This window comes from Chiloscyllium plagiosum, unplaced genomic scaffold, assembly GCF_037043375.1.
Source record: "Chiloscyllium plagiosum isolate Xiang-an unplaced genomic scaffold, Cpla_swu_hap1 HiC_scaffold_34, whole genome shotgun sequence".
Classification (NCBI taxonomy): domain Eukaryota; kingdom Metazoa; phylum Chordata; class Chondrichthyes; order Orectolobiformes; family Hemiscylliidae; genus Chiloscyllium; species Chiloscyllium plagiosum.
Window position 1 is genome coordinate 17,733,211 of NW_028270172.1, and position 144,179 is coordinate 17,877,389.

The following is a 144,179-nucleotide window of genomic DNA, read 5'->3' on the forward strand; positions in this document are numbered from 1 at the left end:
ATGCTCCCTTGTTCTAGTTTCACCTACTGATGGAAACAACCTCCCTGCTTCTATCTTATCTATTCCCTTTCATAATCATATATGTTTCTATTACAATCTTCCCTCATTCTTCTAAATTCCAATGAGTATATTGCCAGTCTACTCAATCTCACCTCATAAGCCAACCCTCTCAATTCCGGTATCTACCTAGTGAACCTCCTCTGCACCTTCTCCAGAGCCAGTACATCCTTTCTCAAGTGAGGAGACCTAATCTGGACACAGTCCTCCAGGTGTGGTCTCACCATCACCCTATACAGCTGTAACATAACCTCTCCATTTTTACACTCTATCCCTCTAGCAATGAAGCAGAATAGTCCATTTACCTTCAAAATTACCTGCTGAACCTGCAGACCAACTTTTCATGATTCATGCACAAGGACACCCAGATTCCTCTGCATTTCAGCATGCTGCAATTTTTCACCATTCACATGATAGTCCATTTTGCAGTTATTCCTACCAAAATAGATGATCTCATATTTACCGACACTACTCCATCTGCCACACCCTCACCCTCTCACTTAACCTATCTATATCTCTCTGCAGATTTTCTGGGTTCTCTGCACACTTTGCTCTACCACTCATTTTAGTGTCACTTGTGAGCTTGGTCCCCAACTCTAAAACATCAATCAAATAGAAGCTTCCAATCCCATCCTACAGCCTGCCGCCATTCCCACTGGTTTGCTCTGACGATCCACTGTCAGGGTTGAATGTGCTTAGTGCTTTGCCCACTGCCCAGTAATCCCCAGCGAACCTTATACACCACTTGCAGCTGAAATTCCTTTTAAGGAATTAATTTCATTGAATTGGGCACTTGTTTCTATTCCTCCAACATAGCAACCAATTTTCTGTGAAACAAAATAAGTGGGTTTCGTGGTTGCAAAAAGCACAAGTGAATCCAAAGGTGCTACCAAAATAGAAAGGAGGAAATTTTAATTTGTACTTTTTTGAAGGTCTTCTGAAGAGAAGGCAATCCAAGGCTTATTTGGAGAGATTTTAGTGAGTGACGGAGAACCTATTTACTGGGCATGTTACAGATGAATCCGAGCTGAATATAATCAGAGTAAGGTTTGCAAATCTTTGTTCTTATTTTGTTTAGTATTATAGTTGTTTGTTGGCATGAATTAGATGGCAATTTGATTTTGTTTATTCCCATAGGTCACTGACCAGGACAGAGAGTTTATATTAGTTTTCTCAGCATGTGATGAGCTTTATTTTCAGGTTAGATCCAGGTTAGAAATAAAGACGAACTGGATTGTTGCAATCTCTAAAAGCGTTGGCTATATGTCACTATTATGGATGGAGGCAGAAGTGTTGATTATAGTGATCAGACTTGTGTTCCCAAATATTAAATATTTGATATTTAATTATTTAATATTTGTGTTCCCAAATATTTAAACAAAACATAGTTAAAATGCCATTTCCTGTTGCATATAAATTTACAGCAAGTGTTTTTGTATATCATTGGAATTAAATATTTGATATTTAATTATTTAATATTTGTGTTCCCAAATATTTAAACAAAACATAGTTAAAATGCCATTTCCTGTTGCATATAAATTTACAGCAAGTGTTTTGTATATCATTGGAATTGTGAGATTCTGTTGTTCAGGAGCATCTAATGAGCTTTTCGTCGCTGTTTCTTGTTGGTGACTGATCTTTCCAGGAGAAACATAATCCAATCTGATTGACTTGTCCTTTTCCACTGTGGCATAAAGCAGAAAATATTTCTCAATCAGGACAGTTTCAATCCTGTCCAGTAGGAATAACCCAGATGTGTGGGCAGTTAAAAATTGATATTCTTCCTATTTTTGGATGGCAGTTTCTTCAGCTGACTGTAGTCTACTTCACTGGGGGCCAAGTCCTTTTTCTGAACAAGGCCCGTATATTCCTTACTCTCTGCAGCATGTCTTGCATTCCCTGTAGGATCTGCAGGAAACGCATCACTTCTTCCCTCTTCGGAGAGCTGTTTTTGCAACTACCAACACCCCAAAGACATTTGATGCTACCCATGTGGAGGATGTGTTTGCAACAATGTTTGTTGGTAGCATTCGGCTCTATACATTTTAATTGCTGTGAGCTTTGTCGTTATTGCTATTTTATGAGTCAGCCTAAGGTGGTACCGATTTTTATTAAATTAGTTCATGCCATGTGGACATTTCTAGCGAGGCCAACATTTATTGCCTGTCCCTAATTGCCCTTAGTTGAGAAGATGGTGGTGAGCTGTCTTCTTGAACTGCTACAAGTGGCATGTATATACTCTCCAGTACCATTAGAAGAGAGTTCCAGCATTTTGATCCATAAGACCATGAGATATAGGAGGAGAAGTAGGCTATTCAGCCCATAGCGTCTGTTCTGCCATTTAATGAGATAATGGATGATTTAATAATCCTCAACTCCACTTTCCTACCTGTTCATTTAACCCTTGATTCCCTTAGTAATTTTAAATCTGACTATCTCAACTTTGACTATTGTTTGCAACTAGCTTCAAGAGCCTGTGGTGAAGACTTTATCAGATCCATTACACTCCGAGGGAAGAAATTCACCCTCATTCCTTTCTTAAATATCTGACACCTTATTCTGAGATTATGTCCTCTGGAACTAAGCTCCCTCACACGGGGAGACAACTTTTCTGCATCTACTCTTAAGATCTGAAGAATCTTGTATATCTCAATAAGATCACCTCTATATTCTAATGAATACAGACCCAATCTATTCTTTTTAAAAAAAATGTGGATATTGGAAATTAGTAACAAAAACAGAAATTGCTGGAAAAACTCAGCAGGTCCGGCAGTGCTTATGGATAGTTAACGTTTTGGGTCCAGTGACCCTTGTTCAGCAGGCAGGACAAGGTTGGTATATACACTAACGATGAGGTGGGAGGAAGGGGGAAAGAGTAAATGATAAGAGGAGATTGAGCCCAGAAAGAGAGAAAAACAGTTCAGCAACAGAGGAATCGTTGAAGATAAGTCTAGGAGAATGAATAGCTGCTAATAGTGACCATTAGAGGCTGACAATGGTTTGTTTACAAAACCTTCGCATGTATAGCAGCCTTTTCCAAGCTACAATCAGTTCTGAAGAAGGTTCACTGGACCTGATATGTTAATTCTGCCTTCTCTCCAAAGATGCTGCCAGACCTGCCAAGTTTTTCCAGGAATTCCTATTTTTGTTTCCAATCTAATGAATGTCTCCTCATAAGGCATTCCTAATAATAAGCCTGGTGAGTCTTCTCTGGACTGCTTCCAATTCCAATTTCTTTAGAAAAAGGGACCCAATCTGTTCATAGTATTCCAGTTGCAGTCTGACTAGTGGGTTGTGTAGGTTTAGCAAAATCTCCCGAATTTTATACTCCATTCTAGTAATGATGAGTGGTACATCTGGTTTCAATCTTTTTCTTATCTTTTGTCGGTGGAAGATGCAACTGAATAGCTTGCTGGGCCACTTTAGAATGCAGTTATGAGTCAACAATATTGCTGTGGATCTGAGTCACATGTAGGCCAGACTGGGTAAAGGCAGCAGATTTCCTTCTCCAATGTACATGAATGAGCTAGATGGATTATTTACAACAATTGGCCACCACTGGGTGAGCTTTGATTCAAAATTTGATTCAAATTCTGTTGTTGTATGATTAGAGCCTATGCTCCCTGATAATTCACCTGGACCTCTGGACCACAAGTACTGACATCACTACATTCAGCCATCGCGTGAATTCTGCAAGTCGAGACAGATTGTCAATCACTGTGGATCCAAAGTAACAGTGCTTCCAGCTGTGGTTTACCTAGTATAACAAGATATGGAGATGTAACACCCTGTACCATAACCATTGTTTTCTTCTTATTTAGGTAAGGTTAAGCCCAACATGTCTTCATGTGAATAGCCCAGGATATTTCACCATTGTAGGAACTACAGCCCAACCCAATCACATCTGTGTAAGTGCACATGCCCCATAACTCTCTCTTCTTCCTTTTCACTGCTTGGGATACGAAATGAAGCATTCCAGATGCTATCAAAGCTTAGCCTAAAGAGAGAGTAGCCTTGAACAAACATTGCTATTTGATCCGATACTTGATAAGGAAAATTATTTCTGTTGGAAGCAAGCAACTAGCTTTCTCTTCACAATAATTAACAACAAGTTACACGATTTAAGCCCTTTGGGCCAATTTACAATTTCTCATGTGGTCACATTTAGCTTGCTCCTAAAGAACTTCCTGTGAATCATTTCCTATTTATCTAATAAGATAATCAGTGAGTTAGTGTCAACTATGATTAAAGGTAAACTTGTACAACACGACTTCTCAGATAATCTAATTGATAAGTAAAAGTCATGCCCTTTGTAGCACCAAAACCTGTGGACTGGAATGTCATGAGTCCAAGTGCCTGTTCACTGCTGAGCAAATCTATCACAGTGATGCCACATTTGGAATGCCACATTTCACTTTGGTAAACCAAGCAAGTAACGGGGAGGAAACAGACTGTTGAAGCATGTTAACTTAAGCAGATGTGTTTGTGTTGAGATGTGAAATCTTGCATGGTTAAAAATACCAGGCTATTTGCATGCAGACATGTTCAACATTTCCCCTGATATAAGCATCAAGTAAACTATGACTACATGGTTACGGGCAAGGTGTTACAGTTTCAAATCAAGTCACACTTAACACCCAAGTAGAAGTGCTGAGCAAATTCTGTTCCCTTGGGTCCATGGTGACAGTCTGTTTCTTGATGCAGAACTCAATACACGCAGAGGAAATACAGTTACTGCATTTGATCCACATACAAAATAATACAGAGGAACCTTGATACCTTGATTATCCGAACAAGATGGGTGGGCACTATTTGGTTTGGATAATTGATTATTCAGTTAATTGGTTCAATGCCTCTCCTCTGGGGCTTGGAGTTTTCTGAAGTTTCCTTTTTCCTCGCTCTGCCTGATTTGCTCCCTCTCTCTGTCTCAGGGGTTGGTTCTGAACAGACACACATTTGTGCATCAGCCTCCCCAACCCACCCCCTCATCTGCCCACCCAACCCCATGCAACACTGCCCGCTGATAGCGACCCCACCTCTGTCTGACCCGGCCACCATGCCCACCCACCCACACCCCCGACAGCTCCCGTGAGACCCCGTCCACACACCCCCATCTCGGAGCAGCCAGACTGGACACCAACGGGGGGGGGGGGGGGGGATAAGTCTCAAAATAGTGCATACACACACACACACACCCACACCCTTTTACTGCAACCTTTTGACAGGTTCCACAGTTCCCCCATACAGGACAATGTTGGAGAAATTATCTGGGGAAGGGGGGGTTTAGGGTACATCCATACGTAGAACTCCACAGTAAACGTGTGGGTGGGGGGGGGGGGGGGGGGGGGGAGGTTTGAAAAGGGGGGGTGCAGGAGAGAGAGAGGGGGATGCGATCAGTCATTTGGAGACAGTGCCTGGGCTCCCATCGATGTCCAGGACTGTTCTCGGCAGCATTTCAGGAAGCCCAAGTTCACTTTTAATCAGTGTAAACAAAAGACGCGATCAGTATTGAAACATCTCTTGGATGTAATGTTTCTATTGGGACCTTGAGATCTTCTTCAGATAATCCAAAATTTGAATAATTGATATTCGGATAATCGAGGTTAAGTTGACTCTGAGGGCTAAGATGCTAGTTTATGATGCCTGTGTTCTCAGCACCTGGTTGTCTGGCTTACAACGATCAAGAAAGAAAACTTAACGACTTTCATTTTCACTGCTTATTGCACATTCTGGGAGTCTCAAAGCAGGTCAAAATCTCAATCTGACTGCCCTCTCAAAGGCCAAACTCACCATTATGTTAACATCCATCAAACAGAGGCAACGTGGCTTTGTCAATGAACGTGATTTAGCAATGAACATGTACCAAGAATTTTCTGTTTGGTGAAGGAACAAGACTCAAACACCAGTCTTACTACAAGGATACTTGCAAGTTTGACGTGAAGGCCTTAAACATTGATTTTCACATCTGGGTGACACTGAACAATGGCAGAAGAAAATGTCAGCATCTCTTGTGGACCAGCGCACATCACCATGACGTTCAGTGGCTACAGCGGATTGGCAACAAGCCTCAACACCCTAAACAACAACCCACAATACCTGATAATCACTTCATCAGCATGCTTGTGGCAATGCCTGCCTCTTACAGACTAGTCCTGAACTAGTCCTCACCCTTAATAACTTTTCCTTTAACTCCTCCCATTTCCTCCAAATACAGGGGGTGGCCATGGGCACTAGGATGGGCCCCAGCTACCCCAGCCTCTTTGTTGGCTATGTCGAATAGTCCCTCTTCAGTACCTACACAGGCACTGTGCCCCAACTCTTCTGTTGTTACATCAATGACTGCATCAGTGCAGCATCTTGCACCCAGGCTGAACTGGAGCAGTTCATCGACTTCTTCCACATCTTCCACCCCGCCCTCAAATTCACTTGGTTCATCTTGGACACCTCTCCCCACTTTCTTGAACTCTCCATTTCCATTTCTGGTGACAGTCTCCAGAGGAATGTTTACTACAAACTCACAGACTATCGCAACTACCTGGACCACTCCTCCTCCCACCCAGTATCTGGCAAGAACTCCATCCCATTCTCCCAATTCCTCCACCTCTGCCACATCTGCTGTGATGAGGAGATATTCCACTCCCAAGCATCCCAGAAGTCCACCTATTTTGAACAATGTGCTTTTCTCCCCTCTGTCATCCAGACAGCCCTCCACCGAACCTCCCCATTCCCCATTCCAATGTTCTAAACCCACACCCCCTTCAAATGCTATAAAGATGGGGTCCCCCTTGTCCTCACCGGTCTCCGCATCCAACAGATCATCCTTAAACACTTCCGCCAACTCCAACTAGACCCCACCATCAAGAACATCTTCCCCTCCCCACCCCTCTCTCCCTTCGGCAAGGACCATTCCATTCACCAATCCTTGGTTCGTGCCACTCTCCCCACCATCTCTCCTGAACCCCCAGGTACCTTCCCCTACAACTGGAAAAGATGCAAAACCTGTCAGCACACCACCCCCTTCACCTCCAACCAGGGCCCCAGACAGTCCTTCCAGGGGAGACAGAGGCTCACCTGCCTCTCTTCCAACCTAGTTTACTGTGACTGTTGCTCCCAATGCGGTTTTCTCTACATTGGGGAGACCAAATGTAAACTTAGGGAACAATTCACCGAGCATCACCGCTGGGCCCACAGAAGCCAACCTGACCTCCCAGTCACTGCCAATTTTAATTCCCCTTCCCACTCCCTTTCTGACATGATCATCCTTGGCGTCCTCCATTACCACAGTAAATCAAACTGCACATTAGAGGAACATCACCTCATCTTCTGCCTGGACAACCTACAGCCTGGAGGTCTCAACATTGAGTTCCCCAATTTCAAATAACCTCCCTTCCCATACCCTGACTCCCTTCCCTGGCCCTCCCCCTCCCTTCCATTCATCTCATCGACCCTTCCTTCTAGCTACCAACCGGATTCATTCCTCCCATCGACCAACCAGATCGTATCCTTTACCTGTCTCCACCTACCACCACCTCACCACCCTGCCTCCCCACCACTTTTTAACCCTCCCTCAGTCCTGAAGAAGGGTTACATCTGAAAGGTTCACTTCTCCATCTGCTCATGCTGCCTGGCTTGCTGTGTTCTTCCAGCCTCCTGCTTGACTACCTTGGTCTCTTCAAACAGCAACAAAAGTGCACCATGCAGAATTGTCCCAACGGAATCGATTCACTTGGAGAAAGTGAGGACTGCAGATACTGGAGATCAGAGTCAAAAAGTGTGGACTGGAAAAGCACAGCCAGTCAGGCAGCACCTGAGGAGCATGAGAGTCGACCTTTCAAGCATAAGGTCTTTATCAGGAATGTGGGGGTGGGTGGCAAGGGGCTGAGAGATAAATAGGAGGAGGGTGGGGCTGGCGGGAAGGTGGCTAGGAATGCGATAGGTAGATGAAGGTGGGGGGTGATGGTGATGGGTTGGAGTGGAGGGTGAAGCAGATAGGTGGGAAGGAAAATGGACAGGTAGGACAGCTCAAGCGGGCGGTGCCGAGTTGGAGGGTTGGATCTGGGATTAAGGTGGGGGGAGAGGAGAAGGGGAATCAATTTGCTGCCTGTCCATCTTCCACGAGAGAAAGACATCGTTAGACATGAAAAACGACCACTTGAGCAGGATTCCAATTGGCTGCTAGTGACCAGTCAATCAACCTCAGTGAAAGTTGAAGAAAGAAAGCCATGCATTTATACCACGTCACTCACAACTTTATAGCTAACAAAGAACATTAAGAGTGTAGTTGCCATTGCAATACAGGAAATGTAGCAACCAGTTTGTACTCAGCTAACTCCTACAAAGAGCGAAGTCATAGTGACGAGAAGCAAAAACAGAAGTTGCTGGCAAAGCTCAGTAGGTCTCGCAGCATCTGTGAAGAGAAATCAGAGTTAACGTTTTGGGTTGAGCCACCCTTCCTCAGGAGTGTTCTGATTTACAGCATCCGCAGTTCTTTCAGTTTTATTTTGATAATGAGCTGATTTTTGTTTGTGATGTTGATTGAGGGATAAATATCAGGCAGTATACCAGGGATAACTCTGTAGACATTTTAAAAAATGTGGTAGGGTAACTTTAACATCCACTTGAGAGAAAACAGCACTCCCTGAGTACAGCATTGCAGTCTTAGGAAATATGTTTGTGCTCAATGTCTTTGGTGGAGCCACAACTGTCTGACACAGACATAGAGTGTACTGCCAACTGACTCATAACCACTGCTTTCATAGGAATTGAACAAGCTACAGGAAACTAGGAAAGTACCATTTTTTGCTAAATTTATCATGACCAAGATCAATTAAGTGTGCCTTAATTTGTTCCACGACAGGTCATATTAAGATCAATCAGCAGCTTGCATTGACTTGCCAATTTTATTGTGGAAAAAATGTGGAATGAGTTTGATCATCCACTTATGGATCAAGGTTATTGCAACCATTAAAGCCTCATGCTTTCGCACTGATGTGCTGGGCACCCCATCATTGGAGTCAGGGATATTTGTGGAGCCTCCTCCTCCTCCAGGGAGTTGTTTAATTGTCCACCACCATTCATGACTGGTTGAGCTAGGATTGCATACCTTAGATCAAATCTGTTGGTTGAGGAATCTACCACTTGCAGCTTGGCTCTCAAATGCAGGGCGGCGCCTGTGTCTGCAGACATGTTTTCTGCGGGTTTTAATTACCTGCGGTTTACCGTGGCCGGGACATATTATAGGGAATCTTCTGGAACTAGGGGGCTGCCAGGAAGGTAAATTTCCCATTTAAATGAACGTGTTCACTCCTATCCACGGTTTCAGGCTTCCGTGGTAGGTTTAGGGCCATATCCCCTGTAGGTACTGGTCCGGGGTGGGGGTTGTGGGTGGGACTATTGTAGTCCTATTTTGTAGTGTCATCAGGTTGGCACCTCATTTTTAGGTCTGGGTGTTGCTGGTCTGGCATGCCCTCCTCCACTCTTCTTTGACCCAGAGTTGAGCCCCTGGCTTGGGGCGAATGGACGGGTCAGGGAGATGTCAAGCCATGAGGTTGTAATTTTTGTTGAAGTACAATCTTGCTGATGCTGATGGCCCAAAAGACCTCATGAATATCCCAAACTTGAGTTCTTAGAAGTGTTTGGAGTTTATCCCATTTATCATGGTGCTAACACCACACAACAGGGAAGGTGATGGCCTCATGGTATAATCACTAGACTGTGAGTCTGGAGAGCAGTTCATGTTCTCAGGAAATTCCACCATGGCAAATGGTGGAATTTGATTTCAGTAAAGAATGTGGAATTAAGAGTCTAATGATGACCAAGAAACAGTTGTCAATTGTCAGAAAAACCCATCTGGTTCACCAGTGTCCTTTACGGAAAGAAACCTGCCAATCTTGTTTAGTATGGCTTTCGTGTGACTCCAGACCCACAGCAATGTGGTTGACTCTTAACTGCTCCCTGGGCAATTAGGGATGGGTAATAAATTTGACATGGTCAATGATGCCTACATCCTATGAATGAATATAAGGTGAGGGTGGATTTTTGAACTTTCTGAAGGAGATGTTCCTAGCTCTTGACAAAACTTTCCCTCTTCTGCTGGTTTTGATTTTGGTGGTGAGAAATTTCATCCCTAATCAAGTCAACAGAGGAAAGGTTTGGGCCTGGTTTGGATAGTTCCCCAACATCATGTGCAGCTTCTTCTTAGTATGACCATAATTGTTTAATGCTCTTTGAAGCAATGAGCAGCCAAAGACCCAACATCCACAGTTTGACTTTATGCACACATTTAAATTCAAGAAACATGTGGCCACCAGTATTTGATTAACAACTGCTGCTGATGACAATGGGGGATGTGGGATTATTTTTCTCTTATTCATGCTCTGTAAACTTCCAAAATTAGGAAAAAATATGCTGAAGAAATACAGTCCTACAGCTCAAAAAAAAATATTCAGATTTTCACTAGATCTGTAGATAATGCTTCCTAATTACCATATTCCTTTTGATCAATGCAGATGACACCAAAATTGGAGGTGTAGTGGACAGCGAAGAGGGTTACCTCAGATTACAACAGGATCTGGACCAAATGGGCCAATGGGCTGACAAGTAGCAGATGGAGTTTAATTCAGATAAATGCGAGGTGCTGCATTTTGGGAAAGTAAATCTTAGCAGGACTTATACACTTAATGGTAAGGTCCTAGGGAGTGTTGCTGAACAAAGAGACCTTGGAATGCAGGTTCATAGATCCTTGAAAGTGGAGTCACAGGTAGATAGGATAGTGAAGAAAGTGTTTGGTATGCTTTCCTTTATTGGTCAGAGTATTGTGTACAGGAGTTGGGAGGTCATGTTGCAGCTGTACAGGACATTGGTTAGGCCACTGTTGGACTATTGCGTGCAATTCTGGTCTCCTTCCTATCAGAAAGATGTTGTGAAACCTGAAAGGGTTCAGAAAAAAATTACAAGGATGTTGCCAGGGTTGGAGGATCTGAGCTACAGGGAGAGGCTGAACAGGCTGAGGCTGTTTTCCCTGGAGCGTCGGAGGCTGAGGGTGACCTTATAGAGATTTACAAAATTATGAGGGGCATGGATAGGATAAATAGACAAAGTCTTTTCCCTGGATTGGGGGAATCCAGAACTAGAGGGCATAGGTTTAGGGTGAGAGGGGAAAGATATAAAAGAGACCTAAGAGGCAACGTTTTCACACAGAGGATGGTGCGTGTGTGGAATGGGCTGTCAGAGGATGTGGTGGAGGCTGGTACAATTGCAACAATTAAGAGGCATTTGGATGGGTATATGAATAGGAAGGGTTTGGAGGGATATGGGCTGGGTGCTGGCAGGTGGGACTAGATTGGGTTGTGATATCTGGTCGGCATGGACGGGTTGGACTGAAGGGTCTGTTTCCATGCTGTACATCTCTATGACCCTATGACATGGCTAACTAATATGTTTTATTTTTCCTTTTAGATATTTTCCATTTCCATCCGTCCAATTAAAAGGATTCAACTCTGCTTAGGTATGTAAATCATCATTTCAAAACCATATTTTGTGTTTTGTTGACTAGTTTAAATAACATTTAGCAAATATTCAATGTTTAAGTCATTGATACAGTTGGCTGGGGTTTTGTGGCTCAGTGGCAGCATCTCTACCTCTTAGCCAGAAAGTCCTAGTTCAAATGCCAACTGTCCCAGAGATGAGTGATAAGAAGTTGATTAAAAATGTGATACAGTTGGCCAGATTTTGGAGCAAAGGGGAACATTGGGGTCACATGACTCCACTCCTGGTGCAGAAAGGGGTTCCAGGCTCTGGGTGAGCTGTGGTCTTGCTCTCTTCGTTAGATCATTGAAACCTTTGCAGCAATGCATCTGGTGGAGGTTAAGTGAAAGGTGGCACTTTATACCACTCCATGTGGTTCCTGTTGTGCATTTCACTGGCTTTCTCCTGTAAATCCACTTGCTTCAGAGCACAGTGGCTCAGTGGTTAGCACTGCTGTCTCACAGTGCCAGAGACCCAGGTTCAATTCCAGTCTTGGACAACTGTCAATGTGGAGTTTGCACATTCTCCCTGTGTCTGCATGGGTTTCCTCTTGGTGCTCTGGTTTCCTCCCACAATCCAAAGATGTGCATGTTTAGGTGAGTTGGCTGTGCTAAATTTCCCATAATGTGTAGGTTAGGTGCATTAGTCATGGTACATATAGGATAATAAAGTAGGGGAGTGGGTTACTTTTCAGAAGGTCCGTGTGGACTTGTTGGGCCAAAGGGTCTGTATCCATACTATAGGGATTCTAATTTGACAGGTAATAGTGATGTGCTTCGTACTTAGATCTTTTCAGCAGTTGGGTCTGTTTGTGCTCTACATGCCATGTCGTGACTCAGTTACTTAACATTGTTCTGTTGAGAAGTGCGTTGAGGCAGCACAAAAACAAATTTGTTAAGGAGTTTGCTGCTTGACATGTTGTGAAACAGTGATGCTGAAATTATTGAGCTGGCCGACTAGCAAGCTGCTGTCACTTACAGGTGCATCTGGCACTGAAATTGTGCATCTGCTATTTAAATGTTGTGACCAAGAATGTTTTCCTCCTGATGCATTTTGGAGGTGTATCTCTGGGCTGATAGTTAATAAGCAAATGAGCCATGCCAGCAAAATCTGGATCATACAAAGGTAATTTGGACTGGTGACTGAAATCCTTTCCCAAAACCATTCCAATTCTCGTAAAATGTCCACAGAATATTCAGGACCGTGATAGGTTTGTTTGATTTTTTTAAATATTTAATTGATCACAGTGATTGGCTGGACCAATATAAATTACTCATCCCGACTGGTCTTGAGAAGGTGGTGGTGAGCTGCCTTCTTGAACAGCTGCAAGAGAAGGCTGAAGCATTCTCTGCAATCTTCTGAATGGATGATTCATCTCAGTCTCCTCAGTGGTCCCCGCCTTTACAGATCACAGTCTTCAGCCAATTCGATTCACTCCATGAGATACCAAGAAACAGCTTGAGACACTTGATACTGCAAAGGCTATAGGCCTTGACAATATTCTGCCGTTTGTACAGAAGACTTATGCTCCAGAACATGCGGGTCCCTTAGCCAAGTTTTTACAGTACTGGTTCTGACAATGGGAAAAATTGCCTAGATATGTCCTGTACATAAAAAGTAAGACAAATCGAACCCAGCCAACTACCACCACATTAGTCTACTCTGGATCATCAGTAAAATGATGGAAAGCGTCATCAACAGCGCTACCAAGCAGCACTGCTCAGCAATAACCTGCTCATTTACTCCCAGTTTGGGTTCCACCAGGGCTACTAAGCACTTGATCTCAGTACATAGATAAAAGAGCTGAATTCCAGAGGTATGGTGAGAATGACAGCCTTTGACATCAAGACTTCATACGACCAAGTTTGGCATTAAGAAGCCCAAGCAAAACTGGAATCAATGTGTTAGGGTCAAACTCTCTGCTGCTTGGAGTCATACCTGGCACATAGGAAGATGGTCATGGTTGTAGGAGGACAGTCATCTCAGCTCCAGTACATCTCTACAGGAGTTCCTTAGGTCAGTGTCCTCGGTCTAACCATTTTCAACTGCTTCATCAATGACCTTCCCTCCATCATAAGGTCAGAAGTGGGGATATTTGCCAATGATTGCACAATGTTCAGTAACATTCACAACTCCTCAGATACTGAGCCAGTCCATATTCAAGATCTGGACAATATCTAGGCTTGGGCTCAGAAGTGGCAAGTAACATTCATGCCACACAAATACCAGGCTATGACATCACCAATAAGAGACAATACAACCACTATCCCTTGACATTCAATAGCGTTGCCATCACTGAATCCCCAATATCAACATCCTGAGGGTTACCATTGACCAGAAACTCAATTGGATTCACCAAATAAGTACGGTGGCTATAAGAGCAGGTCAGAGGCTAGGTATACTGCAGTCAGTGACTCACATCCTGACTCCCCAAAGCCTGTCCATCATCAGCAAGGCACAAGTCAGGAGTGTGAGGGAATACTCACCACTTGCCTGGATAAGTGCAGCTCCAACAATATCCAAAAGGCTTGACACAATCCAGGGCAAAGCAGCCTGCTTGATTAGTACCACATCCACAAGCATCCCCTCCCTCCACTACCAATGCTCAGTAGCAGCAGTGTGTACTATCCACAAGATATACTGCAGAAATTTGCCACAGATCTTCAGACAGGACCTTCCAAACCCACAACCACTTCAATCTCAAAGGACAAGGACATGGGAACACCATCATCTTCAGGTTCCTCTCCAGGCCAGGCACTATCCTGACTTGGAAACATATCGCCGGACCTTCACTGTCGCTGAGTCCAAATCCTGGAATTTTATCCCTAAGGACATTGTGGGTAAACCCACAGCAGGTAGACTGCAGCAGCTCACTATCACCTTCTCAAGGGCAACTAGGGACGGACAATAAATGCTGGCCCAGCCAGCGGCACCCAGATCCCCCAAATAAATAAGAAAAAGTCTGTGTGGTCTCGGGATGGTCACAGTCCTGTTAAGGATGGAGTTTCAAGTGTTTTGACTTCATCACCATGAGGAAGAGTGATATAATTGTAAGTCAGTGTGACAAAACCAGAGCAACCCCACATACATGGGTAGAACATGCAAACTCCACATAGACAATCTCCTGAGGGTGAGGCAACAATGCTAACCACTGAGCCACCATGCTGCCCTGACAGTGGTGGCTAGGGTGTCAGTCAAACAGAGTGCTTTGTCCTGGATGGTGTTGAGTTTCTTGAGTGTTGTTGAAAATGCATGATACCAAACAAATGGACAGTATTCCATCACACACCTGACTTGTATCTTATAGCCAGTGGACAGCGTTGGATAAATAGGAGGTGAATAATTCACGATAGAATTCCTAGCCTCTGACCTGCTCCTGTAATCATTGTATTTATATGTATGGTCCAGTACTATTTCTGATAAATGATAACACTCAGAATGTTGAGTGTTGAAGATCAAATGATGATTATGCCTTGAATATCAAGCAAAAATGTTACATTCTCTATTTGTTGGAGATTGGTGTTACCTTGCACATACATAGTATGAATGTTACTTATTAGTCCAAGTTGTTCAGGTCTTGCTGCATTTGGACATGGACTGCTTCAGTACCTGAGAAATCATGAATGGTGCTGAACATTGTGCAACTACCTCGAGGAACCGCTGCAGAAATATCCTGGGATGGTACCACGATTACCCATGATAACTGTGGTTATGTTTTGGGGATGCAAGATACATATTGTTGTGCCCTCCTCCCTACTGTGTCCCCAGGACATTGATAGTGGGGCGCTTGACATCAAGATTGGTTTTATTCTGATTCTGGCTGAAACAGGTTTCATGAATTAGCACTGTCACCATTGATTGTAAGTCCTCAAATTGTTCACATTGTATTTGAAAGCCACAGTACACTGCAGACTGGATAGGCTCTTGTTTCAAACTGATACTATAAACCCACCATTGGTTCATAGATGCATAAAAATATGTATTATTACAAAATGAAAGTCCAAGAATACATCTGAGGATGGTATTAGTTATAAATCATGAATGATTTAACATCATTAGACATATTCCCTCACATTTTTGGTAGTTATTTCATTGAAGAGGTGTGGTTGTAATGTCAGTCAAATCCTCACTGGGATTCCAGTGTTTACTATAATAATCCACAGAGGGGACCATAACATGTGGAGCCAACTATTTTCTTTTCTTAAGGGTTAACATTGAGCCCTTCAGCCACTTCAAATTCAAGAAGTACGTCAGTCTGATGCAATTAGTTTTCGGCTCATTTCCTAGACAAAGTCAGGAGAGGAAGTGAGAATGTGAATGACAGCAAAATTGTAATGAGTCAAATTCAAATAACCTGCAGCTTTGGTTGCGGTGATGTTGGTCATCCATTACTGCAGCAGAGTAGGAAAGCCAACGGAGTGAAACTGGTGATAATCCAAAATGCTAGCTCCAAATTAGCAAAACTCAGAGCATGAAGTCACAAGTGTGCCATTTTCTGACAATGCCATCCCAGCAAGTCATGAGAACGTTAAAAGTGCGGTTGATTGGAGGCAAGGTGCAGTTGATACTGAAAATGGATAACCGTGGTGTGAAGCAAAAAGATAGTCTTGCCATTCGACACCATGGCCAAGCTCCAGCCATATTTGGCAGTATAGATGGCAGAGAATCATATCATACAGAGCTTGACCCGTTGGCTCATTGAGACATGATGGACTGTACTGGACTCCTCTGAAGAAAGCTCAAAACAATTACTGAGTTTTTCCAGAAACAGCTCCCAACATTTCTCAATGCATTTTACTGTACAAAATAGACCTGTACAAATTAGGAACAAATTAAGAAATAAAGACAATTCTGGGACTAGATTAGATTAGGATATCTGGCATAGATGAGTTGGACCGAAGGGTCTATTTCCATGCTGTACATCTCGATGACTCTATGACTCATATTTTTTTTGTCACTGTGTTTTCATCTGGCTTTTCTTTTGGCCAAAGCATGCGCTTCAAGGCAAATTGGGTTACATAGGGGCTCCTTTGGCTATCTCAAAGCTCTTTTGGGGGTTGAACTCCTTCGATTTGTTTTATTGCACAATAAGACTGTATATATTAAATTGTAGTCTGAAGTACTGAAGATGTCTAGACTGATCCACATCACCCTGGAGCAAATCATCATTGAAGACCCTTCCTGACCAGTCCTTCCCATTGCCCAGAAGCAACAAGCCCCCTGAACAGGGCAACTTGTCTCTATCCAGCAAGAATCTCACTTTCATGTCCGGAACTTTCTCAAAAGAAGCAATGAGGGATTTCCAACATCAAGATAAGACTTGTGAGATGGGTCATGCAATTCTGCTACACTTCTTGCCATAGCCAACATTGTTCAAGCCCCAATCAGATTTACCGCACTCAGCCCATCATTTTTGTACTGTTCAAAATACATTAATCTCATTTCCCAGCTCTCAACCGTATAGTCCTAAAGGCTTTGCAAACAAAAGTAAATACCTAAATAATGCTTAAGTGTTCCAAGAATTTCTGATTCACTCACTTTTTCAGGCAGTGAGTTCCAGACTCCCATCATCCTCTGAATGAGTTACTTTCTCCACAACTCAACTCCTAACCTTCTACCTTGTACCTTAAGTCTATGTTCCTTGTTTATTGATCCCTGTACTATTGGAAATATTTCCTCCTATCAAATCGATCTGTGCTTCTCTTAATCTTATATCCCTCCATCAGATCCCCTGTCAATCTTCACTACTCCAAGGAAAGCAACCCCAACCTATTTAAGCTTTCTTCATATCTCAGATCCTCCAGCTCAGGCAGCATTCTGGTAAATAGTGTCTGCAACCTCTCTAGTACAATCACATTCTTCACATAATATGGTGACCAGAACTGTACACAGTGCTCCAGTTATGGCCTACCCATGTTATCCCCTCCCAGCATATTGTCCCAACTCTTTTTTCAATGTCTTGGCTAATAAAGGCAAGTCTTCAATGTGTTGTCCAAACTACCTCAGCTACCTGCCCTGCTACCTTTAAGAATCTGCAAATATGCACACCAAGATCCCTCTGATCTTCATTACTTTCCAAGATCCTACCGTTCCGACCATTCATTGCTTTGTTAGACCTCCACATTACCTCATACTTTTCCAGGTTGAATTCCATTTAGCACATATCTTCCCCAGAACATTCTGTGAGTATCCTCCTGCAGTTTATGGCTATTCTCCTCACTACTTACCAACTGACTAATTTTTGGGTCACCAGTCAACTTCTGGAACATACCCCTTACATTGAAGTCCAAAGCATTAGTATACATCATAAACAGCATAGGGCCTTAGCATTGTGCACTGTGAAACCCCCCTGGAAATGGTTTCCAGTCACAGAAACATCTCTCCACCATCTAACTTCTGCTTCCTGCCTTTCAGCTAATTTTGGATCTAATGTGCCAATTTGCTTTTACATTTTACACGGACTTTTACACTTTTGACCTGTCTGTGATGTTATCTCATCAAAGACATCTTATCAAAAGCTTTGTTAAAGTCCATGTAGACTAGTCATAGAGTCATAGAGATGTACAGAACAGAAACAAACCCTTTGGTCCAACTTGTCCATGCTGACCAGATATCTCAACTCAATCTAGTCCCATTTGCCAGCACTTGGCCTATATCCCTCTAAATCCTTCCTAGTCATACACCCAACCCATCGAAATGTCTTTTAAATGTTGTAATTGTGTCAGCCACTACTACTTCCTCTGGCAGTTCATTCCATACACCCACCAGCCTCTGTGTGAAAAAGTTGCCCCTTGGGTCCTTTTTAAATCTTATTAAGAGTACTCAACAATGAGGAATTTTCTGTGTCATGGATGTAAAAAGGATTTTGACTTTTAGAGATAGCACAAGTGTGGGTGGGATGAGTGGCCTTTTTCTGCGCTGTACATCTCTATGCTTTTGTTCTATTTCTGTGCTGTCTCTTGGTAACAGCATCCAGAAACACATGAGATTGCACTCACACACCAATGACATGCAGCTCCCCCCTCATCACAATCTCCTTCATTCTCCTCCTCTGTCTCTCATCTGTCTTGCTGCTTTTCCAGTATCCAATATTCGCTGAGCAGGAAGTTCCTCCAATTAAATTTGGGAAGACTTAAACTGTGCTTCAGACTCATTTCCTGACTGTCAGTTCCATCAATTCCCCTGGTAACGGTACGAGGTTGAACCAGATCGCCATGATACTGAATTTTACTTTCCTCCATGTACCATCTATTTTTTATAGTGTGTTGCAATTTCACTTCAAAAATGCATCACTTCATAATTTTCTATATTAAATTCTTCTTTTTTATATGTCTGTCCATTTTGATCAGTCTCCCCAAGTCTAAAGTTTGCTATTACTTTCCTTACAACATTCCAAAACTTTGTGTCATCTGCAAATTTCAAAATGCTAAACACATACCCAATGTCAGGCCATCAATTTATATTATTCAGAGCAAAGGACCTAATTGCTCTGGGTTGTCACCATGCCTTGTGTTGTTTCTTTACTTCGAGAGAACCCTATTATAACTCTCTGGGTTACACCAAATTCTCTGGGCTTTGCTGTGTTAACCATACTGTCTACATATTCCTAAAATAAAGCAAAGCTCTCTCTCTCTCTCTATTATACTGTAAATACTTGACTTATTTTGGGATATTAATTACAGCTCTCCAGCACCATGGCTATGCTGAGTTACATGGGCTCTCAGGGATCTCCCATACTCTGTTCTGTTCCTTTACCTTTGCTGCTCAGCCTTGCTCTGTTTGAGTCAAATGACTATGATTCTGTCATTACTGTATCCATTTGTCATAATATACTACATCTCCCCCAAGGGTTTATCTCTGTTGCTTAAGTTTACAAAATTTCAACAATTTGTTTTAACAGTTTACATTATCACTATTACGTGATCCCTATTATATTATAATATTACCATTATTATATTATGCTATCAGCACATCCCCTCTTCTCATTATCTGAAATCTCATCTATCAAGATGATTTGGTGCTTACACTGCTCACCCTGACCTGGTTCAATTGACAGTTCCATTCCCAATATTGCTGCAATACTTGTGCAGTACTCAATGTAGTAGTGTCACCTCGGTCTCATGTCCTGAGGTAATCATATTCAATTGCTCTTCTTAGCTCAAGTAAGGTCAATGCCTTCCTCTTTCGCCTGAGTATTCCCTCAGGTGTACAAAAGCTCTGCCTTTCTGACAATTGTACCCTCTGACTGTCCAGACCTGCTTTCCAAGTCCACAGTGTCTATGGCTCACATATCAGTGTTAACCATTTCTGTTGCTTTGTTCTGTCAGGCTTTGACTGTCTCTTTGATCTTCTCATCATCCTAAGACATTCTATTTGTTCTAATATTGCATTTCAGTAAAGACATTTCTGATTTTATCCTTCCTTACACGATTAGTTCTGCAGGTGAGTATCCATGGTGTGAACCTGGATTTTAACTAAGATTAATTCCTAATCTATGTTCTTAGACATTTAGAACATTATGGTTTGAAACAATCTTTCTGCTTCTCCATTTGCCTCAGGATAAAGTAAAGAATGTGGCATTTATTTGATGTTCTATACCTGTCATGATCTCTTGAGTCACAATTTGTGGTCCATTGTCAAAAACCAGTTCCTCTGGGAAACCACACATTGCAAAGATTCTTTTCTGTTCTACAATCGTTGACTCTGCTGTAGATCTCCAAAGTCTTGATACTTCAAAACATCTGGAGTAGCAGCCCACCAGTACTAAATGTGTCTTCCCTTTAGAGTCAATTAGACTCTACTAAAGCCTATCTGTAAATGTTGAAGATATTAATGGCTTTGTGGCTACCTGACCATTGATCACACACATCCAAAAGACAATATAAAGTTCTCAATTCCTTAAATATGCTTGGCCTCCATATGGATTGTTGAGCAAGCCATATATTTATAATTGCACGTGTTTTCCATTAAGTTGCTTTAGAATTTCTCATTTAATGGATTCCAGTGTGATCAATCTGTGGGTGTATTCCAGTGGGTCATCTACAACAGTTAAACATTGCTTCTGTTTAGGATACTTCATCACAACATGATCCACCTGTGATCTGCTGTCTGTTCCAAACAAATTTAGAATTAGATTCCCTACAGTGTGGAAACAGGCGCTTCAGGCCAACAAGTCCACACTGACCCTCCAAAGAGCAACCCACCCAGACCCATTTCCCTCTGATTAATGCACCTAATACTTTGGGCAATTTAGCATGGCCAATTCACCTGACCTGCACATCTTTGGACTGTGGGAAGAAAACTACACAGACACGGGGAGAACTCCACATGGGCAGTCACCCAAGGCTAGAATCAAACCTGGCGCTGTGAGGCAGCAGTGCTAACCATTGAGCCACTGCGCCAATTTGTCTGATCTTTGTGCACTCCTCAATTGTTTTCTGGGCTGCGCAAATATCTCTTGGTGTCATCTCTGTAGCTGGTAACATACTGGTTATTGCAGTGCAAAATGACTCCACTAAGGCTTCAATCGTCCTTTTCAGCCTGATCCACAGTCTTCCTTGATAGTGTGTCAGCTGTAACCTGTGCCTTGCCTTTTTGCAATATTTGAGATAAATCTTATAGAAGATACAAGCATGTTGACTTAGCCTCCTTTTGCAGTATAGTATGGTGCTTTTGTTTGAGCTTCTCTAAGGCTGAGAACTTTGGGAATTCTTGTTAAAATTGTTACTAATTCCTTCTTGCGGTACTGTGTTTACTCGCAGTGGGTGACCTAACTGGATATTAATATTTTTGTTTAACAATGGCGTCTTCTGGTGCTTCAAGTCATGGTGCCCTCATGAATTCCTGCCCTTTATAGCTTATTTTAGACATTTTAGTTTGAACTCTAAGCTGAAGATGTGTTCCTCCTGAACCCTTTGTTGGATATTTGCTGGCTGCGTGTTCACTGTTTTTAACCACGGTTAAGTTGTCAACCAGTATTAAAATAGTTCCTTTCTATCTAGTTTAAATTCCACATTAAACCTTCTCACTTGGAAAATAAAGGTCTAAACTTTTAGATGTAACTCTTTAATTTCAGCTGAAAGCAATGGCCTGAATTATATTTCTGATCATTTCTAACCTCTTAGATTTTCTCTTAAAAATAAACACGTTGACCAGAATTTTTCTCTTGATGGGAATTCTTTGTTTCTGTTTTGAAACGGATCTACCAGATTGCAAGATTGCCCAATTGTTTTAAACTAGCTTATAGATTAGCAGGATACTGTGGGCACAGAATGTTAAAAGACAAGTTAAGAAGAGACTTCATTGGCATAGGTGCAAGAGATGAGACATCGTTTATTTTTCAGTGAAAAGAAGAACATATGTTCAAGGACCATTATGCAACTCAAACCCCAAGACTGGGATCCAGAAGTGCGCAATTCTCCAAAGCAGATTGGAAGATTTTATTGAATGAGAGGGCTACAGTCATAAATCAGTCATCACTTTTTAAGAACCAAAACAGGAGAAGAGTGGAGAACATCCTCATCGAACATATAAGGATATTGGAGGTGTGATTCAAGGAAATCACACACACACAACGAGTGGACTGTGGGAGGAACTAGATGCTCTTTTCGTGAATGTGTCATCCATTCCAACTCTGATGTTGCCTGTGATCTGTGAACCCGTCACTTCCAGAGCTCCCAACCTCTGCCTGGCTGTGACTCTTCAGTGGAGCTGCCATCCTGCTCAGTTACAACACTGAAATGACCTTTTTGAGTGCTACAGATTTTCTCACTATTTGTTTAAAGGCTTACGAACACTCACGGCAATTTGTTACTGCTTTACCTGCAAAGTCTCTGTCCCTTTGTCTAGCAATTGGAGTCTTTTTGTTTATTTCTCTTTCCTCAAGGACTTAGATCTGATGATTTTGAGAGCCTACTCACTGCTACAAGGTCTGAGATGTCAGCATGTCTTGTGCTGTGTTTTTAGTTACTGAAGAACTCTTGTAGTAACTACTCTGGTTTACCAAGTTCTCTGGGTATTGGGTGTCTATACTACACTGACCAGCCATTGCAAAAATGGTGCAAGCCCACTCTCTTTTCTTTGCACTGTAAAATCAATATTGATATTTGGATATTAAACACAGCTCCCTAGTACAGTTTCAACTGTAAACTATGTGGTTCTGTAAGTTCTTTCACCCTTGTTTCTGTCCCCTCATCTTGCTCTGATGGCAATCATCTGACTGTTGCTTTATCAGTAACTGTATTAGTGTATCCATTTGTTACAATAACACAGTAATACTGCCCCCTGGGGGACAGAAGTCTGAGCAGCATCAGTTCTCAACACCCTCTGCTTCAATTTTGTGTCCAGGCTCTCATTGTTCATTTTATCTCATGGCCTTCAATTTTGCTACATGGTTTTTAAAGTGACACTTTTTCAAATGCCTTTGTAAGCCCATATTCACACAAAAGCAAGCTTCATCCTTTCCATTAACCCTCTTTGCTTTTCAATCAAAGAGCTGAAACCAATTTAGTTAGACCCCATTTGCCTTTAATTATCATGTGTGTTGTTATCCACATGACAATGTAGTTTAGCTCAGACTGTGGTCCCTGGAAGATATGATGATAGGTTTAGGTGAAGGAGGTGGGAAGAAACAACAAAACAGCCAAGACTCAGATGTGACTGAATGATTTGCCTGAATGATAAGTTTCTGTGGACAAATACTATTGCACGATTCTTTTAACTAGTGCCTATTTCTGCCTGCGGCTTGATTGGGAGCAATCTTGTCTTCTGGTTCGGGAGCTTCTGCATTCAAGCCTGACTCCAGGATTTGAACATCAAAATCAAAGCTGACTCTCCAGTGCAGTAACAGGTGAACACTGCACTGTTGGAGGTGCAGTATTTCTGATGTGATGTTAGAGTCATAGAGACGTACAGATTGGAATATCTTGTCTTTTTACCCTATCCACGCCCTTCGTGATTTTATAAACTTCTATATGGTCACTCCTCAACCTCCATCACTCCAGAGAAGACAATCCCGAGCCTATTCAACCTCTTCCTGTAGCTCAAACCCTCCAACCCTGGCAGCATCCTTGTAAATCTTTTCTGAATCCTTTCAAGTTTCACAATACCCTTTCAATAGGAGGGAGACCGGAACTGCACACAATGTTCCAAAAGTGACCTAACCAATGTCCTGTACAGCTGCAACATGACCTCCCAACTCCTGTACTCAATGCACTGACCAATAAAGGAAAGCATACCAAACACCTCCTCACTATCTTCTCTACCTATGACTCCACTTTCAAGGAACTATGAACCTGCATTCCAAGCAGCACTTCCCAGGACCTTAACATTAAGTGTATAAGTTCTGTCGTGATTTGCCTTACCAAAATGCAGCACCTCCCATTTATCTAAATTAAACTCCATCTGCCACTCCTCGGCCCATTGGCCCATCTGACCCCGTTGTAATCTGAGGTAACCTACTTCGCTGCCTACTATGCCTCCAATTTTGGTGTAATCTGCAAACTTACTAACTAAACCTCCTATGTTCACATCCAAATCATTTATATAAATAACAAAAAGCAGTGGACCCACTGGTCACAGGCCTCCAGACTCGAAGGCAACCCTCCACCACCACCCTCTGTCTTCTAACTTCGAGCCAATTCTATATCGAAATGGCTAGGTCTCCCTGTATTCCATGCGATCTAATCTTGCTCACCAGACTATCCTGAGGAACCTTGTCAAATGCCTTACTGAAAGCTACATACATCACATCTACCACTCTGCTCTCATCAATCCTCTTCGTTACTTCTTCAAAAAACTCTATCAAGTTAATGATTTCCCATGCACAAATCCATGTTGATTATCCCTAATCAGTCCCTTTCCCACTCCCTTTCAGACATGATCATCCTTGGCCACCTCCATTGCTGCAGCAAACCACGATGCCTATTGGAGGAACAACACCTCACCTTCCGCCTGGGCAGCCTACAGCCCTGAGTTCTCCAATTTCAAATAACCTCCCTTCCCTTCCCCCGACTCCCTTCCCAGCCCCTCCTCCTCCCTTCCACTGCTCCCTGCCACCAACTGGATTCATTTCTCTCATTGACCAACAGGTCGTATCCTCTACCTGTCTTCACCACCCTGCCCTGCCACCCAGTTTATCAGCAGCTCTCCCCCCACCTACCCCCAGACCTGAAGAAGGGTTACACCTGAAACGTCAACATCTCCAACTCCTGATGCTGCCTGGCTTGTTGTGTTCTTCCAACCTCATGCCTGTCTATTTTGGATTCCAGCATCTGCAGTTTTTTTTTTGTATCTTACATGCGTTTGGAGTCAACTGCAGGCCAGAGCTGGTCACTATCACTCAGTGTAGTTTTCAATTGTAGATCAATGAACTTAATCCCAATTCAGCAGTTGCCACCAAGGGATTTGAACCCATGCTAAGTTGATAGAGTTGGTAATGGAATCACTGGTTTTCAAAAGTGAGGCAGCAGGAACAAAAAGGCAAGGTGTGATACCAAGTCTTCATAAATCATCAGTAGAATCCCTCACTTTCCCCTAAATCCATACCCACCCTCTCACTCTCTTCAACCCATCACATCCTCCCCGCAAAACATTTTTTCAGTTGCAAACTTTGTTTCTGCAGATAACAACATTAAAAATCTATGTGATGATGTGGTGTAGCTGTTTTGATGAACATGTGTGTTTCTGTATTGGCATACATGTGTGTTTTGAAATTGATGCACAAATATGTTTCCAGATTGGTGCACATGCGTGTTTCCAGATTGGTGCACATTGGTCTTTCTGGATTGATGAACAAGCGTGTTTCCAAATTGGTGCACATACGTGTTTCCTGGTTGGTACACATGAGTTTTTCGTGATTGGTGCACTAGTGTGTTTCCATATTGGTGCACATGCGTGCTTCCTGATTGGTGCACATGCGTGTTTCCTCATTGGTACACATTTGTGTTTCTGGATTGGTGCACATGTGTGTTTCCTGACTAGTGCACATGCATGCTTCCATATTAGTACACATGCATGTTTCCAGATTAGTGCACATGTGTGTTTCCAGATTGGTGCACATGAGTGTTTCCTGATTGGTGCACATGCGTGTTTCCTGATTGGTATACATGTGTGTTTCTGGATTGATGCACATGTGTGTTTCCTGACTAGTGCACATGCATGCTTCCATTTTAGTGCACATGTGTGTTTCCAGATTGGCGCACATGTGTGCTTCCTGATTGGTGCATGTCTGTGTTTCCATATTGGTACACATGAGTGTTTCCTGATTGGTGCACATGCATGTTTCCTGACTAGTGCACATGCATGCTTCCATATTAGTGCACATGTGTGTTTCCAGATTGGTGCATGGTTCCAGATTGGCGCACATGTGTGTGTTTCCAGATTGGTGCACATGCGTGCTTCCTGATTGGTGCACATGCGTGTTTCCTCATTGGTACACATTTGTGTTTCTGGATTGGTGCACATGTGTGTTTCCTGACTAGTGCACATGCATGCTTCCATATTAGTACACATGCATGTTTCCAGATTAGTGCACATGTGTGTTTCCAGATTGGTGCACATGAGTGTTTCCTGATTGGTGCACATGCGTGTTTCCTGATTGGTATACATGTGTGTTTCTGGATTGGTGCACATGCATGTCTCCAGATTGGTGCACATGCGTGTTTCTGGATTGATTCACATGCATGTTTCCAGACTGGTGCACAAGTGTGTTTCTATATTGCTGCATATGTGTGTTTCTTGTTTGGGGTACATGCCTGTTTCCTGACCAGATATCCCAACCCAATTACGTCTCTCTGACTCTATGGTACACATGGGTGTTTCTGGATTGGTGCACATGCGTGTTTCCTGACTGGTGCACATGCATGCCTCCATATTCGTGCACATGCATATTTCCAGATTGGTGCACATGCGTGTTTCCTGATTGGTACATGTGTGTGTTTCCAGATTGGTGCACATGCATGTTTCCAGATTGGTGCACATGTGTGTTTCCAGATTGGTGCATGCGTGTGTTTCCAGATTGGTTCATGTGTGTTTCCAGATTGGTGCACAAATTTGCTTCCATATTGCTGCACATGTGTGTTTCCTGATTGGTGTACATGCCAATTTCCTGACCAGATATCCCAACCCAATTACATCTCTATGACTCTATGGTTTCTGGATTGGTGCACATGCGTGTTTCCAGACTGGTGCACATGCATGCCTCCATATTCATGCACATGCATGTTTTCTGATTGGTGCATGTGTGTGTTTCCTGATTGGTGCACATGCATGTTTCCAGACTGGTGCACGTGTGTGTTTCCAGATTGGTGCATGTGTGTGTTTCCAGATTGGTTCATGTGTGTGTTCCAGATTGGTGCACAAGTTTGTTTCCATATTGCTGCTCATGCGTGTTTCCTGATTGGTGTACATGCCAATTTCCTGACCAGATATCCCAACCCAATTACATCTCTATGACTCTATGGTTTCCTGACTGGTGCACATGCATGCCTCCATATTCATGCACATGCATGTTTCCTGATTGGTGCATGTGTGTGTTTCCTGAATGGTGCACATGCATGTTTCCAGACTGGTGCACGTGTGTGTTTCCAGATTGGTGCATGTGTGTGTTTCCAGATTGGTCCACGTGTGTTTCTGGATTGGTACACAGGCGTGTTTCCAGATTTTTGCACATGCATGTTTCCATATTTGTGCATATGTGTGTTTCCTGATTGGTGCACATGTGTGTTTCCAGATTGCTTCACATGTGTGTTTCTGGATTGGTGCACATGCATGTTTCCAGATTGGTGAACATGTGTTTCTGGATGGGTGCAGATGCGTGTTTCCTGATTGGTGCACATGCATGTTTCTAGACTGGTGCACATTTGTGTTTCCGGATTGGTGCACATGTATGTTTCCAGTTTGGTGCGCATGTGTGTTTCCTGATCGGTGCACATACATGTTTTCTGATTGGTGCACATGCATGTTTCCTGATTGGTGCATGTGCATGTTTCCAGATTGGTGCACATTTGTGTTTCTGGATTGGTGCACAAGCGTGTTTCCTGATTGGTGCACATGTGTGTTTCCAGATTGTTGCATGTGGTTTTTCAGATTGGTACACATGTGTGTTTCCTGATTGGTGCATGTGTGTGTTTCCAGGTTGGTGCATGTGTGTGTTTCCTGATTGGTGCACATGCGTGTTTCCAGATTAGTGCACATGTATGTTTCCAGTTTGGTGCACGTGAGTGTTTCCAGATTGGTGCCCATGTGTGTTTCTATATTGGTGCACATGCGTATTTTCTGATTGGTGCACATCCATGATTCCAGATTTGTGCATATGTGTGTTTCCAGATTTTTGCACCTGCATGTTTCCATATTGGTGCATGTGCATGTTTCCTGATTGGTGCACATGCATGTTTCCAGATTGGTGCACACATGTGTGTTTCTGGATTGGTGCACACGTGTGTTTCTGGATTGGTGCACATGTGTGTTTCTGCATTGGTGTACATGTGTGTTTCCATATTGGTGCGCATGTGTGTTGCGAGATTGAGCACATGTGTAGATCGGGATTAGTGCACATTCATGTCTCCAGGTTGGTGCACATGTGTGTTTCTGGGTTGGTGCACATGCGCATGTTTCCAGATTGGTGCACATGTGTGTTTCCATATTGGTGCACATGTGTGTTTCCATATTGGTGCACGTGTGTGTTTCCAGATTGGTGCACGCATGTGTTTCTGGATTGGTGCACATTTGTGTTTCCGGATTGGTGCACATATGTGTTTCCAGATTGGTGCACTTATGTGTTTCTGGATTGGTGCACATGCATGTTTCTGGATTGGTGCACAAGCGTGTTTCCAGATTGGTGCACATGTGTGTTTCCAGATTGGTGCATGTGGTTTTCCAGATTGGTACACATGCATGTTTCCAGTTTGGTGCACACACGTGTTCCCGGATTGGTGCCCATGTGTGTTTCTATATTGGTGCACATGCGTGTTTTCTGATTGGTGCACATGCGTGATTCCAGATTTGTGCACATGTATGTTTCCAGTTTGGTGCATGTGTGTGTTTCCGGATTGGTGCATATGTGTGTTTCCAGATTGGTGCACATTTGTGTTTCTGGATTGGTGCACATGCATGTTTCCTGATTGGTGCACATGCGTGTTTCCTGACTGGTGCACATGTATGCCTCTATATTCGTGCACATTCATATTTCCAGATTGGTGCACATGTGTGTTTGCAGATTGTTGCATGTGTGTTTCCAGATTGGTACACATGTGTGTTTCCTGATTGGTGCACATTTGTGTGTTTCTGGATTGGTGCCCATGTGTGTTTCTATATTGGTGCACAAGCGTGTTTCCTGATTGGTGCACATGTGTGTTTCCAGATTGTTGCATGTGGTTTTCCAGATTGGTACACATGTGTGCTTCCTGATTGGTGCATGTGTGTGTTTCCAGGTTGGTGCATGTGTGTGTTTCCTGATCGGTACACATGTGTGTTTCCTGATTGGTGCACATGCGTGTTTCCAGATTGGTGCACATGTATGTTTCCAGTTTGGTGCACGTGCGTGTTTCCAGATTGGTGCACATGCGTATTTTCTGATTGGGGCACATCCATGATTCCAGATTTGTGCATATGTGTGTTTCCAGATTTTTGCACCTGCATGTTTCCATATTGGTGCATGTGCGTGTTTCCGGATTGGTGCACATGTGTGTTTCCAAATTGGTGCACATGTGTTTTTCCAGATTTTTGTACATGCATGTTTCCATGTTGGTGCACATGTATGTTTCTGGATTGGTGCACATGCATGTCTCCAGATTGGTGCACATGCATGTTTCCAGATTGGTGCACATGCCTGTTTCCAGATTGGTGCACATGAATGTTTCCAGATTGGTGCACATTTGTGTTTCTGGATTGGTACACATGCATGTTTCCAGATTGGTGCACATGCGTGTTTCTGGATTCATTCACATGCGTGTTTCCAGATTGGTGCACAAGTGTGTTTCTATATTGCTGCACATGTGTGTTTCCTGTTTGGGGTACATGCCTGTTTCCTGACCAGATATCCCAACCCAATTACGTCTCTCTGACTCTATGGTACACATGGGTGTTTCTGGATTGGTGCACATGCGTGTTTCCTGACTGGTGCACATGCATGCCTCCATATTCGTGGACATGCATATTTCCAGATTGGTGCACATGCGTGTTTCTTGATTGGTGCATGTGTGTGTTTCCAGATTGGTGCACATGCATGTTTCCAGATTTGTGCACATGTGTGTTTCCAGACTGGTGCATGCGTGTGTTTCCAGATTGGTTCATGTGTGTTTCCAGATTGGTGCACAAGTTTGTTTCCATATTGCTGCTCATGCGTGTTTCCTGACTGGTGTACATGCCAGTTTCCTGACCAGATATCCCAACCCAATTACATCTCTATGACTCTATGGTTTCTGGATTGATGCACATGCATGTTTGCTGACTGGTGCACATGCATGCCTCCATATTCATGCACATGCATGTTTCCAGACTGGTGCACGTGTGTGTGTTTCCAGATTGGTGCATGTGTGTGTTTCCAGATTGGACCACGTGTGTTTCTGGATTGGTACACAGGCGTGTTTCCAGATTTTTGCACATGCATGTTTCCATATTTGCGCATATGTGTGTTTCCTGATTGGTGCAGATGTGTGTTTCCAGATTGCTTCACATGTGTGTTTCTGGATTGGTGCACATGCATGTTTCCAGATTGGTGAACATGTGTTTCTGGATGGGTGCAGATGCGTGTTTCCTGATTGGTGCACATGCGTGTTTCCTGATTGGTGCACACGCATGTTTCTAGACTGGTGCACTTTTGTGTTTCCGGATTGGTGCACATGTATGTTTCCAGTTTGGTGCGCATGTGTGTTTCCAGATTGGTGCCCATGTGTGCTTCCTGATCGGTGCACATGCATGTTTTCTGATTGGTGCACATGCATGTTTCCTGATTGGTGCATGTGCATGTTTCCAGATTGGTGCACATTTGTGTTTCTGGATTGGTGCACAAGCGTGTTTCCTGATTGGTGCACATGTGTGTTTCCAGATTGTTGCATGTGGTTTTCCAGATTGGTACACATGTGTGTTTCCTGATTGGTGCATGTGTGTGTTTCCAGGTTGGTGCATGTGTGTGTTTCCTGATCGGTACACATGTGTGTTTCCTGATTGGTGCACATACGTGTTTCCAGATTGGTGCACATGTATGTTTCCAGATTGTTGCATGTGGTTTTCCAGATTGGTACACATGTGTGTTTCCTGATTGGTGCATGTGTGTGTTTCCAGGTTGGTGCATGTGTGTGTTTCCTGATCGGTACACATGTGTGTTTCCTGATTGGTGCACATGCGTGTTTCCAGATTGGTGCACATGTATGTTTCCAGTTTGGTGCACGTGCGTGTGTCCAGAATGGTGCCCATGTGTGTTTCTATATTGGTGCACATGCGTATTTTCTGATTGGTGCACATCCATGATTCCAGATTTGTGCATATGTGTGTTTCCAGATTTTTGCACCTGCATGTTTCCATATTGGTGCATGTGCGTGTTGCCTGATTGGTGCACATGCATGTTTCCAGATTGGTGCACACATGTGTGTTTCTGGATTGGTGCACACGTGTGTTTCTGGATTGGTGCACATGTGTGTTTCTGCATTGGTGTACATGTGTGTTTCTGGATTGGTGCACATTCATGTCTCCAGCTTGGTGCAAATGTATATTTCTGGGTTGGTGCCCATGTGTGTTTCCTGACTGGTGCACATGTGTGTTTCCATATTGGTGCGCATGTGTGTTGCCAGATTGGAGCACATGTGTAGATCGGGATTCGTGCACATGCATGTCTCCAGGTTGGTGCAGATGTGTGTTTCTGGGTTGGTGCACATGCGCGTGTTTCCTGACTGGTGCACATGTGTGTTTCCATATTGGTGCACATGTGTGTTTCCATATTGGTGCACGTGTGTGTTTCCAGATTGGTGCACATATGTGTTTCCAGATTGGTGCACATATGAGTTTCTGGATTGGTGCACATGCATGTTTCTGGATTGGTGCACAAGCGTGTTTCCAGATTGGTGCACATGTGTGTTTCCAGATTGGTGTATGTGGTTTTCCAGATTGGTACACATGCATGTTTCCAGTTTGGTGCACACACGTGTTTCCGGATTGGTGCCCATGTGTGTTTCTATATTGGTGCACATGCGTGTTTTCTGATTGATGCACATGCGTGATTCCAGATTTGTGCACATGTATGTTTCCAGTTTGGTGCATGTGCGTGTTTCTGGATTGGTGCACATGTGTGTTTCCAGATTGGTGCACATTTGTGTTTCCGGATTGGTGCACATGCATGTTTCCTGATTGGTGCACATGCGTGTTTCCTGACTGGTGCACATGTATGCCTCTATATTCGTGCACATTCATGTTTCCAGATTGGTGCACATGTGTGTTTCCAGATTGGTGCATGTGTGTGTTTCCAGATTGGTTCATGTGTGTTTCTGGATTGGGTCATGTGTGTTTTCAGATTGATGCACATGTGTGTTTCCAGATTGGTGCATGCGTTTGTTTCCAGATTGGTTCATGTGTGTTTCCAGATTGGTTCATGTGTGTTTCTGGATTGGTACACAAGCGTGTTTCCAGATTTTTGCACATGCATGTTTCCATATTTGTGCATATGTGTGTTTCCTGATTGGTGCATATGTGTGTTTCTGGATTGGTGCACCTGCGTGTTTCCAGATTGGTGCACATTTGTGTTTCTGGATTAGTGCACTACCGTGTTTCCTGATTGGTGCACATGCATGTTTCCAGATTGTTACACATGTATGTTTCCTGATTGGTGCACATTTGCGTGTTTCCGGATTGGTGCCCATGTGTGTTTCTATATTGGTGCACATGTGTGTTTCTGGATTGGTGCACATGCATGTTTCCAGATTGGTGCAAATGTGTTTCTGGATTGGTGCCCATGCGTGATTCCAGATTGGTGCACATGCATGTTTCCAGATTGGTGCATATGCTTGTTTCTGGATTGGTGCACAAGCGTGTTTCCTGATTGGTGCACATGCATGTTTCCAGATTGGTGCACATGTGTGTTTGCAGATTGTTGTTGCATGCGGGTTTCAAGATTGGTACACATGCACGTTTCCAGTTTGGTGCATGTGCATGTTTCCAGATTGGTGCACATTTGTGTTTCTGGATTGGTGCACAAGCATGTTTCTGTATTGGTGTACATGCATGTTTCCAGATTGGTGCATGTGCGTGTTTCCGGATTGGTGTTCATGTGTGTTTCTATATTGGGGCCCATGCGTGTTTTCTGATTGGCGCACATGCACATTTCCAGATTGGTGCACAAGTGTGTTTCCATATTGCGCACATGCATGTTTCCTGTTTGAGGTACATGCCTGTTTCCTGACCAGATATCCCAACCCAATTACAGCTCTGGCTCTATGGTATACAGGTTTGTTTCTGGATTGGTGCACATGCATTTTTCTTAACTGGTGCACATGCATGCCTCCATATTCGTGCACATTCATGTTTCCAGATTGTTGCACACGCGTGTTTCCTGATTGGTTCATGTGTGTGTTTCCAGATTGCTTCATGTGTGTTTCTGGATTGGTACACAAGTGAGTTTCCAGATTTCTGCACATGCATGTTTCCATATTTGTGCACATGTGTGTTTCCTGATTGGTGCACATGTGCGTTTCCGGATTGGTGCCCATGTGAGTTTCAGTACTGGTGTACGTGTGTGTTTTCTGATTGGTGCACATGCGTGATTCCAGATTTGTGTACATGTATGTTTCCAGTTGGGTGCATGTGCGTGTTTCCGGATTGGTGCCCATGTGTGTTTCCAGATTGGTGCACATGTGTGTTTCTGGATTAGTGCACATGCATGTTTCCAGTTTGGTGCACATGTGTTTCTGAATGGGTGCACATGCATGTTTCCAGATTGGTGCACATGTGTGTTTCCTGATTGGTGCACATGCGTGTTTCCAGATTGGTGCACATGCGTGTTTCCAGTTTGGTGCACATGCGTGTTTCCGGATTGGTGCTCATGTGTGTTTCTATATTGGTGCACATGCGTGTTTTCTGATTGGTGCACATGCATGTTTCCAGATTGGTGCACATGCGTGTTTCTGGATTGATTCACATGCGTGTTTCCAGATTGGTGCGCAAGTGTGTTTCCTGATTGATGTACATGCCTGTTTCCTGACCAGTATCCCAACCCAATTACATCTCTCTGACTCTATGGTACACATGTGTGTTTCTGGATTGGTGCACATACGTGTTTCCTGACTGGCGCACATGCATGCCTCCATATTCGTGCACATACATGTTTCCAGATTGGTGCACATGTGTGTTTCCTGATTGGTGCATGTGTGTGTTTCCAGATTAGTGCACATGCATGTTTCCAGATTGGTGCACGTGTGTGTTTCCAGATTGGTGCATGCGTGTGTTTACAGATTTTTGCACATGCATGTTTCCATATTTGTGCATATGTGTGTTTCCTGATTGGTGCATATGTGTGTTTCTGGATTGGGGTGTTTCCAGATTGGTGCACAAGTGTGTTTCCATATTGGTGCACATGTGTGTTTCCTGATTGGTGTACATGACAGTTTCCTGACCAGATATCCCAACCCAATTACATCTCTACGACTCTATGGTACACATGTGTGTTTCTGGATTAGTGCACATGTGTGCTTCCTGACTGGTGCACATGCATGCCTCCATATTCGTGCACATGCATGTTTCCAGATTGGTGCACACACGTGTTTCCTGATTGGTGCATGTGTGTTTCCAGATTGGTGCACATGTATGTTTCCAGATTGGTGCACGTGTGTGTTTCAAGATTGGTTCATGCGTGTGTTTCCAGATTGGTTCATGTGTGTTTCCAGATTGGTGCCCATGTGTGTTTCTGGATTGGTACACAAGCGTGTTTCCATATTTTTGCACCTGCATGTTTCCATATTGGTGCATGTGCGTGTTGCCTGATTGGTGCACATGCATGTTTCCAGATTGGTGCACACATGTGTGTTTCTGGATTGGTGCACACGTGTGTTTCTGGATTGGTGCACATGTGTGTTTCTGCATTGGTGTACATGTGTGTTTCTGGATTGGTGCACATTCATGTCTCCAGCTTGGTGCAAATGTATATTTCTGGGTTGGTGCCCATGTGTGTTTCCTGACTGGTGCACATGTGTGTTTCCATATTGGTGCGCATGTGTGTTGCCAGATTGGAGCACATGTGTAGATCGGGATTCGTGCACATGCATGTCTCCAGGTTGGTGCAGATGTGTGTTTCTGGGTTGGTGCACATGCGCGTGTTTCCTGACTGGTGCACATGTGTGTTTCCATATTGGTGCACATGTGTGTTTCCATATTGGTGCACGTGTGTGTTTCCAGATTGGTGCACATATGTGTTTCCAGATTGGTGCACATATGAGTTTCTGGATTGGTGCACATGCATGTTTCTGGATTGGTGCACAAGCGTGTTTCCAGATTGGTGCACATGTGTGTTTCCAGATTGGTGTATGTGGTTTTCCAGATTGGTACACATGCATGTTTCCAGTTTGGTGCACACACGTGTTTCCGGATTGGTGCCCATGTGTGTTTCTATATTGGTGCACATGCGTGTTTTCTGATTGATGCACATGCGTGATTCCAGATTTGTGCACATGTATGTTTCCAGTTTGGTGCATGTGCGTGTTTCTGGATTGGTGCACATGTGTGTTTCCAGATTGGTGCACATTTGTGTTTCCGGATTGGTGCACATGCATGTTTCCTGATTGGTGCACATGCGTGTTTCCTGACTGGTGCACATGTATGCCTCTATATTCGTGCACATTCATGTTTCCAGATTGGTGCACATGTGTGTTTCCAGATTGGTGCATGTGTGTGTTTCCAGATTGGTTCATGTGTGTTTCTGGATTGGGTCATGTGTGTTTTCAGATTGATGCACATGTGTGTTTCCAGATTGGTGCATGCGTTTGTTTCCAGATTGGTTCATGTGTGTTTCCAGATTGGTTCATGTGTGTTTCTGGATTGGTACACAAGCGTGTTTCCAGATTTTTGCACATGCATGTTTCCATATTTGTGCATATGTGTGTTTCCTGATTGGTGCATATGTGTGTTTCTGGATTGGTGCACCTGCGTGTTTCCAGATTGGTGCACATTTGTGTTTCTGGATTAGTGCACTACCGTGTTTCCTGATTGGTGCACATGCATGTTTCCAGATTGTTACACATGTATGTTTCCTGATTGGTGCACATTTGCGTGTTTCCGGATTGGTGCCCATGTGTGTTTCTATATTGGTGCACATGTGTGTTTCTGGATTGGTGCACATGCATGTTTCCAGATTGGTGCAAATGTGTTTCTGGATTGGTGCCCATGCGTGATTCCAGATTGGTGCACATGCATGTTTCCAGATTGGTGCATATGCTTGTTTCTGGATTGGTGCACAAGCGTGTTTCCTGATTGGTGCACATGCATGTTTCCAGATTGGTGCACATGTGTGTTTGCAGATTGTTGTTGCATGCGGGTTTCAAGATTGGTACACATGCACGTTTCCAGTTTGGTGCATGTGCATGTTTCCAGATTGGTGCACATTTGTGTTTCTGGATTGGTGCACAAGCATGTTTCTGTATTGGTGTACATGCATGTTTCCAGATTGGTGCATGTGCGTGTTTCCGGATTGGTGTTCATGTGTGTTTCTATATTGGGGCCCATGCGTGTTTTCTGATTGGCGCACATGCACATTTCCAGATTGGTGCACAAGTGTGTTTCCATATTGCGCACATGCATGTTTCCTGTTTGAGGTACATGCCTGTTTCCTGACCAGATATCCCAACCCAATTACAGCTCTGGCTCTATGGTATACAGGTTTGTTTCTGGATTGGTGCACATGCATTTTTCTTAACTGGTGCACATGCATGCCTCCATATTCGTGCACATTCATGTTTCCAGATTGTTGCACACGCGTGTTTCCTGATTGGTTCATGTGTGTGTTTCCAGATTGCTTCATGTGTGTTTCTGGATTGGTACACAAGTGAGTTTCCAGATTTCTGCACATGCATGTTTCCATATTTGTGCACATGTGTGTTTCCTGATTGGTGCACATGTGCGTTTCCGGATTGGTGCCCATGTGAGTTTCAGTACTGGTGTACGTGTGTGTTTTCTGATTGGTGCACATGCGTGATTCCAGATTTGTGTACATGTATGTTTCCAGTTGGGTGCATGTGCGTGTTTCCGGATTGGTGCCCATGTGTGTTTCCAGATTGGTGCACATGTGTGTTTCTGGATTAGTGCACATGCATGTTTCCAGTTTGGTGCACATGTGTTTCTGAATGGGTGCACATGCATGTTTCCAGATTGGTGCACATGTGTGTTTCCTGATTGGTGCACATGCGTGTTTCCAGATTGGTGCACATGCGTGTTTCCAGTTTGGTGCACATGCGTGTTTCCGGATTGGTGCTCATGTGTGTTTCTATATTGGTGCACATGCGTGTTTTCTGATTGGTGCACATGCATGTTTCCAGATTGGTGCACATGCGTGTTTCTGGATTGATTCACATGCGTGTTTCCAGATTGGTGCGCAAGTGTGTTTCCTGATTGATGTACATGCCTGTTTCCTGACCAGTATCCCAACCCAATTACATCTCTCTGACTCTATGGTACACATGTGTGTTTCTGGATTGGTGCACATACGTGTTTCCTGACTGGCGCACATGCATGCCTCCATATTCGTGCACATACATGTTTCCAGATTGGTGCACATGTGTGTTTCCTGATTGGTGCATGTGTGTGTTTCCAGATTAGTGCACATGCATGTTTCCAGATTGGTGCACGTGTGTGTTTCCAGATTGGTGCATGCGTGTGTTTACAGATTTTTGCACATGCATGTTTCCATATTTGTGCATATGTGTGTTTCCTGATTGGTGCATATGTGTGTTTCTGGATTGGGGTGTTTCCAGATTGGTGCACAAGTGTGTTTCCATATTGGTGCACATGTGTGTTTCCTGATTGGTGTACATGACAGTTTCCTGACCAGATATCCCAACCCAATTACATCTCTACGACTCTATGGTACACATGTGTGTTTCTGGATTAGTGCACATGTGTGCTTCCTGACTGGTGCACATGCATGCCTCCATATTCGTGCACATGCATGTTTCCAGATTGGTGCACACACGTGTTTCCTGATTGGTGCATGTGTGTTTCCAGATTGGTGCACATGTATGTTTCCAGATTGGTGCACGTGTGTGTTTCAAGATTGGTTCATGCGTGTGTTTCCAGATTGGTTCATGTGTGTTTCCAGATTGGTGCCCATGTGTGTTTCTGGATTGGTACACAAGCGTGTTTCCATATTTTTGCACATGCATGTTTCCATATTTGTGCATATGTGTGTTTCCTGATTGGTGCTTATGTGTGTTTCTGGATTGGTGCACATGCGTGTTTCCAGATTGGCGCACATTTGTGTTTCTATATTGGTGCACATGCGTGTTTCCAGTTTGGTGCACATGCGTGTTTCCGGATTGGTGCTCATGTGTGTTTCTATGTTGGTGCACATGCGTGTTTTTTGATTGGTGCACATGCATGTTTCCAGATTGGAGCACATGCGTGTTTCTGGATTGATTCACATGCGTGTTTCCAGATTGGTGCGCAAGTGTGTTTCCTGTTTGGTGTACATGCCTGTTTCCTGACCAGATATCCCAACCCAATTACATCTCTCTGACTCTATGGTACACATGTGTGTTTCCTGACTGGCGCACATGCATGCCTCCATATTCGTGCACATACATGTTTCCAGATTGGTGCACACGTGTGTTTCCTGATTGGTGCATGTGTGTGTTTCCAGATTTTTGCACATGCATGTTTCCATATTTGTGCATATGTGTGTTTCCTGATTGGTGCATATGTGAGTTTCTGGATTGGTGTGTTTCCAGATTGGTGCACAAGTGTGTTTCCATATTGCTGCACATGTGTGCTTTCTGATTGGTGTACATGCATGATTCCAGATTTGTGCACTTGTGTGTTTCCAGATTTTTGCACCTAAATGTTTCCATGTTGGTGCACATGTGTGTTTCCTGATTGGTGTACATGCCAGTTTCCTGACCAGATATCCCAACCCAATTACATCTCTATGACTCTATGGTACACATGTGTGTTTCTGGATTAGTGCACATGTGTGTTTCCTGACTGGTGCACATGCATGCCTCCATATTCGTGCACATGCATGTTTCCAGATTGGTGCACACACGTGTTTCCTGATTGGTGCATGTGTGTTTCCAGATTGGTGCACATGTATGTTTCCAGATTGGTGCACTTGTGTGTTTCCAGATTGGTTCATGCGTATGTTTCCAGATTGGTTCATGTGTGTTTCCAGATTGGTGCCCATGTGTGTTTCTGGATTGGTACACAAGCGTGTTTCCAGATTTTTGCACATGCATGTTTTCATATTTGTGCATATATGTGTTTCCTGATTGGTGCATGTGTGTGTTTCCAGATTGGTGCACATGCGTGTTACAAGATTGGTGCACATTTGTGTTTCTGGATTGGTGCACAACTATGTTTCCTGATTGGTGCAGATGCGTGTTTCCTGATTGGTGCACATGCATGTTTCCAGATTGGTGCACATGTGTGTTTCCAGATTGGTGCGTGTGGGTTTCCAGATTGGTGCACATGTGTGTGTTTCCAGTTTGGTGCACGTGTGTGTTTCTATATTGGTGTTCATGCGTGTTTTCTGATTGGTGCACATGCGTGATTCCAGATTTGTGCACATTTATGTTTCCAGTTTGGAGCACGTGCGTGTTTCCGGATTGGTGCCCATGTGTGTTTCTATATTGCTGCACATTTGTGTTTCTGGATTGGTGCACATGCATGTTTCCAGATTGGTGCACATTTGTGTTTCTGGATTGGTGCACAAGTGTGTTTCCTGATTGGTGCACATGCATGTTTCCAGATTGGTGTACATGTGTGTTTCCAGGTGTTGCATTTGGATTTCCACATTGGTACACATGTGTGTTTCCTGATTGGTGCACATTTGTGTGTTTCCAGGTTGGTGCACATGTGTGTTTTCTGATTGGTGCCCATGTGTGTTTCTATATTGGTGCACATGCGTGTTTTCTGATTGGTACACATGCGTGATTCCAGATTTGTGCACTTGTGTGTTTCCAGATTTTTGCACCTGAATGTTTCCATATTGGTGCACGTGCGTGTTGCCTGATTGGTGCACATGCATGTTTCCAGATTGGTGCATGTGCGTGTTTCCGGATTGGTGCCCATGTGTGTTTCTGTATTGGTGCACATGCATGTTTCCTGATTGTTGCATGTGGGTTTCCAGATTGGTACAAATATGTGTTTCGTGATTGGTGCATGTGTGTGTTTCCAGGTTGGTGGATGTGTGTGTTTCCTGATTGGTGTACATGTGTGTTTCCTGATTGGTGTACATGCGTGTTTCCAGATTGGTGCACATGTAAGTTTCCAGTTTGGTGCACGTGCGTGTTTCCGGATTGATGCCCATGTGTGTTTCTATATTGGTGCACATGCATGTTTCCTGATTGTTGCATGTGGGTTTCCAGATTGGTGCACACAAGTGTGTTTCCATATTGATTCACATGCGCGTTTCCTGATTGGTGTACCTGCCTGTTTCCTGACCAGATATCCCAACCCAATTACATCTCTCTGACTCTATGGTACACATGTGTGTTTCTGGATTGGTGTACATGTGTGTTTCCTGACTGGTGCACATGCATGCCTCCCTATTTGTGCACATGCATGTTTCCAGATTGGTTCATGCGTGTTTCCTGATTGGTGCATGTGTGTGTTTCCAGATTGGTTCATGTGTGTTTCTGGATTGGTACACAAGCGTGTTTCCAGATTTTTCCACACGCATGTTTCCATATTTGTGCATATGTGTTTCCCGATTGGTGCATATGTGTGTTTCTGGATTGGTGCACCTGTGTGTTTCCAGATTGGTGCACATGTATTTCTGGATGGGTGCACATGTGTGTTTCCTAATTGGTGCACATGCATGTTTCCAGATTGCTGCGCATTTGTGTTTCTGGATTGGTGCACAAGCGTGTTTCCTGATTGGTACACATGTGGGTTTCCAGATTGGTACACATGCATGTTTCCAGTTTGGTGCACGTGCGTGTTTCCGGATTGGTGCCCATGTGTGTTTCTATATTGGTGCACGTGCGTGTTTTCTGATTGGTGCACATGCGTGATTCCAGGTTTGTGCACATGCATGTTTCCAGTTTGGTGCATGTGCGTGTTTCCGGATTGGTGCCCATGTGTGTTTCCAGATTGGTGCACATGAATGTTTCCAGATTGGTGCACATGTGTTTCTGGATGGGTGCACATGCGTGTTTCCTGATTGGTGCACATGCGTGTTTCCGGTTTGGTGCCCATGTGTGTTTCCAGATTGGTGCACATGAATGTTTCCAGATTGGTGCACATTTGTTTCTGGATTGGTGCACAAGCGTGTTTCCTGATTGGTGCACATGCATGTTTCCAGATTGGTGTACATGTGTGTTTCCTGATTGGTGCATGTGGGTTTCCAGATTGGTGCACATGCATGTTTCCAGATTGGTGCACATGTGTGTTTCCTGATTGGTGCATGTGGGTTTCCAGTTTGGTGCATGTGCGTGTTTCCGGATTGGTGCCCATGTGTGTTTCCAGATTGGTGCACATGAATGTTTCCAGATTGGTGCACATGTGTTTCTGGATTGGTGCACAAGCGTGTTTCCTGATTGGTGCACATGCATGTTTCCAGATTGGTGCACATGTGTGTTTCCTGATTGGTGCATGTGGGTTTCCAGATTGGTGCACATGCGTGTTTCCGGTTTGGTGCGCATGCGTGTTTCCCGATTGGTGCCCATGTGTGTTTCTATATTGGTGCACATGCGAGTTTTCTGATTGGTGCACATGCATGTTTCCAGATTGGTGCACATGTGTGTTTCTGGATTGATTCACATGCGTGTTTCCAGATTGGTGCACAAGTGTGTTTCCAGATTGGTGCACATGTGTGTTTCCTGATTGGTGTACATGCCTATTTCCTGACCAGATATCCCAACCCAATTACATCTCTACGACTCTATGGTACACATGTGAGTTTCTGGATTGGTGCACATGCGTGTTTCCTGACTGGAGCACATGCCTGCCTCCATATTCGTGCACATACATGTTTCCAGATTGGTGCACATGCGTGTTTCCTAATTGGTGCATGTGTGTGTTTCCAGATTGGTGCACATGCATGTTTCCAGATTCGTGCACGTGTGTGTTTCCAGATTGGTGCACATTTGTGTTTCTGGACTGGTGCACAAGTGTGTTTCCTGATTGGTGCACATGCATGTTTCCAGATTGGTTCATGTGTGTTTCCAGATTGGTGCCCATGTGTGTTTCTGGATTGGTACACAAGCGTGTTTCCAGATTTTTGCACATGCATGTTTCCATATTTGTGCATATGTGTGTTTCCTGATTGGTGCATATGTGAGTTTCTGGATTGGTGCACATGCGTGTTTCCTGATTGGTGCACATTTCTGTTTCTGGATTGGTGCACAACTGTGTTTCCTGATTGGTGCACATGCGTGTTTCCTGATTGGTGCACAAGCGAGTTTGCTGATTGGTGCACATGCATGTTTCCAGATTGGTGCACATGCATGTTTCCAGATTGGTGCGTGTGGGTTTCCAGATTGGTGCACATGCATGTTTCCAGTTTGGTGCACGTGCGCATTTCCGGATTGGTGCCCATGTGTGTTTCTATATTGGTGTTCATGCGTGTTTTCTGATTGGTGCACATGCGTGATTCCAGATTTGTGCACATTTAGGTTTCCAGTTTGGAGCCCGTGCGTGTTTCTGGATTGGTGCACATGCATGTTTCCACATTGGTGCACATTTGTGTTTCTGGATTGGTGCACAAGTGTGTTTCCTGATTGGTGCACATGCATGTTTCCAGATTTGTGCACACGTGTGTTTCCAGATTGTTGCATTTGGATTTCCATATTGGTACACATGTGTGTTTCCTGATTGGTGCACATTTGTGTGTTTCCAGGTTGGTGCATGTGTGTGTTTTCTGATTGGTGCCCATGTGTGTTTCTATATTGGTGCACATGCGTGTTTTCTGATTAGTGCACATGCGTGATTCCAGATTTGTGCACTTGTGTGTTTCCAGATTTTTGCACCTGAATGTTTCCATATTGGTGCACATGTATGTTTCCAGATTGGTGCATGTGCGTGTTTCCGGATTGGTGCCCATGTGTGTTTCTATATTGGTGCACATGCATGTTTCCTGTTTGGTGCACGTGCATGTTTCCAAATTGGTGGACAGTTGTGTTTCCAGTTTGGTGCACAAGCGTGTTTCCAGATTGGTGCATGTGGGTTTCCAGAATGGTACACATATGTTTTTCCTGATTGGTGCATGTGTGTGTTTCCAGGTTGGTGGATGTGTGTGTTTCCTGATTGGTACACATGTGTGTTTCCTGATTGGTGTACATGCGTGTTTCCAGATTGGTGCACATGTAGGTTTCCAGTGTGGTGCACGTGCGGGTTTCCGGATTGATGCCCATATGTGTTTCTATATTGGTGCACATGCATGTTTTCTGATTGGTGCACAGGCATGTTTCCAGATTGGTGCACAAGTGTGTTTCCATATTGCTGCACAGGCGCGTTTCCTGATTGGTGTACATGCCTGTTTCCTGACCAGATATCCCAACCCAATTACATCTCTCTGACTCTATGGTACACATGTGTGTTTCTGGATTGGTGCACATGTGTGTTTCCTGACTGGTGCACATGCATGCCTCCATATTTGTGCACATGCATGTTTCCAGATTGGTGCACATGCGTGTTTCCTGATTGGTGCATGTGTGTGTTTCCAGATTGGTTCATGTGTGTTTCTGGATTGGTACACAAGCGTGTTTCCAGATTTTTGCACATGCATGTTTCCATATTTGTGCATATGTGTTTTCTGATTGGTGCATATGTGTGTTTCTGGATTGGTGCACCTGCGTGTTTCCAGATTGGTGCACATTTGTGTTTCTGGATTGGTGCACAACTATGTTTCCTGATTGGTGCAGATGCGTGTTTCCTGATTGGTGCACAAGCGTGTTTGCTGATTGGTGCACATGCATGTTTCCAGATTGGTGCGTGTGGGTTTCCAGATTGGTCCACATGCATGTTTCCAGTTTGGTGCACGTGCGCATTTCCGGATTGGTGCCCATGTGTGTTTCTATATTGGTGTTCATGCGTGTTTTCTGATTGGTGCACATGCGTGATTCCAGATTTGTGCACATTTATGTTTCCAGTTTGGAGCCCGTGCGTGTTTCTGGATTGGTGCCCATGTGTGTTTCTATATTGCCGCACTTTTGTGTTTCTGGATTGGTGCACATGCATGTTTCCAGATTGGTGCACATTTGTGTTTCTGGATTGGTGCACAAGTGTGTTTCCTGATTGGTGCACATGCATGTTTCCAGATTTGTGCACATGTGTGTTTCCAGATTGTTGCATTTGGATTTCCATATTGGTACACATGTGTGTTTCCTGATTGGTGCACATTTGTGTGTTTCCAGGTTGGTGCATGTGTGTGTTTTCTGATTGGTGCCCATGTGTGTTTCTATATTGGTGCACATGCGTGTTTTCTGATTAGTGCACATGCGTGATTCCAGATTTGTGCACTTGTGTGTTTCCAGATTTTTGCACCTGAATGTTTCCATATTGGTGCACGTGCATGTTGCCTGATTGGTGCACATGTATGTTTCCAGATTGGTGCATGTGCGTGTTTCTGGATTGGTGCCCATGTGTGTTTCTATATTGGTGCACATGCATGTTTCCTGTTTGGTGCACGTGCATGTTTCCAAATTGGTGGACAGTTGTGTTTCCAGTTTGGTGCACAAGCGTGTTTCCAGATTGGTGCATGTGGGTTTCCAGATTGGTACACATATGTGTTTCCTGATTGGTGCATGTGTGTGTTTCCAGGTTGGTGGAAGTGTGTGTTTACTGATTGGTACACATGTAAGTTTCCAGTTTGGTGCACGTGCGGGTTTCCGGATTGATGCCCATGTGTGTTTCTATATTGGTGCACAGGCATGTTTCCAGATTGGTGCACAAGTGTGTTTCCATATTGCTGCACAGGCGCGTTTCCTGATTGGTGTACATGCCTGTTTCCTGACCAGATATCCCAACCCAATTACATCTCTCTGACTCTATGGTACACATGTGTGTTTCTGGATTGGTGCACATGTGTGTTTCCTGACTGGTGCACATGCATGCCTCCATATTTGTGCACATGCATGTTTCCAGATTGGTGCACATGCGCGTTTCCTGATTGGTGCATGTGTGTGTTTCTGGATTGGTGCACCTGTGTGTTTCCAGATTGGTGCACATTTGTTTCTGGATGGGTGCACATGTGTGTTTCCTGATTGGTGCACATGCATGTTTCCAGATTGCTGCACATTTGTGTTTCTGGATTGGTGCACATGTGTGTTTCCTGATTGGTGCATGTGGGTTTCCAGATTGGTGCACATGCGTGTTTCCAGATTTGTGCACATGCGTGTTTCTGGATTGGTGCCCATGTGTGTTTCTATATTGGTGCACGTGCGTGTTTTCTGTTTGGTGCACATGCGTGATTCCAGGTTTGTGCACATGCATGTTTCCAGTTTGGTGCATGTGCGTGTTTCCGGATTGGTGCCCATGTGTGTTTCCAGATTGGTGCCCATGTGTGTTTCTGGATTGGTGCACATGAATGTTTCCAGATTGGTGCACATGTGTTTCTGGATGGGTGCACATGCGTGTTTCCTGATTGGTGCACATCTGTGTTTTTGGATTGGTGCACAAATGTGTTTCTGGATTGGTGCACAAGCATGTTTCCAGATTGGTACACATATGTGTTTCCTGATTGGTGCATGTGTGCGTTTCCAGGTTGGTGGATGTGTGTGTTTCCTGATTGGTGCACATGCGTGTTTCCAGATTGGTGCACATGTATGTTTCCAGTTTGGTGCACGTGCGTGTTTCCGGATTGGTGCCCATGTGTGTTTCTATATTGGTGCACATGCATGTTTTCTGATTGCACATGCATGTTTCTAGACTGGTGCACATGCGTTTTTCTGGCTTGATTCACATGCGTGTTTCCAGATTGGTGCACATTTGTGTTTCTGGATTAGTGCACAAGCGTGTTTCCAGATTGGTGCACATGCATGTTTCCAGATTGGTGCAGATGTGTGTTTCCAGATTGTTGCTTGTGGGTTTCCTGATTGGTACACATGTGTGTTTCTTGATTGGTGCACACGCGTGTTTCCAGATTGGTGCACATGTATGTTTCCAGTTTGGTGCACATGCATGCTTCCGGATTGGTGCCCATTTGTGTTTCCTGATCGGTGCACATACGTGTTTTCTGATTGGTGCACATGCATGTTTCCTGATTGGTGCATGTGCATGTTTCCAGATTGGTGCACATTTGTGTTTCTGGATTGGTGCACAAGCGTGTTTCCTGATTGGTGCACATGTGTGTTTCCAGATTGTTGCATGTGGTTTTCCAGATTGGTACACATGTGTGTTTCCTGATTGGTGCACATGCGTGTTTCCAGTTTGGTGCACGTGCATGTTTCCAGATTGGTGCACATTTGTGTTTCCAGATTGTTGCATTTGGATTTCCATATTGGTACACATGTGTGTTTCCTGATTGGTGCACATTTGTGTGTTTCCAGGTTGGTGCATGTGTGTGTTTTCTGATTGGTGCCCATGTGTGTTTCTATATTGGTGCACATGCGTGTTTTCTGATTAGTGCACATGCGTGATTCCAGATTTGTGCACTTGTGTGTTTCCAGATTTTTGCACCTGAATGTTTCCATATTGGTGCACATGTATGTTTCCAGATTGGTGCATGTGCGTGTTTCCGGATTGGTGCCCATGTGTGTTTCTATATTGGTGCACATGCATGTTTTCTGATTGGTGCACAGGCATGTTTCCAGATTGGTGCACAAGTGTGTTTCCAAATTGCTGCACAGGCGCGTTTCCTGATTGGTGTACATGCCTGTTTCCTGACCAGATATCCCAACCCAATTACATCTCTCTGACTCTATGGTACACATGTGTGTTTCTGGATTGGTGCACATGTGTGTTTCCTGACTGGTGCACATGCATGCCTCCCTATTTGTGCACATGCATGTTTCCAGATTGGTGCACATGCGTGTTTCCTGATTGGTGCATGTGTGTGTTTCCAGATTGGTTCATGTGTGTTTCTGGATTGGTACACAAGCGTGTTTCCAGATTTTTGCACATGCATGTTTCCATATTTGTGCATATGTGTTTTCTGATTGGTGCATGTTTCCAAATTGGTGGACAGTTGTGTTTCCAGTTTGGTGCACAAGCGTGTTTCCAGATTGGTGCATGTGGGTTTCCAGAATGGTACACATATGTTTTTCCTGATTGGTGCATATGTGTGTTTCTGGATTGGTGCACCTGCGTGTTTCCAGATTGGTGCACATTTGTGTTTCTGGATTGGTGCACAACTATGTTTCCTGATTGGTGCAGATGCGTGTTTCCTGATTGGTGCACATGCATGTTTCCAGATTGGTGCACATGTGTGTTTCCAGATTGGTGCGTGTGGGTTTCCAGTGTGGTGCACATGTGTGTGTTTCCAGTTTGGTGCACGTGTGTGTTTCTATATTGGTGTTCATGCGTGTTTTCTGATTGGTGCACATGCGTGAGTCCAGATTTGTGCACATTTATGTTTCCAGTTTGGAGCACGTGCGTGTTTCCGGATTGGTGCCCATGTGTGTTTCTATATTGCTGCACATTTGTGTTTCTGGATTGGTGCACATGCATGTTTCCAGATTGGTGCACATTTGTGTTTCTGGACTGGTGCACAAGTGTGTTTCCTGATTGGTGCACATGCATGTTTCCAGATTGGTGTACATGTGTGTTTCCAGGTGTTGCATTTGGATTTCCACATTGGTACACATGTGTGTTTCCTGATTGGTACACATGTGTGTTTCCAGGTAGGTGCACGTGTGTGTTTTCTGATTGGTGCCCATGTGTGTTTCTATATTGGTGCACATGCGTGTTTTCTGATTGGTACACATGCGTGATTCCAGATTTGTGCACTTGTGTGTTTCCAGATTTTTGCACCTGAATGTTTCCATATTGGTGCACGTGCGTGTTGCCTGATTGGTGCGCATGCATGTTTCCAGATTGGTGCATGTGCGTGTTTCCGGATTGGTGCCCATGTGTGTTTCTATATTGGTGCACATGCATGTTTCCTGATTGTTGCATGTGGGTTTCCAGATTGGTACAAATATGTGTTTCGTGATTGGTGCATGTGTGTGTTTCCAGGTTGGTGGATGTGTGTGTTTCCTGATTGGTGTACATGTGTGTTTCCTGATTGGTGTACATGCGTGTTTCCAGATTGGTGCACATGTAAGTTTCCAGTTTGGTGCACGTGCGTGTTTCCGGATTGATGCCCATGTGTGTTTCTATATTGGTGCACATGCATGTTTCCTGATTGTTGCATGTGGGTTTCCAGATTGGTACAAATATGTTTCCTGATTGGTGCATGTGTGTGTTTCCAGGTTGGTGGATGTGTGTGTTTCCTGATTGGTGTACATGTGTGTTTCCTCATTGGTGCACATGCCTGTTTCCAGATTGGTGGATGTGTGTGTTTCCTGATTGGTACACATGTGTGTTTCCTGATTGGTGTACATGTGTGTTTCCAGATTGGTGCACATGTAAGTTTCCAGTTTGGTGCACGTGCGTGTTTCCAGATTGATGCCCATGTATGTTTCTATATTGGTGCACATGCATGTTTTCTGATTGGTGCACATGCATGTTTCCTGACCAGATATCCCAACCCAATTACATCTCTCTGACTCTATGGTACACATGTGTGTTTCTGGATTGGTGCACATGTGTGTTTCCTGACTGGTGCACATGCATGCCTCCCTATTTGTGCACATGCATGTTTCCAGATTGGTTCATGCGTGTTTCCTGATTGGTGCATGTGTGTGTTTCCAGATTGGTTCATGTGTGTTTCTGGATTGGTACACAAGCGTGTTTCCAGATTTTTCCACACGCATGTTTCCATATTTGTGCATATGTGTTTCCTGATTGGTGCATATGTGTGTTTCTGGATTGGTGCACCTGTGTGTTTCCAGATTGGTGCACATGTATTTCTGGATTGGTGCACAAGTGTGTTTCCTGATTGGTGCACATGCATGTTTCCAGATTTGTGCACATGTGTGTTTCCAGATTGTTGCATTTGGATTTCCATATTGGTACACATGTGTGTTTCCTGATTGGTGCACATTTGTGTGTTTCCAGGTTGGTGCATGTGTGTGTTTTCTGATTGGTGCCCATGTGTGTTTCTATATTGGTGCACATGCGTGTTTTCTGATTAGTGCAAATGCGTGATTCCAGATTGGTGCACATGTGTGTTTCCAGATTGTTGCATTTGGATTTCCATATTGGTACACATCTGTGTTTCCTAATTAGTGCACATTTGTGTTTCTGGATTGGTGCACAACTGTGTTTCCTGATTGGTGCACATGCGTGTTTCCTGATTGGTGCACAAGCGTGTTTGCTGATTGGTGCACATGCATGTTTCCAGATTGGTGCACATGTGTGTTTCCAGATTGGTGCATGTGGGTTTCCAGATTGGTGCACATGCATGTTTCCAGTTTGGTGCACGTGCGCATTTCCGGATTGGTGCCCATGTGTGTTTCTATATTGGTGTTCATGCGTGTTTTCTGATTGGTGCACCTGCGTGATTCCAGATTTGTGCACATTTATGTTTCCAGATTGTTGCATGTGGGTTTCCAGAATGGTACACATATGTTTTTCCTGATTGGTGCATGTGTGTGTTTCCAGGTTGGTGGATGTGTGTGTTTCCTGATTGGTACACATGTGTGTTTCCTGATTGGTGTACATGCGTGTTTCCAGATTGGTGCACATGTAGGTTTCCAGTGTGGTGCACGTGCGGGTTTCCGGATTGATGCCCATATGTGTTTCTATATTGGTGCACATGCATGTTTTCTGATTGGTGCACAGGCATGTTTCCAGATTGGTGCACAAGTGTGTTTCCATATTGCTGCACAGGCGCGTTTCCTGATTGGTGTACATGCCTGTTTCCTGACCAGATATCCCAACCCAATTACATCTCTCTGACTCTATGGTACACATGTGTGTTTCTGGATTGGTGCACATGTGTGTTTCCTGACTGGTGCACATGCATGCCTCCATATTTGTGCACATGCATGTTTCCAGATTGGTGCACATGCGTGTTTCCTGATTGGTGCATGTGTGTGTTTCCAGATTGGTTCATGTGTGTTTCTGGATTGGTACACAAGCGTGTTTCCAGATTTTTGCACATGCATGTTTCCATATTTGTGCATATGTGTTTTCTGATTGGTGCATATGTGTGTTTCTGGATTGGTGCACCTGCGTGTTTCCAGATTGGTGCACATTTGTGTTTCTGGATTGGTGCACAACTATGTTTCCTGATTGGTGCAGATGCGTGTTTCCTGATTGGTGCACAAGCGTGTTTGCTGATTGGTGCACATGCATGTTTCCAGATTGGTGCGTGTGGGTTTCCAGATTGGTGCACATGCATGTTTCCAGTTTGGTGCACGTGCGCATTTCCGGATTGGTGCCCATGTGTGTTTCTATATTGGTGTTCATGCGTGTTTTCTGATTGGTGCACATGCGTGATTCCAGATTTGTGCACATTTATGTTTCCAGTTTGGAGCCCGTGCGTGTTTCTGGATTGGTGCCCATGTGTGTTTCTATATTGCCGCACTTTTGTGTTTCTGGATTGGTGCACATGCATGTTTCCAGATTGCCGCACATTTGTGTTTCTGGATTGGTGCACATGCATGTTTCCAGATTGGTGCACATTTGTGTTTCTGGATTGGTGCACAAGTGTGTTTCCTGATTGGTGCACATGCATGTTTCCAGATTTGTGCACATGTGTGTTTCCAGATTGTTGCATTTGGATTTCCATATTGGTACACATGTGTGTTTCCTGATTGGTGCACATTTGTGTGTTTCCAGGTTGGTGCATGTGTGTGTTTTCTGATTGGTGCCCATGTGTGTTTCTATATTGGTGCACATGCGTGTTTTCTGATTAGTGCACATGCGTGATTCCAGATTTGTGCACTTGTGTGTTTCCAGATTTTTGCACCTGAATGTTTCCATATTGGTGCACGTGCATGTTGCCTGATTGGTGCACATGTATGTTTCCAGATTGGTGCATGTGCGTGTTTCTGGATTGGTGCCCATGTGTGTTTCTATATTGGTGCACATGCATGTTTCCTGTTTGGTGCACGTGCATGTTTCCAAATTGGTGGACAGTTGTGTTTCCAGTTTGGTGCACAAGCGTGTTTCCAGATTGGTGCATGTGGGTTTCCAGATTGGTACACATATGTGTTTCCTGATTGGTGCATGTGTGTGTTTCCAGGTTGGTGGAAGTGTGTGTTTACTGATTGGTACACATGTGTGTTTCCAGATTGGTGCACATGTAAGTTTCCAGTTTGGTGCACGTGCGGGTTTCCGGATTGATGCCCATGTGTGTTTCTATATTGGTGCACAGGCATGTTTCCAGATTGGTGCACAAGTGTGTTTCCATATTGCTGCACAGGCGCGTTTCCTGATTGGTGTACATGACTGTTTCCTGACCAGATATCCCAACCCAATTACATCTCTCTGACTCTATGGTACACATGTGTGTTTCTGGATTGGTGCACATGTGTGTTTCCTGACTGGTGCACATGCATGCCTCCATATTTGTGCACATGCATGTTTCCAGATTGGTGCACATGCGCGTTTCCTGATTGGTGCATGTGTGTGTTTCTGGATTGGTGCACCTGTGTGTTTCCAGATTGGTGCACATTTGTGTTTCTGGATGGGTGCACATGTGTGTTTCCTGATTGGTGCACATGCATGTTTCCAGATTGCTGCACATTTGTGTTTCTGGATTGGTGCACATGTGTGTTTCCTGATTGGTGCATGTGGGTTTCCAGATTGGTGCACATGCGTGTTTCCAGATTTGTGCACATGCGTGTTTCTGGATTGGTGCCCATGTGTGTTTCTATATTGGTGCACGTGCGTGTTTTCTGTTTGGTGCACATGCGTGATTCCAGGTTTGTGCACATGCATGTTTCCAGTTTGGTGCATGTGCGTGTTTCCGGATTGGTGCCCATGTGTGTTTCCAGATTGGTGCCCATGTGTGTTTCTGGATTGGTGCACATGAATGTTTCCAGATTGGTGCACATGTGTTTCTGGATGGGTGCACATGCGTGTTTCCTGATTGGTGCACATCTGTGTTTTTGGATTGGTGCACAAATGTGTTTCTGGATTGGTGCACAAGCATGTTTCCAGATTGGTACACATATGTGTTTCCTGATTGGTGCATGTGTGCGTTTCCAGGTTGGTGGATGTGTGTGTTTCCTGATTGGTGCACATGCGTGTTTCCAGATTGGTGCACATGTATGTTTCCAGTTTGGTGCACGTGCGTGTTTCCGGATTGGTGCCCATATGTGTTTCTATATTGGTGCATATGCATGTTTTCTGATTGCACATGCATGTTTCTAGACTGGTGCACATGCGTTTTTCTGGCTTGATTCACATGCGTGTTTCCAGATTGGTGCACATTTGTGTTTCTGGATTAGTGCACAAGCGTGTTTCCAGATTGGTGCACATGCATGTTTCCAGATTGGTGCAGATGTGTGTTTCCAGATTGTTGCTTGTGGGTTTCCTGATTGGTACACATGTGTGTTTCTTGATTGGTGCACATGCGTGTTTCCAGATTGGTGCACATGTATGTTTCCAGTTTGGTGCACATGCATGCTTCCGGATTGGTGCCCATTTGTGTTTCCTGATCGGTGCACATACGTGTTTTCTGATTGGTGCACATGCATGTTTCCTGATTGGTGCATGTGCATGTTTCCAGATTGGTGCACATTTGTGTTTCTGGATTGGTGCACAAGCGTGTTTCCTGATTGGTGCACATGTGTGTTTCCAGATTGTTGCATGTGGTTTTCCAGATTGGTACACATGTGTGTTTCCTGATTGGTGCACATGCGTGTTTCCAGTTTGGTGCACGTGCGTGTTTCCAGATTGGTGCACATTTGTGTTTCCAGATTGTTGCATTTGGATTTCCATATTGGTACACATGTGTGTTTCCTGATTGGTGCACATTTGTGTGTTTCCAGGTTGGTGCATGTGTGTGTTTTCTGATTGGTGCCCATGTGTGTTTCTATATTGGTGCACATGCGTGTTTTCTGATTAGTGCACATGCGTGATTCCAGATTTGTGCACTTGTGTGTTTCCAGATTTTTGCACCTGAATGTTTCCATATTGGTGCACATGTATGTTTCCAGATTGGTGCATGTGCGTGTTTCCGGATTGGTGCCCATGTGTGTTTCTATATTGGTGCACATGCATGTTTTCTGATTGGTGCACAGGCATGTTTCCAGATTGGTGCACAAGTGTGTTTCCAAATTGCTGCACAGGCGCGTTTCCTGATTGGTGTACATGCCTGTTTCCTGACCAGATATCCCAACCCAATTACATCTCTCTGACTCTATGGTACACATGTGTGTTTCTGGATTGGTGCACATGTGTGTTTCCTGACTGGTGCACATGCATGCCTCCCTATTTGTGCACATGCATGTTTCCAGATTGGTGCACATGCGTGTTTCCTGATTGGTGCATGTGTGTGTTTCCAGATTGGTTCATGTGTGTTTCTGGATTGGTACACAAGCGTGTTTCCAGATTTTTGCACATGCATGTTTCCATATTTGTGCATATGTGTTTTCTGATTGGTGCATGTTTCCAAATTGGTGGACAGTTGTGTTTCCAGTTTGGTGCACAAGCGTGTTTCCAGATTGGTGCATGTGGGTTTCCAGAATGGTACACATATGTTTTTCCTGATTGGTGCATGTGTGTGTTTCCAGGTTGGTGGATGTGTGTGTTTCCTGATTGGTACACATGTGTGTTTCCTGATTGGTGTACATGCGTGTTTCCAGATTGGTGCACATGTAGGTTTCCAGTGTGGTGCACGTGCGGGTTTCCGGATTGATGCCCATATGTGTTTCTATATTGGTGCACATGCATGTTTTCTGATTGGTGCACAGGCATGTTTCCAGATTGGTGCACAAGTGTGTTTCCATATTGCTGCACAGGCGCGTTTCCTGATTGGTGTACATGCCTGTTTCCTGACCAGATATCCCAACCCAATTACATCTCTCTGACTCTATGGTACACATGTGTGTTTCTGGATTGGTGCACATGTGTGTTTCCTGACTGGTGCACATGCATGCCTCCATATTTGTGCACATGCATGTTTCCAGATTGGTGCACATGCGTGTTTCCTGATTGGTGCATGTGTGTGTTTCCAGATTGGTTCATGTGTGTTTCTGGATTGGTGCACCTGTGTGTTTCCAGATTGGTGCACATTTGTGTTTCTGGATGGGTGCACATGTGTGTTTCCTGATTGGTGCACATGCATGTTTCCAGATTGCTGCACATTTGTGTTTCTGGATTGGTGCACATGTGTGTTTCCTGATTGGTGCATGTGGGTTTCCAGATTGGTGCACATGCATGATTCCAGATTTGTGCATATGCCTGTTTCTGGATTGATACACATTCGTGTTTCCAGATGGGTGCACGTGTGTTTCCATATTGCTGCACATGCGTGTTTCCTGATTGGTGCACATGCCTGTTTCCTGACCAGATATTCCAACCCAAGTACACCTCTCTGACTCTATGGTACACATGTGTGTTTCTGGATTGGTGCACATGCGTGTTTCCTGACTGGTGCACATGCATGCCTCCATATTTTTGCATATGCATGTTTCCAGATTGGTACACATGCGTGTTTCCTGATTGGTGCATGTGTGTGTTTCCAGATTGGTGCACATGCATGTTTCCAGATTGGTGCACATGTGTGTTTCCAGATTGGTGCATGCGTGTGTTTCCAGATTGATGCACGTGTTTCTGGATGGGTGCAGATGCGTGTTTCCTGATTGGTGCACATGCATGTTTCCTGATTGGTGCACATGCCTGTTTCCAGGTTGGTGGATGTGTGTGTTTCCTGATTGGTACACATGTGTGTTTCCTGATTGGTGCACATGCGTGTTTCCAGATTGGTGCACATGTAAGTTTCCAGTTTGGTGCACGTGCGGGCTTCCGGATTGATGCCCATGTGTGTTTCTATATTGGTGCACATGAGTGTTTTCTGATTGGTGCACAGGCATGTTTCCAGATTGGTGCACAAGTGTGTTTCCATATTGCTGCACAGGCGCGTTTCCTGATTGGTGTACATGCCTGTTTCCTGACCAGATATCCCAACCCAATTACATCTCTACGACTCTATGGTACACATGTGTGTTTCTGGATTGGTGCACATGTGTGTTTCTGGATTGGTGCACATGTGTATTTCTGGATGGGTGCACATGCATGTTTCCAGATTGGTGCACATGTGTTTCTGGATGGGTGCAGATGCGTGTTTCCTGATTGGTGCACATGCATGTTTCCTGATTGGTGCACATGCCTGTTTCCAGGTTGGTGGATGCGTGTGTTTCCTGATTGGTACACATGTGTGTTTCCTGATTGGTGCACATGCATGTTTCCAGATTGGTGCATGCGTGTGTTTCCAGATTGGTTCGTGTGTGTTTCTGGATTGGTACACAAGCGTGTTTCCAGATTTTTGCACATGCATGTTTCCATATTTGTGCATATGTGTGTTTCCTGATTGGTGCACATGTGTGTTTCTGGATTGGTGCACATGTGTATTTCTGGATGGGTGTACATGCATGTTTCCAGATTGGTGCACATGTGTTTCCTGATTGGTGCACATGCCTGTTTCCAGGTTGGTGGATGTGTGTGTTTCCTGATTGGTACACATGTGTGTTTCCTGATTGGTGCACATGCGTGTTTCCAGATTGGTGCACATGCATGTTTCCAGTTTGGTGCACATGTGTGTTTCCTGATTGGTGCATGCGTGTGTTTCCAGATTGGTTCGTGTGTGTTTCTGGATTGGTACACAAGCGTGTTTCCAGATTTTTGCACAGGCATGTTTCCATATTTTTGCATATGTGTGTTTCCTGATTGGTGCACATGTGTGTTTCTGGATTGGTGCACATGTGTATTTCTGGATGGTGCAGATGCGTGTTTCCTGATTGGTGCACATGCCTGTTTCCAGGTTGGTGGATGTGTGTGTTTCCTGATTGGTACACATGTGTGTGTCCTGATTGGTGCACATGCGTGTTTCCAGATTGGTGCACATGCATGTTTCCAGTTTGGTGCACATGCGTGTTTCCGGATTGGTGCCCATGTGTGTTTCTATGATAGTGCACATGTGTGTTTCCTGATTGGTGTACATGCCTGTTTCCTGACCAGATATCCCAACCTAATTACATCTCTCTGACTCTATGGTACACATGTGTGTTTCCAGATTGATGCACCCGCTTTTATCCTGACTGGTGCACAATCATGCCTCAATATTCGTGCACATGCGTGTTTCCTGATTGGTGTATGTGTGTGTTTCCAGATTGGTGCACATGCATGTTTCCATATGGGTGCACGTGTGTGTTTCAAGATTGGTGCATGCATGTGTTTCCAGATTGGTTTATGTGTGTTTCCAGATTTGTGCACAAGTGTGTTTCCATATTGCTGCACATGCGTGTTTCCTGATTGGTGCACATGCCTGTTTCCTGACCAGATATCCCAACCCAATTACATCTCTCTGACTCTATGGTACACATGTATGTTTCTGGATTGGTGCACATGTGTGTTTCTTGACTGGTGGACATGCATGCCTCCATATTTGTGCACATGCATGTTTCCAGATTGGTGCACATCCTTGTTTCCTGATTGGTGCATGTGTGTGTTTCCTGATTGGTGCACATGTGTGTTTCCATATTGCTGCACATGAGTGATTAGATTAGGTTAGATTACATTACAGTGTAGAAACAGGCCCTTCGGCCCAACAAGTCCACACCGACCCGCCGAAGTGAAACCCACCCATACCCCTACATTTACCCCTTACCTAACACTACGGGCAATTTAGCATGGCCAATTCACCTGCCCCTGCACATCTTTTGGACTGTGGGAGGAAACCGGAGCACCCGGAGGAAACCCACGCAGACACGGGGAGAATGTGCAAACTCCACACAGTCAGTCGCCTGAGGCGGGAATTGAACCCGGGTCTCAGGCGCTGTGAGGCAGCAGTGCTAACCACTGTGCCACCGTGCCGCCCGCATGTTTCTAGATTTGTGCATATGTGTGTTTCCTGATTGGTGTGCATGCCTGTTTCCTGACCAGATATCCCAACCCAATTACATCTCTCTGACTCTATGGTACACATGTGTGTTTCCAGATTGGTGCATGCGTGTGTTTACAGATTGGTTCATGAGTGTTTCCAGATTGGTGCACAAGTGTGTTTCCATATTGCGGCACATGCATGCCTCCATATTCGTGCACATACATGTTTCCAGATTGGTGCATGCATGTGTTTCCAGATTGGTTCATGTGTGTTTCCAGATTGGTGCACGTGTGTTTCTGGATTGGTACACAAGCGTGTTTCCAGATTTTTGCACATGCATGTTTCCAGATTTGTGCATATGTGTGTTTCCTGATTGGTGCACATGTGTGTTTCTGAATTGGTGCACATGTGTTTCTGGATTGGTGCACATGCGTGTTTCCTGATTGCTGCACATGCATGTTTCCTGATTGCTGCACATGCATGTTTCCAGATTGGTACACATGCATGTTTCCAGTTTGGTGCACGTGCGAGTTTCCGGATTGGTGCCCATGTGTGTTTCTATGTTGGTGTACATGCGTGTTTTCTGATTGGTGCACATGCGTGATTCCAGATTTGTGCACATACATGTTTCCAGATTGGTGCATGCGTGTGTTTCCAGATTGGTTCATGTGTGTTTCCAGATTGGTGCACGTGTGTTTCTGGATTGGTACACAAGCGTGTTTCCAGATTTTTGCACATGCATGTTTCTAGATTTGTGCATATGTGTGTTTCCTGATTGGTGCTCATGTGTTTTTCTGGATTGGTGCACATTTGTGTTTCTGGATTGGTGCACAAGCGTGTTTCCAGATTGGTGCACATGCATATTTCCAGATTGGTGCACATGTGTGTTTCCAGATTGGTGCATGTGTGTGTTTCTATATTGGTGCACATGCATGTTTCCAGATTGGTGCACGTGTGTTTTCCAGATTGGTGCATGCGTGTGTTTACAGATTGGTTTATGTGTGTTTCCAGATTGGTGCACAAGCGTGTTTCCATATTGCTGCACATGCGTGTTTCCTGATTGGTGTACATGCCAGTTTCCTGACCAGATATCCCAATCCAATTACATCTCTATGACTCTATGGTACACATGTGTGTTTCTGGATTGATGCATGTGTGTGTTTACAGATTGGTTCATGTGTGTTTCCAGCTTGGTGCACAAGTGTGTTTCCTGACTGGTGCACATGCATGCCTCCATATTCGTGCACATGCATGTTTCCTGATTGGTGCACATGCATGTTTCCTGATTGGTGCACATGCGTGTTTCCAGATTGGTGCATGCGTGTGTTTCCAGATTGGTTCATGTGTGTTTCCATATTTGTGCATATGTGTGTTTCCTGATTGGTGCACACGTGTGTTTCTGAATTGGTGGACATGTGTGTTTCCTGATTGGTGCACATGTGTTTCTGGATGGGTGCAGATGCGTGTTTCCTGATTGGTGCACATGCATGTTTCCTGATTGGTGCACATGCCTGTTTCCAGATTGGTGCACACGCATGTTTCCAGTTTGGTGCATGTGCGAGTTTCCGGATTGGTGCACGTGCGAGTTTCCGGATTGGTGCCCATGTGTGTTTCTGGATTGGCGCACATTTGTGTTTCTGGATTGGTGCACATGCATGTTTTCAGATTGGTGCACATTTGTGTTTCTGGATTGGTGCACAAGCGTGTTTCCTGATTGGTGCACATGCATGTTTCCAGATTGGTGCACATGTTTGTTTGCAGATTGTTGCATGTGGGTTTCCAGATTGGTCCACGTGTGTGTTTCCTGATTGGTGCACATTTGTGTGTTTCCAGGTTGGTGCACATGTATGTTTCCAGTTTGGTGCACGTGCGTGTTTCCGGATTAGTGCCCATGTGTGTTTCTATATTGGTGTACATGCGTGTTTTCTGATTGGTGCAAATGCGTGATTCCAGATTTGTGCACTTGTGTGTTTCCAGATTTTTGCACCTGAATGTTTCATATTGGTGCACGTGCATGTTTCCAGGTTGGTGCACACATGTGAGTTTCTATGTTCATGCACACGTGTGTTTCCGGATTGGTGCGCATGTGTGTTTCTGGATTGATGCACGTGTGTTTCTGGATTGGTGCACATGCGTGTTTCCATATTGGTGCACATGTGTGTTTCTGGGTTGGTGCACGTGCATGTTTCCTGACTGGTGCGCATATGTGTTTCCAGATAGGAACACATGTGTGTTTCTGGATTGGTGCACATGTGTGTTTCTGGATTGGTGCACATGCATGTTTCCTGATATTGGTGCACATTGTGTTTCTGGATTGGTGCACATGTGCAATTCCAGATTGGTGCACGCACATGTTTCTGGATTGATGCACATGCATGTTTCCAGATTGGTGTACATGTGTGTTTCTGGATTGGTGCACATGTGTGTGTCTGGATTGGTGCACATGCATGGTTCCTGATTGGTGCACATGTATGTTTCCAGATTGGTGTACATATGTGTTTCTGGATTGGTGCACATGCACTTTTCCTGACTGGTGCACATGTGTGCTTCCATATTGGTGCACATGAGTGTTTCTGGATTGGTGCACATGCATGTTTCCTGATTGGTGCACATGTGTATTTTCAGATTGGTGCACATGCATGTTTCCTGACTAGTGCACATGTGTGTTTCCATATTGGTGCACATGCGTGTTTCCAGATTGTTGCACATATACATTTCTAGATTTGTACACAATCATGTTTCTGCATTGGTGCATGTATGCAGTTAAGTTTCAGCAGATGACAATTATTTACTGAAAGAGAAAATGATTACGGACCAACCAGGAAACAGTATGAGATTGGAACTGATATGTAGCTCTTCCAGGGTGGGGTACAGGTGTGCTGGGCTGAATGACCTCTTCTACAGTCTGTGATTCTATGACATTATTTGATTCATTTCTTCTTCGTGTATGTGAAATGGGGATGGGGAGCTATAGCCAATACTGAGGAGGGCTGCCACTAATGACAGAATCAAGGCCATGCATAAAAATGCAGAATTGGGCAGGTAATTGACAGGTGAAGTTTGACACAGATCGTGCATTTTGTCAGAAGAATGGGGAGACCATGATTTGCTTGGAAGGTGTAAGCTTTTATGAGGCAGGATTCAGTTGATTGGGCTTGTACCCATGGGAGATTAGAAGAATGACAGGATACTGTATTGTAAGATTTAAGATTCTTAAAGGAGTTTGACAGGGGTGGGGGGGTAGATGCAAAGAGGTTGTCTCCCCTTGGGGAGAGCTTAGGATCAGGGGACAGTAGCTCAGTTTAAGGGATTGCCCATTTAAGACAGAGATGAGAATGAATTTCTTCCCTCAGAGGATAATGAATCTGTGGAATTCTTTACCACATAGTGCTATCAAGGCTGGACCATTGAAAGTATGTTCAAGGCTGAGATAGACAGGTTTATAATCAGTGATGGAATCGAGGGCCACTGGCAAAAGACAGGGAAAGTAGAACTGAGGATTGTCAATCAAATCATCCCTGACCTTCTTGAACCATGGAGCACATTCAAGGGGCCAAGTGGCCTGTCCTGTGGAAGTGAGCAGACTCTGCCAGAACTATCCATCAGATGAAATGAATTGATGGGATTCCAACACGTGGCCAGTTTGAGGTGAAATGCATCTCGCGGCTGTTTTGGTGGAGGTTTAAATAGCGTGGAGCATAGGCAGAGGAAGGATTTTGGACAGGCATGTTGGATTTGATGGTACCATTTCAGAGTCGCTAAGGAATAGCACTGCCTGTGCGAGGTGTGTAAATAATTATGTTTTGTGTTGTGGAAACAGGTCCCTTCCAGATTGTGAATGATGCTCAGCACAACGGAGCTGCCAACCGGAGATTATGAATACTTGTGCGAGAAGGAAAGCGTCAATTCATTCGGAGCAGCACTGATGCCCAGCTTCTACCTGATCGTTTTAATGCTGAGTCTCATTGGAAATGGATTGGTTTTACTGGTGCTTGTGAAATATGAATATCTAAAAAGCATTACAAATATATTCATTCTTAACCTTGCCGTTTCAGATTTGCTTTCTGCTATTTGCCTCCCTTTCTGGGTGGTCCATCATTTAAAGGGATGGATCTTTGGAGTGGCCATGTGCAAGTTAATGAGTGGTGTGTTTTACATTGGGTTTTACAGTGGCATCATGTTCCTGACACTGATGACAATTGACCGGTACCTCGCAGTTGTTCATGCTGTCTCTGCTGCAAGATCTAGAAAAGTTCGCTATGCAACAGTTACAAGTGTGATTGTTTGGCTGACCAGTACATTAGCAACTATCCCTGATTTTATCTTTGTTGACTTAGATGAGGAATACGACAGAGAAACCTGCGACAATATTTACCCCCAGGATACAGCAGTTCCTTGGAAACTGTTGAGATTTTATCAACAAAATATAGTGTTCTTTGTCTTTCCGTTTATTATCATAGTGTACTGCTATGTTAGGATAATTCAGACATTGATAAAGTGCAGAACAGTCCAGAAACACAGGACACTGCGAGTTATATTCACCATTGTGGTGGTGTTCTTTTTCTGTTGGGCACCCTACAACGTGGTGATCTTCTTAAGATCCCTGGAGGAGCTTCAGATACTGCAGTTTGAGAACTGTTATTTGGAGAGTCAACTGGATTACGCCCACACCATCTCCTACACTGTGGCTTATTTTCACTGTTGTCTCAATCCCATTTTTTACGCCTTTGTTGGAGAAAAGTTTAGAAGACACTTGATTCACTTTTGTGACCATTATTTGCCGTGTGGTCTGCTGTTTCACCAGCGGCAATTTGTCACTAGGAATGTCCATTTGGAATATTCTGATGGTTCCATGGGTAACGATACAACAAATAACTGGTAGTCTGACGCTTCTGACAGAATGCATGTTTGAGGAAATTTGTATTCTTTTTGTTCAACTTAAATATTCCAATCTTTTTAATCTACTGTAATCAAGACGGATCTATTGTAATAAGAGTAACAGCAAAAAATTACAATTTTCATTTTACAAACATTACAACATTTTTACAAGGATTTAGAAACATCTGTGTGTAGTTTTATTTCTAGCCCCGATTCTTAGCACAAATTTAGTTGACAATTGTTCATAATTTACTTCCTAAAACAACTTTGCTTCTCAAAACTTGTGTTTTTTTTGTTTCCATATTTCACGGTTGGATAACTGTTTTAATTGATTAAACTAAGTTTGCTTATGTTGAAAATATTACATTCAGAAAATGACATAAATAAAAATCTTATTGTGCTTGTTACTCAACTACTGTGCAGTCTAATGTTGGATTACAGAATAATTTGTCAGACATAGAACTAATGTAAGCCCCATGGTAAAGAGCTTGCACATAGCAACAGGGAGTTGCTGAAATAGCATTGATTTTTGAAATCGAGGATGATCCAAAACTCCAAGTGTAATTCAGGAATGATCCTGATTCAGTTTCCAGATGCCACACTTGATCATCCTCCAGCACAGTCCCCAACCGAGCCTCGATCATCCATTCTGGACTAGCAGGCTGACCAATGCCAGCAAGGACTCTGGCCCAGTGGCTGATGGGGAGCTAACACATGGCTATCTTAGGAGAGGAGGCAAGTGTCTCTCACATGGTACCTACGTCACACTCCCAGGATGGAAGCTCAACAGTTGTCAGGTTTAGCTGCAGGCTAGAGCACTGGATTGATGCCACCTGCTAGGCCTCAAAACCAAGATGGCAGCCACATGGGCTTCCACATCAGCCATTTGCATTGCCACAGAGTCTCCAGCATTGTCAGAAGTCACCCTAACATAAAGAAATCAGTAAAATGGAGATGACACGACTTTTTTTTCGCTCTAAGGATAGTCTGGAGTTCAGTGCCTGGAAGAAGGTAGAAGCAAAAACTCACACTCCATTTAAAAAAAGTACTCTACTTAGAATCCCTACAGTGTGGAAACAGGAAATTCGGTCCAATAGGTCCATGCTGACCCTCTGAAGAGTAACCCACCCAGACCCATTCCCCTACCCTATTACTCTAAATTTCCCGTGACTAATGCACCTAACCTACACATCCCTGAACACTTGGGCATTTAGCATGGCCAATTCACCTAACGTGCATATCTTTGGATTATGGGAGGAAATCGGAACACACATAGGAAATCCACACAGACATGGGGAGAATGTGCAAACTCCACACAGCCAATCACCCGAGGCTGGAATTGAACCCGCGTCTCTGTTACTATGAGACAGCAGTGCTAACCACCGACCTGGCAGTTTACGTACCTACTGCAGGAAGGAGAGCTACAGCAATGTAACTCTCTATTAACCCAGCACAGACACAATGGACTGAACGGTCTCCTTCAGTTACATTAATTCTCTATCAACTATCTGTTTCTATTCAGGGCCTATGTGTCTGTCTGCTCAGCCTGTCCTTGATGGAATGGTCTCCACATTCTGTGCAAGTTCTACAGACAATGTTAAGGTGGGCTCTCTCACGCTCTGATACACCGAGCACAAAGCCCACCAGTAGGCTGTCCGGTGACAATCTCGGCACTTAATCTTAGGAGTGAGACAAGGGTCAGCATTTATGGAAGCATCTGAAGGCTGTCATGCATAGTGCAATGGACATGCTCTCCTCACCGTGTCAGTGGGTGTGTGAGTTATCGCTTCCTCTTCCATGGCACTCTGTCATCTGATGCTGCCACTTTCTCCTGAGGACAGTGTGAAAATAAGAACCTTGTGAAGTATTAGAAGGATGTCGCTGTGATGGTGGAATAGTGTGAGATATGCTTTGTTTCCTGAGTGGTGTTCATTAGAGCGCTGAGTGGGTGAATGTGAGGAGAGGAGGTTTATATTGGAATATTGCATGCAATTCTGGTCTCCTTCCTATCCGCAAGATGTTGTGAAACTTGAAAGGGTTGCCAGGGTTGGAGGATTTGAGCTATAGGCTAAAGCTGTTTTCCCTGGAGTGTCGGAGGCTGAGGGGTGACCTTATAGAGGTTTATAAAATCATGAGGAGCATGGATAGGATAAATAGACAAAGTCTCTTCACTGGGTTGGGCGAATCCATAACTGGAGGGCATAGGTTTAGGGTAGAGGGGAAAGATATAAAAGAGTCCTAAGGGGCAACATTTTCATGCAAAGGGTAGTACGTGTATGAAATGAGCTACAAGAGGAAGTGGTGGAGGGTGGTACAATTGCAACATTTAAAAGGCATTTGGATGGGTATATGAATAGGAAGGGTTTGGTGGTGATATGGGCCGGTGCTGGTAGGTGGGACTAGATTGGGTTGGGATATCTGGTCGGCATGGATGGGTTGGACCGAGGGGTCTGTTTCCGTGCTGTACATCTCTATGACTCTGTGATTCTATATAAAGAATTTAGGAGGTATGATCAGTAAGTTTGCAAGTGACACCAAAGATGGTAGTGTAGTGGACAGTGAAGAAATTACCTCCAAGTACCATGGAACCTTGATCAGATGGGAAAAGGGTGTCCTTCCTCCTCTCCATTACCTGCAGCAAGAGATAATCATGGTCATTTTCTGGATTAGTGGTGCTGGAAGAGCACAGCAGTTCAGGCAGCATCCAAGGAGCTTCGAAATCGACGTTTCTGGCGAAAGCCCTTCATCAGGAATAAAGGCAGTGAGCCTGGAGCGTAATCTCTCCACGCTCCAGGCTCACTGCCTTTATTCCTGATGAAGGGCTTTTGCCCGAAACGTCGATTTCGAAGCTCCTTGGATGCTGCCTGAACTGCTGTGCTCTTCCAGCACCACTAATCCAGAATCCGGTTTCCAGCATCTGCAGTCATTGTTTTTACCTAACCATGGTCATGACCTACCACAGAATTATTATCCTTGCATTTCCTCCAGAATGTCAGGACAGTGCCTGAGAAAAAATATAAAGTGTTTGAATATTTTTTAATACAAAGACCGTTCTCAAATTGATCTGTCTGTCAACTCTCTAGGGGTTCAAAGAATGAGAGCAGGTCTATTTCAGGTATATAAGATGTTAACCTGTATTGACAAAGTGGATATAGAGAGGATGTTTCCACATGTGGTGCAGTCTAGAATGAGAGGTCATACTTTTAGGATAATGGGTAGTAGATTTAAAACTGAGTTGAGGAGAAAGTGCTTCTCTCAAAAGGTAGTGAATCTGTGGAATTCCCAACCCAGAGTGTGATGGATAGATTTAAGGAGATTTTTAATTAGTAATGGGTTGAAGGGTTATGGAGAGCAGACAGAAAAGTGAGGCTGAAATGAAATCAGCCATAAGACCATGAGATATAGGAGCAGAATTAGGCCATTTGGCCCATCAGAGTCTGTTCTGCCTTTCAATCATGGCTGATATGTTTCTCAACCCCATTCTCTATGATCGTATTAAATTCAGCCTCAAGGGGTTGAATTGCCTACATTGCTCCCAGTTATTATGTTCTATGTTCTTGTTATATGCCAAATAAGCACTATATGGGGGAATGTCATTCCAAAACGCTTACTGAGGCAATTTTAAATTGGATGATAACATAACAGTCTTATTGGCACATGATGAAAACAGGAATTAAGATTAGTGGCTGGGAAGTGATTGCGTATTGTTACGATCTTGATACTGAGTAGTAACTTTCTGTTTAAGAATATCCAAAATTCCACTTATTTACTGAAAGAGTGAAGCTGTGGTTGAAAACAGAAGAATTTTATCTTGTTTTACAAAATTCTAACAAAGCAATTACTAGCATTTGCTTCTAAATTAACATCCAGATGTAAGTTAAACATGAATGCACAGGAACATTACATTGGCTGTAAAATATAACCAATTTTGTACAAGTAAGACAGATCTGACAACTTCGACCAGCAGCCTATACGATCTATAAGTAATTCAGTCATAAGTCCTTCAAAACTCTGGCCTTCCTCATGAAGAATTTCGGTTCCTTTCCTCCTAGGGTATAATCTGACCTCCAGGTGGCAACAGTGCACAACCCACCTAAGTTCAGTGAGTAGAGTTGGTGTATGAAATGATTGAAGAATTTGCCAGAGGTGTAATGGCTAAGTCTCTCAGGTCTGTTTTGTAGGTCGACTTGAATGGGTTCGTGATCTTGAGTGAGGTCAGTGAGCACTGTCTTCACCTGAAATGGTGCCCAGCTACACAAGCTCCTCAACTCCTCAGCTCGGTCTGGATGGAGGAAATCTACCAAAGTTATTGTCGATGTACAGAAAAAGCTGTAGGAACTTCTCCTTCTTTGAATCTGGCCTCTGGCATTCTGCAAAACTGACTTATCATCTACTGCAATCAAGTTTGGGGATGGCTCTCTGTACCTTTATGTCAGCTCGACCAAACTGCTCTAAGCTTTTGGCTTTCAAATCTCAGTTTTAATCTTTGTTTCCTTTGAAACTGAGATGGTCAGTTTCCTCTCCCTGTATCCCTTCTATATTTTGGCATGGGTAGAAGATTGGTTAATTAACAGAAAGCAAAGAATGAGGATAAGTGGGTGTTTTTCTGGTTAGCGATCAGTGGCTAGTGGTGTGCCTCAAGGATCAGTGTTGGGATCACAATGATTTACAATGTACATCGACGATTTAAAGTTGACCAAGTGTAGTGCATCAAAGTTTGCAGATGACATTATGATGAATGCTAGAGCAAAGTGTGCAGAGGACTGAGAAATGTTGCAAAGGGATATAGATAGGTTAAGTGAGTTGGCAAGGGTCTGGCAGATGGAGTAAAATGTTGTTAAATGTGAGGTCATCCATTTTGGACTATTATTTAAATGGTGAAAATTTGCAGCATGCTACCATGCAGAGAGACCTGGGGTCCTTGTTCATGAATCACAAAAAAGTTGGTTTGCAAGTGCAGCAGGTAATCATGAAGGCAAATGGAATACTGTCCTTCATTGCAAGAGGGATGGGAGTTTAAAAATTGGGAGGTTATGTTGCAGCCGTATAGGGTGCTGGTGAGGCTACACCTGGGGTACTGTGTGCAGTTTAGGTCTCCTTACTTGAGAAAGGATGTAGTGGCACTGGAGACGGTGCAGAGGAGGTTCACTAGGTAGATACCGGAATTGAGAGGGTTGGCTTATGAGGAGAGATTGATTAGGCTGGCAATATACTCATTAGAAGTTATAAGAATGAGGGGGATCTTATAGAAACATATAAAATAATGAAAGGAGTAGATAAGACAGAAGCAGGGAGGTTGTTTCCATTGGTTGGTGAAACTAGAACAAGGGAACATAACCTTAACATAAGGGGGAGCAGATTTAGGACTAAGTTGTGGAGTTACTTCTTCACCCAAAGGGAATTCCCTTCCCTGTCTGGTGAAGCAGTTGAGGTTATCTCATTGAATGTTTTTAAAGTAAAGAAAGATAGATTTTTGAACAGTAAAGGAACTAAGGGTGACGGCAAGTGGGCGGGTAAGTGGAGCTGAGGTTACAAAAAGACCAGCCATGATCTTATTGAATGGCAGAGCAGGCTCAAAGGGCCAGATGGCCTACTCCTGCTCCTAGTTCTTATATTCCCTTTCCAGTTTCCCTTTTAAGTTAAGATGTAGGACAGAAAAAGAAAGCACAAGCTGGACAGCCGCAGACTCCATGAAAACATACACAATAATAAATGCTAGCTGGTGTATCCAAGCATGAGAAGTTTTGATGGCACAGTACATCAACCTTCACTGGGTTACACCCATATGACAAACCTGCTACAAGTGAGTTCAATGTATAAATCCACAACAAAAAAATCACCAAATGGGATTTAGAAAACGTGATTTTGCATTTTTAATGATACAGTTATGATCAATAAAATTAATTATTTTCTTAATATTTAAATAGCAATACTATAACAAAAAACAGAATACTATAGATGCTGGAAAATTGTGAGGCAGAAACAGAAAATACTGGAAATACTCAGTCAGCCAAGCAGCATCTGTGGAATCTCAGTCTTGGATTGTGTAGTAAATGAAAAAAAAATCCCAAGGGAAGGATCCGTGTCAGGTAGATGGCAAGAGAGATTAAATATGGAAAGATGTTTTGGATGGTAACCTAGAAAATACCGCAGGTGGCTCCCACAGGGTTTTAACTGACACAGCAGGGTCACTATGTGCTGGAAGTAATGTTTTTGATCTAAAGCCATTGAACTCAATGCTGAGGCCAGAGGCCTCCTCCGCTCTTGCCTCCCCTCCTCTCTGCCTTGCCTCCACCTTCTCATGAGGAGAAAGTGAGGACTGCAGATGCTGGAGATCAGAGCTGAAAATGTGTTGCTGGAAAAGCGCAGCAGGTCAGGCAGCATCCAGGGAACAGGAAAATCAATGTTTCGGGCATAAGCCCTTCTTCAGGAATGAGGAAAGTTTGTCCAGCAGGCTAAGATAAAAGATAGGGAGGAGGGACTTGGGGGAGGGGCGTCGGAAATGTGATAGGTGGAAAGAGGTCAAGGTGAGGGTGATAGGTCAGACTGGGGTGGGGGCGGAGAGGTCAGGAAGAAGATTGCAGGTTAGGAAGGCGGTGCTGAATTCGATGGATTTGACTGAGACAAGGTGGGGGGAGGGGAAATGAGGAAACTGGTGAAATCCGAGTTCATCCCTTGTGGTTGGAGGGTTCCTAGGCGGAAGATGAGGCGCTCTTCCTCCAACCGTCGTGTTGTTGTGGTCTGGCGATGGAGGAGTCCAAAGACCTGCATATCCTTGGTGGAGTGGGAGGGGGAGTTGAAGTGTTGAGCCACAGGGTGGTTGGGTTGGTTGGTCCGGGTGTCCCAGAGGTGTTCTCTGAAACGCTCCGCAAGTAGCCGGCCTGTCTCCCCAATATAGAGGAGGCTACATCGGGTGCAGAGGATGCAATAGATGATGTGTGTGGAGGTGCAGGTGAATCTGTGGCGGATATGGAAGTTTCCTTTGGGGCCTTGGAGGGAAGTGAGGGGGGTGGTGTGGGCGCAAGTCTTGCACCTCCTGCGGTTGCAGGGGAAGGGGCCGGGAGTGGAGGTTGGGTTGGTGGGGGGTGTGGATCTGACGAGGGAGTCACGGAGGGAGTGGTCTTTATGGAATGCTGATAGGGGAGAGGAGGGAAATATATCCTTGGTGGTGGGGTCCGTTTGGAGGTGGCTCATTCCTGAAGAAGGGCTTATGCCCGAAACATCGATTCTCCTGTTCCCTGGATGCTGCCTGACCTGCTGCGCTTTTCCAGCAACACATTTTCAGCTCCACCTTCTCATCCCTACCTCATCTCCGTCTTCACCTCCTCCTCACTGCCTCCCCTTCCAACTGACTCCCCTCCTCCCTGCCTCCCCTCCTCCCTGCCTCCCTTTCTCCCTTCTTCCTCTCGTACTGGCCTCCTTTCTTCCTGACCTTGTGACCACACCGCACCCCCTCCCCCAACCCCCCATTCCCCTCCACCACCACCCCTCCCCAGGTTGATCTGGCTAGGTCTTGCTCCTGGCTGAGTCTTGTTCCTAGCCTTAATTTCCAGGCTGTGGCTCTGGTCTAGCCCCTTTCTTCTGTTCTTACATGGAGACTCCAGCTCTCCTCTGCTCTTGAACATACTCAGAGGTCCTGACTGCCATCTAGGGGCAAAGGTCCATCAGTGCAAACACAAGTGAACAGCTACCTGCACTAACTGACCTTTGCCACTAGGTGCAGCCTGGTCAATTCAACATCTCTGTACAGTTACGTTGAGAAGTAATTTTTAACATATTCCATTTACTTTATAAAGTCACAGAGTCATAGAGATGTACAGCACGGAAACATACCCTTCAATCCAACTTGTCCATGCCAACCAGATATCCCAACCAAATCTAGTCCCACTTGGCTCATATCCCTCCAAACCCTTCTTATTCATATACCCATCCAGATGCCTTTTAAATGTTGCAATTGTACCAGCCTTCACCGCTTCTCTGGCAGCTCATTCCATATACGTACCACCCTCTGCGTGAAAAAGTTGCCCCTTAGGTCTCTTTTATATCTTTCCCCTCTCACCTTAAACCTATGCCCTCTAGTTCTGGACTCCCCCACCCCCAGGGAAGACTTTGTCTGATTATCCTATCCATGCCCCTCATGATTTTATAAGCCTCTACAAGGTCACCCCTCAGCCTCTGACGCTCCAGGGAAAATAGCCCCAGCCTGTTCAATCTCTCCCTCTAACTCAAACCCTCCAACCCTGGCAACATCCTTGTAAATCTTTTCTGAACCTTTTCAAGTTTCATAACATCCTTCCAATAGGAAGGAGACCAGAATTACACGCAATATCGCAAAAGAAGCCTAACTAATTTCCTGTATAGCCGCAACATGACCTCCCAACTCCTGTACTCAATACTCTGACCAATAAAGGAAAGCATACCAAACGCCTTCTTCACTATCCTATCTTCCTACGACCCCACTTTCAAGGAACCAAGAGCCTGCACTCCAAGGTCTCTTCGTTCAGCAACACTCCCTAGGACCTTAACATTTAGACTATAAGTCCTGCTAAGATTTGCTTTCCCAAAATGCAGCACCTCGCATTTATCTGAATTAAACTCCATCTGCCACTTCTCAGCCCATTGGCCCATCTGGTCAAGATCATGTTGTACTCTGAGGTAACCCTCTTCGCTGTCCACTACACCTCCAATTTTGGTGTCATCTCCAAACTTACTAACTTTACCTCTTATGCTCACATCCAAATCATTTATATAAATGACAAAAAGTAGTGGACCCAGCACTGAACCTTGTGGCACTCCAGTCTGAAAAGTAACCTTCCACCACCACCCTCTATCTTCTACCTACAAGCCAGTTCTGTATCCAAATGGCTAGTTATCCCGGTATTCCATGAGATCTAACCTTATTAATCAGTCTCCCATGGGGAACCTTGTCGAACTCCTTACGGAAGTCCATATAGATCACATCTACTGCTCTGCCCTCATCAATCCTCTTTGTTACTTCTTCAAAAATCTCAATCAAGTTCATGAGAGATGATTTCCCATGCCCAAAGCCATGTTGACTATTCCTAATCAGTCCTTGCCTTTCCAAATATATGTACATCATGTCCCTCATGATTCCCTCCAACAACTTGCACACCACCGACATCAGGCTCAATGGTCTATAGTTCCCTGGCTACTTACCACATTTGTTAATACTGGCACCATATTAGCCAACCTCCAGTCTTCTGGCGCTTCACCTATGACTATCGATGATACAAATATCTCAGCAAGAGGCCCAGCAATCACTTCCCTAGCTTCCCACAGAGTTCTAGGGTACACCTGATCAGGTCCTGGAGATTTATCCACTTTTATTCAGGACATCCAGCACTTCCTCCACTGTAATATGGTCATTTTTCAAGATGTCACCATCTATTTCCCTACATTCTACATCTTGCATGTACTTTTACACAGTAAACACTGATGTAAAATACTCTTTTAGTGTCTCCCCCATCTCCTGCAGCTCCACACAAAGGCTGCCTTGCTTATCTTTGTGGGGCTCTATTCTCTGCCTAGTTACCATTTTGTCCTTAATATATTTGTAAAAATCCCTTTGGATTCTCTTTAACCCTATTTGCCATATACCCGATTCCCTCTTAAGCATACTCCTACTGCCTTTATACTCTTCGAAGGATTCCCTTGATCTATCCTGTCTATACCTGACATATGCTTCTTTCTTTTTCTTAACCAAAACCTCAATTTCTTTAGTCATCCAGCATTCCCTGCACCTCCCAGCCTTTCCTTTCAGCCTAATAGTAATATACTGTCTATGGACCCTCGTTATCTCATTTCTAAAGGCTCCCCATTTTCCAGCCATTCCTTTACCTGCAAACATCTGCCCCCAGTTAGCATTTGAAAGTTTAGATTAGATTTCCTACAGTATGAAAACAGGCCCTTCGGCCCAACCAGTCCACACCGACCCTCCGAAGAGTACTCACCTAGAGCCATTCCCCTAACCCTATACTTACCTCTGACTAATGCACCTAACAATATGGGCAACTTGGCATGGCCAAGTCACCTGACATGCACAGCTTTGGACTGTGGGAGGAAACCAGAGCACCCGGAGGAAACCTACACAGATATGGGGAAAACGTGAAAACTCCACACAGATTGTCACCTGAGGCTGGAATCGAACCCAGGTCCGTTGTGCTGTGAGGCCTAATACCGTCAAAATTAGCCTTCCTCCAATTTAGATCAAGTTTTGCAACTTCTCTCATAGGTACATCCACATACTGACTCAGAAAACTTTCTCGTACACACTTAACAAATTCCTCTCCATCTAAACCCTTAACACTATGGCAGTCCCAGTCGGTGTTTGGAAAGTTAAAATCCCCTACCATAACCATCCTATTATTCTTACAGATAACAGAGATCTCCTTACAAATTTGTTTCTCAATTTCCTGCTGACTATTAGGGGGTCTATAATACAATCCCAATAAGGTGATCATCCCTTTCTTATTGCTCAGTTCCCAAATAACTTGCCTGGGATGTGTTTCCGGGAATATCCTCCCTCAATACAGCTGTAATGCTATCCCTTATCAAAAACGCAACTCCCCCTCCTCTCTTGCCTCCCTTTCTATCTGTAAGGTAGCATTTGTATTCTGGAACATTAAGCTGCCAGTCCTGTCCATCCCTGAGCCATGTTTCTGTAATTGCTATGATATCCCAGTCCCATGTTTCTCTGCCTTTCCTGTTAGGCCTCTTGCATTGAAATAAAATAGTTTAATTTATCAGTCCTACCTTGTTCTCTGCTTTGTCCCTGCCTGCCCTGACTGTTTGACTTGCTTCTTTTCTCAACTGTACCAGTCTCAGATTGATCTCTTTCCTCACTATCTCCCTGGGTCCCACGCCCCCAAACCTTACTAATTTAAATCTTCCAGAGCAGCTCTTGCAAATCTCCCTGCCAGTGTATTAGTCCCCTTCCAATTGATGTTCAATCCTTCCTTCTTATACAGATCAATTCTACCCCAGAAGAGATTCCAATGATCCAAAATGTGAATCCTTCTCCTGTACATCAGCTCCTCAGCCATGCATTCATCTGCTCTATCCTCCTATTCCTGCCCTCACTAGCTCGCAGCACCAGGAGTAATCCAGATATTACTACTCTTGAGGAGTAGTTTTTAAATTCCTGCCTAACTCTCTGTAATCTCCCTTCAAAATCTCATTCTTTTCCATTTCTATGTCGTTGGTACCAAAGTGTGCAATGATCTCCTGCTGGGCCCTCTCCCTCTTGAGAACATTCTGCACCCTCTCTGAGACATCCTTGATCCTGGCACCAAGGAGGCAATACACCATTCTGAGTTTTCGCTGCTGGCCACAGAAATGTCTGTCTGTGCCTCGGACTAGAGAATCCCCTAATACAATTGATCTCTTGGAACCCGACGTACCCCTCGTTGCATTAGAGCCGGTCCCAATACCAGAAACTTCGTTGTTTGTGCCACATTCCCCTGAGATTCCATCACCCCCTACATTTTCCAAAACAGCACATTTGTTTGAAATGGGGATAGCCACAGAAGACTCCAGGACTACCTGCATACTTCTTTTACCTTTCCTAGAGTGAACCCATCTGTGTGACTGTATCAGCGACTTTTCTCCCTTCCTATAACTGCCATCCAACACATCCCTTGCTCTTGTAAATTCCTCATTGCCTCCATCCTCTCCAAACAATCTGCTAGGATTCACAACTGAAGGTGTTTATTGCAAATGTAATCCTCAGTAACACGTAAACTCTCCCTAAACTCCCACATCCGACAAGAGGAGCGGCACGGTGGCACAGTGGTCAGCACTGCTGCCTCACAGCGCCAGAGACCCAGGTTCAATTCCCACCTCAGGCGACTGACTGTGTGGAGTTTGCACGTTCTCCCCGTGTCTGCGTGGGTTTCCTCCGGGTGCTCCGGTTTCCTCCCACAGTCCAAAGATGTGCAGGTCAGGTGAATTGGTCATACTAAATTGCCCATAGTGTTAGGTAAGGGGTAAATGTAGGGGCATGGGTGGGTTGCGCGTCGGTGAGGACTTGTTGGGCCGAAGGGCCTGTTTCCACACTGTAATGTAATGTAATCTAATCTAATCTAAAAAGAGCATATCACTCTCCAAAGGCCATTTTTGTTCCTTCCAATCTACAGACCCAGGAAATAGCACTGTCTTATTCCTCTACAAAGCACTGCTCCAGGCTAACTTAATACTTATGGCTGATATTTTTAGGTTTAATCAAGAGACATATCTCAATAAAAATATATAATCAAGAAAGAAAACACTTTACTCACTATTGTAGATTTACAGCAAGGCTATACATAAAACTATTCACTTATCTGTTTCTGTGCTGTGACCTCTCCCAAACAGGTTCCTCCAAAATGAGTTGTGAATTTCACTGTTTGTTAATTTTCCCAGACACACTCCGATGTCCAGCAATACATGAATTCAAACAGCAAATGCACGTGAGGGGCAGGTCATGCCTCAGAAACCTCATTGAATTCTTTGAGGATATGACAAAACACATTGATGAAGTTAGAGCAGTGGATGTGGTGTACATGGATTTTAACAAGGCGTTTGGTAAGGTTTCCTGTGGTAGGGTCATTCAGAAAGTAGGGAGGCATGGGATACAGGGAACCCTCCCTGTCTGGATACAGAATTGGCTGGCCGATAGAAGGCAGAGGGTGGTAGTTGATGGAAAGTATTAAGCGTGGACCTCGGTGACCAGTGGTATTCTGGGACCTCTTCTCTTTGTGATTTTTATAAATGACTTGAATGAGGAAGTGGAAGGGTGGGTTAGTAAGTTTGCCAATGACACAAAGGTTGGTGGAATGGTAGATTGTGTGGAAAGCTGTTGTAGGTTGCAACAGGACATTGACAGGATGCAGAACTGGGCTGAGAAGTGGCACATGGAGTTCAACCTGGAAAAGTGTGAAGTGCTTCACTTTTGAAGGGTCAATTTGAATGGAGAATACAGATTAAAGGCAGGATTCTTGGCAGTGTGGAGGAACAGAGGGATCTTGGGGTCTATGTCCATAGATCCCTCTAAGTTGCCACCCTGGTTGATAGGGTTGTTATGAAGGCATATGGTCTGTTGGCTTTCGTTAGCAGAGGGATTGAGTTTAAGAGCCGCGAGGTTATGCTGCAGCTCTGTAGAGGCCTGGTTAGACCACACTTGGAATATTGTGTTCAGTTCTGGTCGCCTCATTATAGGAAGGACGTGGAAGCTTTAGTGAGGGTGCAAAGACGATTACCTCCATGACTACCTGGTCAGGTCCATGCCCCCCTACGACCCACCCTCCCATCCTGGCACTTTCCCCTGCCACCGCAGGAACTGTAAAACCTGTGCCCACACCTCCTCCCTCACCTCTATCCAAGGCCCTAAAGGAGCCTTCCACATCCATCAAAGTTTTACCTGCACATCCACTAATATCATTTATTGTATCCGTTGCTCCCGATGCGGTCTCCTCTACATCGGGGTGACTGGGCGCCTCCTAGCAGAGCGCTTCAGGGAACATCTCCGAGACACCCGCACCAATCAACCAAACCGCCCCGTGGCCCAACATTTCAACTCCCCCTCCCACTCTGCTGAGGACATGGAGGTCCTGGGCCTCCTCCACCGCCGCTCCCTCACCACCAGACGCATGGAAGAAGAACGCCTCATCTTCCGCCTTTGAACACTTCAACCCCAGGGTATCAATGTGGACTTCAACAGCTTCCTCATTTCCCCTTCCCCCACCTCATCCTAGTTTCTAACCTCCAGCTCAACACTGTCTCCTTGACTTGTCCGGACTTGTCTGACCTGCCTAGCTCCTTTTCCACCTATCCACTCCACCCTCTCCTCCTTGACCTATCACCTTCATCTCCTCCCCCACTGACCTATTGTACTCTATGCTACTCTCTCCCCACCCCCACCCTCCTCTAGCTTATCTCTCCACGCTTCAGGCTCTCTGCCTTTATTCCTGATGAAGGGCTTTTGCCCGAAACGTCGATTTTGCCTGTCCTCGGATTTTGCCTGTCCTCGGATGCTGCCTGAACTGCTGTGCTCTTCCAGCACCACTAATCCAGAATGCAGAGGAGATTTACCAGGGTGCTGCCTGGACTGGAGGGCATATCTTATGAAGAAAGATTAAGGAGCTAAGGCTTTTCTCATTGGAGCAAAAAAGGGTGAGAGGTGACTTGATAGTGGTGTACAAGATGTTGCAAGACACAGGTAGAGTGAATAGCCATAGACTTTTTCCCATGGAGGAAATGAGGGGGCACAATTTTAAGGTAATTAGAGGAAGGTTTAGGAGTGATGTCAGAGGTAGGATTTTACAAAGAGAGTAGGGGTGCGTGGAATGCACTGCCAGCAGTGGTAGTAGAGTCAGAGACATTAGGGACATTTAAGTGACTCTTGGATAGGCACATGAAAGATAGTACAATGAAGGTTATGTAGGTTAGTCTGATCTGAGAGTAGAATAAAAGGCCAGCAAACCATCGAGGGCCGAAAGGCCTGTACTATGCTGTACTGTTCGATGTTCTATGTTCAATAAGATGACAGAATTATCTTAGAAAAATGATAAGATTGTTGCTTAGCATCAAAATAATACACAGCTTGGCAGTGAAATAACTTGCAAAGCAAAATGCATCACCGAAGATAAAACAAATAGATTGTGCTAATTGATATCCATCTGCATGGTGGATTTCAAAGGGATTACTGCAAACTGCAAGCTGATTCGTTTTCTGTTCAGATGTGCCCCTAACGTTGATGTGAGGAAGTTTTATAATACATAGAACATTACAGCGCAGTACTGGCCCTTCGGCCCTCGATGTTGTGCTGACCTGTGGAACCAATCTGAAGCCCATCAAGCATACACTATTCCATTTTCATCCATATGTTATCCAATGACTTTTAAATGCCCTTAAAGTTGGTGAGTCTACAACTATTGCAGACAGTGTGTTCCACGACCCTACTACCCACTGAGTATAGAAACTACCTCTGACATCTGTTCTATATCTATCACCCCTCAATTTAAAGCTATGCCCTCTCATGCTAGCCATCACCATCTGAGGAAAAGGGCTCTCACTGTCCACCCTATCTAATCCTCTGATTATTTTGTATGTCTCAATTAAGTCACCTCTCAGCCTTCTTCTGTTTAACAAAACTAGCCTCAAGTCTCTCAAGTCTTTCCTCATAAGACCTTCACTCCATACCAGGCAATATCCTGGTAAATCTCCTCTGAATCCTTTCCAAAGCTTCCACATCCTTCCTACAATGTGCTGACCAGAATCTTGCGCAATACTCCAAGTGCAACCACTTTAGAGTTTTGTACAGCTGCAGCATGATCTCATGATTCTGAAACTCAATCGCTCTACCAATAAAACCTAACACACCGTATGCCTTCTTAACAACCCTATCAATCTGGGTGGCACATTTCAAGGATCTAAGTACATGGACACTGAGATCTCTCTGTTCATCTAGACTACCAAGAATCTTACCATTAACCCTGTACTCTTTATTCCTGTTGCTTCTTCCAAAATGAATCATCTCGTTTTTCCACATTAAACTCCTCTCAGCCCAACTCTGCAGCTTATCTATGTCCCTCTATAATCTGCAACATCCTTCGGCACTATCCGCAGCTCCACCGACTTTCGTGTCATCTACAAATTTACTAACCCATCCTTCTACACTCTCATTGAGGTCAGTTATAAAAAGGACAAACAGCAGTGGCCCCAAAACAGATCCATGCGGTACACCGCTAGTAACTAAACTCCAGGACGAACATTTCCCATCAACCACCACCCTTGGTCTTCTTTCAGCTCACCAAATTCTGATCCAAACCACTAAATCACCCTCAATCCCATGCCTCCATATTCTGTGCAATAGTCTACCATGAGGAAATGCCTTACCGAAATCCATATACACCATATCAACTGCGTTACCCTCATCCACCTGTTTGGTCACCATCTCAACGTTCTCAACAAGGTTTGTGAGGCACGACCCACCCGTCACAAAACCATGTTGACTATCCCTAATCAACGTATTCCTCTCTAGATGATTATAAATCCTATCTCTTATAACCTTTTCCAACACTTTACCCATAACTGAAGTAAGGCTCACTGGCCCATAATTAACAGGGTTGGCCTTCTCCTCTTCTTAAACAAGGGAACAACATTTGCTATACTCTAGTCTTCTGGCACTATTCCTGTAGACAATGACGACATAAAGATCAAAGCCAAAGGCTCTGTAATCTCCTCCCCGGCCTCCCAGAGAATCGTAGTTAAATCCCATCTGGCCCACCTTCCACACTTCCCACATTTCACACTTTCCAGAATTGCTAACACCCCCTCCTTGTGAACCTCAATCCTGTCTAGTCTAGTAGCCTGTATCTCAGTACTCTCCTTGATAACGTTGTCTTTTTCCTGTGTGAATACTGACAAAAAATATTCATTTAACGCTTCCCGTATCTCCTCAGACTCTACACACAACTTCCCATTACTAAACTTGATTGGCCCTATTCTTTCTCTAGTCATTCTTTTATTCCTGATATACCTATTGAAAGCCTTAGGGATTACCAAAGCCTTGATCCTATCCGCCAATGACTACTCAAATACCTTGCTGGCTCTTCTTAGCTCTCTCTTTTCATCTTTCTTGGCTAACCTGGAACTGGCACGTGCCCCAACTGAGCCTTCACGTCTCATCCTAACATAAGCTTTCTTCTTCCACTTGACAAGAGATTCAATTTCTTTAAGAAACCATAGTTTCCTCACTCGGCCACGTCCACCCTGTCTGACAGGTACATACTTATCGAGGACATGCAGTAGCTGTTCCTTGAATAAGCTCCATATTTCAATTGCCCACATCCTAAATCATATCTAATTGCATCCTAATTGCCTTTCCCCCAGCAATAACTCTTGCCCAATTTATATACCCATCCCTTTCCATCGGCAGGTGGGACTAGATTGGATTGGGATATCTGGTCGGCATGGACGGGTTGGACCGAAGGGTCTGTTTCCATGCTGTACATCTCTATGACTCTCTATGACTATAACTAAAGCAACCATGACCGAATTGTGGTCACTATCACCAAAGCGTTCACCTACCTCCAAATCTAACACCTCGCCAGGTTCTATTTGGGTACCCATCCAGATACGTATTAAATGTTATCATTTTACCAGCCCCCACCACTTCCTTTGGCAGCTCATTCCATACATGCACCACCCTCTGCATGAAAAAGTTGCCCATAAAAGCTTTCCAATCTGTGGGCTTTCCCTAAATGGGCATCAATTCCTTATTCTGTTAAGCCAAAGTAGACCAGCAGGAGGCTGGCAGAACACAGGAAGCCAGGCAGCATCGGGAGGTGGAGAAGTCAATGTTTCAGGTGTAACCCTTCTTCAGGACTGGAGGTGGGTGGAAGGGGAGCTGCAGATAAAGATGGTGGGGAGGCAGGGTGGTGAGGTGAGGATAGGTGGAGACAGGTAGAGGGTACGACCTGGTTGGTCAACAGGAGGAATGAATCCAGTTGGCAGCTGGAAGGAAGCATTGATGAGAGGAATGCAAGGGAGTGGGAGGGGCTGGGAAAGGAGTTGGGGGATGGGAAAGCAGGTTATTTGAAATTGGAGAACTCAGTGTTGAGTCCTCCAGGCTGTAGGCTGCCCAGGTGGAAGATGAGGTATTGTTCCTACAATTTGCTGAAGAAATTTCCTACAAATTTCTTACAATTTCCTACAAATTCCTGAAGAAGGGCTCATGCCCGAAACGTCGATTCTCCTGCTCCTTGGATGCTACCCGACCTGCTGCGCTTTTCCAGCAACACATTTTTAGCTCACCTACAATTTGCGGTCTGATTTACTGTGGCAATGGAGGAGGCCAAGGATAGTCATGTTGGAAAGGGAGTGGGAAGGGGAATTAAAGTGGACTGTGACTGGGAGGTCAGGTCGGCCCCTGTGGGCCTGACTGAGATGCTCGGTGAAATGTGACCTTAGTTTATGTTTGGTCTCCCGGATGCAGAGAAGGCCACATCAGGAGTACCGAGCAAGCTAATCCTGTTTGTTTTATGTGATCAAAAAATGTCACACAGCAAACAAGTTCACACTTTCACTCCAGAAGGTGCCCATTCAGCTACACTCTGATGTACACTAATTTGAAAACCATGGATCCAGAAAGAATGATTAGTTAATTAGTCTAACCCCTCACACACATAGACTGTAACCCACATGCCACTAGTTCAAAAATCAAACTCTAAAATAACTGATATTAACATATGTCAACCACACACTTTACATTGCATCTCCCCCCAAAGAAGAATGAAAATAAAAGGTTTAAGAGTCATTTTTATCACACATCAAAAATCATCTTACGACTATTTCTATGTCACATTAACAGTAATAACAATTAGTAGGTATCTGAATGGGTACATGAAAAGGAAGGATTTAGAGGGACATGGGCCAAATGCAAGTAAATGGGACTATTTCAGTTTAGGATTCCTGGTTGGCATGGATGAGTTGGACCAAACTGCCTGTTTCTGTGCAGTTTGTCTCTACGACTTTAAGTGGTGAGTCAGCAATCCAAATGCATGGTTTGGTGAATAATCAGGGAAAAGGCTATCAAGCTCTGAAGACCAGAATTTGAAAGATACTGTTAAGTTAAACCCCTAGATGTTATAAAGAAGGGAACTATTTTTGGTATTTGAGTAATGTAAATTGTTGGTGTTGTGAGTAGATGGGACTTAATTTCATTGTGTTCAGAAATCTTTAAGACTGTTATACGTAAATAGCTTAATTTGTTGTATTTCACCTTTGTCTATTTGTGTAATAAATTGCTGTTCTATTGATCAGAGCAAACCTGCCATATGTATACGTGTTCTTCAGTAGAAGAACATGAACTTAATTTTTTAAAAATATGATTTATCAAGTCAGATTTCAGTCTGGGGTCTTTAATGACCAATAGTAACATCAGGAGGAGAAAGTGAGGTCTGCAGATGCTGGAGATCAGAGATGGAAATGTGTTGTTGGAAAAGCGCAGCAGGTCAGGCAGCATCTAGGGAACAGGAGAATCGACGTTTCGGGCATTAGCCCTTCTTCAGGAATGAGGAAAGTTGGTCCAGCAGGCTAAGATAAAAGATAGGGAGGAGGGACTTGGGGGAGGGGTGTCGGAAATGTGATAGGTGGAAAGAGGTCAAGGTGAGGGTGATAGGTCAGACTGGGGTGGGGACGGAGAGGTCGGGAAGAAGATTGCAGGTTAGGAAGGCGGTGCTGAATTTGATGGATTTGACTGAGACAGGCTGGGGGGAGGGGAAATGAGGAAACTGGTGAAATCCGAGTTCATCCCTTGTGGTTGGAGGGTTCCTAGCCGGAAGATGAGGCGTTCTTCCTCCAACCGTCGTTTCGCTGTGGTCTGACGATGGAGGAGTCCAAAGACCTGAATATCCTTGGTGGAGTGGGAGGGGGAATTGAAATGTTGAGCTACAGGGTGGTTGGGTTGGTTGGTCCGGGTGTCCCAGAGGTGTTCCCTGAAACGCTCCGCAAGTAGGCGGCCCGTCTCCCCAATATAGAGGAGGCCACATCGGGTGCAAAGGATGCAATAGATGATATGTGTGGAGGTACAGGTGAATCTGTGGCGGATATGGAAGTTTCCTTTGGGGCCTTGGAGGGAGGTGAGGGGGGAGGTGTGGGCGCAAGTCTTGCACCTCCTGCGGTTGCAGGGGAAGGTGCCGGGAGTGGAGGTTGGGTTGGTGGGGGGTGTGGATCTGACGAGGGAGTCACGGAGGGAGTGGTCTTTACGGAATGCTGATAGGGGAGGGGAGGGAAATATATCCTTGGTGGTGGGGTCCGTTTGGAGGTGGCGGAAATGGCGGCGGATGATGCGCTGTACATGGAGGTTAGTGGGGTGGTAGGTGAGGACCAGTGGGGTTCTGTCCTGGTGGCGGTTGAAGGAGCGGGGTTCAAGGGCGGAGGATCGGGAAGTGGAAGAGATGCGGTGGAGGGCATCGTCGACCACGTCGGGGGGGAAATTGCGGTCCTTGAAGAAGGACCACAATAGTAACATCAGCTCAGGTCATAATAATTTCAAAAGGAGCATTGTAAAGTATAGCACATTAACCTTGTTAGCATATTTAAGGCACCTGGGATTTAAGTGGCAGTGACTGTGATTACAGAATTGGCATAGAGACAGGCAGCAGAGAACAGTTTTGTTTCAGACTGGGGGGTGATACACAGAATTATCCCCTAGAGGACAGTATTAGCATTATAGCATGTTTTAACACATGATAGTCCAGAGCTAGAGCAGGATTACCCATCTAACTTCTCCAAGCTAGGTAGCAAACTTAAGTAAATTTGAAGCCAACTCTAACTCGGAGCTGGGGAACCTTACGGAGGGTACCTGATATCAGGTAATTTCAACTTCCCAGGTAATTCCCGTGGAGTCAGCTAAGTTGGGATTTCCGCATGGACCGGATGTATGGCACCAATATGCAACAAACTCCTGATGAGAACTTCTGGGCAATGAATGATCTGTGTCAGGATATAGGGTCATAATTTCAATATTTGCAGATGATACAGAACTTGTGGATATGGTGAACAGTGGGGACACAGTAAAAAACTTCAGGTGTCTTTAATGCTGTTTCCTGCTCTCATCCGGAACTGGAAAAATGAGTCAGTTTTGCTTCTAATTTTCTCACATCCCTCACTTTCACTTCTGACTCTTTGCTTCCCTTCCTTGGTTTCACCGTTTCTATTTCTGAGGATAGGCAGTCCACCAGTAACACTACAAACCCTGTATATCTCCACAGTAGCCTCGACTACACTTCCTCACACTCTGCTTCCAGTCAGGACTCCATTCCATTCTCCCAGTTTCTCCAACTCCGTCACACCTGTTCAATGGCGCCATGTTCCACCAGCCTGCCTCTGACAGGTCTCCTTTTCCCTCAGCTGAGGATTCCCCAATACTGATTGACAAGGCCCTTAGTCATGTCCGACCATTTCCCACACTTTTACATCCCCTTCCCCTCCTTCGCGGAACAACTATAGGGTTCTCCTTGCCCTCACTTTCTACCCTACTAGTCTCCATTTTCAATGGACTGTCCTCTGCAATTTCCACCACCTCAAGCAGGACGTCGCTCCAAAATAAATCTTCTCCCCCATCCTCCCACTGTTGGCATTCCACAGGGACTTTTCCCTCCATGACACTCCAGCTCACTTTCCACACTGCTACCTTCCTCACTCCTCATGGCACCCACCCATCCAAGCACTGAATGTGTAACACTTGCCCAATCACCTCCTCCCTCCTCACTGTCTAAGGCCCCAAGCACACCCTCCAAGTGAAATGATAACTTACAACTACACTCACTACTCACAATGTGGTTCTCCTTTACATTGGAGAGACCAAACACAGACTGGGGGACCACTCTGTGGAACAACTCCATTCTCCTGTAGCAATGACCCTGACCTTCCAGTTGCTGACAACTTTAATAAACTTCTTTGCTCTCTTGCTAATATTTCTGACCCCAGCCTGCTGCAATGTTCCAGTAAAGCACATTGCAAGCTCAAGAACTCATTTTCCACTGAGACACTTTACAGCATCTAAAACTCAATATTGAATTGTCTCTTGTTTACTTTGTAAAGCATAAAGAGAAGACATTGACCCTCTTCTTGTCTTTGTTACAACTCTATTTCCTTTTCGCCACAATTAACAGCCCCTTTGTCTTTTGGTCCTGGCCTCTGTACCATCTGCTCCTTTTGCCCCTTCTCCTCCTCCTCCTCCTCTGTCAAAGTTATATTACATTTTCCAACCCCTCCCAATTCTAAAGAAGTCATATTGTGCTCAAAATGTTAACTGTTTCCCTCACAACAGATGTTATGAGACCTGCTGAGCGTTTCCAGCGTTTCCCGTGTTTGTTTCAGATTTCCAGCATCCTCATTATTTTATTATCATTTGGATATTTCACCAGGTCCAAATTCAGCTGATTATTTCGCAGCAAACAGCTGAAACTAATCACATTTGGGGCACACTGCTGTTTAAACCCAGTAATATTTGCATTGTTAGGTGAATGGTTTCAGTTGTATCTCTGCAGACTCTGTTTTTACAGTGCTTTTGCCAATTAAAAATTTTCATTTTGCTTCTTGTAATTTTACTTCCTCAATTGGTTCATAATCCTCTGGTGATCATGCATCATCCACATTTCTGTAGCACAGCCTTGAAATGTCTCAGTGAAATGTGCAAGTGTCTCTAAACAGATATATATATATATATATATATATATGCTGCTCTAATGTTTGTTCAAAACTTTTGCCTCTCTCAAACTTTGTTTAAGTATAAAGCCATCTGCAAACCTAACTCCGGCGGTGATGCATTTCTTTCAACCATGATTAATGTAAAGAGTAACCTGACAGTTGAATACAAAACTGTTTGATTTGATTTTTGTTGTCACACGTACCTAAGTATCTGCAAGCAGTACAGGCAGATCATAACATACAAGGACATACAGATCATAGGGTGTTTGAACAGAGCCAGCCATATAAAGTCACAGCTGCAGGGGAAGTGCACAAAAGCAGATCTACATTAGATTTGAAGTTAGAGAGGTCCATTCAGTAGTCTAATAACAGCAGGGAAGGAGCTGTTCTTGAACCTGTTGGTGTGTATATTCAACTTCGATATCTTCTGTCTGACAGAAGAGGTTAGAAGAGAGCATTACTGGGATGGTGGGGTTTTTGATGGTGTTGGCAACCTTTCCGTGGCAATGAGCAGTTTAGACAGAGTCCATGTGTGGTAGGTTGGTCTGAGCTGTAGTTCCTCACTGCCCTGGGCACAGCAGTTGCTGTATCAAATGCTTTCTATGGTGCATCTGTCAAGGTTGGTAAGGGTCCTTATGGACATGCCAAGTATCCCAAGACTCTTTTAGGAAGAAAAGGCATTGTTGTGCCTTCTTGACCATCACATTTATGTGGGAGAACCAGGACAGTTTGTTGATTATTGCCACTAATAGGGACTTGATGCTCTTGACTCTCCATCTCAGCTCCATTGATGTACATGGAGGCGTGTCTTCCTCCTTTCTGCCTAAAGTTAATGATCAGTGCTTTTGTTTTGTCTTTATGGAGAGAGATTGGTTTCATTGCACCATAACAGGAAACACTTTTTCTCCGTCCTGTATTCTGACTCATCATTGTTTGATAGCCGGCCTACAACAGTTTCATCGTCAGCAAGCTTGTAGATGGGATTCATGTGAAATGTGACCACACAGTCGTGAGAGTTATTTGACGCTGTAACAATGAGTTGACAATATGATACTCATTTCCTCAGAAGTAACAACAAATTGTGGGGCCATAGTTCTTGAAACACACATGCATTAATTGAAGAGTAGAACAGAGGGACAACGTAGCAAAATGCAAGTAGCCATTTAGAAAACATACGACCAGCTACCATGGAGAGAAGGGTAAATCAAACAAGACATACTTAACTTGTATTGAACATTGGTTCAACTGTCCTGTGACCAATCTTGGTGCCTGTGTTATGATAAGGACACAGATTTACTGGTAAAGGTATAAAAAGAGATTTAATGGATACTAGAACTGAGAGGTTAGAGTAAGTTGGAAAGGCTGAATAAACTAGACCTCTTTTCTCTGGAAAAATGAGTCTGAGGTACCGTAATGAGGGTCTTAAAATTTTATCAATTGTTTTGATAGGGTAAATAGCAAACAAGTATGTAATGGGCTGTATTTTTGTGAAGTTGAGAGGAGATTTCTGCCCCATTCCTGGTGTCTCCCAGTGTTTGGTAACAGCAGGTGTAGGTGTTGTTTACACACCCTGCAAACCTGAGCAGGCCAGTGCATTGTGGGATTTCAGATCTATGGAGAAGGGCAAAAGTTTGCCGTGGCAACAGTCTCCCATCACATTCCCTCCACATAACCTCAGAGGAAAAGCTAGGATGAGCCTACTTTCCCTATCCCAGCTTACCCCATCATCACCAAATGGCTGATCCCCAGCTCTGTCAACTGTTGATGGGATTCTGGCCTCATACCGCACACTCTGCTGAGAAACCTGGCTTCCATAAATAAAATTGCTTTATTGGCACAACTGAGGAGAAGGGAAAACCTTTGTCTAATTGATAATGTTGTGGTGCTAGCAGAAGCTGTTTCCTTTCCTGTGATTGCTCTTACCAGTGGGTCAATGTTCACTTATGTAGGATATAGAAGTGTCAAATGCTCAGACTTCCTGTTATTTAAAGATCTGTTTGATTTTACATCTTTACAGCATTGCAAAAAAATCAGATTTTAAAGTGAAAATTATGAGTGCATAATTATAAGCAGTTTGATTTTTAAGCATTAGTTACCTCCATCAAGCATACACAATTCCATTTTCATCCATATGTTATCCAATGACTTTTAAATGCCCTTAAAGTTGGTGAGACTACAACTGTTGCAGACAGTACGTTCCACGACCCTACTACCCACTGAGTATAGAAACTACCTCTGACATCTGTTCTATATCTATCACCCCTCAATTTAAAGCTATGCCCTCTCATGCTAGCCATCACCATCTGAGGAAAAGGGCTCTCACTGTCCACCCTATCTAATCCTCTGATTATCTTGTATGTCTCAATTAAGTCACCTCTCAGCCTTCTTCTGTTTAACGAAACCAGCCTCAAGTCTTCCAAGTCTTTCCTCATAAGACCTTCTCTCCATACCAGGCAGTATCCTGGTAAATCTCCTCTGAATCCTTTCCAAAGCTTCCACATCCTTCCTATAATATGCTGACTAGAATCTTGCGCAATACTCCAAGTGCAGCCACATTAGAGTTTTGTACAGCTGCAGCATGATCTCATGGTTCTGAAACTCAATCGCCCTACCAATAAAAATTAACACATTGGATGCCTTCTTAACAACCCTATCAGTCTGGGTGGCACATTTCAAGGATCTATGTGCATGGACACTGTTCATCTAGACTACCAAGAATCTTACCATTAACCCAGTACTCTTTAGTCTTGTTGCTCCTTCCAAAATGAATCATCGCATACTTATCCAAATTAAACTCCTCTCAGCCCAACTCTGCAGCTTATCTATGTCTCTCTGTAACCAGCAACATCCTTCGGCACTATCCACAGCTCCATCGACCTTAGTATCATCTGTAAACTTACTAACCGATCTTTCAGGGCCCTCATCGAAGTCATTTATAAAAATGACAAACAGCAGTGGCCCCAAACAGATCTTTGTGGTACACTACTGGTAACCGAACTCCAGGATGAACATTTCCCATCAACCACCAACCTTGGTCTCCTTTCAGCTAGCCAATTTTTGATCCAAACCGCTAAATCACCCTCAGTCCCATGCTTCCATATTCTGTGCAATAGCTTACCATGGAGAATCTTATCAAAAGCTTTTCTGAAATATATATACATAATTTTAACTGCTTTACCCTCATCCACGTGTTTGGTCACCATCTCAAAGAACTCAGTAAGGTTTGTGAGGCACGACCTACTCTTCACAAAACCATGTTGACTATCCCTAATCAAAGTTAAAAATCACACAACACCAGGTTATAGTCCAACAGGTTTATTTGGAAGTACTAACTTTCAGAGCGCTGATCCTTCATCAGGTGGTTGTGGAGAATAAGATTATAAGACGCAGAATTTATAGCAAAAGTTTACAGTGTGATGTAACTGAAATTATATATTGAAAAAGACCGAGATTGTTTGTTAAGTCTCTCATCTTTTAGAATGAACATGTTGGTTTCAGTTCTTTCATATGTAAACTGCAGAACATTTAAAAGTTACATTCTTGAGTGATGTTTAATAATTAGTGTCATGTCAGCCCTGATGACGCATTTAACATGTGAGTTGCGCTGTGTGAGACAGTCTGTGCCACAATGGTCAGACTGATTCTAATCTAAAAAAGGGATTTACAGAATATTACATGGACTCATGCAGTTTTTGATCAAAGTAAAATGTAATTCTGCAAGTACAAATTCACCCCACAGACTTATATGTATATGTGTACATGTGGGTGTGTATGTGTGATGGGTGGGCTGGTAATGAGTGTCAGTGAGAGAGTGTGTGTACGTGTGTGAGTGTAAAGGGGTATAAGTCTGTGAGAGGGTGCGTGAGTGAATGTGAGAGTGGACGTATGAGCGTATGAGAGAGGGTCTGTGTGAGTGTGTGTGTCTGTGTGTGTGTGTGTCTGTCTGTGTCCGTCTGCGTGTGTGCATCCCTGTGGGGATTGACTCAACCGGAACCTTCAGTTCATGTCACACTACAGGTGATCCCATTGCACTGTACACACAGACACTCCTACACACACACTCCTACAAATCCATACACCCATGCAGAGCCTCTCTCAGACACTCACACATACACTCGCACACTCACACATGCACCCTCTTAGAGACTTATACCCCGTTACACTCATACTCACACATAGACACACGTTCCCACAGACACCCATAACCATGCTATCCCCCCACCCCACCCCCCCACCCACATGTACACATACACATATAAGTCTGCGGGGTGAACTTGTACTTGCAAAATTACATTGTACTTTGCTCAAAAACTGCATGAATCCATGTAAAGTTCTGTAAATCCATTTTTTAGATTAGAATCAGTCTGACCATTGTGGCACAGACAGTCTCACACAGGGCAGCTCGCACCTTCAATGCATTATCTGGGCTGACATGACACCAATTGTTAAAGTTCACTTGAGAATGCAACTTTTAAATGTTCTGCAATTTACATATGAAAGAACTGAAACCAACATGTTCATTCTAAAAGATGAGAGAATTAACAAACAATCTAGGTCTTTTTCAATATATAATTTCAGTTAAATCACACTGCAAACCTTTGCTATAAATTCTGTGTCTTACGATCTTGTACTCCACAATCACCTGATGAAGGAACAGTGCTCCGAAAGTTAGTGCTTCCAAATAAACCTGTTAGACTATAACCTGGTGTTGTGTGATTTTTAACTTTGTGCACCCCAGTCCAACACCGGCATCTCCAAATCATCCCCAATCAACTTAGTCCTCTCTAGATGATTATAAATCTTATGTCTTATAACCTTTTCCAACACTTTACCCACAAATCAAAATAAGGATCATAGATCTACAGTTTCCTGAACAAGGAGACAATATTTGCTATCCTCCAGTCTTCAGGCACTCTTCCTGTAGACAATTTTGATATAAATATCAAAGCCAAAGTCTCTGCAATCTTCTCCCTGGCTTCCCAGAGAATCCTAGGATAAATCCCATCCAGCCCAGGGGACTTATCTATTTTCATACTTTCCAGCATTGCTAACACCTCCTCCTTGTGAACTTCAATCCCATCTAGTCTAGTAGGCTGTATCTCAGTATTCTCCTCAACAACATTGCCTTTTTCCAGTGTGAATACTGACAAAAAGTATTCATTTAGCACTTGCCCATCTCCTTGGAATCCACACACAACTTCCCACAGATATCCTTGATTGGACCTATTCTTACTCTAGTCATTCTTTTATTCCTGATATACCTATAGAAAGCCTTAGGGTTTACCTTGGTCCTATCCGCCAATGACTTCTCATGTCAACTGCTGGTTCTTCTTCGCTCTTTCTTTTGGTCTTTCCTGACTAGCTTGTAACTCTCAAACACCCTAACTGTGCCTTCACATGTCCTTCTAACATAAGCCTTCTGATTCCTCTTGACAAGAGATACAACTTATTTAGTATACCACAGTTCCCTTGCTTGACCACTTCCTCCCTGTCTGAAAGGTACATTGAATAAGCTCCACATTTAAATTGTGCCCTTCCCTTGCAGTTTCCTTCCCCATCCTATGCGATTAGGCAAGATTTAGGATGCATCATAATTGCCTTTCCCCCAGCAATAATCCTTGCCCTGCATTATACACCTATCCCTTTCCATGGCTAAAGTAAATATAACCAAATTGTAGTCACAGTCACCAAAGTGCTCACCTATATCCAAACCTAACACCTGGCCAGGTTAATTACCCAGTAGGAGAAAGTGAGGACTGCAGATGCTGGAGATCAGAGCTGTAAATGTGTTGCTGGAAAAGCACAGCAGGTCAGGCAGCATCCAAGGAACAGGAGAATCGACATTTCGGGCATAAGCCTGAAGAAGGGCTTATGCCCGAAACGTCCTGAAGAAGGGCTTATGCCCGAAACATCGGTTCTCCTGTTCCTTGGACACTTAATTACCCAGTACCAAATCTAATGTGGCCTCGCGTTTGGCTGCACATATGTGAGGAAAGAGATCAATCTGAGACTGGTACAGTTGAGAACAGAAGTAAATCAAACAGTCAGGGCAGGCAGGGACAAGGTAGGACTAATCAATTAAACTGCATTTATTTCAATACAAAGGGCCTAACAGGGAAGGCAGATGAACTCAGGGCATGGTTAGGAACATGGGACTGGGATATCATAGCAATTACAGAAACATGGCTCAGGGATGGAAAGGACTGGCAGCTTAATGTTCCAGGATACAAATGCTACAGGAAGGATAGAAAGGGAAGCAAGAGAGGAGGGGGAGTAGCATTTTTGATAAGGGATAGCATTCCAGCTGTGCTGAGGGAGGATATTCCCGGAAATACATCCAGGGAAGTTATTTGGGTGGAACTGAGAAATAAGAAAGGGATGATCACCTTATTGGGATTGTATTATAGACCCCCTAATAGTCAGGGAAATTGAGAAACAAACTTGTAAGGAGATCTCAGCTATCTGTAAGAATATAGGGTAGTTATGGTAGAGGATTTTAACTTTCCAAATATCGACTGGGACTGCCACAGTGTTAAAGGTTTAGATGGAGAGGAATTTCTTAAGACAATTTTCTGATTCAGTATGTGGATGTACCTACTAGAGAAGGTGCAAAACTTGACCTATTCTTAGGAAATAAGGCAAGGCAGGTGACTGAGGTGTCAGTGGGGGAGCACTTTGGGGCCAGCGACCATAATTCTATTCATTTTAAAATAGTGATGGAAAAGGATAGACCAGATCTAAAAGTTGAAGTTCTAAATTTGAGAAAGGCCAATTTTGACGGTATTAGGCAAGAACTTTCGAAAGCTGATTGGAGGCAGATGTTCGCAGGTAAAGGGACGGCTGGAAAATGAGAAGCCTTCAGAAATGAGATAACAAGAATCCAGAGAAAGTATATTCCTGTCAGGGTGAAAGGGAAGGCTGGTAGGTATAGGGAATGCTGGATGTCTAAAGAAATTGAGGGTTTGATAAAGAACAAGAAGGAAGCATATGTCAGGTATAGACAGGATAGATCGAGTGAATCCTGAGAAGAACATAAAGGAAGTAGGAGTATACTCAAGAGGGAAATCAGGAGGGCAAAAAGGGGACATGAGATAGCTTTGGCAAACAGAATTAAGGAGAATCCAAAGGGTTTTTACAAATATATTAAGGACAAAAGTGTAACTAGGGAGAGAATAGGGCCCCTCAAAGATCAGCAAGGCGGTCTTTGTGTGGAGCTATAGAAAACAGGGGAGATACTAAATGAATATTTTGCATCAGTATTTACTGTGGAAAAGGATATGGAAGATATAGACTGTAGGGAAATAGATGGTGACATCTTGCAAAATGTCAAGATTACAGAGGAGGAAGTGCTGGATGTCTTGAAATGGTTAAAGGTGGATAAATCCCCAGGACCTGATCAGGTGTACCCGAGAACTCTGTGGGAAGCTAGAGAAGTGGTTGCGGGGCCTCTTGCAGAGATATTTGTATCATCGATAGTCACAGGTGAGATGCCGGAAGACTGAAGGTTGGCAAACGTGGTGCCACTGTTTAAGAAGGGCGGTAAAGACAAGCCAGGGAACTATAGACCGGTGAGCCTGAGCTCAGTGGTGGGCAAGTTGTTGGAGGGAATCCTGAGAGACAGGATGTACATGTATTTGGAAAGGTAAGGACTGATTAGGGATGGTCAACATGGCTTTGTGCGTGGGAAATCATGTCTCACAAACTTGATTGAATTATTTGAAGAAGTAACGACAAAGATTGATGAGGGCAGAGCAGTAGATGTGATCTATATGGACTTCAGTAAGGCGTTCGACAAGGTTCCCCATGAGAGACTGATTAGCAAGGTTAAACCTCATGGAATACAGGGAGAACTAGCCATTTGGATACAGAACTGGCTCAAAGGTAGAAGACAGATGGTGGTGGTGGAGGGCTGCTTTTCAGACTGGAGGCCTGTGACCAGTGGACTGCCACAAGGATCGTTGCTGGGTCCTCTACTTCTTGTTATTTACATAAATGATTTGGATGCGAGCATAAGAGGTACAGTTAGTAAGTTTCCAGATAACACCAAAATTGGAGGTTTAGTGGAGAGCGAAGAGGGTTACCTCAGATTACAACAGGATCTGGACCAGATGGGCCAATGGGCTGAGAAATGGCAGATGGAGTTTAATTCAGATAAATGCGAGGTGCTGCATTTTGGGAAAGCAAATCTTAGCAGGACTTATACACTTAATGGTAAGGTCCTAGAGAGTGTTGCTGAACAAAAAGACCTTGGAGTACAGGTTCATAGCTCCTTGAAAGTGGAGTCTCAGGGAGATAGGATAGTGAAGAATGCGTTTGGTATGCTTTCCTTTATTGGTCAGAGTATTGAGTACAGGAATTGGGAGGTCATGTTGCAGCTGTACAGGACATTGGTTAGGCCACTGTTGGAATATTGCGTGCAATTATGGTCTCCTTCCTATCAGAAAGATGTTGTGAAACTTGAAAGGGTTCAGAAAGGATTTACAAGGATGCTGCCAGGGTTGGAGGATTTGAGCTATAAGGAGAGGCTGAACAGGCTGGGGCTTTTTTCCCTGGAACATCGGAGGCTGAGGGGTGACCTTATAGAGGTTTATAAAATTATGCGGGGCATGGATAGGATAAATAGGCAAAGTCTTTTTCCTGGGGTCAGGGAGTCCAGAACTAGAGGGCAGAAGTTTAGGGTGAGAGGGAAAAGATATAAAGGAGACCTAAGCGGCAACTTTTTCACGCAGAGGGTGGTACGTGTATGGAATGTGCTGCGAGAGGATGGGGTGGAGGCTGGTACAATTGCAAGAGGCATTTAGATGGGTATATGAATAGGAAGTGTTTGCAGGGATATGGGTCGGGTGCTGGCAGGTGGAACTAGATTGGGTTGGGATATCTGGTCGGCATGGACAGGTTGGACCGAAGGGTCTGTTTCCATGCTGTACATCTCTATGACTCTACATTGGTCAAAAACTGACCCATCTAAAGTACTTGAACTATAGTGTTTCCAGTGAATATTTGGAAACCCATAGCAACTACCCTGTTATTCTCATTCCTATCCAGAATTAGCCTTGCTATCCTTTCCTCTACAGAGATCTCTGGAATTATTTGGATGCACATAGAAAACTCCCAACAGAGTAGATGAATGCTCAAACCTCTTTCTGCCACTGTAATACTGTCCTTGACTAACAATGCCACCCACCCCCCCCCCCCCCCCCCCCCACCCCCCCCACCCCCCCCACTTTAACATCTTCTTAGTTCTTACTGAAACATCTAAATCCTGGAACCTGCAACAACCATTTCTGTCCCTGCTCTATCCATTTCTCCAAAATGGGCACAACATCAAAGTCCCAGATATCAACCCATGCTGCAAGTTCACCCACCTTATTCTGGATGATCCTGGTATTGACACACTTCAAACCACCTTCCTGTTTGCCGATGAACTCTTGTGATCTTGAAACCATATTTCTAACCTCACTACTCTCAACCTCCTGGACACTGGAACTACAATTTTGGTCCCCTACGCACTGTTGAATTAGTTTAAATCCAACATAATGACATTAGCAAATTCAGCCCCCACTGCCCCAAGGATATTGGTAGCCCTCTGTTTGTAGAGGTCCCCCCTACCCTAAATGAGCCCCAATTATCCATTTATCCAAATTTCTTCCTCCTGCACCATCCCTGTAGCCATGTGTTCAACTCCTCTCTCTCCCTATTCCTCACCTCACTAGCATGTGGCATGGGTAACAAACCAGAGATAACAACTCTGTTTGTTCTAGCACTAAGCTTTCATTCTAGCTCCCTGAAATTGTGTGAAAAATGCTTGTTAAAACCCACAGCTTCCAGCAATTAGTCACAAAGTCACAGAGTCCTACAACACAGAGACAGATTCTTTGGCCCAAACTGGTCCATGCCAACCAAAATGTCCAATTGGTGAGGGAAAATAAATCTGAAGTCAATAACCAACTCCTTAGTTTCACTAACATTGATAAAGAGATTGATGTCCTTACTCTATGCTACTTAGCACACAATCTCCTTCCTGTATTCTGGCTTTCTGTCAAGCTTTAGCTGTTTTCTTTTAATGGCTGAAACATAGACAGCACCTTTTTCTCTGAAGGTCTGAAGTTTTCCCAGTTACTTGTATACATCCACAAGCAGCTCAACTACTTGGTAGCCAATCATACAGTTGTTGGCAAGCAGAAGGTCTTCATCATCAACAACTGATCAATCTACAGACCAATCAGCTCTGTGTTGTCAACCGAATGTCATTTTGTACACGTTTCCTGGCTCTATCTTTTCTGCAACTAAACCCACCCCCACTCCCACCATGTATTGTAGAAGCAACAGTGTAAACAAAACTTAAAACGAGTGTCTGTAGCTCATTTTTAAAAAGTGTAGCATTTGGTTGTCACAATCTTGGTCTTTAAAATAGTTCCTTCCCCATTTCAGTTCATAAACAACATTCCAGAAAAAATAAAAAGGCACAATCTTTATACAGAAGATGCAAATTTCTTGATGCTGCATCAATTGCCTGGTCTCAATGCTGTTGATCAAAAACATGTTATTTCAGTACAGATGGTTTTGTTTCTTCGACCCAGGTCTCACAAAGCATGACACAACTTGCAGTCAGGTGACTACTGCAGCCAATTTAGATCCATATTTTGTCCTTTCTTGCAAAATAAAAATTATTCTATGAAATATCTCAGGGTAATAATCAGATGATGTTAAAACTGAATCTTCCATACTTACCACAGTCACAAAAATGTTGATGTTCTTGTTTTGAGGTCATGATAAAACCTTTGATCTTCAATGGTTTTATCTCTTTATACACTAACCACTTTGTGGCCAAACTCTGCAGCAACTCTATTTCAGGTTTGCTGATGACGCCACTGTTGTAGGTCAGATCTCAAATAACAATGATACAGAATACAGGGAAGAGATTGAGTGCTTAGTGGCATGATGCAAAGACAACATTCTCTTTATCAAAGTCAGCAAAATGAAGGAGCTGGTAATTGACTTCAGGAAGTGGAGTGGGGGGGGGGGGGGGGGGGTGGGGGGGTGCATGCCCCTCTCTGCATTAATAATGTTGAGGTGGAGATGGTTGAGAATGTGGGAGTGACGATCACCAATAATCTGTTATGGTCCACCCCGATCGGTGCAATGGTCAAGAAAGCACAACAAAGTCTCTCCTTTTTCATGAGACTCCCGACTCTGCCCACTCTGCAATCAAGACATGGACTCTGATCTCCAGGGTCACTCCTGGGTCCTATTGCCCATCTTCAGCCAGGCAGCACACCAGCTCTCCCTCCTTGGCTGTCCATTTCCACAACACACCCTACCCCTTCTCTCTTCTTCATTCCCTTACACCCCTCCCCACACCCAATTCCCTCATCCCACTCCCCAACCTACCCATCTTCCACTCTCCTTTCCCTTCCACAACTATTCCACCCCTGCTGTTCCCCCCCCCCCCCACCCTATCTTCTTTTTCCTAGCTACCATCAGTTTTGAGGAAGGGTCACCGAGCCCAAAACATTAACTCTGATTTCTCTCCACAGCTGCTGCCAGACCTGCTGAGCTTTTCCAACAACTTTTTGTTTTTGTGTCAAATAATGCATGGCTTGATGTGAAATCATGTACTTAAAGTGACCCCTACGATATTAGATGAGGCTAAATAATGGCTACAAAAAAATATTTTCTTAATGGGATCATTGTCAAATCCTTCTGAGGAGAATGATGTCTGTAAGGCTTCATGATATTGAGGGGACTCAGCAGACAAATCCCAGAGAGACAGGGTTTTGGGAAGACAGTACAACAGCTGATCTTTTGAGGAAATCCTGAGCCAGGATTGTGCTCTTGGTCTTTTCACTTGTGAAACTTTCCTGGAGTGGAGGTTTCCACCTACAGCCAGCACCTCCCACCCATAAGGCCATTTTGTCCCCTTTACAATGAGGCTTTCAGAGTCTCCTTAAAAGATTTGCTCTGTCGTTCCTTAAGTTACAAAAAGAGGAACTGCTTTGGGAGCTGATAATTTGACATGTGGATGTAGTGCTCAGACCAGAGAAACCAAATCGCCATGTCTGTGATTGCAATGTTAGGGGGAAGTGACTTCGCTGATGATGCTGGAATGAGTTCACCCTAGCATCCTGTCGAGACGTCATTAGTGAAAATACATCAGCACACAAATGTGCCTTTGGTAGGCTACCCATGTCTTATTACCAGATAGAAGGGTGGTGACAACAACAAAGTTGTAGTCTTTGTTCTTGTACAGAAGTCTCTTCTGTTTAAGGTAAACACAAAGACATTGAGGAGACATAAAGAAAGAATGACATCAATGTTACACTCAGAAGCAAGTGATCTTGAAGAATGGGACATCTAGGAAATACTGGTAAAGAAGGTTCAGTGATGTGCTAAAATTGAGTGTCTGAATCCAAAGAGTTAAGCACCAATTTCCCGGTTAATGTATCCCTACACATACCACTAATATGTCTTCCATCCCTTGTTTAACTATTGTTTATAAAATGAATTAATAAAGAGTTACCTCTTTTTATTAATAATGTAGGTCTGAACTTTTGTGGGTGAATTTGGATACCATTGGAGATTTAACTTATCCCTTTGGATGTGGTCCTGGGACATCCTTGGGGAAGGGGTCAGGTGTCTTTAGGATTGTTCATCTGCCCTTTGGGATTATTACAAGTATAAATGAATGTGCTGAAAAGTGTGTAACCTGATTGAAAATGTCAAACTGTCAAGGAACTGTCAAAACTGTTGAATAACTGGCAAGCTGTCTAGACTGTCAAAGGGACCTGCCAAGCTGTCAGTGAGACCTGTTCTAGACTAGGCCAGACCACTCAAAACATTTTTAAGCAGGCATCCCAGACCATAACTTTGCAATTGTTTCGGTAAGTGTACAGTGAAAATTATATGAATTAAGTTAGCGAGGTTGACTACTAGATTTTAAAACAGACAGAAATTTATTCACAAAATTACACAAGGAAATACAAAGAACAGAATAAAGCACCTCTATAGAACTCAGTCTCTCCAAACTAGACCTAATTATGTTGTTCCAAATACACACACCAGTCCCAATAAGCCAACCCCCTTAGATACAGTATAAATGAATGGAACAGATGCTTACAGATTGAAGTTAGAAGGGCGGAGAGAGAGTGTGTGTTTCCACACAGCTCACTATTGAAGTCCCAACTAGTTCTGAACTGAACTGATCAGCTAGAGAGCTGACTGCTCCCCTTTCATTGTACAGGTCACTTCTGAAACATGACCACTTTGGCCTGAAGTTTTATCAGTTTATATATAAACAAAAAGACCTCTCAATACCCTTTAATTTCTGTACCAGACCAGACCAATCAACACCGAGAGTGGTTTATTACCCCTCTGAAAAAAACCAAGGACATAGTATCCTTGAGAAAAGGGACAGTTTTTAGGAAAAAAACCCACTTTGTGACAGACCTCTGCAGATTTTTAAGGCATTTAAACTTCAGGTCATCTAATCTTTGAAAATAAATGTGGCAAATTAAAAAAATATATCAGCTATTCCTGCTGATCCAAATCTGAGGATTCCAATTACTATTTTAGGACTACGTGACTGATTTCTCAAGGATTAATTGTCACAGTGGGGTGCCTTCCATTTCACTTTTTGATTGCTAATTACAGTTATTGATCAGGATTTTAAATTCCAATTATTATTACATTTGAAGAAGTGTTTTTTAGAATATTAAACAGTGCAGCATAGGCACAGGCCCCTCAGACCATTGTGTCTGTTCCAACCTTGATACTATTCCAAACTGATCCCAACTGCATGGACATTGTCTGCATCTCTCTATGACTTGCCAATTTATGTGTCTGTCTAAGTGCACCTTAAACTGTGCTATCATACCTGCTTCTACCACCTTCCCTAGCAGCGCGTTCCAGGCTCCTACCCACCCTCTGGGTAAAATAATTTCCTCATACATCGCCTTTAAACTTCCACCCCTAACCTTAAACCTATGTCCATGAATATTTGACATTTCCACCCTGGGAAAAAGACTTTGATTCTCCACACTCTCCATGTCTCTCATGATTTTATATACTTCTATCAGATCGCCCATCAGCCTCTGACTCTCTAGTGACAATAATCCAGGTTTGTCCAATCTCTCCTGTTAGATAATACACTTCAGACCAGACTAAAGTCTTACACAGTTGAAATATGACTTGCCAACTTTTCAACTCTATGCTCTGACTGATGAAGGCAAGCATGCTGTACACCCTTTTTACCAGCTTATGTACTTGTGTTGCTACTTTCAGGGAGCTATAGACTTGCATCCCAAGATTCCTCTATATATCAAAGCTCCTAAGGGTCCTGCCATTTATATTATACATTCCTCTTGCATTTGACCTCCCAAAATTAAACTCAATCTGCCATTTCCCTGTCGAACTTTCCAGCTGGTCTATATTGTGCAGTATCCTTCCTCACCACCCACAACTCCAACAATTTTTGTGTCGTCTGCAGATTTACTAGTGAGACCACCTACAATTTTATCCTAACCATTTATATATATTACAAACAACAGAGTCCCATCACTGATCCTTGTGGAACACCACTGGTTACAGATCTCCAGTCAGAAAAACAGCTCTCTACAACTCCCCTCTGTCTATTATGACCAAGCCAATTTTGTATCCAACTCGTCAACTCACCATAGATCCCATGTGACATAATCGTCTGGATCAGCCTACCATAAGGGAACTTGTCAAATGCTTTAGTAAAGTCCATGCGGACAACATCACTCACTACCCTCAATTATCTTTGTCACTTTCTCAAAGAACTCAATCAAGTTTTGTGAGACAAGACTCTCCCACATAAAGCCATGCTGACTACCCCAAATAAATCCATCTTCGCCAAATGTAAATATATTCTGTCCGTAAGAATCTTAGTCTATAATTTCCTGAATTATCTTTCCTTTCTTAAACAAAGGAACACCATTGTCTGTCCTCCAGTGTTCTGGGATTTCACCTGTGGCTGAAAAGGATACAAAAGTCTCTATTAAGGCTCTAGCAATCCCCTCCCTTCAGTATCCTGGATAGACCTCATTAAGCCCTGGGGACTTAACAACCTTTAATGTTTTTCAAGACACCCAACACCACCTCCTTCTTAATATTGATATGCCCAAGAATATCAAAATACTGCTCCCTATCATCCACACCCTTTTCATTGGTGAATACCTATGCTCATTAATGACATCATGCACTTCCTCTGGCTCCATTGCACTTGAGTGCTCCTACCCTCACCCTAACTACCCTCTTGCTTCTAATATATGTTTAAAATGCCTTGGGATTCTCCTTAATTTGTCTTGCCAAAGACATTTAATGATCCCTTTTAGCTCTCCTAATTCCTTATTTAAGTTCTTTATGCTTCCTTTATACTCCCTTTTCAGTTTGCCAAACCTTACAGATGCTTCCTTCCTAAACTTTTAATATCTGTCATCATCCAGGGTTCCCAAACTTGCCTACTTCATCCTTCATACTCATAGGAATATGCCGGTCCTGAACTTTGATCAACTGATTTGTATAAGACTCCCACATGTCAGATGTGGATTTACCCTCAAACTGGTGCCCCAAATCTAATTTCTTCTGTTCCTGCCTCTTATTATTATGTTTAGCTTTCCACCAATTTAGCACTTTCACCCAAGGACTAGTCTTATTCTTAACCATAAGTATTCTAAAACTTCTGGAGTTATGATCACTGTTTCCAAAATGCTCCCCCAGTGAAACTTTGATCACTTAGCTAGGTTCACTCCCCAATACTTGCTTCCTTCCCCAGTTTGACTATCCTCATATGGTTTCAAGAAACCTTGCTGGATGCACCAAACAAAGTCTGCCCCACCTAAGCCCCTGGCACGAGGGGAGTCTCAGTCAATATTGAGGAGGTTAAAATTATCTGCTACAACATACCTTTTCTTTTTACATCTTTCTGTGATCTCCTTAGATATCTGTTCCTCTATCTCCTGCTGGCTTTTGGGAGGCCTATACTAATACTCTATCATAGTGATTACACCTTTCTTATTCCTGAGTTCTACCCATATTGACTCGCTGGATGAGCCTTCTAAGATGTCCTTTCTTAGTGCAACTCTGACATTCTCCTTTATCGTTAGTGCAATTGCCCCACCTCTTTTAGATCCCTCTCCATCAAGCCTGAAAACATATACACCCTGGAACATTGAGCTGCCAGTCCAACAATTCTCTCAGTTTCTGTAAAGGCCACAAAATCATGTACTAATCCAGGTTCTCAGCTCAGTCTTACCTGTTATGTTTCTTGCATTGAAATAAATACACTTCAGACTGCCAGTCCCGCTGTATTCATTAATCTGGCCATGCCTGTTCTTTCTATTAGATTTACTTGATTTAACCTACCTCCTCCTTAATCACTCCACACACTGATCTACGGTTCTGGTTCCCATCCTCTGCCACATTGGTTTAAACCTGCCCGAGTGACACTAGCAAACAGGATCTTGGTGCTCCTCCAGTTTAGGTGCAACCTGTCCTTCTTATACAGATTGCTCTTATCTGGAAGAGATTCCAATGATCCAGATATCTGAAGCCCTCCCTCCTACACCAGTTCTTTAGACATGCATTTACCTGGCCTATTTCTGGCCTCACTATCATGTAGCACAAGGTATAATCCTGAAATTACAACCTTCAAGGTCCTGCTTTTCAACTTTCTACCTAACTCTGTAAATTCCCTTCGCAGGACCTCATCGCTTTTCCAGTCTGTGTCATTAGCATCAATTTGGACCATGATGTCTGGTTGCTAGCTTTCCCCGTTCAGAGTATTCTGTGAACGTTCCCTTTCATTACTGCTTGCTTGCCCTTTGACCCGATCTGCTGTACAACAGAGCAATCATGGTGCCACTGGTCTGGCCTGCTGCTGTTGATCCACCTGAGAGGGCATCTCCCTACAACAGTATCCAAAGCAGTAAATCCGTTTGAGAGGGGGACAGCTACGAGGGGCTCCTTCACTGCCTGCCCACACTCAGTCATCTTCCTGGTGGTCACCCAATAGTTTTCTGTCTGTGAAGCCCTTACTTATGCGGGTGGGGGGTGGAAAGTACCATGAAGGTCTCAACCTCTTGGATGCTCAGCCGTGAGTCCATCCACAGCTCCAGGTGCTCCGTGCAGCCAATCAGGAGCTGCAATCGACCACACTTCCTGCATACATGGTTGCCATGGAGACTGGAAGTGCCCCTGATTTCCCACATATTCCAGGGGGAGCATTCCACAGCTGTCCTGCCTGCTTTGTGAACCTTATCGATTACAGACAAGAAACCAATTACACAAACTTACCTACTACTCACCAAATCAAATTTCTCACTCTTACCTCTCTACTCCTAACATCCTACAAGTGGCAGAACTAAATACTTTATATTCTATCTTCCTCCTGACACTACTCAGTCTCTAGTCTGGTCCCTGAGTAGCCAAGCCTATATCACTCTGTTGTGATGTCACTTCTGCCCCTGGATTCAGCCCCACTCCTAGTGTTGCTTGTTCCAGGCCCCGCTCCTCAAGGTTTACTCCAGAAGCTTCTGCTGCTGTTCTTCCCCAGGTCCACTTTGCTGTGCTTCTGCTGCGACTCTGACCAACTTCTTCAGGCATTGTTTGATTTGAAGGAATTTAAATGTAGTCAATGAATGAACAGAGCAACTGAGACGAGGAATATTATTTAACAGAACTTTATTTATTTAACATCTCTATATGGGTACGGAGGCTGGCCAGTGGTGCACACAAGATGAGTTAATATAGTCAATGAAAGAAATAAAACATAGTGTATCACAAAATGGTTTGGCATCAATTGGCATTGAGTTAAAATAAGGGCTATCAAGAACCATGAGGGATGCATGGAGAGGTAGAGGTTGGCTTGGAGGATAGAAAAGGTTATGGGAGGTTGGGAGGGGAACATTGGCTGGCATAGAGTGCATGAGGGGCTGTGATGAGTGAGGAGAGAGTGTGAAGTGGCATAGGCAGGGCATGAGGATTATGTGTAGAACAGGGATGTGGTTTGGAGGGTTATGTTTGCTCGGATTCTTTTCTATAAATCTTTGTAACTGTTGGTGCACAGAAACAACCCTCATCCAGATTCAAAATCCGACACACGTATTCTGGGCCTTACTTTCCTGGATTGGGTTTTCTGGGAATTCTCTGCACTTTCAACCACTGACTGAAAATCCAGACCAGTGGATCTGAGCCTTATTGTTTGTCTGTTTGCAATCTATATCTATCTATCTATAAATCTATATATATATCAAAATCTAACAGATGTATTTCAATGAAATTTGGTGTATTGTTAGTCAATTGCTCAAGGAAGGATTAATTAGTCTTTCTGGCAAACATGTGGACCTGGATCCTGAAATTTCATAAAGGATCTCTTAACACTGGAAGATAGAACAAATTGATTTTTTTGTTTAAGAACGTTGTGCGTTGTTTTATTTAGAATGTTGGTGATTGTTTTGACTATGAATTGACTATGGGATTCTATGATTCCATGACTATGATGGAATTGCTAATGTGGTTAAATTGTGGAGCGGAGTTTTCAGTGCAGATTTTTCAGATGCAGATTTGCCTGAAGCCTCATCAGTAAACGAAAGTTCTTAATATTTCCTACATTGCGATTATAAAACATGAACCAGGCAGGGAAAGGTCAGAGAAAACAGGAGCATGTTAGAGGTATTTGCTGTATTATGCTCACTCTTCACCTATATTGGTCAGTGTTTCCACAAATGCTTGCATGATTCAGGTTACACAAAACACAGGTTTACCTGCCCAATGCATCCCTACCAGCGATCCAGCATCAACAGGTTTTTGGGGAAGCATTTTGGATTTCAACTACCCATTATGTGAAGAATTGCATTTTGGCAATACCCCTGAATAGCCTCACTCTAATTATAAATGTACACCTCCATGTTTCTGATTTTACCACTCGAAAATATATCTACCTGAAAACCCCTCCACTCGGGGATCCCCTTAATATTCTGTGCACAGCTGAATAGAAGCTTAATTAATAACAATCTAGCTTGATAATTTAACTCTTTCAGCTCCATCATGATCTGGTGAATATACATTCCATCCACTCTTAGGCCAGTATACCCTTCCAGACTGATGCCTTTTAAGGATGAATTTCCAGAAGCCATTCCCCAAGGCTTTAGATAAAACAACATTCGGAAAGAATGAGAGCTCCCATCAAATTCAAGCAACATTTCTTTGCTTTGATGACGAACTCAGAGACAGTTCTGACCGAGATGGGAGGAGTGTAATGAGGACGTGACAACCAGCAGTGTTACTAAAGACCTGTGCTGTATAACCAGCTGCATCTTTAGCCAAGTTGTTCCAGTTCAGACAGAATGCTGACAACTACTTATCAATGAGGAAAGTTATCCAGGTTTGTCCCACAACAAAATGGGACAAATCCAACCTGACTGATTATCACAACCCCCACCGCCAGTCACCACCAGCATCCCCACCCCCTTCATTAGTCTGGCCTCTACTACACTAAACATTTTATTATCCAGAACCTGTGGGACCACGAGTACACTGGGTGATGAAATATTCAAGATATTCAACAGGTATCCACATAATCAATGTAAAAGCATGCACCTAAGTAATAGAAACATAATTCAAGGGCCATGCATATCACTGAAATACCTTATTTACAGCATAACTCACATCAATAATAATGCACGTTTACCTTCAATAAAACTGATTGACAGCGAACCTTCTACCTCACATCCTCAACTGACTACTTGGATGTAGTTGGGTCACGGCATTTGAGAAGAAATTGAATCAATTGTTGATATTTCACGTGGCCATTCAATTGAACAATTATGTTTACATTGAGGTAAATAAATATAACTTTGTAGTACTTGTGATATTTTCGCTGTTTTATCAAGAATGCTAGTACATAACATGTGAGCTAAAACAAGATTGCTCCATTAGCAAAGTGATGGTGTTTTTGACAGTGCTATCAAGTAGCACTTTCTCAACAATCACCTGCTCGTTGACATCTAACTTGGGTCCACTCAGGTCCTGACGTCATTACAACCTTAGTCCAATCATGGACAGAAGAATTCAAGAGGAGAAGTGTGGATGGCTGCCCTCACCATCAAAGCAGCATTTCATTGAGCATGAAATCAAGGGGTCCTGGCAAAACGAGAGCCAAAAGAATGAGAGAGAGCTGGTTGCGGCCATACCTGGGACAAACGAAAGATGGATGTGGTTATTGGAAGTCAATTATCTCAGACACAGGGGATCAGTGCAGGCGTCACTCAGGCTAGCGCTGATTAGATAGTCAAGTGTATCTGACTTGTGTCAACAGCTTTGCCACATCTGACGATAGATTTATGGGCCACATATATATTTTTAAAACAACCTGTACAAATGTAGTATGACACACCTCCGAAACAAGTGAGACTTGGACTTCTGGCTGAGAGGCAGGGACAATACCTGCATAACACGAGCCCTCTAATGAGCTTGACATGCTTTCTCATTGTTAGTCGCTTGCACCTTGGTTATTATCTATTAATAAAAGCTGCTGAAATCCAACAAAGCATCAGTCAGTAATGTAGACATTTACCATCTAGCCCTGCAGATTTCAGCCTTTACAAAGTCTTTCTCACTTCTCGCATTCCTTGAGTGATTTTCATTTCACATTATTGTCCACTTCTGAATCAATTTCCAGAAAATTATTTTATTACATTCCATTTTGCATATATGTCATTTAATAAAATGGTTTACATTGATGCAATAATTCCAGAGTACTTAGACAATAGAAGCAATGAGATATCTTAATGGTGCCAACATGTATCAGACTCATACCCAGTGTGTCCTTGACAATCCAGTGTAAAATGGAAATGAACTAGGTAACTTGTAATTGGTGTCTACTCAAAGCATGTTGTCACTTTTAACACCTTACAGCCTTTTATATTTTCAGGTATGCCTTTTGCTAAATTCATTTTTATACTCCATGTACTTTTCACACAAAGTTTGATATATTAAGTGGACATAATAAAAATTCAAGTTACAAAAATGTGTAAAACAAATCTGTCTGTTCTCACTTATTAGGAAGAGCATGCATTATGAGGATGCTATTGTCTGACTGACTTATTCAGATGGTGGGAGGTGGGGGGGGGTGGAGATGGGTGGGGGGGAAGGTGGGGGATTGGGATAGTCAGACCACCGCATTCTAGTGAGGATGGGATTTTCAGGCTGACCCATTATGTGGAGAGAGGGCTGATCCATTCTGATAATAGGGGGATTGCCAGGAGGACTCATTCTGAGAAGTGTGGGACAGTCAGACCAGCACATTCTGGTGAATGTGGGATTTAGTTTTTTCTAAAAAATATACTTCTTTCCAAAAAGAATGGAAAAAATAACAAAACATTTTTACTAAAAAAATTTCAATGAAATTCAGTTTGTCCCCATACTGAATATTCCAATCAATACAAATTATAATACTCTTAATATTTACAAAAATACATTACATGCTAATTACACAGCCCAAGCTCAGTTGGAAATTACCAGAAAGTTCATAGCCATTTTGTTTTCTCTACACATGTTCCAATTTAAGGTGTCTCAATATATTTTCAATACTCTTGATTCATAATGCATATTCTTTGGAAGGTACACCACGTTCTATAGTTTCAACTCCTCAGTATGCTCTGTCCGAAAGGCCATTGACAGCAATCGTTCCCCCTTGGACTGTTTCAGTATTTCAGGAGTTGCGAACGATGCTGAACAATCATTGGAACACATTGCCATTTCTGACCTTTTGATGGACGGAAGGTCATTGATGAAGCAGCTCTGCATTAACATCTCAGTGAAGGACCGGGGACTCAGCACAGAGCAATGAACTGGAGCATTCGGCAAAAATGTGGCAAGGCTCATTCTTCACAGCATCAGGGATAGTTTCAAGCATGATGTGGGGTGATACTTAACGTTTGCGTACTGATGGTCTACGTTTCAAACATAAACTCTTCAGAGCTTGTGCTCGAAACGTCGACTCTCCTGTTTGGATGCTGCCTTTTTTCCAGCTGTGTTTTTCCAGCACCACACTTTTGACTCTGATCTCCAGCACCTATAGTCCCCACTTTCTCCTACTAAGGGTCTATGCACAGCTTGATGCAGCTGCACACTAAACACTTTGGTCAGATGAACAAGGTACAGACTTACACAGTTAATGGTAGGGCCCTGAGGAGTATTGTTAAACAGAACGATCTGAAGGTTCAGGTGCATAATTCCTTGAAACCAGTATCACAGGTAGACAGGGTGGTGAAAAAGGCATTTGGCACACTTGCCTTCATGGCTCAGAGCATTGAGCATTGGCGTTGGGATGTCATATTATAGTTGTTTGTGCATTGGTGAGGCCACTTTTGGAGTACTGCATACAGTGCTGGTTGCTCTGCTATAAGAAGGGTATTATTAAATTGGAAAGGGCGCAGAAAAAAATTACAAGTTTGTTACCAGGACTGGAGGGTTTGGGTTATAGAGAGAGGCTGGATAGGCTGAGCCATTTTTCCCTGGAGCATGGGAGGCTGAGGGGTGAACTTACAGATTTTTATAAAATCATGAAGGGCACAGATAAGGTGAATAGCAAAGATCTTTTCCCTAGGGTAGGGGAGTTCAAAACTATAGGGCATATTTTTAAGGAGGAAGTTTTAAAAGGGAACTGAAGGACGACTTTTTTACATATGGCTGGTTCGTACTTGGAATGAACTGATAGAGGAAGTGGTAGAGGCGAGTATAGTTACAACATTTAAAAAGACCTGGTATATAAATAGGAAATATTTAGAGGGATGTGGGCCAAACACAGGAAAATGGGACTACTTTAGTTTAGGAAACCTGGTCAACATAGATTAGTTGGGACGAAGGGGCTATTTCCATGCTGTATGACTCTGACTAACGTGGCCAGCGGGATGAGGTTGAGGTCAATTCAGGGATTTATACATCATGTTGCTTTGGGCATGGTCCATCTTCAACCTCTGGATAAAGCAGAAAACAGATTGGGTGATAACTATGGTACAGAAGTGGGGAGCAAGCCAAAACTTCACCACATACAGCAACACGGAAAGTAGCGTACTGCTGATGAGCAGATTCTTACCCACAACAGCAAAGGAGCATCACTTCCGCCTGGCCAGCTTTTGTTTGACCACAGCTACTCATTCGTCCCATTTTTGGCTCACATCCCTGTCCCTTTGAAACAATTTCCCAGCACCTCCATGTAATCCCATGGAGATAAAAAGATGTGTTCGCCCAAATCTCAAAGAGCCTTGGTCTAATCTCAATTTGTGTAATTGGCAGGCTGACCCACTCTGGAGAGGTGGGGTCACCAGACTGACCCACTCTGGGGGAGGGGGGCTCATCAGACTGACCCATTGTGGGGAGAGTGGGGGTCATCAGACTGACCCATTGTGGGGAAGTGGGTGTCTTTGGATTGACCCATTCTGGGGAATGTGGAATTGTTGAAAGACCCTTTCTGGGGGAAGTAGGGATGTCAGATTCATCCATTACGGGGAGGGTGAGATTATCAGACTGCCTCATTGTGGAAAGTGGGGTGGGGGGTGTTGTCAGACTGACCCATTGTCGAGAGGGGAATGGGATTGTCAGACTAACTTATTCTGGAGAGGGTGAGATTGCTGGACTGATCCATTTTGGGGAATGGGGTTGACAGACTGACCCATTCTGAGGATGTGATTGTTGACACATTTCTGGGAAGGCCCAGAACAGATGAGCTCTGTCATGGTGAGTCTCCAACTTTGCCCCTTCGTATAGCGGATGGCTGAGAATGGGGCGGAAGGAGGCGCTGAGTATCCCACCCTCCCTCCAATGGATCATTTTGCTTCCAGACTTTGGGGCCTTCAGTTCAAGACCCAATTGAATGCAGGGGCATGTCGATGTCTGAGTAATTCCGGGAGTTGATGCGTTTGCTACTGTTGCCAGAGGTGGTACTGAGTTCTCTGCAAATTTTCAAACGGGGGAAACATTTACTCAAAAGCCTGATTAAATGGGTCCTGAATTTTGTCCCCACAAAAGCATAAAAGAAGGGATTGAGACTACAGTGGCAATAAGCCAGGTCCCGGGAAATGTACAAAGCATACTCCAGGCGGTTGTTCATCTCACAGGTTTTGAACGCCGGGACTTTCAATGTTACCAAAGAGAACAGGAAGATGACCACATTGTAAGGTGTCCAGCACACAAAGAACACCACCACAATCCACAAGATAAGTTTCACTGTCTTGTGCTTCTTCCTGGCTTTGCATCTAATGACAGTGTTGAGAATTCTCCAGTAACAGAACACAATAACAACAAACGGGATGAGGAAGAACAAGATATTTTGCAGATAACAGCCAAACAGCTCCCATATTTGAGCACTCTCAGGTGGATAGATACTAAAACAGTACAGTCCTTCCATCCGAAGATGTACATCAGAGTAGATCATCTCAGGGATTGTTGCCATGAAACTAATTCCCCAAACGACTATGCTGGCTGTCACGGCATAGGAGACCTTCCTGACTCTGAAAGCGTACAGAGAGTGAACCACTGCAAAGTATCGATCGATGGTCATCAGTGTCAGCAACATCATTCCACTGTAGTAGCCAATGAAGAAAATTGAAATCATGAGTTTGCACATGGCCTTGCCAAAGATCCATCCTCTCGTGTGATCCACAGCCCAGAAAGGGAGCGAGAAGGTGAAGAGTAAATTGGAGGTGACCAGATTCAGAATGAAGATGTCCGTCACAGTCCTCAGCCTCTCATATCTCACCAGGACCCACAAAACTAGGGCATTCCCAGCCAGGCTGATAATAAAGGCGAGGCTGAACAAAACTGGTGTGAACATGGCTCCAAATAGATTAATGTGAATGTTCTCACATAAGTGAACAAACTGCTGATAATCTGCTGTTGTGTTAGATTCATCATAATAATAATCGTAATAATCTGAATAATTTGAAAGAGACTGTTCCATGGTGTCTGTTCTGTGATCTTAACACAGAGGAAATTCTGGGTGTGGTGCAGTGGTTGGCACAATAAACTATGGAGAAAAAAAAATAAAGATTTATATGTAACACACTTTATTTTAAAGCAACACAACCAAGAATAAAGTTAAAGGTTAATTCATCATAGGGCCTTGTCTTGTTGTTAGCTTGAAGAGGTGCAGGGGTTGCACTAATGCAGGGCAAACCCCTCTGTTCTCCTCCGACTGAATGTTCTGGGAAAGCAGAAGTGAAAGCTGTGCCCATTAATTGTGGTCTAACTGGAAGATTGGCATTCACTGAAGTACCTTTTACATTTTGTCACATTTCCTCTCCTCAGCAAGAGCCAATCTATACACACCCAGTATTGACTTTGATGGAAAGACATCTGTAATGAGTGTTTGGTTGGCAACGATCTGTAAGAGGTGGTTTTACACTAGTGCAGAAGTTGAAGGTTTTGCACAATAACTGAACAAAGTCAATAATCCATAGAACATTGGGTTTTGTGTCAGAAAGTGCTGGATATAAAACTTGGTGTTTGGGGAGAAGAAAGTGAAGTGACATAACTCCCGGTTGTGATGTGTGATTAAGCCAGACCTATTCATTGAGTCACAGTGGGCAGCTTGCATTTGAACTGCCTGCTGTTGTGCATGATGGATGCCCTGTTCAGTGGCTGTACAGACCAGGAGGGGGAATGTCTTGGACTCTGTTTCTTAAAGGCAGCCACCCGCTTTTGAATGGGAGGCACACAGTGACTCCAGTGCGAATTGCACCTGAACTTACACATTGATGAAAAGCCAAACGTGTAAGTGAGCATGCACCAAGTCTGTCAGACACCACAACAGCAGCTCTGATCACAGAACTGTTATGGTACAGAAAGAGGACATTGGGCCCATTGTGTCTGCCATGGCTCTCTGTGTGAGCTTCATGCATTAGGAAAAGAGATGAGGACTTGAACAGTGAATATAGGGAATTAGGTTGGAAGCTAAAAAACAGGAAGAGCAGAGTTATAATCTCAGGATTGCTACTGGTGCCACGGGCTAGTGAGGCCAGGAACAGAAAACAAGTGCAGCTGAACACGTGGTTGTAGGATTGGTGAGGAGGGAGAGCTTCATATTTGTGAATCATTGAGATACCTTCTGGAAAAGGTGGGTTCTGTACAAGGAGGACGGGTTGCACCTGAGCTGGAGGGTCATCAATATCCTGGACGGGAGGTTTGCTAGAGTACTTTGGGAGGGTTTAAACTAGACTGGTAGGGGGTCGGGAAATGGAGCTACGGATCAGAGGATGGGATAGCTGGTGAACAGGCAAATGTAGCGTGCAAGAGTCTGTGAGGAGGGCTAGTCACTTGATAGAGCAAAGTTGCAGTCAGTGTGAAAGGTTGAAGTGTGTCTATTTTAATGCAAAAAGTGTCAGGGATAAAGGCAATGAACTTAGAGCATGGATCAGTACTTGAAGCTACGATGTTGTGGCCATTACAGAGACTTGGATGTTACAGGGGCTGGAAGAGTTATTGGATGTTCAAGGATTTAGATGTTTCAAAAGGAAAGACGAGGGAGGTAAAAAGAGGTGCAGGAGTGGCGTTGCTAATCAGGGATAATGTAACAGCTGCAGAAAGGAAGGTCATCGAGGAGGGTTTATCTGCTGAGTTAGCATGGGTAGAAGTCAGAAACAGGAAAGGAGCAGTCACTTTATTGGGAGTTTTCTACAGACCCCCCAACAGCACTGAAACACAGAGGAGCAGATTGGGAGGCAAGTTTTGGAAAGATGTAGAAGTAACAGGGTTGTTGTCATGGGTGACTTTAACTTACTTAACATTGATTTGAACCTCCTTAGTTAAAATAGTTTGGATGGAGCAGATTTTGTCAGGTGTGTCCACGAAGGATTCCTGACTCAATATGTCGATTGGTCAACTAGACCGGAGGCCATATTTGATTTGGTGCTTGGCAACGAACCAGGTCAGGTGTTAGATCTCAGGGGGCAGCATTTCGGTGATAGTGATCACAACTCCCTGATCTTTACTATATACACAGAGAAGGATACGAGCAGATGGTATGGGAAAGTATTTAATTGGGGAAGGTAGGGGAGGTCCTTAATGGATACTTTGCATCGGTATTCACTGGTGAGAGGGACCTTGTCGTTTGTGAGGACAGCATGAAACAGACTGATGTGATTGAACAGGTTGATGTTAAGAAGGAGCTGGAAATTTTGAAAAACGTGATGATAGATACATTGTCTGGGCCAAATGAGATATATCCTAGATTTCTATGGGAAGTGAAGGAAGAGATTGCTGACCATTTAGTGATGATTTTTGCATCATCACTGTCCATTAGATTAGTACCAGGTGATTGGAGAGTGGCAAATGTTTTCCCTATAACTGTGAGACCTGAACTCAACTCAGTATTCCAGAAGAGACCTCACTAATGTCCTGTACAACATGGCTTCCCATTGCCTATGCTCAAAGGACTGAGAAATGAAAATAAGTGTGCTAAGCACCTTGCCTATATATGATACAAGTTTCAAAGAATTATGTATTTGAGCACCTGGGTCCCTCTGTTCTACAACAATAACCAAGGCCATATCATTAATTGTATAAGCCCTACCCTTGTTTGTTGTACCAAAATGCAATATCTCACATTTATTCAGGTTGAACTCCATCAGCCATTTTTTAGCCCATTGACCCATTTGATCAAGATCCCTTTGTAATCTTAGAAAACCTTCTATACTGTCTACTATGCCACCAATTTTGGTGTCGCTCACAAACTTACTAACCTTCAATATTCGCATCCAAATCTTTTATGTAAATGGAAAACAAAAGTGGACCCAGAACCATTCCCTGTGGAACACTGGTGACAGGCCTCCAGTCAGAAAAACAACCTTCCACCACCACTCTCTGTCTCCTGCCATTAAGCCAATTATGCATCCAACTCGCAAGCTCACCCTGAATCCCATGTGACCAAACTATACTAATAGGTCCACCATGTGGAACATTATAGAAGGCTTTATGAAAGTCCAAGTTAATAGTGTCTACAGCTCTGCACTTATCAATCTTTTGCTAATTTTTTCAGTTAGTTACACCTAAATACCTCAAAAAAGGAGCAGCTGTTACAGCCAGAAATTTTTCCTGTCCTACATCTTGGATTACCCAGAATCCCTCAAAGGTAGAAGACAGAGGGTGGTGGTGGAGGATTGTTTTTCAGACTGGAGGCCTGTGACCAGTGGACTGCCACAAGGACCAATGCTGGGTCCAGTACATTTTGTCATTTACATCAATGATTTGGATGCGAGCATAAGAGGTACAGTTAGTAAGTTTGCAATGACACCAAAATTGGAGGTGTAGTGGACAGCGAAGAGGGTTACCTCAGATTACAACAGGATCTGGACCAGATGGGCCAATGGGCTGAGAAGTGGCAGATGGAGTTTAATTCAGATAAATGCAAGGTGCTGCATTTTGGGAAAGCAAACCTTAGCAGGACTTTCCGCTTAATGGTAAGGTCCTAGGGAGTGTTGCTGAACAAAGAGACCTTGGAGTGCAGGTTCATAGCTCCTTGAAAGTGGAGTCGCAGGTAGAAAGGATAGTGAAGGCGGCGTTTGGTATGCTTTCCTTTATTGGTCACAGGAATTGGGAGGTCATGTTGCGGCTGTACAGGACATTGACTAGGCCACTGTTGAAATATTGTGTGCAATTCTGGTCTCCTTCCTATCAGAAAGATGTTGTGAAACTTGAAAGGGTTCAGAAAAGATTTACAAGGATGTTGCCAGGGTTGGAGGATTTGAGCTATAGGGAGAGGCCTAACAGGCTGGGTCTGTTTTCCCTGGAGCGTCAGAGGCTAAGGAGTGACCTTATAGAGGTTTACAAAATCATGAGGGGCATGGATAGGATAAACAGACAAAGTCTTTTCCCTGGGGTCGGGGAGTCCAGAACTAGAGGGCATAGGTTTAGGGTGAGAGGGGAAAGATATAAAAGAGACCCAAGGGGCAATGTTTTCACACAGAGGGTGGTACGTGTATGGAATGAGCTACCAGAGGAAGTGGTGGAGGCTGGTACAATTACAACATTTAAAAGGCCTCTGGGTGAGTACATGAATAGGAAGGGTTTGGAGGGGTATGGGCCAAGTGCTGGCAGGTGACAATAGACAATAGGTGTGACTAGATTGGGTTGGGATATCTGGTCGGCATGGACGGGTTGGACCGAAGGGTCTGTTTCCATGCTGCACATCTCCATGACTCTATGACTCTAGTTGAAGTACATCCTTTATCTGCAGGAAGGGAGGAGGCTCTTGTACAGATGATCGTAGATAAATGTAACTATTGCAGAATATGATTCAACACATTATCATAAAATGTAGATGAAAGATTTGCTAAAACAGATGAAAAGATTCTAATGTGAAAAATAGAAAGAGCTTTCTCAGATTTGTTTATTGGTAAGATGAAAGTGGCAGTGGGTTTGAATATTTCTGCTGAGTGTAACTGTCAGGCTGCTTGGTGCAATTTCCAGCTGAAAATTCAAAAATATTTACAGACCAAAGCTAGACTTTTAACACTCTTCAAACATTAAAGTTTAGGATGGTTGCTTTAATGCTTTAGTTATTACATCATGATAATTATTTTGCACTTATCAATTTTCTCCAATAAGAAGTTCCTCTCCTGAGAAAGTTAATGCCTTAATTGTTCTCCAGTACCTTGACTGGCTGGACATTATTCATGTATAAACTTTGAAAATGGATTTTGTTAGAATTTATCATTGTACAGGTCTTTTATCCAGAACTGTAAATACATGGGCTCTGCGCTGATGGCTGTGAATTAACCTTCATCATTGACTCTTTATTCTAGTAGGAAAAAGTGAGGACTGAATATGTTGGAGATCAGAGTCAAAAAGTGTAGCTCTGGGAAAGGCATTCATCCCTGATGATGAGCTTATGCTTGAAACATCGACTCTCCTGCTCCTCGGAAGCTGCCTGACCAGCTGTGCTTTTCCAGCACCACACTTTTTGACTCTTTATTCTACTGACAGCCTACAAACTCTTGCCCCAGTTGAGGTCATTAATTGATTGCTTAAAGGCCACTTCACACCTGGCTTCAATTCTGAGGGAAGCCTATTCAGGCCTTTGCTGTGATAGGGAGTGGTATCTCCCTCACTGGATTATCTCCCCTCATTGTGGGTTGAAGTGTGGAGGAGCTCAATGATGTGGGTTTTGCTTAGACTTTAATGGATGGCCATCGAAAGAGAGAATGGGGCATATTTAGAGGAGAGTTGACTGACTCGATTGAGATCCACCCCCTACTAGGGCAGAAAGCCCAACTCAGAGAGCTGCTGGCCCATCAGATCAGGCAGTTGTTCTTCTGGAGTCCTAGTAACACGACGTTGAGTAGTGGCCACTTCTGAGACTACAAGCGTCTGGAGCCCCCATCCAACAACATTCTGGAGGCCATTTGCCAGAGTTAGATTAAAAAGCTCTGGCTGGTGGGTAAGGAGGGCAGTGGGAGTGCTGATGGCGGGTACACACCCTTACTTTCTGGAAAGGAGTCAGACGCACTGCCCCTGACCTCCTCCAAAATGAAGCAGGGTGGGAAGTGGCCCTTTGTGCATTCAATTCATGGTCACTTAAAGACCGCAATCAGGGGAAGGATGGGGGAGATTGCCAGAAGAAGAACAGACTGATAGTGAAGCTGCATTTTGCAGACGACAGCTCAGAAACAGAGATTGTGCAGGGGGTCTGGAGCAAGAGCAAAGTGCCCAACCACTGATTCCCATAGTATGTCTGAAGAACCTCCTGCTGTTTTAAGATCAGGTATGTACCTCCTTGTCTCCACCTTGAACATCAAGGTTACTAGAACAGTGCCAGAGAGTGCAGAGACGGAGATTGTGCTGATTTAGACACCTGGATAGACGGGGGTTCCTCCTATTAGAATTAGGATTTGCTTTATTGTCACAAGTACCCAAATGAGTAGAGTGAACAGTTTACAAGTCGTCACATATGGCACTATCTTGGGCAAAAGGTATCTAGGTACAGAATCTTCAGTGCAAGTTCTTTGGGAACAAAATCAGAAAAATAAAGAAATAAAAAGTCCAACATCACAGATCGTAGGAACAAAGTAGAAAATAGAGATATAGAAAGTTCAGGACAACAGTCCTTCTAACCCAGTCCCAATATGGAAAAATGCCAAAAGAACCACATCAGAGGACAAAGAACAGACATAGGTGCTAGCTGAATTCAGACTGGTGCCATGCACTCCCTCTAGTGCTGAGGACTCTGACAGCACTTTGGTGAGTCGGATGACAAAAAGAGGCTGAGAGGCAAACATCACAAATTACTGAGCTGACAGCCAAAAAGCTTGCCCAAAATGCCAAGGCGTATGATAAGTTGGATTTAACTGTGTTTGATTTTATTAATATAGTTTTTATTCAATTAGTCGAAAGGACTCTCATCGCTTAATGTTAGTATAAAGTTATATTTATGTCCTTGTATTTTATTCATGAATTTTAACTTCCAGCTCAGTAGCTCCTTAGTCTATCAGATAATAAGTGTTAAAGGAAGAATACATAATTTAATTTCTAATCTTACCTTAATTTGCCATATGCCTTTTTCCCTTCTGCACTTATATTCCTTTCAGGACCTGTTAAACCTTTTGTAGCTGTATCTCCCTCTGTATCTGTATCCTTTTATGTCGCTATATCCTCCTCCATCCATGCATCCTGCCCTGCCCCTATATTTCCCTCGGTGCCTGTGCCCTCCTGTGTACTTATATTTCTCCTCTGTACATGTATTCTTCCTCTATCTGTATCCCCCTCTACACCTGTATCTTCCTGCATACCTGTATCTTCCTGCATACCTGTACCTTCCTGCATGCCTGTATCTTCCTGCATGCCTGTATCTTCCTGCATACCTGTACCTTCCTGCATGCCTGTATCTTCCTGCATGCCTGTATCTTCCTGCATGCCTGTACCCTCCTGCATGCCTGTATCTTTCTGCGTGGCTGTATCTTCCTGTATGCCTTTATCTTCCTTAGGACTTGTACCTTCTCCCACTCTTGTATCTCTGTCTGTATCCTGCTCTGTACCTGTATTTCTCCTCAGTACCTGTATTTCCCCTCCATAATTGGTGTTCCTCCTCTATACTTGAATCTTTCTCTGCGCAACACTTCACTCTGTTGCCAGCTCTCTCTCTCGACTTTTGCAGATAAAAATCCTGACATATTGTTTTGATCTAAACCAGTTTCAAACAGTCAATCATTCACACAGCCACACACCATTTAAACGACGCTCAAGAGTAGGGTTGGGAAGGGGTGGGGTTTGGGGTGGGCTAATTTCAGCTTGAAATAGCCGTCTCTGGAATCATCTGGATAGAGACTGCAACAGAATGTGCTGTGAACAGACTAATCTGGCAGGTAACAGGGAGGAGACAACGATCATCAAGTTAGAACCAATAAATGGTAAATTTAAAGACTGACCTCAGAAGATTCTTCTTAGTACAGAATGTTGATAGATAAACAAGTATGAGCTGATCGGTTCCCTCATCTGCAAGGGTTATGATCTATCGAGAGTTCTCCAGAACTGAAAGAATGCATTTCAAAGGCAGTTAGTTGTCAGCTTGTTCAGATATGAGTCATTCTGAACAACGTCATCACTGCATTCTATGTCATTCCTCTTTCGTTTGTGTCAAATGAAGAAGTCTTTTTTAAAATGTATATTGGTGTTGCTGCCTGCGACAGCATTTATTGCCAGGCCCTGGTTGGGTGAGCTGCCTGGTCGAACCACTGCAGTCCACATGCTATATGTAGACCCACAAGGCCGTTAGGGAGTATGTTCCGGGATTTTGATCCAGAGACAATGAAGGAACACTGATGCATTTCCAAGTCAGAATGATGAGTAGCTTGGAGGAGAAATTGCAGTGGTATTCCCATTTTTATCCTGACCTCGCCCTTCTAGGTGGTAGTGGTTTTGGATTAGAAGGTGTTGTCTAAGGATCTTTGGTGAATTTCTGCAGTGCATCTCGTGCAATATAGTGAATAAACTTCAGTGATGGAGGGAGTGGATGGTTGTGGATGTGCTTCTGGTCAGGCGTGCTGCTATGTCCTGGATGGTGCCAGGCTTCTTAAATGTTGTTGGAGCTGCATTCATCCCAGCAAATTGGAGCATGCCATTACACTCCTGACGTGTACCTAGTAAATGATGGACAGGATTCAGTAGTAACTCGCTGCAAGATTCCTACCCCCAGATCTGCTCTTGAAGCCACTGTGTTTATGTGATGAGCTTAGTTCAATGTATTGTCAATGGTAACACCTAGGATGTTGAAGCAGGGGATAAAGTAATAACACCATTAAATATCAAGGGGCATTGATTTGATTGCCTCCGATTGGAGATGGCCATTGCCTGGCCTTTGTGTGGCATGAGTGTGATATGTCACTTATCAGCCCAAATCTGGATATCGTCCAAGCCTTGTTACGTTTGAACATGGACTGCTTCAGTATCTGAAGAGTCTCAAGTGATGCTGAATATTGTGCAATCATTGACAGACACCCCGACTTTCTGACCTCATGTTAGAGGAAAGGACATTTATGAAGTAGGTTGGGCCTAGGACATTACCCTGATGAATTCCTGCAGAGATGATCAAGACCCTGACCTCCATAACCACAACTATCTTCCCATGTTTTCCTCTGATGTCAAGGGCTGTCACTCTCACCTCAACTCTGGAATTCTGCTCTTTTGCCCATATTTGAACCAAGGCTGTAATGAGGTCAGGAGCTGAGTGGCCCTGCCAGAACCCAAACTGGGCATCACTGAGCAGGTTATTGCTGAGCAGGTGCTGCTTGAATGCATTATTGATGACACCTCTCATAACTTTCCTGATGATTGAGAGTAGACTAATGGGAGGTAATTAGATTGGATTTATCCTTTTTGTGTAGAGGACATAGCTAGGTAATTTTCTACATTATCGGGTAGATGCCAGTGTTGTGTATTGTACTGAAACAGACAGCTATGGGTGCCACAAGTTCTGGAACATAAGTCTTCAGCATTATTGCAAGAATATTGTCAGAATCCATAGACCTTGCACTATCCAGCGCCTCTAACCATTTCTTGATATCACGTAGAGTGAATCTATTTAGCTGAAAGCTTGTATCTGTGATGCAGGGTCCCAGTGGAAGAGCCAAGATGGATCATCCACCCTTGATGATCTAAAAACCTGTGAGAGGACTTCAACAGCAGATAGATGGAGGTGGAAGTGGAGGCAGAGACAAATAACCTTCCAGAGGTGGTGGGGAGCAGTCTGCTGGAGAATGTGGAGATAGAGCACAGATCAGTGATGGGGGAGCACAGCACATCAGTACAAAAGATAAGGGTGAAGCAGTCACAGTAATCTTCATGCTGTCTTCTTTGTTGACTTGGTGCCAAGCTTAAATTCATTACCTTCTTATGAAGCACCAAGGGATATTTTCTTATGCTATGATTTTGTGTCAAGGTATATTTATCATTATTATTGTTGCTGTTGATGAGATAATGTAAAAGTAATTCAACACATAAGAAGTAATGTTATGATGTGTTGATGTATAAGATAAGGAACAATTTGATGAAGTTGAGAAAACACACAACTGTTAAGATAATGTCCAGCTTGATGGGCTATCTGATAACTGAGATAGTGATAAGTTAATGGTATAGTGCATTGTTGAATAATGAAAATAATTAGAACACAAATAGGAATTTTAATGAGACAATATACAGCTGAATGAAAAATACAGTTAGTACAATAATGATTGGCTCAATCAAATATCATGAGATAATATGCAATGAGTTAGCTAACAATTTAAGAGTTTATGATAATTAATAACGTCTTTTACCAACAAATTAACATGAAACTGTACAGTTGTTCAGATAATGAACAATTAATGAGACAATAAATGGTTAACAAAATGTTGTATAGTTCAGAAAATATCGCTGAATGATATAGCATCTAAGTAAAGTGACAAGAGTAGATTAATCTGCAGTTTAATGACATAAAGTGCATTTTAATATGAGCAATGAGATAACAATGTAGCACTGCTCAAGCATAGTACCAAAGCATCACTTCAAATTATCTTCTAAAGTCTCTAGTTTGGGGTTGAAACCATTCTGACACCCTTTGAACCTATGTGTAAAAACAGTGCTAAGTGAGATTACCATAGCCTTTAAAATGCTACCTCCTCAACCTGCAGGATAATAAGGTTTATAATTATGGGTTAAGATTCAAAAAGGCCTATTAAACCAGTGTGCTACAAACAATAAAGATAATTGAACAATAGTAATTTTTAGTAATTAATAGTAATAAGTAATCTTATGCTGTTGTGAAAAATCTAATTTGTTTGAATTCAGTGGGGATGTTTGCAAAGGTGGATTCTGCTGTTCGTGGACTCAGTTAGTTCTGACCCTAACTCTGTGTCAGATTATAGGATGTGAAAGTCAATGAACTCCAAAAGCTTCTGTCAGGCTAGGTGGAAAAATGCAAGGTGTAAGACTGTTTAAAATGAAGTGGGGGAGCGAGTGTTGGACTGGGGTGGACAAAGTTAAAAATCACACAACACCAGGTTATAGTCCTACAAGTTTATTTGGAAGCACTAGCTTTTGGAGTGTTGCTCCTTCAACAGGTGGTTGTGAAGCATAAGCCCATAAGACACAGAATGAATAGCAAAAGATTACAGTGTCATACAACTGAAATGATATATTGAACAAACCTGGATTGCTCTTCCATCTTTCACCTTTTAGAATGGGTTGCAGGTTTCAGCTCATTAATATGTAAGTCCCAGAGCTTCTTTTAAGTCACATTAACTTAACTATGAGTTATTCTCACAGTTTACAGGGTTTGATTGGACCTACCCCACGTAAAAGGTTGGATGTGACTTGAGCATCATACTCAAATGAAGACAAGTGGTTTAGGTGTGGTTCTGTATATTTACTCACTGTGGAATTGAAGGCTTCCTGACTTATCTAACCAAGCATTTGCTTACGATTACATATGCAAACAACATCAAAATCTAGCTTGGAGAACAAGCACAGCATTGTTACACCCCTTAATCATGTTCTTATGGATGGATTGGGAGGAAAGCTAATCTAGTACCTACATTCAAAGAGGACAGCACATCAGAACCAGAGAATCAGAAGCCCAGTAGGTTAACCTCAGTTACTGGGACATTGTTCAAAGGGACGACTAGAGATGCACGGTATGATACTCTGGTTATGTTATTAAAGAACCGCAACATGGCATTTGGTAAACAAAACCATTTCTCACCAACCAGTTAATTTTCTAAGCAAGTAACTAAGTTGATGGATAAAGATAACTTGACTATGTTTAATCTTTCAGGAGGTGTTTGACAGGACTCAAAGTTTAAGTCCTGTGAATGGAGAAAGGTAGACCTTGGTTGGATATGGAATTGTTTGAGTTTTTGTAAGTAGTCCGCTGTTACAAATGGATGTGGTTTAGTGTATAGACCAGGTATTAGCAGAGTCCCAGGTGTTTAAAATCCTGCTCTTGATGATATATAATGATAATTCAGACAGCTCCCTCAGTACTACAGTGAAGAATCAATCCAGATCATGCATTCAAGATTTTAGAATGGAGCTGGGACCCTTATCACCTCAACTGGAGGCCAGAGTGTTACACTTTTAACTCATTCATGGATTGTGAGTGTCATCTTTAAGGCCAACCTTGTTGGTCATCCCTAATTACCATTGAGGAATGGGTGGATTGCTGTCTTCTTGAACCATTACAGTCCGTATGGCAAAGGCTACTACCTTAGGGTTAATCCTGGACATAATAAAAGCTTTCCCAAACGTGAAACTTATTATTTGTAGCAGAATGAGGGTCGCTGGACTCAAAATGTTTGCTCTTAACTCTCTTTTCCTCTCTACAGGTGTTGCCAGGCATGCTGAGTTTCTCCAGCAAATTCTGTTTTTGTTCCAAATTTGGTAACTGTCAGCGTGAGTATATCTCACTCTGGAAAGGGCTTACTTGGTTGCATGTCTCACTGTAAAGGATTTGAATGGAATGACCTTGAATTGTGAATGGTTAGTATGAGTCATTCTCACAGCTTACAGGGTTTGATTGGACCTACCCCACGTAAAAGGCTGGATTCAGCTTGTGTTCTTCACTCTCTTCGTGTTGTCATTGGGAGCCCCATTCACTCTTGGCCTTGATTGTAAACTCTAGAATTTCCTCCCATTCCCCTCTGGGTTTCTTGTCCTCACTCCTACTTTAAGATGCTTCTTAAAACCCACCTCTTTGATCAAGCCTTTGGTAACCTATCTTGATATTTGCTGACTTGATTTGATGTTAAATTATAATTAATAGTCATGATTTGGAGGTGCTGGTGTTGGACTGGGGTGTACAAAGTTAAAAATGAAGGAGCAGTGCTCTGAAAACTAGTGCTTCCAAATAAGCCTGTGTTTATTTGGTGTTGTATGATTTTTAAAAATGATTAGTAGTGTACTTGCAAAATGCCTCAAACTTTGAAGATGCTTTATAAATGCATGCTGCCTTGTGAATGGTGCTGGATATATTCATGTTGCCCTGGTTGCTACTGTATGTTGTATTGGTTAGATTGGAATTAATCCACACTAGCTGAGAGTGTAGTGCTGGAAAAGCACAGCAGGTCAGGCAGCATCCGAGGAGCTGGAGAATTGATGTTTCTGGCATAAATCTTTCCCCAGGAATTCTGGCTCTATGCCTGAAACATCGATTCTCCTGCTCCTCAGATGCTGCCTGACCTGCTGTGTTTTTCCAGCACCACACTCTCGACTCTGCTCTCCAGCATCTGCAGTGCTCACTTTCTCCTAGTTAATCCACACCGTAAATGAATTGTTTGGATTTATCAATGGGCGCAAACAATTGAAATCTCTTGTTTCAATTTGCACTGGCCTATGAACAAGTTAAAGATATGTGTTAAATGTGGAAGAAGCATTGGAATAGTCAGTTGAACTGCTCAGATAATGGCTTCTGCGTCTGTGTCTCGGTGGCTTATGGATCCCCATCTGAGGAAAATACTTCCTGAGGATCAAAGTTAAATGGTTTCTGAACTTTGTCCCCACAAAAGCATAAAAGAAGGGGTTGAGACAACAGTGGCAATAAGCCAGGTCCCGGGAAATGTAAAACATGTAAGTCAAGTGGATGTTCATCTCACAGGTTTCGAACGCCGGGACTTTCAATGTTACCAAAGAGAACAGGAGGATGACCACATTGTAAGGTGTCCAGCACACAAAGAACACCACCACAATCCACAAGATAAGTTTCACTGTCTTGTGTTTCTTCTTGGCTTTGCATCTAATGACAGTGTTGAGAATTCTCCAATAACAGAACACAATAACAACAAAGGGGATGAAGAAGAACAAGATATTTTGCAGATAATAGCCCAACAGTTCCAATATTTGAGCACTCTCAGGTGGATAGTCACTGATACAGTACAGCCTGTTCTCCTCATGACCCACAATATCAGAGAAGATCATCTCAGGGACTGTTGCTGCCATACTAATTCCCCAAACGACTGAGCTGGCTGCTATGGCATAGGAGACCTTCCTGATTCTGACAGCAGGCAGAGGATGGACTACAATAAAATATCGATCGATGGTCATCAGTGTCAGCAACATGATCCCACTGTAGTAGCCAATGAAGAAAATTGAACTCATGATTTTGCACATGGCCTTGCCAAAGATCCATCCTCTCGTGTGATCCACAGCCCAGAAAGGGAGCGAGAAGGTGAAGAGTAAATCGGAGGTGATCAGATTCAGAATGAAGATATCCGTCACAGTCCTCAGCCTCTCATATCTCACCAGGACCCACAAAACTAGGGCATTCCCAGCCAGGCTGATAATAAAGGTGAGGCTGAACAAAACTGGTGTCAGTATGGCTCCAAATGCATTGGGTTCATGATTCTCACATAAGTAAATTAATGCCGAATCATTTCCATAATCGTCATAGTAGCCATGATATTCATAGAAGTCAGTCTGGATTTTAGGTTCTGCTGTTGACATAGCTGGACTTTTCAAGCACAGCTTTGTGTGATCGTTCCTGGATGAGAATGGAAAACAAGTCTGTTTGTGGAATTTTGTTTTCAATATCTGGAGCCCGAAGAAAAGAGTTATGTCCTACTAGCAGTTTTGACTGAATCACAGCTTCTTCAGCCTTCCTGGTTTTCCTTTGACCAGTTTTAGTTTCCCATCTGCACACAACCCCTGATTTCTGGGAATTATAATTCTAAGTATGTTCAAAATAACTTCCCTTCAGAAATGTTGAAACTGCTGAAACCCTATAACGTGAGACTTGCAAATTTTTTATTTTACACTTACTATGCAAAATGTATCCTTCCACTGGTGGGATCAGGAAATGAACCATATTTCTATCAACAAGTTAAAAAATGGATAGATAAGTTTTAGATAAACATCGCTTTTTAAATGAAAAATACAAAAGGAAACAATTTATAGTTTTATTTATCTTAAATCAATGGTGTTCAATGTTTGGGGTGACAAAACAATGGCACCATAACCTCCTTGTAATCAGGTCATTACAGCAGAAAATAAGCAGTCATCTTTATACTATAGACCATATGCCTGCATCTTTATCTTGCTTAAAATGTTTTTACAAGCCACAGAAATTGAACCATACTTGCAGAATATATATTTCCTATCTTTTGGAGGTGCAGGTGTTGGACTGGGGTATACAAAGTTAAAACTCACACAACGCCAGGTTATGGTCCAACAGGTTTACTTGGAAGTACTAGCTTTCGGAGCGCTGCTCTTTCATCAGGTGTTGTGCCACTTCATGAAGGAGCAGTGCTCCAAAAGCTAGTGCTTCCAAATAAACCTGTTGGACTACAACCTGATATTGTGTGATTTTTAGCTTTCTTTCCTATCTGCTCTTACAACTGTCAAATACGATTGCTTCTGAAGTACTTAGTGACACTAACTGGAGATTATCCTTTCCACAAAGTATTTTTAAAATACTTGCCAAGTACCTTCACTTAACTTCCCTTCTTCCTATGTTATACTAACCCTTTACAAATACCTTTTTTTCAATCACAGTAAATACTTCCCCATCTGTCAGAGTTTACTAAGTTCCTTTGAAAGTTCATAAAGAAATATTTCCAAATATCCTCCTTTTAAAAGTGATTTGAAATAGCATATTCTGGTCTTGGCTAATACTTCATTTCTAAAATATAAATGCAAGCCTTGATCAAGAGCTTCCAATCTAAAACATTTTGTGAGTCAAATGCTAATTTATTTGTTAACTGTGCCTTCTTGAGCATGTGTAAACATTTAGTTAGGATTCCTCCATTCCAGAATACATAGAAATCCTTTCCAAGTGCCTTGTTCATCTAATGTACACAATTAAATACATATATAAACTTTAGCTTACTCCTAATATTGTAAAGTACATAGACAGAATCCACCAAGGATGGCATGATGGTTCAGTTGTTAGTATTGCTGCCTCACAGCACTAGGGACCCAGGCTCGATTCCACCCTCGGGTGACTGACTGTGTACAGTTAGCACATTCTCGCTGTGTCTTTGCGGATTTTCTCTGGGTACTCCGGTTTCCTCCCTCAATCCAAAGATGTGCAGGCTATGTAGATTAGCTGTGGGAAATGTAGGGATAGGATAGGGGGCTGGTTGCTCTTTGGAGGGTCAGGCTGAAGGAGTGAATGGCCATTCCACACTGTAGAGGTTTCTATGAACTGGCATTTCTCTAAATCACACACATACCTGGTACAATTGGCCAGTTGGCTTGCTTTATAAAATGCATGAACACACCTCACCATATTCCATCCTTTCTGAATGAGTATAGAGGCAATACCTGAACATTCCCTTCTAAAGAACATGTGCAAACATCAAACATGTTCCCCTCTAGCATGGTGCCTCAAAATATTTAAACTATCATACTTCCTAAAGGATAGATATAATGAAATATTGTATACATTTAACTCAGTGCATTTCTTTTGAAATACATAAGTAACTCCTTACAGGTATCATCCAACACAAGATGCATCTACAACCATTAACAAGTACTTTTCCTCTAAGATCTCTATGTACATCTTCTTAACTATCTACCAGTTATAAGGATAGAAGAAATCGGAAGAAGAGGTGGCCTTTTGGACCCATATGACTCACCCATTCTATAAGGTAGAGGAGGCAGCATTGAACTGGGGTGGACAAATTTAAAAAACATAAAACACCAGGTTATAATCGAACAGGTTATTGGAAGCACTAGCTTTTGGAGCATTGCTCCTTCATCAGGTAGCTGTGGAGCAGGACCATATACACAGAATTTAGAGCAAGTGATTTGATTAGCCTTCCTCCCAATCCATCCATAAGAACATGATCAAGGGGTGTAACGGTGCTGGTGCTTGTGCTCTGAGGTAGATTTCGGTGTCATTTGCATATGTAATCGTAAGCAAATACTTGGTTAGATGAGTTGACATAAATCAGGAAGCCTCCAATTCCACAACAAGTAAACATACAAAACCACACCTAAACTAATTGCTTTCATTTGATAACGGTGTCCAACAATTAATGTGACTTAAAAGAAGTTCTGGGATTTACATATGAATGAACCGGAACCTGCAACCCAATCCAAAAGGTGAAAGACTTAACAGCAATCTAGGTTTGTTCAATATATCATTTCAGTTGTATGACACTGTAATCTTTTGCTATAAATTCTATGTCTTATGGGCTTATTCGCCACAACCACCTGAGCAGCGCACCGAAATCTAGTGCTTCCAATTAAACCTGTTGGATTATAACCTGGTGTTGTGTGATTTTTAACTTGTCCATTCTATAAGAGCATGCTGATCTGCCCCAGACTGCAACTCTTCCTTTATGTCAGATCCTCATAGACCTCAACTCCCTGATTTTTCAAAAATCAATCCAACTCATTTTCAAATACTTTCAATGATCTAGCTTCCACAAGGCTCTATCTGGGACAGAGAATTTCAGACATTCACTATCATCATAGAGTCCTAGGGGTTCAGGTACATGAGGTTTTGAAGTTTGCATCACATAGAGATAGTTAAGGAACCATTTAGCATGTTTACCTTTATTTCTCAGAGCTTTGAGTAAAGGAGTTAAGATGTCACATTGAGGTTGTACAAAACGTTGGTCAGGCCTTTTCTGAAGTACTATGTCAATTTTGGTTGCCCTGTTGTAGGAGTAATATTATTAAGCTGGAGAGAGTTCAGAAGAGATTTACCATGATATTGCCAGGAATGGAGGGTTTGAGTTATAGAGTGAGGTTGGTTAGGCTGAGACATTTTTCACTGGAGCATAGGAAGTTGAGGGGTGACCTTATAGAGGTTTATACAATCATGTGGGGTATAGATAAGCTGAATGGCAGAGGTCTTTTCCCTAGGGTGGGGATTTCAAGACAAGGGGGCAGAATTAGGGTGAGAAGAGAGAGATTTTAAAAAGACAACAGGGGAAACATTTTACACAGAGAGTGGTTTGTGTGGGGAATGAACACCCAAAAGAAAAGGTGGATGCAGGAACAGTTGCAACATTTGGATAAGTACATGCATAGGAAAGGTTTGGAGGGATATAGGCCAAGTGCAGGCAGTGGGGACCAGTTTAATTTGGGAACTATGGTTGGTGAGGACTATTTGAACTGAAGGTCCTTGACATTTCAGGTTTAAATGAGTGTCCCTTTACTCTGTGATTATATCCCCTAGCTTGAAGCTCTTTCACTAGTGGAAATAACTCCTCAACCAAGGACCTGAGATTTTTTTTAGATTAGATTCCCTACAGTGTGGAAACAGGTCCTTCAGCCCAAAACGTCCACACTAACTCTCTGAAGAGTAACCCACCCAGACCCATTTCCCTCTGACTAATGCACCTAGCATGGCCAATTCACCTAACCTGCACATCTTTGAGTTCAACTCTATCCTGAGGTGACTGTCTGTGTGGAGTTTGCACATTCTCCCTGTGTCTGCGTGGCCTTCCTCTGGGTATTCTGGTTTCTTCTGACAAATTAAAGATGTGCAGGTTAAATGGATGGGACATGCTAAATTGCACCCGTAGTGTCTGGGATGTGCAGCCTAGGTGGGTTAGCCCTGGGAAATGCAGAGTTACAGGGGCAGGGTAGGGGTGTGGGTTTGGGTGGGATGTTCATCAGAGGGTCAGCATGGACTTGATGGGCTGAATGGTAAAAAGGTAAAACTCCCACAGCTACCTGCATTACACCTCTTCCCACTCTATCTCTTGCAAAAATGCTATCCCGTATTCCCAATTCCTCCGCCTCCGCCGTATCTGCTCCCAGGAGGACCAGTTCCACCACAGAACACACCAGATGGCCTCCTTCTTTAGAGACCCCAATTTCCCTTCCCACGTGGTTAAAGGTGCCCTCCAATGCATCTTGTCCACATCCCGCACCTCCGCCCTCAGACCCCACCCCTCCAGCCGTAACAAGGACAGAACGCCCCTGGTGCTCACCTTCCACCCTACAAACCTCCGCATAAACCAAATCATCCGCCGACATTTCTGCCACCTCCAAAAAGACCCCACCACCAGGGATATATTTCCCTCCCCACCCCTTTCCACCTTCCGCAAAGACCGTTCCCTCCGTGACTACCTGGTCAGGTCCACGCCCCCCTACGACCCACCCTCACATCCTGGAACTTTCCCCTGCCACCGCAAGAACTGTAAAACCTGTGCCCACACCTCCTCCCTCACCTCTATCCAAGGCCCTAAAGGAGCCTTCCAAATCCATCAAAACTTTACCTGCACATCCACTAATATCATTTATTGTATCCGTTGCTCCCGATGCGGTCTCCTCTACATCGGGGAGACTGGGCACCTCCTAGCAGAGCACTTTAGGGAACATCTCCGAGACACCCGCACCAATCAACCAAACCGCCCCGTGGCCCAACATTTCAACTCCCCCTCCCACTCTGCCGAGGACATGGAGGTCCTGGGCCTCCTTCACCACCGCTCCCTCACCACCAGATGCCTCGGAACACTTCAACCCCAGCGCATCAATGTGGACTTCAACAGCTTCCTCATTTCCCCTTCCCCCACCTCATCCTAGTTTCAAACTTCCAGTCCCCTTGACTTGTCCGGACTTGTCCGACCTGCCTAGCTCCTTTTCCACCTATCCACTCCACCCTCTCCTCCCTGACCTATCACCTTCATCTCCTCCCCCACTCACCCATTGTACTCTATGCTACTCTCTCCCCACCCCCACCCTCCTCTAGCTTATCTCTCCACGCTTCAGGCTCTCTGCCTTTATTCCTGATGAAGGGCTTTTGCCCGAAACGTTGATTTTGCTGAAGCTCCTCGATGCTGCCTGAATTGCTGTGCTCTTCCAGCACCATTGATCCAGAATTGATGGGCTGAATGGCCTGTTTCCACACTGTAGGGATTCTATGAACACCTTAGAATCCTGCAGTTTCAACAAATGCGCCCCTCATTCTTTTAAACTCTAATGAGTAATGGCTCAACTTGATTAGCTGTCATTCATAAGTCAATTTCTTCACCTCAAGAATCAGCCTCATGAATGTCTTTTGAACAGCCTCCAATTCCCGGACACTTTTTCTTATCACAGGGAAACTAAATGGTATAGATTACTTCTGCTGTGTCCTTACTAACACCCTGAATGTTGTAACAATGCTTCCTTCTTTTTAAACTCACTCTAAAATTGTAAAAATTACATTTAAATTCGTATGCACCTGCGTGCAACCTTTGTGTCTCATGCACAAGCACACCCAGATCCCTTCGCACTGCACTCTCTTGGAGTCTCCCTTCATTTTAAATAATACCTTTCCTACCAAAGCACATGACTTCACACTTTCCTACATTTAACTCCATCTGTCAGATCCTTGACCACTCCGGCCTTATAGATTCCTCAGTCCTCATCAGAACATGTCCCCTCATCTATTTTTTTCTATCATCGGCAAATTTGGATACATTATACACTGCCCCTCTTTCAAGTTATTAATATAGATCATAAATAATTGAGGCATGAGAATCAATCCTTGTTGCACTCCACTAGTTATGCCTTTCCAACCTGAGAAAGATCCAAAAATCTCAACTCTTGTCTTCTGTGTGTTAACCAATCCTCAATCCACACTAATACATTTGCCCCAATATTGTGACCTTCTATCTTGAAAAATAACCTTTAATGTAACACCTTATCAAGGGCATTCTTGAAATTATTATAACATGTACATATCTACTTTGTTATGTGTTCTCACTTCCAAAGTCCATTGACAAACCTTGAAAATTATCTTCCCTTCTGATGCACTTGCATAAACCCTGCAATAATCCCCTATTTTAAAGAACCATTACAAACAGGATGACATTATCTTCCCTTCTAAATTATGTCTAGGAATCATTTTAAATGCCCTCTCAACTAATGCACACATAAACCCCTCCCCAAGTACTTTGTTTCATAAAATATATGGAAAACCTTGTCAGGTTCCTTCTATCATGAAGTAAATGAGCACATTTTTTAAGAATCTGAAAACATGGTTAATATATTGTCCCTCCCTCTAAAATCCTTGTACATATCTAAGCCTGGAGAGTCTTTTTCTCCTATAGTACATGCATAACTTGTGCAAAAACTATCTTTTTCAAAATACACAGACAAAAGTGTTGAAGATAGTCACTTCCTGTCAGATTCTTTACTTTAAGTATGCACATACAACTGACAGCAAATACCTCCTCTTGTACATTACATCTACAGCCCTGAATGATAGCCTTCTTCTAATTTAACACTTGTCCAATACATCATCTTCATAAATAGCAATGAAACCATATTAAATATAGCAATTTCTAAATTACATATGGTCAAATACCTTACCTCTTAAAACACAAACATTTTCAAGTATCTCTTCTTCTAGTCAGTGCACTTTCAATGTGAAACTTGCAAAGCATTCATTTTTCTTAGCTCAGCAAGATACAGCCCATCATCATAGAATGAGGAAATGACTAAAAGCTGGACAATTGTTAAAGAACAACCTTTGGTTTTCAGGCTGATGAGTTAAAAGAAATTCGAAATGGAAACATTTCCCTGCTTAATTTACGTATAAAGATAATTTACTCCAATGCTTATGTTAAACACTCCCAACTCAAATGTGCTACGGCATCTTCCTTACCTCATAAAATGAATTCATAAGATTGCAGTCAAGACTCCCACATAAACACTGTTAGAAAATTCCATCACCCATCTTATGCAGAAAGTGTTGCCATGACTTCCAGGTAGTAAAAACAGTTGGAGAAATTAAAATCAAATTTACAACATAAATCATAACGGTGAATAAAAATATTGTTTAAAATAGGGTGATAGGCAACACATTTATCATGTCAGGCCACCCCTCCAGATATTTTTTTAATCAACCTGTCCCGAGATGTTACTCTGAGTCATCTCTGGAGCTGATGAGTCTTGTAGCTGGGCTGCCTAGCCCAGGAGTAGAGATACTATCCTCAGGCCATCCCTCTATGAGTGCTCTCCACTATACCTCCACTTGTTACTTATTAGCGGTTTCTAATTGATATTGTTCACATTGATGAAATAGAACCATTTGGAGTCCCTATGTCAGCCATCTTGGTATTTGTGCTGTCTGCTTGTGGGTCCAATGCAATGTTTGCATCCGTTTCTGGGCTTGGCAAAATGTATGTCAGGTGGCCATTTTTGTATCAAGTTGGAGCAGATGTCAAAGTTGTGCTCCCTGTATCTTTACTAGGGGTCAGGTGGTGCTTCTGTCATTCATCTCCAGTAATTTGTGATTGGTTTCCATGACAACTGCTTTTTTGCCAGCCGGTCAGTTTGGAATCTTGCGATCCCAAATAGCAAAGCAGGCGTTTCACACTCCAGCTTGGAGGAATGTGCTTGAGATAAGCTTTCGGATCTGAAAGCTATCGGTTTGCCATCTCACGTGATGAACACCCATAGCCTTTTCTCAAAAGCATCAACTTTCAGGATTGCCCTCTGCTTTGGCTCATAGGACTGCAGGATACCGGTTTCTGCATTTTTTGAGAAGCTCGAACATATGTGGGTGGTCCTCCTGCCATACATATGTTGCATTTTATTTTTGTTTTTGTAGAATTACATTTTATTTTGCTCAAACACTGCATGAATCCATGTAAAACGCTGTAAAACTATACAGAGGATTTGTCAGTCTGACATAGCATTGGGATACAGACAGACTTCATTCACACCCATTGTTTAAAAAGCTGAGCTAACTTGAGAATGATGTGGAGATGCCGGTAGTGGACTGGGGTGCACAAAGTTAAAAATCACACATCACCAGGTTGTAGTCCAACAGGTTTAATTGGAAGCAATAGCTTTCTGAGTGCTGCTTCGGCCACAACCACCTGATGAAGGAGCAGTGCTCCAAAAGCTAGTGCTTCCAATTAAACATGTTGGACTACAACCTGGTGTTGTGTGATTTTTAACTTGAGACTGTAATTTAAAAGAAGCTCTGGGATTTACATATCAAAGAACAGAAACCAGCATATCTCATTATAAAAGATGAAAGTTTTAATCCAAGACTGTTTACTGAATCACATCTCCATGACACTGGACTCCTATGGCTATAAATTCCGTGAATACGATCTTATTCTCCACAACCACCTGATGAAGGAGCAGTGCTCTGAAGCTAATGCTTCCAAATAAACCTGTTGGACCATATCCCAATGTTGTGTGATTTTTAATTTTGTCCACCCCTATCCAACGCCAACACCTCCAAGTCATTTTTTTTTAGGAACTCTCTTTATGATGATGCTTTGTTGAGAAAGTTCAGAATCCTACATCCTCCAATTTGCCCTGGTCAGGGTAGATTCAGCCACTTCAATATAATTGATTGGACTTGCATTGACTAAATACTTCATGCTGTTGTACATGAGACACTCACAGTGAGCTACTGCAAGCAACGAGTGAAGGTTCTAACCATGCTTTTCTTTGGGTGTGCTCATGACTGCAATATCATCAGTGTTGCATATGTGACCAAAACACTTTCTACAATGCTGTCTATGTGTTGCTGGAACAGAACTTGATTGACAGACAAATTGAAAGGCAGTGTCTGCAAACAATCTCTTCCAAATTGTATTCTGACGGTAGATGCTTTCTGGGTTCCATTGTTACATGTGCTCATTCATTGTCATCATGGCTATCCCTCAAGATTGAGAATGATGGTCTTTGTTCTGTTAATCTATGTTTGGGCTCTCAGGTGGCTAATGAATCCATTCTTGGCTTCAAAAGTTCTTCCACATTCAAGGACGTAATGTATGTACCCATTACATCCATTAAAAACCCCCAAAGAACTGTAGATGCTGGAAATCAGAAACAAAAACAGAAAGTGCTGGAAACGCTCTGTAGGTTTTTACAGCAATTTCTGCTTTTGAGCCTTTGTATCGATGTTTGGCCCAAAGGTTGAGCAAGATTTAGCTCTCATGAATGTGGGTTTCAGTTCTGCAAGTGTTGGATTCTCATGTGCACTCTCTTGAGAGAGAGGCTTAAATATTTTGAATCTCGACAAATCCGAGTTGGGCCCTCTTTCTTTATGATGTATGTAAATGAACTATCTGTCCAATGAACAACATGGCAGAGTCTGTCACTGTGTTCCGTGTCTTCTGGCTCACAATTTGGTTTTCTTTGTATGTGAATGTTTCACATTTTGGGAGGGTCAATTAATGGAATTCCACTTTCTCTGAGGTACAATATAGAATCGTTACTGATTCTTGACTTTAGGAGTTTGTGATCGCATTTAGGCAGTCGACAATTTGTAAATAGTTTTCTGATTATTGAGTTTGTTAAGAAGCAGCAGTTTTGATATGATAGTTAGATTTTATTTAATGTCCAAGGGGATAACTGGGGATGGTTCACTGATACCGCAGGGCATACAGACTGTTGTTGAAGAATGTTAAAGTGGTGGGTCAGCATCCTGCTCTCATGTGATGAGGTATTAGGTAACTCTCCCCACAGTTTTCTTCCTCTCCTTCAGGACTGGCTTCCACCTGCTCGGTGAAGATTGCTGTCTGGGGAAGCTCCCTTGTACCCTGAATCTACTCTATTCTTGATCCCTGAATGAATCAGGAATGGCGTGATGGCTCAATGGTTGGCACTGCTGCCTCACAGTGCCAGGGACCTGGGTTTGATTCCAGTTTCTGGTGATTGTCTGTGTGGGGTTTGCACGTTCTCACCATGTCTACGCGTGTTTCCCCTGGGTTGCTCTGGTTTCCTCCCACAGTTTGAAGATGTGCAAGTTAGGTGGTTGGCCATGATAAATTGCCCACAGCATCCAAGGGATATGCAGGCTAGGTGGATTAGCCATGGGAAAGGCAGAATTAGAGGGATAGGGTAGGGGTCTGGGTCTGGGTGGGATGTTCTTCAAAGGGTTGGTGTGGACTCGATGGGCCGAATGGCCTGCTTCCATGCTGTAGGGATTCTATGAATACTCCAGCATGGATTTGACCTGGCTCGGGTGTAGAATCTGGCTTTTGAACTGTCTTGGCCCCAGCGTTGTTACCCGAGCGTGGTTACCCGAGCGTGGTTACCCCAGTGTGGAATCGGCCTAGCCTTTCCAGGCTTCTCTCTGGTGTCTCCTGTCCTGCTCTCTCAGAGCCTGACATTTATTGTTGCCTCATATTTCAGGGGGGCAGGCTATTTACTCTGTGTTCATCAATCATCTGAACCCTTTTAAGCAATGGCCATTGTACAGACACTCATGACACTGGATGCTCATTATCCCCTTGCCTGTCCTAGTATGAGGGTAACTTTGCTATTCTTTCTAAGCTCATTTTCAAATAAATGACACACTGATGATAGGATGCGTTTGGCACCAGATGAATTGCTAATGCCCATCGTTGGGCAACGTGACCTCAATATTTTTGTAATTCTTGACTTTGTTTTCATATGCTAGAGTTTTGGAAAAGTGATGCTGTAATAGCTGTTAGAAAGAAATGTAATGCTAGATAGTAAATATTAGGGAACTTCAGTTTTTCAGGAACCTCAAAATGTAACAGTTTCCCCTTTTTGGCCGTTGGTCCAGCCCCAACATCACTGACCTAGATAGATTCGGGCCAACCATTGCCTTGGGTTCCAACATGGAATTGTTGGAATTCTCCTCTCTTCATTGGCTCATTTTTAGCTGGCTATATTACATTCAGTGATGGATTGTGGTTGGATAGAAAAGATTCTTCAGTTTACCCTTCATCTCAACCCATCTTGTGGATTTCTTAAGTATTTCCCTTCTTAGTTTCTGATTGTCCTGATCCAAAGTTCATTTTACTTTAGTTTTTACCTTCTCACCAATACCACTTTCATTGTTTTAAAGTCAGTTTCTCTGTGGATTATGAGCTTCATCAGTTGAACTATAATTTTGTGCTCTTCCAGGCCACAATAACCATTTTGTTAAGTAGATGTACATGTCTGAGGCCCATTCTTCAATGCAATTTCACCATGCATCTCCTCAAGTTAGTTATTTCAGTTGTAATAATTGTTTCTGCACACTTAAATAGGTATCCCAAGATCACGCCATGCACTCTTGACCTCCAGATGACCTTTTCAAAATACCTAAAATTGGTGGGGATGCATATGTATCCTCCCTGCCTGGTCCCAACATTCTGGTAATGGCCAAATCATCCAACTCAGCACTTGTAAAAAATTCATAGGCAAAGGCTTACATATCTCCAAGAGAAAGCTGATATGATTTAATTTCATGAGTATTTTCCTTTCACTTGATATATTCCAAGTAACTATACCCCAAGAGAATAATTTCCATTTTCATATGGTGCATTGTCACTTTTTCCCTGTCACTGTTCATTAATTCTAAATGAGCCAATCCATCAATTGCTATTCTATCTGATCCAGAAGCTTTGGAGAAACCTTGCTGTCCAGGTTATTTGTTTTTTTAAAAGCATATTTTCACAATACCTTTAAAACAGAAATCAAATATTATTGTGTGATTTCAAGCATTACCAAAATTCTGCCAAGATTCAAAAAAGCATACAATTCTCTCAAAAGTAATTTGCTAAGTTATACTTGACTTTTCTTTTTCTGAAAAGTTATCCCACATTTAAAATTGACAACAAAAGGCCTGAGCTTTTCGTTTTTGTTCAGCCTCAGGAGTGCAATTGGGCTGATAGGCTTCATCAGTTGTCATTAATTTCTTCCCAAATAAACTTTCCCCTTTTATTTGATGCACATTAAAACCAACATGATTTGGAGATGCCGGTGTTGGACTGGGGTGTACAAAGTTAAAAATCACACAACACCAGGTTATAGTCCAACAGGTTTAATTGGAAGCACACTAGCTTTCGGAGCATTGCTCCTTCATCAGGTGATTTGTGGACACCTGAAGCACAATCACCTGATGATGGAGCATCGCTCCGAAAGCTAGTGTGCTTCCAATTAAACCTGTTGGACTATAACCTGGTGTTGTGTGATTTTTAACTTAAAACCAACAAGACTGTCTCCGTTGGCTCTTGTTTCAAAATAAAATTAAAAATGTAATTGTATTTACCCCCCTAAACTGAATTTCTCATGTGTACTTAAATTTTAAGTAATTTTCTCAATCACGATTTCAGGAAAAAAAAATTCTGCCATCTGCTATCAGTAAATTAATGATGTAACCTTTCTTTATTTCCAAGCGGTCCTTTTGAAACTTTTTCATAGATGTTGAGGCAATCACCTATTTCAAACACTACAGACCTCCCAGAAACCAGCAGGAGATAGACAGAATATGTGGACAGATTTTGGAAAGATGTAAAAACATCAGGGCTGTTGTAGTGAGTGACTTTAACTTCCCCTGTATTGACTGGGATTCACTTCATGCTAGGGGCTTGGATGGGGCAGAATTTGTAAAGACCATTCAGGAGGTTTCCTGACACAGTATTCAAATAGTCCAACCAGGCAAGGGATTAAACTGGACCTGGTTTGGGGAAATGAGCCCGGCCAGGTGACTGAAGTTTCAGTGGGGGAGCACTTCGTGAGTAGTGACCATAATACTGTGAATTTTAAGATACTCATGGATAGGGATAACAGCAATCCTCGGGTGAAGGTGTTAAACTGGGGGAAAGCGAACTACAACAATATTAGGAGAAAGTGAGGACTGCAGATGCTGGGGATCAGAGCTTAACAACATTAGACAGGAACTGGAGAATTTTGATTGGAGGTGCCTGTTTGAGGGAAAATCCACATTGGACATGTGGGAGTATTTCAAACGTTAGTTGATAAGAGTTCAGGAGCAGCATGTTCCTGCAAGAATGAAGAGTCGGTATGGCAGGTTACGTGAACCTTGAATGACCAGGGATGTTATGATCAAAAGGAAAAGGAAGCATACATAAGAGCTAGGAGGATGGGAACTGACAAAGCCCTTAAGGTATATAAGAAAAGTAGAAAGGAATTTAAACAAGACGTTAGGATTGCTAAAAGGGGTCATGATAGGTCATTAGCAAGCAGGATTAAGGAGAATCACATATATATGTTTATACATATATAGAAAGCATGAAGGTAGTCAGGGAAAGTGTTGGCTCACTCAAGCTCTAAGAAAAGAATTGATGTGTCGAGCCAGAGGAAGGAGTTGAGGTCCTAAACGAATACTTTGTGTCAATATTCACCGAAAAGAAGGAATTGGTGCAGGATGATCTCTGGTAAGAGATTGTCGAATTTCGAGGCAAAGTTGCTATTGGGTGTTGAGTGTCTTAAAAAGTACTCGGGTAGATAAATCCTTGAGTCCTGATGGGCTGTATCCCAGAATATTGTGCGAGGCAAGAGAACAAATTGCTGGAGCGTTGACAGACATCTTTGTATCCTTGTTGGCCACAAGTGAAGTCCCAGAGGACTGGAGAATAGCCAATGTAGTACCATTATTTACGAAGGGTAACAAGGATACTCTGGGAAATTACAGGCCTGTGAGTCTCATGTTGGTAGTAGGGAAATTATTGGAAACGATTCTCAGAGACCAGATCTATGGAAGCAAGTGGATTTACCAGTAATAGACAGCATAGTTTTGTGCTGGGGGGGTCATGCCTCACTAATTTGATTGAGTTTTTTGAGAAGGTGCCAAAGTTGTAGATGAGGGAAAAACAGTTGATATTGGATTTCCGTAAAGCCTTTGACAAGGTCCCTTATGGCAGATTGGTACAAAAGATTAAGTCACGCGGTATTGGGGTAAGCTGGCAAGAAGGATACAGAACTGGCTTAGTCATAGGAGATAGTGGTGGAAGGATGATTTTCAGAATCGAGGTCAGTGATCAGTAGTGTTTACAGAGATCAGTGCTGGGATTTTTACTGTTTGTGGTCCACGTAAATGATTTGGAAGAAAATGTAGTTGGTCTAATTAGTAGATTTGTGGACGATACAAAGATTGGTGGAGTTGCGCACAGTGAGGAGGATTGTCAGAGAATACAGCAGGATATAGATCAGTCAGAGGCATGGGCAGAAAAATGGCAGGTGAAGTGTAATCCGAACAAATGTGAGGTGATGCATTTTGGAAGTACAAGGACAGGTGGAAATTATACTATGAATGGCAGAACCCCTAGGAGTATATATGCAGAGGGATCTGGGTGTGCAAGTCCACAGCTCACTGACAGTTCAGGTGGATAAGGGAGTAAAAAAGGCCTATGGCAGGCTTGTCTTCATTGGAAGGGGCATTGAGTATAAGGATAGGCAAGTTATGCTGCAAATTTATAGGACTTTAGCTGAGCCACACTTTGAATATTGTGTACCGTTCTGGTCACCACACTACCAGAAAGATGTGGATGCTTTGGAGAGGGTACAGAAAAGGTTTACCAGGATGTTGCCTGATATGGGGGATTTTAGCAATGAAGAAAAGTTGGATAGACTGGGTTTGTTTTCACTGGAATGCAGGAGGTTGAGAATGACTTAATGCAAATTTATAAGATTGTGAATGGCATGGATAGAGAGGAAACAATGAGGCTTTTTCCAGGGTGGGGGAGCCAATTACTAGGGGACACAGGTTCAAGATGTGGGGGGCACATTTTTATAAGAGATGGGTGAGGGAAATTTTTCTCACAAAGGGTGGTGTGTCCCTGGCCCATTGAGTCCACACCAACCCTCTGAAGAACATCCCACACAGACCCACTCTTCTACCCTATCCCTGTAACCTTGCTTTTCTTATGGATAATCCACCTAGCTTGCACATCCCTGGATACTAATGGACGATTTAGCATGGTCAATCCACCTAACCTACACATCTTTGGACTGTGGAATATACCAGAGCAGACACAGGGAGGGTGTGCAAACTCGACACAGACAGTCACCACAATTCTTTCACCACAGCGCTTTCATCAGAGAGAGATGACTAGTGATGGTTTAACCTTTCCTGTTACGGGGACATTTCATTTGTAATTGTAACAAAGTATTCAGTGTGCTGTCTGCTGTCTGATTCTTAATTTGTTTTCGTCTGAACTATGTGTGCCTTCAGCACTACACTTAGAACTTTTTTTTTCTATTTTCTGTTAAAAGTTGCTGTTATCCCAATTGCAGCCCATTGTTTAAATTTGCACATTTTTGTTTCCTTTGAATTGAACTTGATTGAATTGAATTTATTGTCACGTATATTGAGGCACATTGAAAACCTTTGTCTTATGAGCAATACAGGCAGATTACGCAGTTAAGTAGCAAAGATGAGTAAATAATAGGTAAACAGTGGCAAAAACACAGATACAGGCGAGTGTTAAGAGTTTGTGAGTCCATTCAGTATTCTAACAACAGTACGGTAGAAACTGCTGCAAAACCGGCTGATGTGTGTGTTCAGGCTTCTGTATCTCCTCCCCAATGGTAGAGGTTGTAGAAAAACATTGCCAGGGTGGGATGGATCTTTGAGAATGCTGGCGGCCTTTTCTTGACTGCGGGCCTGGTAGGTGGATTCTATAGATGGGAGGTTGGCCTGTGTGATTGTCCGGGCCGAGTTCACCACTCTCTGTAACCATTTCTGATCTTGAATGTTACAGTTGCCATATCAGGTGGTGATACATCCAGACAGAATGTTCTCGATGGTGCACCTATAAAAGTTGGCAAGGGTCATGCCAAATTTCCTCAGCTGCCTGAGGAAGAAGAGACATTGTTGGGCCTTTGTAACCAGTGCGTCCACATGAAGAGTCCAAGAAAGCTTGCTGTGGATGACCACTCCCAGGAGCTTGACACTCTCCCTCGTTCCACCTCTGTGCTGTTAATGTGTACAGGAGCATGAGTAACATCCCGCCGAAAGTCAATAATGAGTTCCTTGGTTTTGTCAGCATTGAGAGCTAGGTTGTTCTCAGTGCACCGTTTTTCCAGATCTTCCACCTCCCGTCTGTAGTCTGTTTCATCACCATCTGAGATTTGATCGACTATGGTGGTGTTATCAGCGAACATGTAAATGGCATTAGTCTGGTATTTGGCGACGCAGTCATGGGTATACAGTGAGTACAATAGGGGGCTGAGTACACACCCCTGAGGGCTCCAGTGTTGAGTGTTAGTGAGGAAGAAATATTGTCCCCAATCTTCACTGATTGTGGCCTATGGGACAGGAAACTGAGGATCCAGTTGCAGAGAGTGGGGCTTAGTCTGAGATCACTAAGTTTAGTAATCAGTCCCGAGGGGATAATAGTGTTGAAGGCTGAACTGTAGTCGATGAGTAGGATTCTTACATAGCTGTTCTTGGTGTCAAGATTTCTGGGGAGGAGTGAAGCACAAGTGATATGGCATCTGACATGGATCTGTTGGTCCGATAGGCAAATTGGAGTGGGTCAAGAGTAGTGGGGAGGCTGGAGTTGATTAATGCCATGACCAGCCTTTCAAAGCACTTCATCACCACCGAGGTTAGAGCCACTGGGCGGTCGTCATTGAAACATGCTGCATGAGCCTTCTTAGGCACAGGGATGATGTTGGCCTCTTGAATCAGGCAGGGACAGTGGCCTGAGGCAGGGAGGAGTTGAAGATGTCCGAGAAGACCTCTGCCAATTGTCTGCACATGCTCTGAGTGCACGGCTTGGTACTCCGTCTGGTCCCGTTGCTTTCCTTGGATTCACACAAAGGAAAATTGATCTGCTCTCTGATGCAGTGTGGCTGAGTGGTCTAAGGCACTGGATTAAGGTTCTAGTCTCTTAGGAGGCATGGATTCAAATCTCCCTGCTGCCATTTGTGCCTGTTATACTACAGTGTTAAACACTGTTGTGTTTCAGTTTAACACAACAAACTGGATTTGCTTCTTGGAAACTTATCTATGATGAGGGAGGATGCAGACTCTCCATTGGGTCAGTGTCTGTGCTGTTGCGATCACATTCGACTCCCACACGGCATGGTGTCTGATGACCCTTTATATTTTAAATAGCATGATCCTGACTCAATTGACAGCCTGCAAGGACCTGGCAAGTTCAGAAGTACACAGTATGTCATGAAAGCCTTATTTTCTTCTGCTTTCTGGAGCACGGGGATTTCTGGATTGCTGTGGGATGTTTTCGCTGCTTCAGCTCGTCTTCAACCTTTCTTTGTTCTCTTTTTTTTTAAAGAGACAGTCATCACTGCAGACCATATGACAGTTCCTTGTGCACTCAGTACGGAACACAAATGAAATATCTGAATTACATTTACTTGAAGATTTCTTCAGGGTTTATTTACATCTAAAACTAATAGTATAGCTCTTTGGCCCTTTTTTCTCATTTTTTCAATCTTTTATCCTACTCTAAGATCAAACTAACTTGCATATCAACAGCATCTAGTGATCAATAGACACAACTTTGACCCTGGGTACTACAGTGCAGAAAAACTGTGGTCTCTGGTCATGTGATGACATCCTGCCTGTTTTCTTATTTGTAAGTAAGTAAAACTTTGAAAGCAATAATACAACATTAATAACTTTGTCAACCAGATCATCTACGGTCTTATTGAATGATGGAGCAGGCTCGAAGGAACAAGTCCCTCATTTGTCTATATGTTCATGCCTGCTTCTATGTCACCTTTCCCCTAATTCAGTTAGTCCTATTACAGGAGAGACGTGTGCATACGTTTTGTGTGTGTCGGGGAACATGGGAAAACATTGCAGCCAGCAAAAAGCTCCCTCTCTACTGGAGGCAGGCCGTGTAGCTGATGGCTACCCTCTGCTTTCATCATGGGAGATGCTGAGGTTAATATGAGGCCATCGGCTCCATCCTATAATAGTCTCGGTAGAAACCCTTCAAACCAATGCAGCGTCCTGCCTCTTTAAGGGCAAGTGGACAATGTTCACACCAATGTACCCTCCTCTTTTGCCACAACAGAGAGCAGAAGATGATGGCCAGGAAAAGAATGGATGAAGAACAAAAGGTGAAGAAGAACAAACAAACATTGTGAGCACTTGAATCTTTCAGGACCCGGTAGGAAGCACTAGAATCAATAAGGTTATTGATCAGTGGAGACGCAGATTGAGTGGAATGGGGCTGGAAGACAATACATTTTCCAAGGGGCAGTTAGCTCTCAGGACAGGAGTGCACAAAGGAAACCCAGACCTGATAGAAAGTACACTTGTTTCCTGAGACCATGGGCTCGGGTTACACAACCAAGACGGCTTCCTCGTAGAGAACATTACCTTGAGAGGAAGACTATCAATAGAAGAAGCCAGCCACTAGCCTATAGATATATTTTAAAGCTTCCTTCCCACAGATGCTGCTAGATCTGCTGAGTTTCTCCAGCAAGTTCAGTCTTTGTTTCAGATCTCCAGCAGCCTCAGTTCCTTGTTTGATTGTCCTTGATAAATGGGAGCTGGTACTCCCCTCTGGCTGATATTGCACAAGATCCTCTGCGGCTGTGCCAAATGACTGTGCTCCATGATGTCCAAATTGAGAAATGGCCTCATTGACACAGGCAGCACAGTTCAGTTGGATAACTGGAGCCGTCAATATATGCACAGGAAGGGAGGATAAATATTTCCTCATTGAGAAGTCGAGAGGTTGCGGAACCTGGACAGTTGGAAAGTGGGATAATATTGGGTCTTGCCAGATCTTGGGGGGACTTTGTGACTGTAGTTACCTAATGTAGGCAGTTGACTATTCATAAGGAATTTTCAAATAGTTTTATTAAGTTTAAAATCAGAGAGCATAGGGTTAAAGGGAGAGGGAAGAGATACAAAAGAGTCCAGGTGGATTTTTTTTTAACACAGAGGGTGGTGGAGTGTCTGGAACAGACTGCCAGAAGTGGTAGTGGGGGTGTGTAAAATTTTGCCATTTAAGAAACATTTAGACAGGTATATGGATGGGATAGGTATGGAGGGATAGGGACCAATGCAGGCTGATGGGACTAGTCTAATTGAAAAAACTGGGCCAGATGGTTGAACGGCTGAAAATGTGTTGCTGGAAAAGCGCAGCAGGTCAGGCAGCATCCAAGGAGCAGGAGAATCGACATTTCGGGCATGAGCCCTTCTTCAGGAATAACAGAAAGCAGATGGTTGAAGGGTCTGTTTCCATGCTGCAGACCTCCATGACTCTATCCTCTATAAGTTTAATAAGCAGCAAGTTTAGGAATGATATATTAGTTAATTTCAGTATCACTGACCAGATAACCAGAGAGGCTATGTCAGATTCAGATGTCCAGGGAGATTTATTACGAGCAGAAAATCAGCAGAAAAGGCTTGGAACTGAGTTGCTCTCCAGGCAAAAAGACTGGTCTCAATTTTATATTATCGAAATGATTTAAATTGAGAGGAAATCTAGTGCTCTTTCTTTCCCCTCTTGGACAAATGAAGGATTCCTGATGAAGAGTTTATGCTCGAAATGTCGACTCCTCAGATCCTGCCTGAACGACCGTTCTTTTCCAGTGCCACACTTTTTGACACATGAAGGACACTTGCCGTATAGTTTGAGAGCCCCAGCAAGCAGTTTCGGGGAGCGAGGGCCATGCTAGAGTGGGCAGATTCCTGAGCACTTGTTGAACAGCTGGAAAATTATTTGTAAGTTTGTGTTGGGTTTCCAAGCATAATCCTGAAAACAGCAGATCTCCTAGGCAGTTCCAAGAAAAATGAACCAATTTTTTTTTTTTTTTGCTCAACTCGTTTGCAAAATGCAATTGGTAAAAGATCTAAATTGGAGCAAAATATCGGGCAGTGTCAGGAAATGATGTGTGAAATTGACACTTGACACATATGAGTCATTGGAAATGAAATTAGTGGCTAGCTACAGATTTCATATCCATCCACGTTTGACAATTGGATTCAAACCTTTAATAATAGGACGTGGACTCTTGAATTATTGGTAGCAACATAAGGGGCACTTGGAACTCATCTTATCTAGTAATAGAATTGCATCCTCAGATACGAATCTTGAATCCCATTGATTGCGACACTGACTACTATATTCAGACAGGAAGTGTGACTCATTGCCTGTCAGTGGACGGCCCATTGCAGAAGAGTTTGTCGGAAAGTCATCATGTAAAGGGAGCGATGGGATAAATTCATTTTTTGGTGCATGGCAATTCTAAAGTTTGCTCGAAATAGTGTGTGCATTTACATAGTATGACCGTTGCACAGGGTTGGACTGCAGACAGCGCCCCGTGGCTGGTATGGAGTTGGGTGGAAGGGGGCAGGAGTGGGGGCTGTTTATCAGGGGTGGCGGGAATGGTTACTGCAGGGTGAGGCTATATCCGGACAGGAGAGATAAGGAGGAGAGGAGGTGGAAAGTGGAAAGGAGGCTGTGTTAGAGGGGAGGCGGAGAGGAAGGGGATGACAGGAGGGCAAGAGGGAAGTGGGGACTGAAACACAGGAGGAAAGAAGGAGTTTTGAAAGAAGGGGCTGAAAGATGGAGAGAGAGAGAGGGAAAAGAAGAGGCTGTAAGGGGAGGAATGAGAGAGAAGCTGAAAAGGTTGGAGATAAAACAAGATGGTTGCAAGAGGGAAAGGAGGAGGTCTAATGGGGGAGGGAAGAAGAGAGAGAAGAAGGCAGCTGATAGGGGTGTAGGAAAGGGGAGAGAGCAAAAGGGGCATGAAAGGGGAGGGGGAAAGAAAGAGCTGAAAATGGGGAGACTGAAAAGGGAGTTGGGGGGAAGCATGAAGAAAGAGCTGAAAGAGGGAGAAAGGGAAGAGATGGGCTATTTCTGTTTTTAAATACATTTTAATGATTCTGCCTCCACCACTCTCTGGGGAAGAGAATTCGAAAGGCTAACAATCATCAGAGAAATTGTTTCTCTTCATCTCCATCTTTTCATGGAAGATCCTTTCTTTCTAAACTGTTTGCTTTAGCTCTAATCTCCCTCACACTTGGAAACAACTTTTCCACGCCCACCCTATTGAGTTCCCTCAGAATCACTTATCTCTCAAAAAGGTCAACTCTCGTTCTAAGTTCCAATGGGTACTGGGGAGTTCCAAGCTGAGC

The 144,179-nt window shown here is 43.4% G+C and overlaps 3 protein-coding genes across 7 annotated transcripts; 1 reads left to right on the forward strand and 2 right to left on the reverse strand.

Moving 5' to 3' along the window:
* The first annotated feature begins 1,031 nt into the window (after positions 1-1,031).
* Positions 1,032-61,983, forward strand: LOC122564302 (C-C chemokine receptor type 3-like). 4 transcript variants are annotated; one of them, XM_043718972.2, is made up of 3 exons: positions 1,032-1,099; positions 11,515-11,563; positions 60,630-61,983. In XM_043718972.2, the coding sequence occupies exon 3, from the start codon at positions 60,648-60,650 to the stop codon at positions 61,689-61,691; it is 1,044 nt and encodes a 347-aa protein (XP_043574907.1). In that variant the 5' UTR covers positions 1,032-1,099; positions 11,515-11,563; positions 60,630-60,647; the 3' UTR covers positions 61,692-61,983. The 4 variants fall into 4 exon arrangements, with proteins under 4 accessions (XP_043574907.1, XP_043574909.1, XP_043574910.1 ...); XM_043718974.2 differs by having other exon boundaries at positions 1,035-1,104; XM_043718975.2 differs by lacking the exon at positions 1,032-1,099 and adding an exon at positions 3,894-3,965.
* A 42,532-nt stretch (positions 61,984-104,515) lies between these two features.
* On the reverse strand, positions 104,516-129,800 carry LOC122564483 (C-C chemokine receptor type 3-like). 2 transcript variants are annotated; one of them, XM_087978528.1, is made up of 2 exons: positions 129,698-129,800; positions 104,516-108,947 (listed from the first exon to the last, which is right to left on the reverse strand). In XM_087978528.1, the coding sequence occupies exon 2, from the start codon at positions 108,879-108,881 to the stop codon at positions 107,781-107,783; it is 1,101 nt and encodes a 366-aa protein (XP_087834654.1). In that variant the 5' UTR covers positions 108,882-108,947; positions 129,698-129,800; the 3' UTR covers positions 104,516-107,780. The 2 variants fall into 2 exon arrangements, with proteins under 2 accessions (XP_087834654.1, XP_043575370.2); XM_043719435.2 differs by lacking the exon at positions 129,698-129,800 and adding an exon at positions 116,341-116,452.
* On the reverse strand, positions 121,614-129,777 carry LOC122564485 (C-C chemokine receptor type 3-like). The gene is made up of 2 exons (XM_043719436.2): positions 129,698-129,777; positions 121,614-122,921 (listed from the first exon to the last, which is right to left on the reverse strand). The coding sequence occupies exon 2, from the start codon at positions 122,882-122,884 to the stop codon at positions 121,787-121,789; it is 1,098 nt and encodes a 365-aa protein (XP_043575371.2). The 5' UTR covers positions 122,885-122,921; positions 129,698-129,777; the 3' UTR covers positions 121,614-121,786.
* Positions 129,801-144,179: the final 14,379 nt, after the last annotated feature.

Coding starts and splice junctions, on each gene's coding strand:
- LOC122564302 (XM_043718972.2), top strand. CDS start 60,648: ATGATGCTCAGCACAACGGAGCTGCCAACCGGAGATTATGAATACTTG.
- LOC122564483 (XM_087978528.1), bottom strand. CDS start 108,881: ATGGAACAGTCTCTTTCAAATTATTCAGATTATTACGATTATTATTAT.
- LOC122564485 (XM_043719436.2), bottom strand. CDS start 122,884: ATGTCAACAGCAGAACCTAAAATCCAGACTGACTTCTATGAATATCAT.